At 46.0% G+C, this 142587-nt stretch overlaps 3 protein-coding genes and 2 long non-coding RNA genes across 11 annotated transcripts; 3 read left to right on the plus strand and 2 right to left on the minus strand.

The window, feature by feature from the left end:
* Positions 1–2713: 2713 nt before the first annotated feature.
* LOC144325896 (uncharacterized) lies at positions 2714–8353 on the minus strand. The gene is made up of 2 exons (XR_013391053.1): positions 6517–8353; positions 2714–5527 (listed from the first exon to the last, which is right to left on the minus strand). It is a non-coding gene; the product is annotated as an uncharacterized LOC144325896 (long non-coding RNA).
* A 119-nt stretch (positions 8354–8472) lies between these two features.
* SPECC1L (sperm antigen with calponin homology and coiled-coil domains 1 like) lies at positions 8473–61970 on the plus strand. 4 transcript variants are annotated; one of them, XM_028710670.2, is made up of 16 exons: positions 8473–8616; positions 19233–19422; positions 23493–23646; positions 24114–25747; positions 27716–27923; positions 33668–33741; positions 33911–34086; positions 35989–36152; positions 37092–37183; positions 38534–38624; positions 42882–42965; positions 44675–44831; positions 50535–50637; positions 56898–57014; positions 57439–57498; positions 59896–61970. In XM_028710670.2, exons 2-16 carry the CDS (start codon positions 19270–19272, stop codon positions 59983–59985), a joined length of 3357 nt encoding a protein of 1118 aa, XP_028566503.2. In that variant the 5' UTR covers positions 8473–8616; positions 19233–19269; the 3' UTR covers positions 59986–61970. The 4 variants fall into 4 exon arrangements, with proteins under 4 accessions (XP_028566503.2, XP_028566504.2, XP_077776843.1 ...); XM_028710671.2 differs by lacking the exon at positions 59896–61970 and adding an exon at positions 59454–59736; XM_028710672.2 differs by lacking the exon at positions 8473–8616 and adding an exon at positions 20050–20169 and having other exon boundaries at positions 19326–19422.
* Positions 61971–68810: 6840 nt separating this feature from the next.
* On the plus strand, positions 68811–97868 carry ADORA2A (adenosine A2a receptor). Of its 3 annotated transcripts, none has more exons than XM_028710142.2 (3): positions 68811–68951; positions 87645–88403; positions 95126–97868. In XM_028710142.2, exons 2-3 carry the CDS (start codon positions 88054–88056, stop codon positions 96162–96164), a joined length of 1389 nt encoding a protein of 462 aa, XP_028565975.2. In that variant the 5' UTR covers positions 68811–68951; positions 87645–88053; the 3' UTR covers positions 96165–97868. The 3 variants fall into 3 exon arrangements, with proteins under 3 accessions (XP_028565975.2, XP_028565976.2, XP_028565974.2); XM_028710143.2 differs by having other exon boundaries at positions 68891–68951; positions 87648–88403; XM_028710141.2 differs by having other exon boundaries at positions 68897–68951; positions 87608–88403.
* Positions 97869–104885: 7017 nt separating this feature from the next.
* On the minus strand, positions 104886–111901 carry LOC114587175 (uncharacterized). Its single transcript, XR_003704233.2, has 3 exons — positions 111318–111901; positions 106361–106522; positions 104886–105561 (listed from the first exon to the last, which is right to left on the minus strand). It is a non-coding gene; the product is annotated as an uncharacterized LOC114587175 (long non-coding RNA).
* A 245-nt stretch (positions 111902–112146) lies between these two features.
* Positions 112147–142185, plus strand: UPB1 (beta-ureidopropionase 1). Of its 2 annotated transcripts, XM_028711148.2 has the most exons (10): positions 112150–112364; positions 113817–113988; positions 115267–115354; positions 116050–116144; positions 118011–118172; positions 118709–118878; positions 122238–122319; positions 123106–123148; positions 124791–124945; positions 141064–142185. In XM_028711148.2, exons 1-10 carry the CDS (start codon positions 112264–112266, stop codon positions 141145–141147), a joined length of 1152 nt encoding a protein of 383 aa, XP_028566981.2. In that variant the 5' UTR covers positions 112150–112263; the 3' UTR covers positions 141148–142185. The 2 variants fall into 2 exon arrangements, with proteins under 2 accessions (XP_077776918.1, XP_028566981.2); XM_077920792.1 differs by lacking the exons at positions 118709–118878; positions 122238–122319 and having other exon boundaries at positions 112147–112364.
* The last annotated feature ends 402 nt before the right edge of the window (positions 142186–142587 follow it).

The following is a 142587-nucleotide window of genomic DNA, read 5'->3' on the forward strand; positions in this document are numbered from 1 at the left end:
TGGGCATATATTACAGGTTTTGCATACCACTGATAAACCAAGATGATAATCTTGGCAGATAATCTTATGGAATCTTTTGAAGATTAATTTCTATGCCTTAATGTTATAAAATGCAACTTTAGAAGGCCTCTTCCCAATCGCTTCCAAGAAACCCAGGGTGTTTTTATTCCTCTTCTGTGATTCTAAGTTCTTTATGTAGCTTTCTCAATGCTCTGGTTTTAAAACTACAAGTTACCTACAGAATAGTCCATTTTACAGAATGTTATCCATAGCATAGATCCTTAATATTATTGGGTGTGAATGACTGAGTGAATGAATACGATATTGTGCCCTTCCAATATAACTTCCCTGTGTTTTGCTATTATTGTTTAAGAACAACCAATCAATTCACAGCAAGGGTTGAACCACAATGATAGAATTCCCATCCTGTGGTCACTCAAGGAAGATAGTTCTGAACAGCTTTAGGTTTGCTTTTGGAGCTTTGAGTTAGGGTGGTAACACTGGGATCAGCTGTTTTATTTGTGCTGTAACTGAATTATCATGGGATAGATTGGCCTTTTAATCTACCATTTCCTGCTTCAGCCCTTGTGGAGGTCAGGCTGTGGAAGTGGTGAGTGAGGGGACTGGCTGCCTATTCTGCACATGTGCCTGCTGAATGTGCTACATGGTTTAATTTCTCACACATCATAATAAGGGCCATACAGAGCTTGTGTCTGTTTTTTCAGCTCCTATCCCAAGAGCTTGTCAAGGGGCACAAAGACTAATGGAAGAGTACTTGTCTAATCAGACCACTTTCACTTTCTTAGGTATACAGTCGTGCACATTCCAAAGCCTGTTATAGGCAGGGGGCGGGTTCCTGTTTTCTTCTAATAAACCTTCACAGACCAAATAATTCTGCGCTTGTAAGTAGAGAAGAGGGAAATTCCTAGCCTCAGCAAAGCTCTGCATGTGCACTGTCATGGCTGGATTAACATTTAAGTATACTGCAGTCTAGTGACTTATGGCTTCTCAGTACGCTTCTTAGCATGTGCCTGTTAACTCTACAAGAGTAAGCAAATGTAGAGGTTCTTCATTTCCTTGGCTCTGACCACAAGAGTCTCCACAGGAAGGATGCCTTTAGTATGCTTCAGGTTATAAAACAATTGCTAGTGTCATTTCAGTAGGAATGTATCGCTCTTGTTTTTCCATACTTCATCACTCCTTTTATATTATAAGCATCACTCTCCAGGTTAGTGTCAAGGAAGGTATTCCTCCAGAAAGTTTCTTAAAACTGATTCATAAGAGAGAAAAAGAATCATCAGAATAAAGTGTACATATCCTCTGTCATCTCTTCGTCACCATTATGTTCTGGTCCTCTTTTCACTGACACCCCTTCTGGCAGTCTGTGCAAATATTTACCAGTACTTAAAAGTTAGCTTCTGGGTTTCACTGCTTTGTGGCCTTTAGCATGATCAGGAAAGAATGCTGGGCTTATGAAGGGGCAGAACCATAATTCAGGTAGAAGCTTGCTTAGTTATCAGTGGTTCCTGCTGTGTTCCAAAAAGCTAAGTAAATCAGCCAGATTACATGCAGGAAGCAAAACCTGCCACCTCCAGAAAAACTCAGGTCACCAGGTGCAGGCTTACTTTCACTGGTGTCCCTTCAGTTATCACCAATTTACATTCTTTATATAACAGTGTGACTGCCATTCAGTCCTACATGTAAAAAGACAAGGTACTTGGGAATGGCAAAAACATGCCTTCAGCATCACATCCCTTCTCACCAGTCTGGAGATTAGGACTAAGGCTGATGCAGCACTAGTGATGTAATGTAATCCCGACCGTAACAGAGGGTCTTAGACAAACTTTTGACTGGATTTGTTTATGTGATTTCAATTCCTGAGGCAGGATGATTTACAGGAGAATTTCTTCAAGTAATTTCCAGTCAATATCCAAGGTTAGCCATCACTTAGTGTTCAGCCAATTCTTTGAGAATGATCACTCGAGTAGGATTCCTGATTCTGAATGAGAGTTGAATCTGGAAATGGCCTTCTGGGTGAAGATTATTCACCCAGATTAATCTGGATCTCCATGTAGCAGGAATGGTCACATAATATTTCCTGCAGGGAGTGCTAATGCAGATGATCAGCCTTACATTGATAAACAATGAAAAAATATTTTAAGAGGGTAAACTTGCTGACAGTTACTCCCCTTTGATCATGTCCTATACAAGTCAGCATTTTTTATCATTGGTCAGGAAGAAACTACTCATAGTTTATAAATGTGTACAAAAGTGAATGCATATGTTCTGGTAATGTGATGGCATGTTTTGACCAAGAAGAGAGGTGACAGGCCTCCTGTGAGTAATTGCTTTCTATGATAAAAGGTAAGGATTCATGAAGGGATATCATGCAGTAGCTGCATTTATCACATGAATACCGTAGGAACTCTTGCCCTCACTGTTACAGTCAAAATAAGCTATAATGAATTTAGATGAAATTATTAGTGATGGTTGTAAGTTACTGTGTGGAAAGGACAGCAAATAGGCTATTTTATTATAAACGGGTTTCTGTCTTAATCTTTCCTTCTGTTAAACTAACATTCTCACAACTTGAAAAGATCTTTTGGCATTAGCTTATTTGAGCAAGTTGGGAAAAATGAAGTTGATTTTGCACTGACATCCTGCTTTACAGGCCTTGTATAATTTTAACCATGACCCATCACCCACATGTATGAAATGCTGGCAGTAGATATGACTCAGTCCACGTTTGCTATTCTAGATCTCATTAATTTCAATGGGAGAGTTAAGCATGTACTGTATTGAATTTTCTACTGAAATGAGGGGAACCAAGAAGTTGCTAATTTTGGCTGGTGGTTTTCCCATGACACATGCCCTGCAATTAAAAAACAACAACAATCAGATGATACCCAAGGATTGCCCAAGGGTAAATTAGTATGTAAATATTAGGTTTGTTTAAATTTTGGAGTTATCTTGGATGAATGATCACAAAACTGAAGCCCACAAAAATGTATTAACAGCTGGAAATGCATCATTCAGCATCTTCAACGTAGAAGTGATTCTGTTAACTGCTTCTATGTCCGAATTAAATTTATACAAAGCAGTAGAAATACAGAATAAAAATACTGAGTTATACAGCTAAAGTAATCAAGCTGAAATAAGGTAAAAATTTATGAGTTCGACAATATGAAATATGCATCCTTTTTCTGTGGTTTTACTTGGACTTGCCTATGTAACTTCTGTAACTTCCTTCTGTTAATGATCCATGTTGAATTCAGAGGAAAGCAGATGAATAAACTATTTATTTAAGTATAAATGCAATTAAATTATATAAATGCTTGCATTTTCAGCTTATAGAGAAGGGGTTTTTTTTTTGTTCACTGCTAGGTCACATTTCAGCCCTGAAGCTAATATTTGTTGTCATTGTTTTTAAGACCGCCTTCGTGTTTTAAAAGCATTTTTGCATTGGCATTTTATACTGCTTCAATATTCCTTGCTTCAATATTCCAAAGAGTCCAATTCAGAAAAGTAAAACAGTAAAGTTGATTCTGAAGAGAGATGCTGAGCACTTGGAACTGCTGTGGAATATAATTGTTTTTCTAGTGCTTTTGTCTGTCTGGAACAGGTCCAAAAAAAAACAGCAAAAAGTTAGTAAATTTAAAAGGTGTCATAAAAAAGAAGGAAATGAAAAGGGACTGAAAAACCTGTATTTGGGAAACAAGGAGATCCAAGGCATTTGTAGTCTTTGTTTGTACACAATGTTAAATAAATTTATTCCGTATCTGTTTAATGGACTCAGCTGGTCTTATTTCTCAGCAAGCTGTATCTGGAACAGAATGAATATGTGAAGCATTCCTTGAAGACTGGACTAACTGAATATCCCAGCACCATGGGGACAGAACTTAATTTGAACCAGGGCTCAGCTCCAGAGCCGGTGTCTAAATGCCCGGAAACAGCCATAGTATAGAAAATGTTTCAGAGCATCTACAGAATGTATTTCCCTTACCTCAGGAGACTGTTCCCCATGGGGTTGTAACTGATAATCAACAGTTAGGTACATACAAAAGCACAATAAACTCCACAAAACAGTATTGTTGTTTACTACAAAAAAACAACAACTGAAATAGAAACCACCCCACAGCTTCTTTCCAAACTTTTCAAGTTGGTGACACACTTTTTGGACATGCATCATTTCACAAAACAGTAATTCAGTTTTGCATCATTTCATGACACAGTAATTCAATTTTACAGTACAAGCAAACCGGAGTTTAAACTAAACCTTTCAAGCCCCAGGAGGAGCATGGGGTTCGTTCATGTGACACACCTACACGCTGCAGCTGAAACACTAACGTGCCGTAACACACAGTTGGGAAAGCTCTGCTATAATTAACTTATACGCCAAAATGACTCCCCCAACTCCCAGATAGTAACCTCTCCCAAATACTGTACACCCTTAGCAGTCCTCCACATTCAAGCCTCACTCTCATAAATTCCCACCAACCATCCAGATATCTAGTCCCCAGCCAACCAGTTATTAAAGGGCAAATACAGGTGCAGGTATATTGTCAGTATGTCATGCTTTTGCTGCAGGTTTACTAATATACCTGCAAGGATCATGCCTGCTACATAAAAGCATGGGGCTGTCAGACGTGAGTGTCCACCCTTTAAAATGGTAGACTAATTCATATTTAAATTTGAACAGAGATATTAAATAAACTAAGATTATATCATACTGAAAATGTATATGTCAGAAATGATGCAACTGGATTCCAGAAAGCTCTTGTAGTGCTATTTTCTGTGCCTTTTTTGTTCTTAAACAGAGCCACTGGGCATTTACCTGGCCAGACACTGCAGGTATATTATTATTATTAAGAGTATTGATCATGCACATTGCAGCTATTTGTACAAAAGAAGACTGCAGTTCAGCAAAATAAGAAATGTATGTGAGCCCCTGTGCAAAGCCCCTGAGGCAGCAATAAAGGAATGGGATAGAGGACCTGGTTGATGTTTCATCAATTAAGGGACTGCTCCACTGAAATGTACGGTAATCTTTGAAAGCCATGTATATAAGCTAATATAAAATGAATTACAGGCCTAAGCAATTGGAAAATCTCATTGAAAAGCCAGCAGCTCAAGCACACAAGTTCAGCGGATTAGTCTACTAACCCTTTTCCATTTCAAGCTATGGAATATATGGATAGTGAGAACATCTTGGAAACATGACTGTACATGAAAAATAGCATATGGTCCATATCTAATAAACACAGCTGAAGAACAAAGAGCAAAAATACAGACACTGCTAAAATGCAACAGCAGGAGCAAAAAAATTAAGTCCAAACCCAGCCTACAAGGTTGCTGCCAGCAAAGAAAGTATTGACCAGATATGGGCGGCAACCCAATAAGAAGGGGGCTAACCAGGCTCCCCCAAATATAGTTCCACAATCCAGGCACCACAACAAAAAAGTCCTCGTCACTCAACACGTTCCATCTAGGTGGGCATGATGGCAGCAGGATACAGAGAGAGTAAGGCCTGTGAAGAACAGCATACAGTAGTGGGTAGGGGAGCTCATGTGAGAGAAAGGAGTTGTTCAAATATCCTAGTGTAAAATAGTTAAGGGCTTTATGGGCACTTTGAATTGTACCTAGAGATGAGCTAGTGGTGACTGCACATAAAAATCAATACAGTGGTACCTCGGGTTAAGTACTTAATTCGTTCCGGAGGTCCGTTCTTAACCTGAAACTGTTCTTAACCTGAAGCACCACTTTAGCTAATGGGGCCTCCCACTGCCGCTGCGCGTTTTCTGTTCTCATCCTGAAGGAAAGTGCTTAACCTGAGGTATTATTTCTGGGTTAGCTGAGTCTGTAACCTGAAGCGTATGTAACCCGAAGTACCACTGTATTGTGGTTGCATGTTCCCCAGGAAAATGTTGGTCAGTCACATCTTATAACAGGTGAAGCTTCCAAATTGCAGTAATCCAACCAGGATTTGTGACTATGATCAGGTTTGCTTGAGTAAGAAAAGGAAACAACTGGCATTCCAGCCAAAGTTGTACAAAAGCTGGCCCCTGGTAACCCTGGGGCACCCCACCCCAAACAATGAAACTGATATGAGTGCAGCTCTATTCAAAACAAGATGTACACCTCCAACCTGGCTCAGCAGCATCTTTACCCTGTTTGCTAGCCTGCCTCCAATCCATCATTATAGGCACCAATTAAAGACCTCCAAAGCAACTGTGGATGCTCATGAAATGGAGAGAGCGAGCTGTGTATCATCAGCATATTGACAACGCCCCAGTCCAAATCCCTGGATAAACTCTCCCTCTGGTTCCATATAGATGTTAAATATTTGCTTGCTGGTTTGCAATACTTATCAGCTGCATGCACTTTAGCTGAACCTCTCACAGTATCTTCAAAAGATAATAAAAACATGATCGGATAAGAACAGCATAAAACAAAACCACAGCAGGACAGCGTAAAACAAAATTATAGATTAAAAACATTGGAAAATAAGGTTTTTACCTGGTGCTGGGAAGAATAAGATGGTGGGAGCAGATGAAACTCCTTTGGGATGGAACTTCAAAGTCAGAGGCAACAATGGAAAAGCCCCTGTCGCTGCCAGCATTTCACTTCAAAAGTCAGGAGAATCAAGAGCAGGACTGTAGAGGATGATTTTTAGCACCTGAGTAGCCTCATGTGGAAATGGTTGGAGAAGGACCACAGCTGAGTGGAGGAGCATCTGCTTTGCATGCAGAAGGTCCCCGGTTCAATCCCTGGTCTCTTTGGGTAGGGCCAGGAGAAACCCCTAGGGATGCGGGTGGCGCTGTGGGTAAAACCTCAGTGCCTAGGACTTGCCGATCGCATGGTCGGCGGTTCGAATCCCCGCGGCGGGGTGCGCTCCCGTCGTTCGGTCCCAGCGCCTGCCAACCTAGCAGTTCGAAAGCACCCCCGGATGCAAGTAGATAAATAGGGACCGCTTACCAGCGGGAAGGTAAACGGTGTTCCGTGTGCTGCGCTGGCTCGCCAGATGCAGCTTGTCACGCTGGCCACGTGACCCGGAAGTGTCTGCGGACAGCGCTGGCTCCCGGCCTATAGAGTGAGATGAGAGCACAACCCTAGAGTCTGGCAAGACTGGCCCGTACGGGCAGGGGTACCTTTACCTTTACCTAGGAGAAACCCCTGCTTGAAACCCTGGGGAGCCACTACCAGTCAGTGCATGCAATACTGAGCTAGATGGGATGGAGGTCTGACTCCATAGTAAGGCAGCCCCCAAGTTGTTCAGGGCTTTATACAGTATATCAAAACCAGCACTCTGAATTCTGATGTTGGTGGACATGCTCTATGTCCAGGAGAGGGTGCAGCTGGCACACAAGTCTATGTTACAGAGAGGTACTCTGAACCAGATGAGGCAATTGGGCCTTCTAACAAAAAGGTCCGTGTCTAGCAGCCCACCCAAATGTGAAGCGTGATCCCTCAGTCCAAAAAAAGAACAACCCAGCAGCGTGCAGCACCTCTGTTTGGTGTGGATTAAGCTAAATACAGTAGCAGAAGGGGGCAGCACATCCACCTTGCTGCCCTGGGCTCCTTTGGAAGAGCAGGATATAATTGTGATGTAGTGGTTACAGGCCTGGAAGACTAGGGTTCAAATCCCAACTCAGCCATGAAACCGGTTGAGTAGGCTTGAGCCAGTCACTGCCCCTCAGCATAACCTACCTCACAGGGTTGTGAGGATAAAATGGGGAACTACGTATTTCACCTTGAACTCTTTGGATATAAATAAAGTAGTTTATGACATGTTTCCCATCCCTTTTCATAATCTGAACCTGGAAGGAAACTTTGTTAAGGTAATCGGCACCATATATGGTCAAATTTGACCTTATCTGTTTGTACCTCAAAATAGGCGTGCGTAAAAATTGGCCAGTGGCCCTTAAAAATAGAGCTCAACAGCTGAACAAAAAAAGGCAAAGAGCTCAGGAATTATTATTTTTTTTGGGGGGGGGGGAGTTCAATAACGTAAATACTGTAAGGTTAAGAATTCCCTCTCATTAGTGGAAATATAGCAGGTATACATGACTGGGACCATGTTATAAAGACGCCTTTGCTTTATCGCGCATTTACATCTCTGAGGACCAGTTTGCTTTTCTCTTTTTGGTAGTTTTCCACCTCCCTCAGAGTGTCCCCTCGGGGGTTTCCCGCCTTTTTCAAACGCCCCCTCCTCGCTGTTCAGGAGCCCCCTCGCTCCCTCGCAGGTTCCCGCCCCGCGTCGCGCGCGGAGGGATGGGGCGGGGCGGGCGGGGGAATAAGCAGAGAGAGGGAGGAAGGCAACCGAAGCGGAGCCGCGCATGCCCCGCGTGACTCTTGGCTCGCTCGTCAGCCGCCGTGCCCGATGTGCCTCTCGGCGTTCCCGAAACTTTCACGCCTGCGCGGTGCTGTCTCCAGCTCGGCGCCTGCGCTGTACGGCGCTCTAGCACTCTGAGGGAAGAGGGGTAATTGCAGCCCCGGCGGTTGTTGTCGTCGCTGACGCCGACGCCGCTTGGAGAAGCGCGTCCTCTTCCCTCCTTACCGGGCCTGGCCTCCCCCCCCCCCCAGTGAGAAAGAAGGAGGAGTAAGCGGCGCTGTCCGGTAAGGACCGAACGGGGTTCAGAGTTGGGGGGCGGCGAAGGGAAAGGGAACGGAAACGCCCCCCCTCACCCCCCAAGAACGACCTCCCTCCTCTGAGGCGGGGCGGAGGGTCGCCGCCGTTGTCTTGGCCGCCCAGGCCTGGCGCGGGGTCCGCCCTCCGCTTCCTCAGGGGTCTTGTTTGTGCTCTTCCCCACCCCCGTGTTCCGCCTCTGGTCTTTCCTCACACGATGTCTCTCTCCCCCCCCCCCTCCAGTTACTCCTATTTACATGTCATTTCTCCATCCTCAGTAAGCCGCCTCGACCCTCTGTAGAAAGGCGGGGTATGGTGACTGTGATTATTATTATTGTTGTTGTTGTTGTTTGTTACATGTCTTTCCCACTTTTCTGCCAAGGAGTTCACGGTAGTGTATATGGGATTAGCATCAGCTCCCATCCCCAGTCCCTGGCTACGGGTACGAACATTTCCCTCTTCTGTTCCTGCCCGAAACACCTACAGTGCTTTTTCCACATGCTTTCAGTAACGTTTGGAAAGCTGAGTAGGCTTTTATTATTATAACCACTGCAACACACTGGATCTCTTCTTATCCTCATCATAATTTACTCCCCCTTCACCCTAAGGCCTCGGGTTGGTTTACAGCAATTTTAAAATGTATGAAAGATAGTTTAAAACAACTTTTAAAGATTACAGAACTAAGGTGACTTCTCAAAATATATCTCTCAAGTGTTAAAGGCCAAGGTAAAGAGGTGTGTCTTCAGTACCTATATAGAGCACTTGATATTGTTGTCCACAGAGCAGCTGCCTTCAGCCTCCTAGTGCTTTTTCCCATCTGTTGTAGGGCTGCCAGCATGGTCAGTGGTGATGGGAATTGGGAGCCCCAGGTTGGGGGAGGCTGAGCTAAGACTATATATAGCACAGGGGTTCCCTAGCTGTGATCTTTCAGCTATGTCTGGTTCTGTGGCAGATGGCTAGATACTGCACAGGACATCCATTACATTAAATAGTCATATTGATTTTATATATTGTAGGGTTTTTTTTTGTATTGCAGTGTGAACTCTATGGAATTCAAGTTGTGATACAATAACTAAGAAATGAAAGAAGCAATTAAAATACACTATAAAATCGATATTTTATTTTTGAAATTTATGAGCTGCTTTTACAGATTTGTGTGGAAAAGTTGAGTATAAATTATATAAATACAACTGACACTCCAAACCAGAAGAGGTTTGAGATATTGGATCCAGTTTGAGCAAGCACTAGAACTAAGATGACGAAATAAATAATATTTAACCACCACCTGCTCCTCTTTTACTGCTATGCTGTTTGGGGCAGTTTATTATGATATTAGAAAGACTAAACATAGTATTGAGCGCCATTTGGCTGAGAAGGTACTTAGGAAATATTAACTATAATTAATGAATAATATACATTATGGTACTACTTCTGGCTGTTCACTTCAAAGTGGTTTGTTTGTTTGTTTGTTTGTTTGTTTGTTTTGTTATAAATTTAAGCCTGTTATGCCACCTTTTATATGGTGTCACAAGGAGACGTACACACTAATACAAGAACTGTAAGCAAATTAAAATATCGATTAACATCTACAACAATAAAAGTCATAATGCAGCAGTGATCCCAGTAATATGAAATCATAACCCTGATTTTCATAACTGAGCACCGGTGCTTTTTGCACCCTGTTTCAGTAATCTCTGCCTTGCAGTGTTAACAAATATTCCTGCATTGCAAAGGTGGAGATGAGTTTAAGAATGCCTTTCTTAATGTTACTCGGTGAGTTCATGTCTGAGTTTATATTATGAACAACATCTCTTAGGCAAAACAAAAGGTCTCTCTGGCTCAGCATTGCACTTGTCCCCAGTGTCTGATATTCAGACACTGCACACAAGGCTTCCCAAGCACCTGCAGTCAGCTGGTTGTTGGCACTTGGGAAGTGCTACACAGGGTGTTTTACAGGCACTGCCATTCAGCTACAAAGCTTCTTTGTCCAAGCCCCTCCTTTGCCTTCCCCACACTTGACATCACCATGAGGTGTAGGGCAGGTGGGCATGGCTTGCAAGAAACAGCTTTACGGGCCAAATGAGGAGGTTTGATTGTCCTAATCAGGGCTGTGGCCTGGAGGTTCTGCCCCCTTGGTTTAATGTTGCATCTGAACCAGGTTATAGATTCAGTAGATACCAAATTGAGTAGTTTTATGTCGTCATATTTCCACCCAGATAAAGTCCCACTGTTGAATGGGTGCATTACTGTTTGCCGTGAAATACAACCTCCCCTATTTGTTTTCCATTGGTGGTCTAAAATAAAAATTTGAAAGCAACTTTTATGAAAGATCCATGCTTAATAATCTTACACAGGTTGGCAGACAAGTGGCTGTATATAAGTGAGCACAGTGCAACAAAACCAGTGCTAGGTGTTGGGAACCCATCTTAATACCAGCCCACATCACAGCATTCAAATTCTTTCCCCATCCCCTAATTGAGCAGTGGCTGCAGTTTTTTCTTCTTATGATAGAATAGATAGAGACTGGCTAATGAAAATGGCTTCCCTAAGTGCACCACAGACGTAAAGTGTTTGCAAATTAAATAAACATTTCAGCTGTTGCTAACAGTTGGTTTCTGTTTTTTGCATTTTAAAAATGGACTGTTTTATGCCTGTCTTGTATACTCTTTCCCCTAACACTTTAGTTAAGATGGAATCCTTTGGGTGATTTCATTGGAGGATTCCTGAAAGTTTGTGAGGAATACTCTGCTGAATGTTACACTTGTAACAATTACTCATGGTCAACAAAGAGGCTAAACAGACAGGTTAACTAAATGTCCACAAACTCCTTCTGAGTAACGTTTTTCTTCTTTTCTGTACTTCAGTTCAGATAAGATTTAAAATAAATAAAAGGGAAATATATTTCTTCTGCACTTTGCAGAAAGCAGCTTGAATGGATACTATAGATTCAAGGATACCTGTTGTGAATCCTTGCCTGAGGCATGAGTAGGGTGCTTTGGCTATGAGTTCTGAAGCATGTGGTGTGCCCTGGATAGCAGCTTAGAGGCATATGACTCAGTGCTCTTCCAATATAAGGTAATTTTTTTGCACGGCTGGGACGCAGATTGCAATGCAGCATCCATAAAATGAACTGATCAAGTATCAGGTTAATGGAAAAGCCATTGATATCCTGATGAGATTTAAGTGTCCCATTTTGTAAACTGTAATGATGAAGATGTAATTGATGTATTTCAGGTATTAAAAAGGTAAAAGGTAAAGGACCCCTGACAGTTAAGTCCAGTCACGAACGACTCTGGGGTTGCGGTGCTCATCTCGCTCTATAGGCTGAGGGAGCCAGCGTTTGTCCACAGACAGTTTTTCCGGGTCATGTGGCCAGCATGTCTAAGCCGCTTCTGGTGAAACCAGAGCAGCGCATGGAAATGCCGTTTACCTTCCTGCCAGAGCGATACCTATTTATCTACTTGCACTTTGGTGTGCTTTTGAACTGCTAGGTTGGCAGGAGCTGGGACCGAGCAACGGGAGCTCACCCCGTCACGGGGATTCGAACCACCGACCAAGGTTTAATAGTTGCTGAGGAATAACTGTTCTAAGTCAACTGTGACTATGTGGGCACATTTTAGAGCTTTTTGAGCATCTATTGCACTTCTGTTGACCTGAAGATATGGACATTGAGAGAGCCAGATAGGTAGATAGGTTGTGTTGCTTTTGACAATCATATTTGTAACTGATTGAATGCAATCCGTGTGTTGGGCCTGATGCTTTCATGTTTGAAGACAATATTAACACAGAGAATCTTAATATTCTACCAATGCAATGTGAAATATGATCCTTTGTGGAATTATGGAAATGAAGTGGAATGATGGTCAAGTAGTACAGAGTACAAGGTTCATGCATTTGAGAACATGTATGCATTTTGCTTACTGATTCTGAGCTTGTTGTCTCAGATGAAGGAAATACTTTGGTGCTTGGGAAGCATAATTAAAAACAAACACCCTGACCTGATTTATTTGTAACTACAGAAGCATGCTTTGTTTCTTTATGTAAAGGAAATTAAAATACTAAGAGTAATTAGTGCTTGAGTGAGAATAAAAGGAAATGTGCTTCCAGAATTAGTTAGTTACATTTATTACCTACTGCAAAACATTTATCATTCTCCTCTTCTGGCATCATTAGTTCTGCTCTGTGCCATATTATCACATAAGAAAGTAGTAATAAATAAATAAAAAGCTATCCTTTACTTATGCACTCATTTAAAGGTAAAGGTAAAGGTACCCCTGCCCGTACAGGCCAGTCTTGCCAGACTCTGGAGTTGTGCGCCCCTCTCACTCAAGAGGCCGGGGGCCAGCGCTGTCCGGAGACACTTCCGGGTCACGTGGCCAGCGTGACATTGCTGCTCTGGCAAGCCAGAGCCGCACACGGAAACACCGTTTACCTTCCCGCTAGAAAGCGGTCCCTATTTATCTACTTGCACCCGGGGGTGCTTTCGAACTGCTAGGTTGGCAGGCGCTGGGACCGAGCAACGGGAGCGCACCCCGCCTCGGGGATTCGAACTGCCGACCTTTCGATCGGCAAGCCCTAGGCGCTGAGGCTTTTACCCACAGCGCCACCCGCGTCCCATGCACTCATTTACATGTCCGAGATACATTGATTCCATTATTTCCCTGTGAAAAGCATGTTAATCACTTTAAGAGTAGCACTTAATTATCAAAATCATTAGACGTCTATATATCTTTGTCTAGACAAGGATTCTGAAACTTTGTAACAGTAGGCTTCTCAACTATATAGTATGTGAGCTTTCTGCAATGTGACTAAAGCCATAGCAACATGGATCGAACAAGGCCCGTGATATGTCTTGAATCTAAGTGATTGACCTCAGAATGGAAAGAGAAGAACCTGAAAAATAGCAGTCACACCACAGACCCACATTGGGATTTAGGCTCATCTTTTTCTTTTTTACTTCTTAAAAATAAGTTTGTCTCGCATTACTAAGGGCTAGAACAACTTTCAGAAATTTTCAAGTGGATTATGCATGTGACTTTCAAGAAAGCCCAGTAGCTAAAAGAGTTTTGCATTTAATAATTAAATGTTAAAAAAGAGAGATGTGAAAGGAATACACTTCTGCTTAACTAAAACACTGGTAATTTCATCTTTCTTTGTAAGGTCTTAAATTCTTCCTTGTAAAAGTCTGTCTTGAAGTTGCCTAGTTCAACACAATTCCCTACAAGACCCTCTGAGATCCTATGAACTAATGTCGGTATGGTGTACTGGAATGCACCCAGTGGAGGTATAGGTATAGGTACACTTTCCCTTGGACATTCTTAGTAATACAAAACCAAAGAGCATTCTTGGGCATGTGAACTAGATGCTTATTTCTTTTGATTCTGGTCATTTTGCTCCTTTGACCTAAAAGCATCATGCAAACATTGTGGGAATATGAGTATTGTGTTTGATTATTCATTATGATCATAAGCTCCCCATGATTTCATTGATAAAACTCTTGATGTTGTAAAGCTGAATTGCGGCTATGTTTATTAGAATCTCAATATTTATGTTACAACTTTAAGTTCAAGAATACAGTTATTTGCATTTTCTAGTTGAAGAGTATTCAACTATTAGGCTGCAATCCTATACACTATTACCTGGGAGTATACTCTGCTGAGCTCAGTAAGTCTTGTTTCTGAGTAGACATGTATCAGATCGCACTATTAGCCATTGGAAAGCTATCTTACACAATGTTTTAGGCCTAGGAATTAGCATTCTTCAGATATCTTGGCTTGTATTTAAATACTAATGAAAAGCAGACTTATTGCTTAACCTAAACATTATTTAAAGGATGTGCTATATCTACTTGCAGATATTCAGTGACTATCCTACTAAAATTGTAACGCGTGATAGAATTAACATAAAGATAGTCTTTCACTTTTTAAAAGGTGTGCTGCTTTTAAACTCGGAACGCGGGTGGCGCTGTGGTCTAAACCACAGAGCCTAAGGGTTGTCGATCAGAAGGTTGGCGGTTCGAATCTTCGCGATGGGTTGAGCTCCCATTGTTCAGTCCAAGCTGCTGCCCACCTAGCAGTTCGAAAGCACATCAAGTGCAAGTAGATAAATAGGTACCACTCCGGCGGGAAGGTAAACGGAGTTTCCATGCGCTGCTCTGGTTTGCCAGAAGCGGCTTAGTCTTGCTGGCCACGTGACCTGGAAGCTGTCTGCAGACAAACACTGGCTTCCTTGGCCTATAGAGCGAGATGAGCGCACAACCCCAGAGTCGTCCCCGGCTGGACTTAATGGTCAGGGGTACCTTTACCTTTACTTTTAAACTCAGATATTGAAATCCTACATAGGAAGCTTATCCTACCTTACTTTTGTAGAAGAAACTATTCTTTTTTTAGATACTTATATATGTTATTGAGATGTTTATTTTATTTATTATTTCTTCCATAAAATTTATGCATTGCTTGATTGTTTTAAAAAACCTTCAAAACAGTTTACAAAATCGATAAAACAATAAGATTATCAATAAGAAAAAATAACACAATAATTTGAAACTTTTGAAAAGCTAAAATAACAACAGACTAAAATTAAATTAAAACTCGCATCAATTTTCTAAACATCTGGGTAGGCTTGTCTAAACAAAAATGTTTTTAGTTAATCATGTTTAATTCAATGACATTTAATTCCAAGTACACATGCATATTTTTAGGTTGCTACCTGGTCATGAAATATTTGTGTCCTATTACACCATTTGCTTTAAATAACATGGGAATACTTTAGATTTCAGACAATGAGATCCAGTAATTTCAAGTTATGCACAAAGAGGCAGAAGTGATATTTGATATTTAATTTGGAGTTGCAGTTGCTAAGAAGTCATTGCTGTGGAGTTGGAAGGTGCAAGTTTCTCTCTCCAAATGTTGTAGAAATACTTCTGTTATGTGCCTTGGCTTTGTGGCTGCCATTTTTGGCATATAAAAAGTAACCATTTCATTGAAAGTTACTGTTTTTAATGTTTTTTTCAGATACTTTCCAAGTAAGAAAGGGCCGGGGTGCGGGGGAGCTTCTGACTACTGGTTATCATTCTGTAACACTAATAAGACTGTTGGTATTTCTGACCGTTGCTTTCCATCTCTGTTTGTTTGTTTTAAGAGATTTCTAGACTGCCTTTTAGGGCCATAGTGTCACAAGGTGACTTCCAATGTTAAAAACACACACAATGGATATATGGAGAAGATTGAATGTTCCCATAGTGGAACTTTCCAGGCTCCTTCCCCCCCATGATACCCCCTTCTGCTGCTGCCCCCCCCCCAATGTTCCTAACTGCTGAAGGATCCTCTGAAACTGTAGAATGGAGCAGGGAGGGCTTCAGAAACCAAGGGAATTTGGTGCTGCAGAAACAGAAGTAATTTCTCTGCCTGCACTAAACTGGTAATGCCCAAGCAGGAGTGATTTTTCTGCTTGCACAAGACATCTTTGGATCCACACACAAACACACACACACCATAAGTGAGTAGACCATGACAGCAATAACTTGATTAGTAACCGCCCAACATAGGAACCACACAAACAGCTGAAACTATTATATGTCACTTCATACTGGTTCAGTTAAACAGAATTCACTGTAGTGACAACCACTAGCTTAGATGTCTTTAAAAGGAGATTTGCAGATTGAGAAAGCTGTTGAGTTTTAGTGTTGTCTCTGTACAAAGAACAGTTGACAGGCCCCAGTGGGTTTTATTATCTAAAACATAGACAGTAGATGTTATAAAGGCAGCCAGTGAAATCTGGGCAAACATGGGCATGGCCTGTGGGAAGTGCTGGACTTTCTACATGGCCTGGTGCAAATGACCTCAACCAGCACAGCTGAGGAGCAGGGAGAGGAAGGCAAGCAGCACAGAGTTGCTGTGGGGGCAAACTGCAAGGGAGCACATACCCAATCCAGATGAGAAGCTGCCAGATTGGAGGCTAGAAGCAAGAAAGGGTTAGGCTTAGGTAAACAAGCTTGGGGAGCCGAACCTCCATCCCAGGGAGGGTGGTTGGGTGACCCCAGGATCTAGTAGTTACTCTAGTCAAGAGAGAGGAACATGTGACCAGCCAGCATTTCCCCCAGCTGCAGCAGCCCTGTCACTGGACCAAACCCTGCTGTCTAGGAGACCTAGTAACCTTAAGGGGGGGGGGGTTGTCACTTTGCTCCATCCCTGTGGCACTTGGGGGAAGAGACAGACCTTCAAAGAAAAGCATGAGCAAGAAAGAGCCAGTGGAGAAAGAGCTCAACCTTTAATCCTGAGGAGGACAATAAACTATAAGCCTTTGGCTAGACAGACCTGGAAGCAGGAGATTCTTTAACTAGAGAGGCCTCCAGCATTGTAAACTTAACCACTAAGGGCTTCTTCTTGGGGGAGAAATGGAGGTGAGGAGGTTGGCATGCTTTCGCCTGGGCAAATTCCATAATTGTTTCTCTCCTGTGTAAGTGGAAAACTGAAGTTGTCTGTGGCATCCTTCCATTGTGGGACACTGGTGACAATGACCCTTGGGTCATGCTGCCTGGAATTGAAAGGGGCAGAAATTCTGACAGCCCCTTTTGGGCTGGTTGGTTTAAGGCCATGTTCAATGTTTCCATGCCAGGGAATTCTAGATTATCTTTGCATGACTTCATTGAATGTGATCCTTCTTTTGGATAAAAATATTAGTGCGTGTAAGATTCCTATAAATAGTATAGAAGAAAGATATAACAGCTGAAGTCCCTATAATATTCTGCTGTTTTGTCCATATGTACTCACCCATTGCGTTATTGATGGGCAATATTCAAGTACAGTGGTGCCCCATAAGACGAATGCCTCGCAAGACGGAAAACCCGCAAGACAAAAGGGTTTTCCGTTTGCGAGTTGCTTCGCAAGACGAATTTCCCTATGGGCTTGCTTCGCAAGAAGAAAGCCCATAGGGAAATCTCCGGGGACCTCTTTTAAATGCTGGCGGTGGGGAGCAAAGCCTTCCCCCCCCTCTGGCCTTCAGAAGAGGTCCAGGAAGGCCGGCGGGGGCCGAAAGGCTTTGCTTCCCACCGCCAGCATTTTAAAAGCAGTCCGGGATAGCAGGGAAGCGCTTCCCGCTATCCCGGACGGCTTTTGAAGGCAGGCGGGGGGAGCAAAGACAAGCTTGGGGAGCCGAACCTCCTGGACCTCTTCTGAAGGCCGGCGGGGGGCAAAAGTCTTTGCTCCCCCCTGATCTCAGCGCCCGCAGGCTTCGGCATGCAGGCAACTCTCCGCAAGCAGCGGGAGCGCTCCCGCTGCTTGCGGAGAGGTCCGCGAAGCCTGGGCGCGCTGATCTCAGCGCGCGCAGGCTTCGGCATGCTGGCAAGTCTCCGCAAGCAGCGGGAGCGCTCCCGCTGCTTGCGGAGAGGTGCGCGAAGCCTGTCCCAGACGGCTTTTGAAGGCAGGCGGGGGGGGGAGCAAAGATTTTTGTCCCCCGCCCGCTTTCAGAAGAGGTCCTGGACCTCTTCTGAAGGCCGGCGGGGGGCAAAAGTCTTTGCTCCCCCCTGCCTGCCTTCCCGGGAGAGCTTTTGTCCCGGACGGCTTTTGAAGGCAGGCGGGGGGAGCAAAGAGGTCCAGGACCTCTTCTGAAGGCTGGCGGGGGGCAAAAGTCTTTGTCCCCCCTGCCAGCCTTCCCAGGGGCTTTTAAATCGCCCCGGACAGCGGAGAAGTCCTCCGCTGTCCCGGGGCGATTTTAAAATGCCGCCCGCCAGCATTTTAAGATCGCCCCGGACAGCGGAGAAGTCCTCCGCTTTCCCGGGGTTTTTTAAAATGCTGGGGGTGGGAAGAAAAGCCCTTGTCCCCCCCCCAAGCCTTCAGAAGAGGTCGGGGGACAGACTGTCCCTGGACCTGGTCTGAAGGCGGTTTCCATAGGAACGCATTAATTGATTTTCAATGCATTCCTATGGGAAACCGTGCTTCGCAAGACGAAAAACTCGCAAGAAGAAAAAACTTGCGGAACGAATTAATTTCGTCTTGCGAGGCACCACTGTACCGGTAATTTAAATTCCCTTTTGCTTTATTATATTTTATTCATGAACTTTTTTCAAGATTTACATCAAGCATTAAATATATCTTATGCATTAAATTATGTTATGGCCGCTTAATTGAAGAACTGCCTACCATTTAAGTACCATTTTATTATTAATCCTTGGTTTTCATTCTATTCTCACTACTGTAAATGAAATACCTTCAGACTTGTCCTGTCCATGCTTTATTCCCAATGAATAAACTACAGTTTCTAGTTGAAAAAGTACAAAATAATTGCTCATTTTGAGCTAATTGCATCCTTCAAGTTATTGCAAGTGTTATTGGGAAATTATGCAAAGATAGTTTTGCTGACAACCTCAGTTCATAAACTGTTAATGAAGCAAAAGTTTTATCTTGACAGTGGGCATTGGCAAGGTCCTTCTCTTGTAATGTTGTGGCTGTTAAACCTCCTCTCTGGGGCTGGCAGGGGCTGATGGGAATTGTAGTCCAAAACATCTGGAGGGCATCAGGTTGGCAAAGGCAACTTTGAAACAGTATGAAACATGCTGTTAGAGATTGTATTTGTCCTTAATGTTATTACAATTCTTTTCTGTTTCTAGATTCGTTTGTAAATGCATATCAAACAGGTAGCCAAGAATGAAGAAAGCTAGCCGGAGCGTTGGTTCAATGCCCAAGGTGCCTGGGATAAATAAAATACCAACGGTGGAAAAAGTCAAACCAGAAAACAGTTCCACAGTATCTGCGGTCACAAAACTTTCAAAAACTGGGGCAGCATCATCATTATTGAAGGTATTTTCTTGTTAGTTTTCTTTATTTAGACTTAAGTAATTGAGCTGCTAGGTAATGTAGAGCAAAACGGTGGGGCTGGCGGAGACTGGAGGCATGGGATCCAAATGTTGCAACGTGTGCTTGTGTTCAAGACTGACCCAGCACAGTTCTAGAGCCAAGTCAAAATGCAGCTGCAGTACTCTGAAATCTTTTTGACAATTCAAGGCTCAGATACTACTTTATATTACATTATAATTAACTTAACAAGCATAATCAGGATGTTGTTGAGTTCTGTACAAGTCTCTTCTTTGCATATCATACCATTCTCTGTTGTCCCGAGTTAAGGAATGTGAAGGTGTGGGACCAAAACTAGAACCTAGACTATTTCCCAAGACTTGTGAACAGAAACAGACAGATCAGGAAATTATTGCTGTCAGCTGATGACACCTGAATACCCATGTTATGCTTATGTTGTTATGTTAGTGTTGCCTCAGTTTGAGTGAGAAGCCTACTACTAGAATAAAAGAGTGAAAAGACTTTGTCCAGTTGTGTTAAGTTTTAGGATGGTGGCAATATGTTTTCTTGCATATGTTGTCACACGAATAAGTAAGACTGCTTATCTGTTTCTCACTCTTTCCACTCTGACAGATACCCATGAAAAAGGAGCATGTTTTAGGTTCAAATCTAATGGCATCCCAGCCTTTGAATGCCCTCCTCAGGGCTAGCTGCCCGACACCTACTTTTAGCAGTTTCAGGTGCAGGTGAAAGGTAGTTTTCTTTTCCCAGGCCTTACTTTTAACCTCCCTGATGCTTTTTGAATACTGCACAGCGTTTCACTGTTTTAACATATGTTTTGTTGTTTGGCTGTAACCATGTATGATAAGGCAGGTTATAAATATATTAAATACGTTGCCTACTGCAAAAGCGCAGGGGTGAACATGAACTGATGTTGTATCATTAGTATCCCTCTGCTCAGGACCTGACTTGAATCTTTGCAATGTTGATATAACACTTTCCATCTGCCTCACATAAGGATAATGATGCATTACTGAGAAAGTAATTACCCCCCCCCCTTTTTTTTTAGATCAGCCAGTTATGGTCATCAGAATATTTTCCTCTTAAGAGTCAGTTTAAATAGTTTCTTTCTAAGATCATAATTTGGTTTGAAGTTACATCAACAGGTGATTCATTTTTGCTCTTTGTCATTATGATAGCTGAAGGATGACAATCCAATTAGGTGTTCCCACTGTAGGAGGATTTATACATTCAGATTCTATAGCAAAATAGGGGGAGGGGCAGAGAGAAGGGACACCAGTATTTGGTGTCCATTTCAAGTCATCATTTCTGATTTTGGTTTGCTGGATTTAACACAAATCCAGTTGTGATAATTGGAAGACTGACAATTCAGGCATTATACCAGCCATAGTTAAGGTGTGATGTTTGACTCTTTAAAAGAAGAATAATTATTCAGTAGGCAGAATACTTCCCACTGTCAAAGTAATCATTCCACATTTCCTCATTTGAGCTTGTGTTTTCTTGACAGATGGGAATCTGTTGCTCTTAAGGAAGTCCTAATTACCAGACTTTGCACCATCTCATAGAAAATTATGAACCAGTGGTGCAAAAATGATTTTAATAAGTCCCACCGCGGTGTGAAAAAACCTCTCTTTTGCTTACTGATTCTATTTACATTACATTTCAGCCAGTTCTGCCTTTCCTGTGTGTTGAAAAAGCCCTGTGATGTTTCTTACGCTTAGTAGAATAGTAGTGTTTGCTCTTGACTGAAGGAACCTGTTCTGCTGGCTGTGGAGGTGGTAATCTGGACTAGACTAGAGGCAGTCTGTGGGTAAGGTAGGGAAAAATACTGTGTTTATGTACGGCAGAAGGAAAATGCTGCAAACCCCAAACAAGAGAGGCCTTAGTGTCCCAACCTGTCTGATTTTCCAGCTGTTGTCTTCTACCATACCCTTCAAGTATTTAGATCAGAAAGATATTCCTGTACACTAGTCTGCTTATGGGGAGGAGTACATCTCAGGAGGGAGGGAGAGACTGTAGTACAAAAGCACTGGGAGAAAGATTCTTTAGTCCATTCAGTAGTTTCTGCATTTAGAAACCCAAAGCATGACTAATGTTGTTGAATTTTTTTCAGTGTAGATTTTTCCAGGCTGAATCATGCTCGAGTTTTTACAACTTGACCTATTTGGCTCAGTAATGCACAGTTGTTACCTACATAGCATGTCTATAATTAATCTACTTAACATACCTTTTTACTAGGTGTGGTAGAAATGCAAACTGGCAGGAAGTTTCAACCTGTATGGTCTTGCTGGCACAAGTTCTTGGTTATGCCAGATAAACCACAATAAGAAATTATCAAAGGATGTGCAATTTGCTCTATTGTATCTTTGTGAACCATTAATTTCTTGAGTACTTAAACATCATGAGGCCTTTCTGAATAGATTAGATGTGAGTGTTCTCAGCTGCTGGTAATGCAAAACCAAAGATTTTCTTAAACCTCTTCTTGCCGATAAAGGGTTGCAATAATAAAGATTGCAGTGCCTGAAGAAACATAATTACACGTGTAAGAATGAAAAATTGTCCTTATAGTGGAATTGGTTTAAACGTCTCCAATGAAAAACATTTTTAGTGACAAAATGTCTTCTTCCAGATTCAGAAACATGGCATTTAAAAATAAAACCTGACACAAACGTTGCAAACCAACTGTGGCATTAAAATAAGCATGAACCACAACCAAAACATTGCAGAACAACACCTCATATGTAATATTGACCAAATCGAATACTGAATTTGATACTTATTCCATGAATTCAGAATATTTTTATGTATATGTAAAGTTTTAATTATATCAATGTTTTAATTATTTTTCCATGTTTTTAGCTGTTATTATTTTTTATTTGTAAGTTTAATAATAGTAGTAGTAGTAGTAGTAGTAGTAATACAGTGGTACCTCTGGTTACATACTTAATTGGTTCCGGAGGTCCGTTCTTAACCTGAAACTGTTCTTAACCTGAGACACTACTTTAGCTAATGGGGCCTCCTGCTGCCGCTGCACCACTGGAGCATGATTTCTGTTCTCATCCTGAATCAAAGTTCTTAACCCGAGTTACTATTTCTGGATTAGCGGAGTCTAACCTGAAGCGTCTGTAACCTGAAGCGTATGTAACCCGAGGTACTACTGTAATATAATCGAAGGGTTGGACTAAAGCAGATCTCAATGATTAGTTGGTTCCATGATGTTGGAGCTACTGCAGAGAAGGCCCTGCACCATGTCTCAACCAGTCCCACCTCTATTAATGACTGGACTCTGAACAAGGCTTGGTGTCCAGTTGCCAGAGGTGGGTGGTCCATGAAGAATAGGCAATACCTTGTCAAAATAGGCTGGATAAAATTGATTCCTTGATACAGCAGTTAGCGTAGGAATCCCGTAGTAATGCCACATCAAGGAGTAACCCCAGGCAGTGTACTTGGTCCTTCAGAGTTGGTAAGACACCTTTGGTTCACAGGCATTCCTACTTCTTTCAGACACTGGAAAGGAATTTGTTCCTGGTTTGTCTTACACGCAGTCATTCCAGGCTGCCCTAAGGCTCATGCTCAGATAACAGAAGCTGCTTTGGGAATCTTTTGTTCGTGGATACATTCAGCAGCAATTCCCATTCTCACAGTAGCTGGAGAAAGTGGTACCAGGGTGTCAAAAATTGATGCTGCTTTTCATGAATTGCTCATTTGCACTCAAGCTTTACCATGCAATCATGGGGGCAGGTGTTGCCAAGGATGAGTCAGAATTGTTGCTGTATAGGAGTAATTCATATTCTGCTTTCTTAAAAATGAAAGTTCTGGAGTATTTTTAACAATTAAATTTTATATTATGCCTATGCAAAAAATAAAACTATTTTCTCCCCTTTTAAATACATGGATTCATCATGTATTAAATGTGAATTTATTACTAGCTTTAAATGTGAATTTATTACTAGCTTTATATATGAAAAGGGTCTTTTTTTTTTAACAGTGACTTAATTTTGAGTTGCTTCTGACCTTTGTACCTTCTGTCAAACCACCCTTGAAATTTTATCCAGACAAAGAGCAATGATGATCTTTTAGCTGGGATGGCTGGAGGGGTTACTATGAGCAACGGTGTCAAGGGAAAAAAGAGCACTTGCACTTCGACAGCGCCTTCCACTGCAGGGACCACCATGAACAACCTGGAGAATAAATCCAAGTCTGTTACAGGTAAAGAAGCATTTGGCCTTGAAGATGTTCTCTCTGCCCTTTAGACGAGAACCCCATTTGTCGAACCATGGTTTGTTTTACCATGAATTGTCCCACAGACAGTCCCACAAACCATGGCTTGTTTCCCCAAAGTTGGTTTTGTTTCCACTTGCTTGTGCCTTTATAGCTTGATAAGTGCCTGGAGTAGGGTGGTCAAACAAACCATGGTTAAGGGAGGCCAAACCTTAGTTAAAACTAGCCAAGTTTGTAATCTATTAAGTGAAATTAAATTACCTTAGAAGTACATTTTTGGATCCCTGTTTCACTGCCTCTGTTATGGAATGTATATACATGTCTGTTACTAATTGATTTCCAAGTATGTAGATGAGACTTCATTGTCATGCGATCCTGGATACCTCTTGACTTGTATAAAATCACATCCTTCCTTGCCAGCTTAATATTTTTTCTAACCTTTTAAAACAATACAGGTACAACTTCTGCAGCAAAGCGTAGCACTTCGGCTGGGAATAAGGAATCCAACTCTTCTCGAGAAAGAATTCGTGACCGTTCGCGGCTGACCCAAAGCAAAAAATTGCCACTAGCTGGGCAGACAAGCAATGATACAGTCCTTGCAAAACGCTCCCGTAGCCGTGCTAACCCGGACTCTGATATTCGCATGAGCAAGTCTAAATCAGACAATCAGATCAGTGACAAATCTGTTCTGGAAGCAAAAGTAAAAGATCTTTTGACTTTGGCCAAAACAAAAGATGTAGAGATCTTACACCTGAGGAATGAGCTCAGAGAAATGCGCGCTCAGCTTGGCCTAAATGAAGATCAGTTTGAGGGAGTTGAGAAATCTGAGGAGAAAGAAACCATCGTTGTCCACCAGCCAACTGATGTTGAGTCCACGTTATTGCAGTTGCAAGAACAGAACACTGCCATCCGGGAGGAGCTCAACCAGTTGAAAAATGAGAATCGGATGTTGAAGGACAGGCTAAACGCATTGGGGTTTTCTCTGGAGCAAAGGCTGGACAACTCTGAAAAGCTGTTTGGCTACCAGTCTTTGAGCCCAGAAATGACAGCTGGAAGCCATAGTGATGGTGGGGGTACCCTCACTTCCTCAGTAGAAGGTTCTGCCCCTGGTTCAATGGAAGATCTTCTGAGTCATGACGAGAACACCTTGATGGACAATCAGCACAGTAACTCCATGGATAACTTGGACAGTGAGTGCAGTGAAGTTTATCAGCCGCTCACTTCAAGTGATGATGCCTTGGACGCTCCATCCTCTTCAGAGTCTGAGGGTGTGCCAAGCATAGAAAGGTCAAGGAAAGGGAGCAGTGGCAATGCCAGTGAAGTATCTGTGGCTTGCTTGACGGAGCGGATACACCAGATGGAAGAGAACCATCATAGCACAGCTGAGGAACTTCAAGCCACTCTACAGGAACTTGCAGACTTGCAGCAGATTACACAAGAGTTGAACAGTGAGAACGAAAGGCTTGGTGAAGAAAAGGTTATTCTTATGGAGTCTTTGTGCCAGCAGAGTGATAAGTTGGAACATTTTAGCCGGCAGATTGAGTACTTTCGCTCCCTTTTAGACGAGCATCATATATCTTATGTTATTGATGAAGACATGAAAAGTGGGCGCTACATGGAGTTGGAGCAACGCTACATGGACCTTGCAGAGAATGCACGTTTTGAAAGAGAACAACTCCTTGGCGTCCAGCAGCATCTGAGCAACACTTTGAAGATGGCAGAACAAGATAACAAGGAAGCTCAGGAGATGATCGGGGCGCTAAAGGAACGGAATCACCATATGGAACGAATTATTGAGTCGGAACAGAAAAGCAAGACCGCTCTAGCAGCCACTTTGGATGAGTACAAAGCCACAGTCGCCAGTGACCAGATCGAGATGAACCGGCTGAAAGCCCAGCTAGAGCATGAGAAGCAGAAAGTTGCTGAGCTGTATTCCATACACAATTCTGGTGACAAATCGGACATACAAGACTTGCTAGAAAGTGTCAGGCTTGACAAGGAGAAAGCAGAGACGTTAGCCAGCAGCCTGCAAGAGGAGCTCGCTCATACGCGTAACGATGCCAACCGCCTGCAAGACGCCATTGCAAAGGTAATGTTTAAAAAATGTAATTAAAGAAGAGAACATTCCAGATCTCCTTGTGTTCTCTGCAGCCTTTGGGGGAGTATGTGAAGGCATGTGGGAGGGCGGGGGTGGGGGGACAATTCAAGCAGCTGATTTAGACATTAGCCAGATCATGTTGACTGCATGGTTACTTTCATGAGTCTTTTAGTTTTATTCCTGTTAATAAACTTAAATCCTGTGCTTAGAATTGAATTCATGACTCCTGGGCTGTGTTTTCTGTAGCATGAAACTGTTGCATGCTGCATGTTTAGTTTGCCCTTATATCTGCAGTGAGGGTGGGGTTGATTGTTGGTGTGAGCAGACTGGTTGATACACAGCATTGAGGGTAGTTTTATGCTGATTTGTCACTTCATTTCTCATAATTCACAAGACAGTTGACTGTTCGTAGATTCAGATACAGCTCAAGTTTTACAGCTGTGAGGTTTGCTTAAGCTAGTATGAAGCCTTAACTCTTTGCAGTAAAGCATCCTTACTGATTAACATTATAATAGATTACTTGGCGCTGCCAAATGTCAGAGCTGGTACGTTTAAACCTTTCCTGATTGAGTTTCTTTGCTACTTGTCCATCTTGTGGTATCATAAGGACTTTAGCAAAGCCTTGCAGCTGGATTGAACCAAAGGAGGCTGTTCTAGTTCAGCATCCTGTTTCCCACAGCCAACCAGATGCCTCCTCTGGGACGCCTAATAGCAGAGCATGAAGGCAATAGCTCTCTTCCACAGTTGTTCTCCAGCAACTGTTGTCCGGAGGCATGTATTCCTGCTGATCCTGGAGGGTAGCATATCCATTATATTACTTTTCTTTTTTTCTTCCTTTTCATGCCAAAGAGACCTTGGAGGTGCATAGCAGTCAATAGAATGTCAAATCATTCTTGTAATGGATGGAAGTTCCACAGCCAGGGTACCACAAGGCAGAAGGCACTATTGCAGGTCACTGCATAGTGTGCCCCAATCATAGATGCTATCTTGAATAGGGCTACCCTGTCAATCTTAATACCTGGTTATCAAATATTGGGAGAGACATTCCTTCAAGTTCTTTCAAGTGTAGGGCTTTAAATATCAGAACCTTAAATTGGACTCGGTCAAAATAAAGCAGCTGGTTCAGTTCTTTAAGATCAGCGTAATAGGTTTCTCAGAGGCCTGGCAGCTGTGTCCTGCACCACCTGCAGCTCCTGAGCAATCTTCAAGGGCAGCCCCACATACAGCATATTGCTGTAGTTTAGTCAGGAAGCTACCAGAGCAGGCTTCAAATTCCTTGATGACTTTTCCCAATTGTCTTCATATAGATGTTAAAGAGCTGGAAGGTGAGATGGAACACTGCAGGTCTCCACAACACAAGTGCCAAGGGGGCCCATGCTGTTCTCTGGTAGCGGTCCTGCAGATAGAAGCAGAGCCACCATAACACAATGCTCCAGAAGAGTAGCATGGTCGTTGGGAGTAAAAGCTGCTGAGAGGTCCAGAAGAACTAAGTCACATTCCTCCTCCTCCCAATCAGGGTTATCACTCAGGGCAACTGAGACTGTTGAAGTATGTAGATTGAAATGAAAACTAGATAAACAGAGTTCACTGTAGCCAACATGACAATAATTGCATTGTGATAGCATTATCATCCATACATTTGTCTAATTCCCCTTTGTAGCATTCCAGGATGAGGGCCATCATCACACCTTAGGGCAGCAGATTAATTGTGCACTGTGAATAAGTACTTCCTTTTGTCTGCCTTGAATCTTCTGCCGTTCATTTTAACAAGATGACCCATTGGGTCCTAATATTATGAGACAGGGAGGGAGAAAAAGGGCCCAGCCCCTGGCCCGAAACACAGACCAGTCCTGCTCAAAGTTACTTGAGTGGGTTTCTATGAATTGTGTTATTTGGGAAAGGCATTCACAGAAGTAAAATGAGAGTTTGTGTGCATGATGTGGTTTTTTTTTTAACCAGATAGAAGATGAATATAGAGCTTTCCAAGAAGAAGCAAAAAAGCAAATTGAGGACCTGAATATTACCTTGGAAAAACTTCGGACCGATCTGGATGAAAAAGAAACAGAAAGGAGTGATATGAAGGAAACCATATTTGAATTGGAAGATGAAGTAGAGCAGCATCGAGCGGTAAAACTCCACGACAATCTCATTATATCTGACCTGGAGAGTAAGTAGTTTTTGTTTCAGTTACACGTTTTGGTTGTAGTTTCTACCTATGTTTTTTTTTTAAAAAAAAAAAATGCATCAAAATAGCTTACAGCTGAGTAAAAAACATCAATCATGAAGAGAGGGGGAAATTAAGCATAATTTGTGTCATGCACTGCAGTTCCCAAAGGATTGTGCTGTGTGCTGAGGTCCGAAGGAGCAAATTGGTGGCTTTGGCCTCTTTCCCTTCATCTCGACTTTTGTCATCTGGATTTCAAAGACAGCCAGAGATGTGACAGCTGAAAGCTCCTAACCACACAGGCAATAGGCTTCTCACATTCCACTTTTTCCAGAAGGATGGTGGAGCCATCACACAGAGAGCTGCCCCTTCCATATGCTGTTTTCTTAAACTTGGAAAAGCATTCATCATCATCATCATCATCATCATCATTTTATTTGTATGCCGCCTTTCCACAGTTAAAAACAATGCTCAAGGCGGCTTACAACATGACAAGATTTACATAATTACAAAAGTCATAAACAATAAATAAACCACATTAAAAAAATTACACAACAAATGGAAAACAATTTCCACATAAATCAAAATCTAAAACTAAGAATACAGCATTAATATCACAGTTTAAAATGACATAGATATGTTTTGTATGTTCCAGTCAGGTGCTGCTGATGAAATTTTCCCTGTTGGAAGAACTTTAATATCAAACAAATAAAAGGATTCTTTAGTTGTGATTTCTGCATTGCAAAACTCTATAGTTCTATGACTCTATGAACACAGTTTTATATACACGTTTATATCAAAATACATAGTCCTCCTCTCTTTTCAGATGCAATGCTCAGGGAGTAACTAGCCTTTATCCAGAAGACTTTGATTTTATCATTAATCTGCTTGGCATCTGTGCCATCATGCAGTCTCACAAGAGTCCACTTTGTCCACTGTGCTGTTCAACATTTCTATGAGACCCAAGCGTTCAATGTTGCCTGGAGATGTGGAGTAGCATGTCAGTGGAATGCTGATGTTACTCAGCTCAGACCCCATTGGGCTGAACAGCCCTCCCCAAGCATCACTTTCTGGAAACAACCATCCATGTGTGATCGGAAGCACTGTGAAGCAGTGCCACCCACCCCTAACTCAGACAGCCTCTCCAGAAGGATATCGTGGACAATGGTATTGAAAGCTGCTGAGAGGAGAATGAATTGGGACACATTTCCCCTGTCTGTCTCCCAAGTCATCATATAGGGCAACCAAAGCAGTTTCTGTGTCAAAGCCAGGCTTGTATCCTGATTGAAATGGATCTAGAAAATTGGTTTCTTCTCAAAATGCCTGAATCTGGTTCACAACTCCTACTCAAGAACCTTGTTCAACAAAGGGAGATTGGCAGCTCGCCAGTAATTACTTAGATTTTACAAATCCAGGGAGGGTTTCTTAAGGAGTGGTTTTACCACTGCCTCCTTCAAGCAGGCAGAGACCACCCCTTCTCGCAAAGAGGCATTTATCACCTCCCTGGCCCAACCAGCTGTTCCCTCCCTACTACTAGTACCAAGAAGGGCAAGGATCCAGAGCACAAGTGGTCGCCCTGACTGATCCAAGCATCTTGTCCACATCCTCAAGCCTTACATCTCTTTTGCCAGCCACAATTTCTGAAGAGGAATAATCTGGCCATTGTAATCTATGATAGTCCCCTGATTGAATTCCAGAAAATGATTTGAAAACTAGGATAAGTGCAGGATACAACCAGGGTTTTAACAGAGGCAGCTGTTTTAGACCATACCTCATCATTTGATTGCCTGTTTGCTTCCAAGCCTTATTTCCAGGGCCAGTACTTGCTTCAATAAAACCACTAATGACTTGAGGCCCAGAAACAGCTGCTCCCTTATCAATCAGCTTGTGCCTTCTAAGGCCCTTCTCTCAGTACCACCCTTACTGGATATGAAGTGAGTGTCAATAAGGGAGACAGGGTTTTTTTGCGGGGGGTGTCCTGTGATGCCCCTCCCCAAGAAAGCTCCCCTGGCCACACTGCTTGCTGTTAGATAACAGATTAAAGAAACCAGCAACAATTGTTCACACAGACCTTTTAACTTGTTGAACTGTTTTACTGATTGTTTAAGCATTTTATTGTTTTTATATAATTGGCATGAAAAGCAACAACTGTAAACTGCACTGGAATCTTTTTACAGAATATAAAAATATTTCCAATAAATAAGATGAAACGGTGGATTGGCTCATTTTCTTTCCCCTTCTCAAAGCTCTGCTTTCAGGAGTGCTGCTTACAGCAAGGCCATATAAGGGCAATTACACAACAGGGTTTCAACTTTAGTGCTTTCATGAAATAAGCATGGGACCTGCTCTTACACTTTGACCCGTCTTATTTCTTTGGGAAAACAAATGTAAATGGTGTGGCATTTGGAGGTGAGGTCCCTTGTTCCCTGTAGATTGGGCACAAGCAGTGATATCAAGAGCCCCACTCAGTATTCTGCTCATGCAACAGGACTTTGTATCCTCGCCCCCCAACAATTGATTTTCAAAGGAGCACAGCTTGACCTATGAAGCTGCAATTTCTGCTTAACTCTGATTCTCCTGTGTTTTCAGTGGGAAGACTGCAGAACAGCTGCTAATTTGGTTGATCCTTTGCTGGTTCTCTGTAAACGCATAATGTAGACAAGCACTTCATTTGAAATGAAGTCAGTAATCCAGGAAGAAACTGAAAGCTGTATCAAGTGGCTGCTTGTATCCTGTAGTTATGGAAAAGGCAGAAGGATGACACCTTTTGGGACTACTAGCACAGTTTGTGCCCTGGAAAACATTGGAGCACAGAAAACAGAAAATGCAAACTATGGTCATTTTGTTAGTGAATCTGGAGATGATTAAACTTCCATGCAGGAAATATTGGGGGAGAGGGCACATTTGCTCTCACCACTCCTTGGTGTCTTGTTTCTCTCTCTGCCCCCTGCTTGGAAGGGAGATAGAGATGCACATTCTCATCCTCCCCCCCCCCAAAAAAAAAGGTGGCAAAAGGGTATGACATATAGTAAAGAAACTACTAACTTCTGGTATGACATACAATAAAGAAACTACTAACTTCTGTAAGGGCAGAATAAATTTGGTGGTTGTGATTTGCCATGCACTGGAGTTGTGTGGTTGCTTTTTAACTTCAGGCTTTGGGGCCCTAAGATTTTTTATCAGTGGAAGCTCAGTGCTGTAGGTTAGATACTTCCCTGTCTCTCTTCCACAAGTAGTAGGGAATAGCGAGTGCACCCCTGTCAAAGGATATTAGCTGGGAATTTATTTTAATAGTGTATACATGAGTAGCCCAGACGGCACAGAGGTTCCCATGTTTGTTCTGGCCTAAGCACATAGTGCCATATTCAACCTTTGGCACATTGAAACATTTCTGCTTGGATGTCTGATGGAACAAGAATGTGTGAGCTCTATCTTCATGGACAGCAATGGAGCAGAAGAGACTTATTATCCAAATTGGGCCTTCGCTTTTTCATTCAACAGTACACTAGATGGCGTACTTGGGTTTTCAAAGCTGACACATATGTTCTTGGAATCCTGAACTTTTAACAAACCATGGCAAGTTTTAAACAATTCTCCACTATTTGTAAAGCAAATCTTAAATGAGTATATTTTCTCCTTGTGATTAGCTGTGTTCTTTAATCTTCAAAATCAGCATTATATTTATATATTACCTAATTACCAGGGCTGCAGCATATGCAATATATTATTAATTGTGCACTTTACATCCTTTTAATATGTATAATGGTGCAGCACACATTAATAACACAATGTGAAATGCAACCCTAAGTATTATCCCTTTCAGATTTAATGTGCTCATAGCATAACTGAAGTTGAACCTGGTGTGTGTTGCAAGTAAGTTGCTTGTTGTAAGGATTGCTGTGTTGGATCAGGCCAGTGGTCCATGTAGTCCAACATCCTTCTTTCACCTGTTGCCTCAATGGGAAGCTCGCAGGCAAGACTTGAGCACAAGAGCACTCTCCCCCTCCTGTGGCTTCCAGCAACCAGTATTCAGAAGCATTACTGCCTCTGGCACACAATTTAAGAAAATACCGCTTGGAATCAGATACCAATTTAAGATTCATCAAGGGCTTGTGGGGGTTCACTAGACTTGTGTTGATGGTTTGAGAAAAACACTGCCAGCATAATGATCTATAAAGAGCCTGAACTGAACTGAACTGCATAATTTATTATGGTTTATGTTTCTACTGCCTTGCATTTTTGCAACTTGCCTGTTCATATGCAGTGCTGTGGAAGGAATGTTTTCCCAAGCATCAGCAATATACCTTTCAGAAATTCTGTGTGCTCATATCAGATTCCTTCTTGAAAGTGCATCCGGTATTAAGAGGCTTGTGTTAACATCAGAGTTAGTGTAAGTTCAAAAACCTTTTAAGAAAAATCCTGAGGGGGTGTGGGAAGTACCCCAAATGGCCCAATGAGGACTGAGCATGCTTAGCGGCCAGGGATGTTGAGTGAAGTGGTGAGGTGCACAGAAAATCTCTCTCTGTGTGTGTAGAATGAAGTGCAGTATCATTTTCAGTAAAGAGGATGTAGCTGAGAAGAGCGCTCCACATGAGGACATGGAGCATTGCAAGGTGGTCCTACTTGTATCACCTGTATTTAGCTTCATCAGTATTTCTACTATAATCACACAGTTCTCAAAACTTCAGATATCTCAAATCTTCAAATATCCAAAGTGCTGTCACATGGAGCAAGTTTGTTTTCTTCTGCTGCTGCATTGCAGGGTAGGACTCAAACCAATGGCTTCAAGTTACAAGACAAGAGATTGCAACTGAACATCAGGAAGTGCTTTCTGACAGCAAGAGCTGTTCAACAATGGAATAGACTCTATCGGGAGGTTGTGGACTCTCTTTCATTGGGAATCTTTAAGCAGAGATCGGATGGCTATCTGTCATGGATTCTTTAATTGAGATTCCTGTATTGCATGGGATTGGACTAATTGACCCACAGGGTCCCTTCCAACTTTACAATTCTATGATTCTGTGATTCAAGCAATGAAGATATAAATGAAAACTAATCCTGGTACACAGCCAGTCAAATACTAAATCGGATGTTGGTCATGGTCAAATTGCATACTTTTTGTGTAGCTAATACAAGGCTACAGGGGCATTTTTAATGTGACAGGTTTCACTGTATTTGAAAAAGGCAACCTGATGCAGCTGCAAGGCAGCATTGACTCTGCAGTGCATCTCCCTTAAATAATTTGCTTGGGTCTAGTAATTGTTTCTAGTGATTGATAACATTCAAAAAAGAAAGCACTGTGGTGGGGAAGGTGGAGATACTTTTTTTCTATTGAAAGCACAAGCAAAGGAAATTCACCTGGGAGTAAGAACCATTGGACTCAGTGGGATTTACTTTTGAGTAGCCATTAATAAGATTCTGTTGGTAGTGCTTTTTTATGGACAGTACAGATAATAGTAAGAAAGTGTTAGTGGCATTATTTTTTTCACAGGAAAACCCTCGCCGTTGGCATTTTTTCCTATGCATACATCATATTATGCGGTCCATGCTTGTTTTTTGTTTTTGTTTTTATAATTAATAGCTGTGAAATGTAGGAGAGAAACCTAGAGTTCTAGAACCAATTCGTTGAACTTCCCTTTGAATACATTAAAGGCAGTAAAAAAATTCCTTTGGGCTTTGGTGAAGTGTTTGCCGGTAAATAACTTTTTAAAAATTTCCACCTGATATATTTGGTTTTGTTTTGCCAGATACTGTTAAAAAGCTTCAAGACCAAAAGCATGATATGGAGAGAGAGATCAAGACTCTTCACAGACGGCTCAGGGTATATAAGCCAGTTCAATATATCATGGTTTGGGGTGGAGGTGCATTGGGTGTGTTATAGCAGTGCCTTTGGACTCCATTGCTGCTAATTATATTTTATTTAAACTGTTTATATCCCACATATCATGGCCTTCCAAAGCTGTAGATTTCTTTTTCTGCTCCATTTTCAGGAGGAGTCTGCGGAATGGCGGCAGTTCCAAGCTGATTTGCAGACGGCTGTGGTCATAGCAAACGATATAAAATCTGAGGCTCAAGAAGAGATTGGAGACCTAAAGCGCAGGCTGCATGAAGCTCAAGAGAAGAACGAAAAACTCACAAAAGAGTTGGAGGAAATAAAATCACGCAAGTATGTGAATGACATTTTGGGTTCATTCATTATATTTTCCTAAAATTACTTTATTTAATCTCTGAAAGTTATTCAGCAAGAAACTGTATGGTAAAATGTTCCTGTCAACAAAAATATTTGTTTATAAGTGTGTAAAACACACAAGCCACTCTACACGTAGGAAAAAGGACAACAGATATTTGCCCTTAAAGGTAAAGGGTAAGGGGACCCCTGACCATTAGGTCCAGTCGTGACCGACTCTGGGGTTGTGGCGCTCATCTCACTTTGTTGGCCAAGGAAGCCTTCTGGGTCATGTGGCCAGCATGACTAAGCCACTTCTGGCAAACCAGAGCAGCACACGGAAATGCCGTTTACCTTCCCGCCAGAGCGGTACTTATTTATCTACTTGCACTTTGACGTGCTTTTGAACTGCTAGGTTGGCAGGAGCAACAGGAGCCCACCCCTTCGCAGGGATTCGAACTGCCGACCTTTTGATCAGCAAGTCCTAGGCTCTGTGGCTTAACCCACCGCGCCACCCGCGTCCCTATATTTGCCCTTAGACTGCACTTTTAAAATCTTTAAAACTTCTGCACATGCCTCTTGGAGATTTAGAAAAATGGCAACTCCATTCTCCCCACTGCCAAAGAAAAAACTCTCAGAGAAGACTGGCAGGTTCCAATAGGGTTACAGGGGCAAGCTCTGTGCCACAGCTCTTCTAAATAGTGGGACATGGTGCCTTTTATGAGTGCCCGCCTTACCTCTAGTGAAACACTTCAGTATGGAGCAAAGTGGCAGGCAGCTTAATTAATTCCAGTGAGCAGCGTCTCTACCTCAGGTAAAGGTTCCATGTTGCTTTAGTATGTACCCTAATGTCTCACTTGGCAGAGTGAGGTACAGAAACACACATTATAGGGTCTTAGTTTCAAGGGTCTTCTGTTTAGTTAGCATGAGTACATTCAATTTCCTAAGTGCAGTCCCTCTAGTCCAAATGAATTTGTGGCAAGGCAGGGGGGAAAGAGGAAAGCAGCTGCATCTTCACTGGCTGATGGATGGGGCCATGTTAGTCTCCCCCTTATGCACTGCCTGGGAGGCCAGGGTAGCAGCTTCTCAGTGGCTGTGGTTTCCTGGCCAATGGCCAAGATTAGAGAGTGCCTCCCTTCAGCTCTGCTGCCCCAGGTAATTTCAACCCAAGGCATAAAAATCCTTACTATATAAATACAATTGATGCCCTTCCCCATCTCCCCTTTCTCCAAAAAGTAATACAGTGGTACCTCGGGTTAAGTACTTAATTCGTTCTGGAGGTCCGTTCTTAACCTGAAACTGTTCTTAACCTGAAGCACCACTTTAGCTAATGGGGCCTCCTGCTGCTGCCGCACCGCCGGAGCACGATTTCTGTTCTCATCCTGTAGCAAAGTTCTTAACCTGAGGTACTATTTCTGGGTTAGCTGAGTCTGTAACCTGAAGCATATGTAACCCGAGGTACCACTGTAATGAAACTCTTTCTCAAATGACTTTCAGTTTCAAACTTGCTCTCTGGCTTTGTAGCCTGTTGGAAGATTTGACTCACTCCAAGTAGGCTTCCCAGTGTAGCAGATGCCCTTCAGACATGTCCTCATGAATGAGTCCGTTGCTTAAGCACAGTATAGAGGGAGGAATTCAAGTTCCTTAGCAGTGTGCTTGCACTAGAGGATTGGCTTGTGCAAGAGAAGGCACAGGAAGCTGGCATGGTTCTTGTGACTGGTTGTGTAGCACATTGCAAATACAAGCTTCTGCTAGAGCAACTTTTGCACTGGATTTCATATTGCACAACCGTTATTCTCACCCTTCTGTTAGCACAGCAGCCCTTGTGCTGGCGGTCAGAGCACTGAACCCATGCCAGATCATTTCATAGTATCTTGACAACTGCCTTCCCCTGATATTCAGGCAAGAAGAGGAACGTGGCCGCGTTTACAATTACATGAATGCTGTTGAAAGAGACTTAGCAGCTCTGAGGCAAGGAATGGGTTTGAGTCGCAGGTCATCCACTTCTTCAGAGCCAACGCCCACTGTAAAAACTCTCATCAAATCCTTTGACAGTGCCTCACAAGGTAATTTGTTTTTTTGTACCTGCATAAACTTAGTGCAATTTTGTTTGGAAGCACCACCATTGGTTCTGTTAGCTCAAAATTTTGAACAGAACAAGCACTCCATGCATACATCAGTAGAATGTAGCACATTTTTTTTCGAGGGAGCTCCAGCCGGGTGACGATACATGTGGAAATGTATTGGATAATATGTGCTTCAGTTTTGCAAGCCCAAAACCATGCACCTGAGTTTTAAAAGTTTCTTGTTGTTCTGGGGCTTTGAATATATGGCAATCCTTATTTATCTAAGTTTTCAACCTCCTTTTAAGTTGCTTCATCTTAGTCCACAATGGTCTGTCTTCAAAAACTAACTGTTGTTATTATAGTTGAATCTATGTATTTCATTGTTATGCTTCTGTGGCACTTAATGATGTTCAGATATAAAAATTCATCTGGGCTTATAAGTCATCAAGAATCTGTTTACAAAAAAGGGGCACATTTTAGCTTTAGATAAGGAAACTGCTTTTTGGGCAAGCTGCATAGGTTACTTCTCTTATATCTTTGCGTTCTTTGCATGTTATGAAAACAGAACTTGGCCAGATTGTGCAGGCCTCGCTACAGGAGGACATGGCCAAAATCTAGGATATGTGAAATTGGTAAACAGCTGCCAGTCACACTTGGGTCACTCACTTCAGATGAGAAGATGTCTTACTCTGCAATCTTGTGCCATAAGTGAAAAAGATGCAAAACTGTTGCTCTTAATTGATTTTTCTTTCCTTTCCTTTTTCTATTGGGATATTTAAACTAGATGTTTTAGTGTTAATTTAATTTTTCCTGTTTTTTAAAGGAACTTGCTTGCTATTAATGTAAGCTGCCTTGGAATAGCACTGCTCTTGAAAGTCTGCTTAGAAATACTTGAAACCAACCATACTTACCCCCTGTTTATTTTGTTGTTTTTGGTAGTTCCTAGTCCAGCTGCAGCTACAATGCCTCGTACCCCCCTGAGCCCAAGTCCTCTTAAAACCCCTCCTGCAGCAGCAGTATCTCCAATGCAGGTAAATGTGTGTTTACTAACTGGAAGAGACTGTGAAGACTGATGTACAGTCGTACCTTGGTTTTCAAACAGCTTAGTTCTTAAATGTTTTGGCTCCCGAACGCCGCATACCCGGAAATGACTGTTCCAGTTTGGGAACTATTTTTGGAAGCTGAATGTCCAGCGGGGCTTCCACGGCTTCTGATAGGCTATATGAGCTTCCTGCAGCCAATCAGAAGCTGCACTTTGGTTTCCAAGCATTTTGGAAGCCAAACTGACTTCTGGAACGGATTCTGTTTGATGTCCAAGGTACAACAGTATTGGAATTTGTAATGGTGCTAGCATGATGCAAAATCAAGAGAAGGTTTTGCAGTAAAAATTGTGCATTAAATTTGTCATTCATAATTGCATCCTGACCTTCACAAATTTCAGAGTGACATACATGGATTTTCTCCTCTTTTTGATCCTCAACAACCATTAGAGGCAGGTTACACTGAGAAAGTGACTAGCACAGTTGACCTGGTGGCCAGATTCAGATGTAAGGTTTCCAAATCTCTGACATATGGTTTGGAGTGGCAATGAATTTGAATAGTCTTCCACCCATTCCCCTGTCCTCTCTTTAAGCCACTTAGTTTGTTTAGTCACAGATATCTGAACCTGCAAACTGAGACTTAAGCACTTCCTACAAATTGGTTTGATCATGGTGGACAGTCTTTGTTTGTAGAGAGTGCCTAAACAGTTTAAAGTAGCACAAGGAAGCAGGTTTAACAAACCAGGAAGTCACTGCTGCAACTGAGTGTGAGAAGAGAATGGAAGAGGAAAGAACATTCATGCTCTTGCTTGTTCCCAATCCACAAAACCATGGTTTGTAAGACCTGGGAATGTTGCATTTGAATCTGGCCAGTGAGCTCCAGCGTGTCCCTAGTTCAAGTTCTTGTTCCCTACAACTGTTATGTCATTTAGCTTTCAAGCCAGTTGAGAGTACTTAGACCAGCAGTTCAGACATGAGGACTATGATTATAGTTAATAGTTTATTATTATTCTGTAACTAAAATTCATTTAAATGCCCACCTCCTCTCTCACCAGACCTGCAAAGTAGGCCACCAAGTCACATTTTATAAGCAGGGAACTGCAGACTCTAGTACTGGTGTCTATACTGATTTTTTTTTAATATAAATTCTGATTCATGTTTTAAAGATTAAACACTGTTGGTTGTACTTAGTTTTACTCAGGGTGTAAACCTGATGAAAAAAATAGTCCACATTGCTGGCTGTGCTGAATTTAAACCTACGTCCAGGGATCACAATAGTGCTTCTGTGTGGGTTTTGCTTGTCTTAATATCTCACCAATAATAGTTCTTGTTTTCCTTCAGAGGCATTCCATAAGTGGACCAATATCTGCTTCCAAGCCCCTCACAACTCTGTCAGACAAAAGGCCAAGTTATGCAGAAATCCCAGTGCAAGGTAGGTGTTTTTTCTCTGTTAACATTATTTCGCTAAAGCTCCCCCAGAGTTCTCCTGAGGTTAAAAAGAAAAGAAAAGCACACTGAATAAGAGAGCATAGAAGAGGCTCTTTTTTTATATATATAAATTTTTATTAAGCGTTTCAAAAGTTTTTTATCACAACAAAAACAAACAAAACTATACAGTAAACAAAACAAAACATAAAAACACGTATAATTTCAACCCTTATTTCTTGTATCTTACTTTCCCGACTTCCTCATACCTCCCCTTTCTGTATTCCAATTTCTAATTAATTGTTCAGCAAATCCTTTCCTTAGTTTTAACTTAATTTTAATCTTACTTTTTCTCTTTAACTTTACCATTACCGCTAATAACCACATGTTTTCAGATCCAGCGTCATTTTAACAGTCATTGATTTTGCAATATTTCTTTAAATAGTCCTTAAATTTTTTCCAATCTTCTTCCGCTGTTTCTCTTCCCTGGTTTCGGATTCTGCACGTCATCTCTGCCAGGCCCATATAGTCTATCACCTTCATCTGCCACATAGAAGAGGCTCTTTTGACACATGAGCTCCTTTTCTTTTGAGTACAGCAAAGTATTGTTCATATAGAGGGCTTAATTCGTTCATTACCTTACCCCCGCTCCTGCAAAAGGAAGATGCAAAGCATAAAAGCTCAATAACATACTCTTAATTAGGGCTATGTATTATTTCAATTTCCTTCTTTCCATGCTCACCTGGTCTGTTTCCTTTTACTTTATGCCAGTTTGCACTGAGCTACACTGGGCAGAGGTGAGACAGGGAGGGCTAGACTGACTTTAAAAAAGGAGAACCACAAGAAATTATACTACCATATGGTCACAGTGGAATAATTGTTTGGGTAACAGGTGCATAGAAGTCATAAAGGCCGCAGTCTTTGCAGATAAGGGTATAGCGCTTGAATATGCTAAAATCAATACTTAATCAGCGCTTGTATAATTAAAAAAGCAAAGAAATGTTTTATTGTTATGAAAGCCACCTTAGGAGCAGGAGGAATTATTTCCAAAGCAAAACAGTAAGTAAAGCTAAAAACGGGCCCGTCCCATGTATTTGTAATCAAGTAGATTTTAGGAGCATTCACTAGCTGCCTTCCGAACATCTGGTTGTCAGTATGGTGTGCGGGAAAAAAGGAGGGAGGAAGAGGATGAGAGAGAGCCTAAAATAGTACATTCCAGGTACTGTTCCATTATTTTTCTGTTTCTGAGAGTTTGGCCTCCAATGTAGGACAAAACAAAAAACCCCATAAAACTGCTGTTCTCCACTTCTTGATTGTGGCAGAGTCAGCTGGCCAATTATGCATTGCTAAGATCTGTCTGGGCATCCTAACTTCAGGAGGAAGTGAATGATGGACTGGTGCCTGCATTTGTTGAGATGTCCCTTGCATGCTAGTGGAACTGCACTTGATAACTGCAGGAAAGTGTAGGAGCCTGTGCGGATTTGTCAAGACTCAAGAACAAAGCTTGCTGGGAGAGGACAGCAATTTGTTCTCTGCTGCCACAGATATCAAAGCTAGAGCTAACGACCTAAGTTATGGGAAGGTAGATTTTGGTTATTTGTTTAGATTATTTTTATACACCTGTGCTCAAGCCACAGGACAGTTTACAACAGTATCAGATAGGATAAGATCAAGTAGAATCCATAAAAACACACAGTCCATCAAGTACAGTAAAGGTAAAGGACCCCTGGGCGATTAAGTCTAGTCAAAGGTGACTGTGGGGTTGCGGTGCTCTTCTCGCTTTCAGGCCGAGGGAGCTGGGGTTTGTCCACAGACAGCTTTCTAGGTCATGTGGCCAGCATGACTAAACCGCTTGTGGCGCAACAGGACACCGTGACAGAAACCAGAGCGCACAGAAACGCTGTTTACCTTCCCACTGTAACGGTACCTATTTATCTACTTGCGTTGGTGTGCTTTCGAACTGCTAGGTTGGCAGGAGCTGGGACAGAGCAAGGGGAGCTCACTCTGCCATGGGGATTTGAACCACCGACCTTCGGATCGGCAACCCCAAGAGGCTCAGTGGTTTAAACCACAGCGCCACCCGCATAAAGTAACTCACCGCAACTCGCTAAATAGCAATTTACCAATAGCAGAATCAACTAATCCATTTATCTTAACAATTCTGTGGCTGAAGAATGGTTCAAGAATGGCACCAATGCCTATGAGTGGGTGGTGATGTTATCAGAGGCCTTCAGGCAGAGGAAGGGATATACTCCCTCTGGAATTCCTTTGTTGTACAGGGGTTGGGATAGCTGGCCTATAACTACTTGTGTAGCTCTTCCATTTACTTTCAGTGCTATCAGGGCAGTATTTTAATAATGTCCATAACAAAAGGTAAGGCAATGTTGAAAAAGCCCTTTTTGTGTTGAAGAAACAAGGATTATATGTTCACTGTTTACTTCTCCATTTCCTGGTGCTGGTCAACTTGTTCTGCCTATAAACTTTTCCTTTCAAAGTGCCCTTCCTGTAAGAATGAATAGCTCTCGTGTAATGGGTGTAGTTCTTTGATTTATGTCTGGGGGCTTTTAAAATAGAAATTTCTCAAGAATAGCTTTCTTAGGGCCAAGCAGTAGGCTTCCTCTTCTGCCTTGACAAATGTCAGCTAAACACCTACAATGTAAAGATTTTTCCAGGGATGAAATAGTGTTTTGTGCTAGGTTTTTATTCAGTTATGCTTTGAATAGCATTGGGGTGATATTATACTCAGAGCAAAGTAAATTTTAAACACACTTGATGTTTAACAGAAACTAATAAGGCACTCCCTGCACAGTGGGTGGCCAACCTGTGGCATAGCTGACACAGACTTGTAGCCGTTTGTGTCCATTTTGGACTAGGCTGAAAAGTGCTGTGGACTGGGCCATCGCGTAGCATCAGGCTTGAACTTCAGTTATTAAAATAACTTATAGCCTACCCTTCCACTGCAGCTCAGGGCAGATTGCAACAGTTAAAATTAAATAAATATAAGCAATTAAACAGCTGCAATATAGTAAAACAAAAGGAGAGACAGCAGATAAAACAGCTTTTTTTAAAAAAAACCCACCTGGGATCAGTTTAAAAACCTTGTCCTAGCAGGTCAGATCCTTGCTGGAACAAAAATGTATTTGTTGGACCCAGAGGGTCATGACAGACGGAGCCAGCTGAATCTCCCATGACTAGAAGTTCAGCAGCCAAGGAGGGGGCCACTTGAAAGGCTCTATCCCACAGACAAGCCAAATGCCACCAGTACACAAAGAACAGCCTTCTTTCCTCCACCCCCCAAAAAACCTATAAATGGATGGCCAGGCTTATACACAAGGAAGCAGCTCCTAAAATACTCTGCGCCCCAGGCTTTAAAGGGAATCGCTAGCACCTTAAATTGTGCCTGGAAACAAACTGCTAACCAGTACAACTGATGTAGTGTGCCAGTGCCAATCAACATCCTTGCCGCTGCATTCTGGGCCAATTACCTGATTTCCAGCCAATCAAAGGCACGGATGTTGTTGCATAGGTACTGTATTGGGCAGTGGACTGGGACACTTGTGATCTTTGGAATCTATTTGTGTTAATGATGTGGCCGCCACAGATCTACACAAACAGAGTAGCTTTTCACTATCAGCTCTGTAAACCCAAGCTGCCCTGGCCCCCTAAAGGCAATATGTATACAGATTTTCCTCTCCTTTGGCCATGCCATTGTATAAAAGTGCTGGATGACTTCTCCGGATTGGGTCAATATGTAAAAAGACATTTCAGAATGGAGTGGCATGGGGGCGGGATTCAAGGGACAGAGCTGGGGGATAGAGTCCTATCAGCATTTGCAAAAGCCCATCTGACTGGTGACCAATTAGTAAGGGAGTTGAGCCATTGTGAGATTATTCTTAAGTCTTTGTTGCTTCTAAGCAATTGCACCTGTTGTTGAGCCTGGCCTACACTTGCAGCAGCAGAATATGAGTTGGCTAAAATGAACTTTACTCGAGGAAGAAGATACTATTTTTTCAATGCATTGCCTATGTAAGAAAAAAACACCTCCCTTCAAGTCAAGAAGCAGGCTGGCTTAGAGCCTGTCACCCTGATATGCTAGCCTCTTACTTGGAAGCAGTTTTTCTTTTTCTTTTTTAAAAATAAGAGAGCATACAAAATGGCATTGCTCTCCTGCTGTGGTGAAGTCCATTCTATCTTCTCATTTTATAAGACCAGGCCTGAAGCTTGTGGTAATGAAATGCCTTTTCTTTATTCTCTCTCTGCACAGATCATTTGCTGAGAACATCCTCAACCAGCAGACCAGCTTCCCTGCCAAGAGTTCCTGCTATGGAAAGTGCCAAATCTATTTCTGGTAATAATTATGCCATGCTAATAAGGTGGTGCTTCAGTCACAGAGTCTTGGTGTGCAATGCCACCATCTTCTTTTGAAACAGTTTTGTTAGTCTTTTCTGACATCACAGCAGTAAGTTGGTAGAGTTCCATATTGACACTGTAGGTGAATCTCGCCCACATTGCAGGGGGAAAGCAGCCTTAGTGACTGAGGGAGGGTTTCCTCTTTCAGTTTAAAGGTATATGCCCTTGCTATTCTTTATGTGCATTTGATGGAAATTAAGAGAATTAAAACTGGCAGTCTAGATTTGTTCCTCATTGCAGCAGAGAGAAAGAGTGCTGTGTGCCTTCATGTTTGTTACACAGTATGTGATTTTGAATAGAACATAGAACATTTATGTGACTACCCGTGTTCTACAAAAACTAAATCCCTGCAATCAGTCCTCTGTAGAGAAAAATAGTTAGAAGGCTCCAAAATCTGCCTCTTCCAGAGAAGGAGTCCTGACATGTTAGGCCCTTAGAAGATATTCCAAAACTTTGGAACGGTTATATTTAAAAGCAATAACTCATGTCTTGCTTCTTCAGGAAAAATTAATGCCATCTTTATATTTGATAGGAGAGATTTCTATTGGTGTGATAGAGAACTTAAAAGTTTTGTACAATTCAGTAGAAAATTAGTTACTCATTATCTAGATTTTTGCAAAGACTCTTACAGTGGTGCCTCGCAAGACGAAATTAATTCGTTCCGCAAGTTTTGTCGTCTTGCGATTTTTCCGTCTTGCGAAGCACGGTTTCCCATAGGAATGCATTGAAAATCAATTAATGCTTTCCTATGGAAACCGACTTCAGACCAGGTCTGGGGACAGTCTGTCCCCCGACCTCTTCTGAAGGCTGGGGGGGGACCAAGGGCTTTTCTTCCCACGCCCCGCATTTTAAAAAACCCCGGGACAGCGGGGGACTTCTCCGCTGTCCGGGGCGATCTTAAAATGCTGGCGGGCGGGAGCGAAGCCTCCGCTGCCACCCGCCAGCATTTTAAAAGGCCCCGGGACAGCGGGGGACTTCTCCGCTGTCCCGGGGCAATTTAAAAGCCCCCGGGAAGGCAGGCAGGGGGGACAAAGACTTTTGAAGGCAGGCGGGGGGGGGGAGCAAAGACTTTCGCACCCCGCCCGCCTTCAGAAGAGGTCCAGGACCTCTTCTGAAGGCCGGTGGGGTGCGAAAGTCTTTGCTCCCCCCTGCCTGCCTTCAAAAGCTGTCCGGGACAGCGGAGAAACACGCTGCGTTTCTCCGCTCTCCCGGGAAGGCAGGCAGGGGGGAGCAAAGACTTTTGCCCCCCGCCGGCCTTCAGAAGAGGTCCTGGACCTCTTCTGAAGGCCGGCGGGGGGGCGAAAGTCTTTGCTCCCCCCCCGCCTGCCTTCAAAAGCCGTCCGGGATAGCTGAGAAACGAAGGCTGGCGGCGGGAGGAGGTCTCTCCGCCCGCCGCCAGCCTTCGGAGGAGGTCCAAGGACAGTGGGGCAGACTGTTTCCCTGCTGTCCCGGAGATTTCCCTATGGGCTTTCGTCTTGCGAAGGAAGCCCATAGGGAAATTCGTTTTGCGAAGCGCCTCCAAAATGGAAAACCCTTTCGTCTAGCGGGTTTTCCGTCTTGCGAGGCATTCGTCTTGCGGGGCACCATTGTAGTTTTCTTTTATGAGAAAGAGAAAGAAATGGTTTCTAAGGTGTTTTTCTATTTCAGTGTCTCGGCGAAGCAGTGAAGAAATCAAGCGGGACATCAGTGCCCCTGATGGAGCATCTCCAGCCTCTCTCATAGCAATGGGGACCACTTCACCACAGCTGTCTCTCTCGTCTTCACCTACAGCGTCTGTCACCCCTACGACACGCAATCGAATAAGGTACACCTCATTGCTACACAGCCTGTCCTATTTTTCACACAGGGATATTCTTGCAGCCTTGCCCTTTGGAAGACACCATTCACTTTTGCTAGATAATCAGTAAGCTTCTTCTGTAATGGAGAAGCAGTAGACTTCAGTGGGTTTGCTCCTCGTTTTGGGTAGGTGCATCAGCTGTCCAGCATTCCTTTTGCACATCAGTCTCAGGAAAGTGATGCCATCTGATGGGACATGGAAGGAAACGGCCAAGTCAGTCCAAGTCAAGTGGGCCCTTCTGGAAGGCAGGAACTCTCTGGCAGCTGAACAAACAAGTTGATGCCCAAAGCTCACCAGGAAGTATTCCTTCCTTACATCCTTTCCTGCCTCTTTCTCCTCTCCCATTTATGGTGGTCTTGAGTTTGGGGCTGGTGCATGGCAGATCCTTGCACTTACTAGCAAGGCTGCTGACCAAGACCTTCCTTGCTGGAACTGCCTTTGACCACTTCCCTGGACATCATAGAAAAGTAGAGTTGGAAGGGACCCCGAGGGTAATCTAAGCCAAATCCCTGCAATGCAGGAATCTGCAATGAGAGGAGCATGTTTGGACTGCAGTGAGAGCTGCTGCTTCTGTCTCCCTCCATCTCCCTTTTCCCTGAGCTGGGCTGCAGATCAGCCTCCATGGACCCCTTTGCACTGTGTCACCTGAGCACTGGAGGCAGCTGGATGTGTTGGCGGAGCTGCCTAAGGAGCCCTTGTCTCCTCTTCCCTCCACACTTTGGAACCCCTGCATGCATGCGTTGGGGGTGGCCAGACCTACTGCTTCAAACGGAAATACCAGTGAACACATCCAGTTTTGAGCAAGGTGTGCATGGAGAATAGAGGTTGCTGTAAAGAGCAACTCTGAATAAGAGCTGCATTGAAGGAGGAAAATTTGCTTTGTTTATTTCCTCATACTTAAATCCCACCTTTCCCCCCAGTGGGAGAACAGCGTGGCTAGCAGTCTGGCGGAACCATAAATAATAGCATGAGTAGCTGGGTTAGGAAGAGGGTGGATTACATTCCAAAGGGTTTCACCTTGCTAAGTGAGGGACATGGGAGAGGCAGAGAAGTGAGAACGAACACCGCTCATTGGCTCTATTTGTGACTGTGACAAATATGATTTGTGTGAGGGGGGTGATTCAGTACTTCTCCCGCTTAACTCTGTGGTGTGTGTAGGAACTAGCAGTCAAATGACTGAGCTACTTTATTTGGGGGGGGGGGCATGAAGAGGTGGGGAAGAGGTGTTTGCAAGCAGTTTAGGGAATTTTTTTGTTGGGCAGCTTCAGGTTAAGTTGGGGGCAATTTCTCTCCTCCCCTTCTCCTTTCACTGTTGCCTCTTATTCCCCTGCCAAATCTCTCCCCCCCCCCCCTTCTGCACTTGGCTTCTTGGCATTTTCATAAATCTTTTAGATCTTTAATTGACCCTTTAATTGGTTGTCTGTCACTGCAGTTCCATAGGTCAGCTGAATAAAACTATTGTTTCAAATTATGTTATCAGACAGTTGCTAGTGGCTTTTTGTGGGGACATGTGCTGACTGTAAAATGTTAGTTGGGTGTCATTTAGGTGTAGAAGAGCAGTATGAATGCAAAAGGAAACCTGTTTGATTTGTAACATTTGTTGGGCTTTAAACACTGAAACAAGAATATCCTGTGGATTAGAAGTGTAAATCTAAACAAGGCAGGGAAGGCTTCTAATGCCAATCTGTGAAACTTAATCAGGCATTGGGTTTGGAATTTAGTTGACCTAGCCCTAAATAGCAGACGCATTTAAAAGATTAATATTTGTTGTAAACTCCTTCTCATTGTGTCCACACCGTTCATTTTATTTGTTTCCTGAAACGCTATTTTCAAAACAAAGAACTTGACATAAACTGTGTTCCTTACTGGAATTTAGAAACAAGCCGTACTGTCCTCTCACAGTGTTATGCACGTTTAGGTTTTTGTTTTCTTTTTTTAAAAGAAAATTCTGACTCGAGGTTCTTTTTTTGTTCTTACTTACAAAGAAGTCTAGTTTTTTTTCCTTTTTCCTAAATCGTATTTCTGTTGGTTCTGCTCTCTAGTCTGCTCTGGCTTAAAAGTGTTAGCATCTGGCTTATATAATATATAGTGTGAAGATAATCTGAAAGATTTCAGTTTTATGTTTCATTCAAGTCTGTATGGTTCCCAGTCCAGATTAGACTTTTTCCTGCTCACTTCACAGTTCATCCCACTTATACAATCTGCAAAATCCAAACCTTGCAATCATGGTCATTTTACCCTACTTCCGTGACCAACCATCTATATAGAGAAAGAATAGCAGGAATCATACAATTCTATAGCCATACAATTTCTATACCAACCTTTGGGAGGCTTTGAAAGCAGTGATAAGAGGTACTTGTATCAAAGAAAAATCATATACCGTATTTTTCGCACCATAGGGCGCACCCAGGTTTTTGGGGGGGGAAATAAAGGGGAAAAAATTATTTCCCCCCCAGGCGCGGGGCTGGGGCGGGGGAAGCTCGAGCTTCCCCCGACCCCAGCCCCCAAACAGGCAGCTCTCTGCAAGCCGTGGGAGCGCTCCTGCTGCTTGCGGAGAGGTCCGCGAAGCCTGGACGCGCTGAGCTCAGCGCGCGCAGGCTTCAGCATGCAGGCAAGTCTCCGCAAGCAGCGGGAGCTCTCACTCTCCAGGCTTCAGCAAAAGCCTGCATTCGCACCATAGGACGCACACACATTTCCCCTTCATTTTTGGAGGGGGAAAAGTGCGTCCTATGGTGCGAAAAATACGGTACTGTATTAAAAAACAAACCTCTACAACAATAACCAAACTAGAAATGGAAATTTTTGGTCTGCTAACTAAATATAAAAGATCAGGTTCAAAACCCCTCCTCAAATTAATTGTACAAAGGAGAGAAAAAACTTTTTAGAAATCAATAATGCACTAGTGTTGTCCTGTTATACATGAAACAATGTTTTTATGAGTATGGAGGTAAAAACTCTTAGACTTTTGGCAAACAGGTGTAAAAAAAACCTAAGTCAAAGGCACACAGTATTCAAAAATTGAAGGCACCAAACATTCTCTTCTAAAGACATCTGCTCAGAATTTTCCTCTTTTTATTCTAAAATGTTTAAACTGCAATCATTAAATAAAAAAGATACCCACAGTTTCTTAGAAATTTTGCCTAGGCCGTCACTAGCTCATTATCAGAAAACCTTTTTAGAAAGTCTCATCTCCCTAGAATGTTTCCCCTTTGTTTTCATTTAAACCAATTCGTGAACGTTGACCACTAATAATGAACCATATGTTGTAGATATTACTGCAAGTTTATTATGCTTTTTTAATATATATAATTATCATGAGAAGACTTGGTCTATTTATTTGTATCATTTATTATTCCTATGATCCTTGTTTATAAAACCCAGTAAAAAGTTATTTACCAAAAAAATAAAAAAATAGAAAAAATAGGAGTAGCATCTGCTTCAGACAAATCAGGCAACAGAATGATCAAATCGGAATCTGAGGTATGGCTGTGAAGAAAGCTTTTAAGGCTCTCGTACTGAAAGAAATACATAATTAGGAAAGTTGATGCATCCTTTAAAAATAAATCACTTTAATGCCCAGAGAAAGGCTTTATTTGAAAACGTAGCAGGGCAGAGTTAACATTGTGAAGATCCCCACCCCATGCAGTATGGAACCCCACCTGCAATCTGAAATGGCAGGTTTCACTTCATTGTCTGCCGTGTTTGGCTTAGTTCTCAAAGTGAAAGAGTCTTTCCTGCAACGAATGGGAGTTTTGAGAAAGCAGGACCATACTTATGCACAGACCCTGTTCATTTTTCTGTGGAATTATGTCCAGTAAACTAACTGAGGAAGTGTCAGGCTGCTTGAATGCATTGTTTAAACTTCGCTTAAATTGTGCTGCTGAAACCAGTTGTGATTCGTAGAAGCTGTAGGTTTATTTATTTATATTTACATGGTAAGGGCTTCCTCTTCTGGACATGTGATGTTACAGGAAGCCCTTACCATGTAAGTTCAATCACTGATAATTCTGCTTCTTTGCTGTATGCAGTCCTGGATCTAAAACAGCCTTTCCCAACCTAGTGCCCTCCAGGTGTTTAAGACTATAGTTTTCATCAGCCCCTGCCAGCAGAGCTGATGCTGCAGTAGAAAATAAGTCTTTTGTGCTGGTTGTAGTAAATGGGAGTTCAGGTAAACATTTGGAGGGTACAAGGTTGGGGGAGGCTGGTCCCAGAAGGTTAGGGTAGATACACAGCTGCACCCAGAAACAGCAACTCCTTCTGAGTCCCTCCCCCCAGATGGAAAGCATGTACCGTATCTTTCGCTCTATAGGACACACCGGACCACAAGACGCACCTAGTTTTTAGAGAGGGAAATCAAGAAAAAAAATTATTCCCCCCCCCCCAGCCCCAAAGAGCAGCGGACAGCCTTGGCTTCCTCTTTAGCCTTGCGCAGCCCCCCCCCCCCCCGGCTGGAGAGGCTGTGCAAGGCTAAAGAGGAAGTCAAGGCAGCGAGCGGGATGGATCGCGCTCGCTGCTTTGGCTTCTTTAGCCTTGTGCAGCCTCTCCCAGCTGGAGAGGCTTTGTGCGGCTATGGCAATTCCCCCACCTCCCGCAAAAGCCCATAGGAGCCGCGCACCCTTTAAGGAGCGCGTGGCTCCTACGGGCTTTTCTACGAGAAGGGAGAAGGGACTGACTGGCCACGTCAGTCCCTTCTCCCTCAGGGGAAAAGCCCACAAGAGCAGCGCAAAGCTTGTGTGCGGCTCTTGGGGGCTTTTCCTGCCTGCCTCCCCCCTGCATTCACTCCATAGGACGCACAGACTTTTCCCCTTAGTTTTTAAGAGGGGGAAAGTGTGCCCTATGGAGCGAAAAATACGGTAATGGAAAGCATTATTCAGCATCATCACATGTCAAATGTCCCTGCCTTCATTTCTGTTCGTGGAGTGGAGGAGTAGAGCCCTACATGCGGTGATGTCACATCATGCTTTCCTTTACTACCCAGTATTTTTGGGGTGTGTGTGTTGAACTAAGGCTGCTGCTTTCAATGGCAGCCGCATGTCTGCGCTAGTTCTGCACTCCTAAATCTTGAAGAAGGTAGTCGGTTGACAGTTAACACTCTGGCTTTGCTTTCCCTTCAAGGTGACATTCCTAGTCGGTTATGAGTTGCAGGGAGATACCATCAGTTTATTTTCTAAATTCATACTAAAGTTCAGTGTGGCTTAATGTTCACATCGTTTGTTCTCGAAGCACCTCTAATTGTGGCTCTGAGGTATTAGAAAAAGGATTTATTTCCCAGCTGTCCTCCTCATGAAGTCTCAATCAAATTAATCTTTCCCCACCGCACAGAGAAGTGTCCGTGGGCTGCTATCCTTGCTTTGGTTATCTACCTGGGAGTTCAGGGCAAGGAAGCAGGCAGGCAGGCAGGCAGGCAGCGGGTTGCTGGGAAATTGATCACTTGTCTCTGTGGGGGCGGCTGAAGTGCTGCTGACATATACCTGGGAGTTGCCTAGTCTCAGCCTAGCAATGGGAAGACAGAGGGAAGGCCAGAATGAATATAGAACATGGCGCTGCCCACAGAGCACAATGCAGTTTTGATAAGAGCGGAATGATATGGAAGGAACTTTCGCTGTTTTAAAAAAAATGTTCTGAACATTCATTTGTATGAACGATGTGAATTTTCTCCTTCACTTCTAGAGAAGAGAGGAAGGACCCTTTGTCAGCTCTGGCCAGAGAATATGGAGGCTCCAAGAGGAATGCTTTGCTGAAGTGGTGTCAGAAGAAAACAGAAGGGTATCAGGTAATGGTTGCTTGTCCTTTCTCTAGTGCAAACATGAGAGCATCTGCCAGGTGCACAAGCTGGGCTGCTCCACAGTTCACGGCATCGATCGTGAAGGAACTGGTATGTACTGTCCTGGCAGGAACACAATGCTGCAGGAGCCAGCTCAGCTGTTATTTATAGTCACTCAGTCACTTTGCACAATACAAACGTGTGTGTTCTTCACAGAACGGCTAATCCGTCCATTAAAGCGGGTTAACGGTGCTATCCTGCACATGTCTACTCAGACAGAAGTCCACACTGAGTTCAGTGGGATTCGCTCCCAAGTTAAATATGTATAGCAGGGACGTCCAACTCCCAAGAGACTGTGATCTACTCCCAGAATAAAAAAACTGGCAGTGATCTACCCGTTTTTTTTTGGGGGGGGGACACCCAAAATTGTTGACAGGGGGGCAGGTCGAAGTTGTTGAGCTTTTTCTTAGGAGGGCAGGCAAAAGTCGCTCACCAAATGATCGCTATCACCGATAACTCCATCTGCTGTTTTTGCAATCGTGCACAAATGAAGGACAGGGCAAGGGGGCAGGGCCAGATGCTCTTTTTCTCCCGCGAAGGAAATTGAGACAGTGTTGGACTGCTAGCTCCCGGGGATCGACTGGTCAACCAGTTGGAAATCCCTGATGTATAGGATTGCAGTCTAAAATGGCTAGCTTCCATCTTGCACGTTGATAATTCCAAATTAAGAGGAGGGTGGAGAGCGAAATCTTATTCTAGAGTTAAACCTCTTAAAATGGCAATAATATAGTACATAGGAAGAGGACATTTTATTTTAAAGTGCTTTCATATTGCTTTTCATTTAAAAACCACAGGTCTGTGCAGCATAATGTAAAAATTACAATACAGTGGTATCTCCGATTGCGGACAGGATCTGTTCCAGAGCTCCGGTTGGATCCTGAGGTTTCCGCAACTGGAGGGACCACTTCTGCGCATGCGCACGGCACAGTAAAGCACTTCTGTGCATGTGCACATGGAGAAACACTTCCGGGTTTGCAGCTTTCACAACCCGAAGTTTACGTTACCCAAGGGTTTACGTAAGCCAAGGTGCTACTGTAAAATCAACACCCATACAATAACTGAAAGGCCAAAGCAAACACACCAGCATTAATTGCCAGCAAAGGGGACTAGGTAGAGCATGATTCCTGCTTCTGTCCCTCAGTATTATATTGCTGGTGTTCTTACTCTGTGTGAGCTCATTCTCCTGCTTGCTGGTGATGATGCAAAAGCAGAGTTTGGCAAGCCAATATGGCTGTCCCCTGGGGAAGGATCATAGTTTGGGGGCCCTTGCATGCAGAAGGTCCTAATGCCTGGGGGAAGCTCCTGCTTGAAACCTTGGAGAGCCACTGCCTGTTGGAAGAGACAGCCCTGAGCTCGATGGACCTAGTGGTCTGACTCTATGCAAGGCAGCTTCCTCTGGTCCTATCACATTTGGATGGGTGGCCCACTGCCGTGTCCCCTCATTTATCTGGGCTCCAGGCAGACCAGCCTCCTAAGGAGCCACATGCAATACAAGCATGGCCTCCTTTTAGGGGAAGGGGTGTCAGGCATGTGCTTTGCATGCAGAAGGTCACAGGTTCAATCCACTAAGGCATCTCCTGGTAGAGCTGGGAACGTCACCTTGCTGCCAGTCAGTGCAGGCAATACCGAGCTTCTTGGGCCAATGGTCTGACTCTGTGTAAGGCTTCCAATGTACTTACTTAGCTTAATTGTATAGGAAATCTTTGGAATGCAAAGGGCAACCTCTCGGTTCTTAAGTATTACTTTGCTTTGTCAGGCTTGAGACTCACAATACAGAAGGAAGTTGGAAGGCTACGTAACAGGATGGTGGGGGGACATTAATAGAAAGGCTGTACAATGAGAGAAGCTTGTTTTTATGTAGGCAGAGGGGGGGCCCTCCCCTCTCTTGCTTCCTTGGCATCTCTGCATTGACCGAACGGTGCTATTTCTGAATGTAGACCCTCCACGTCCCCCCTTTCCTTCAAAGGCAGGATGTGGGATGCCGCTGAATGAATCGTAAAACTCTTCAAATGGGAAAGCATCTGAGACAGGGCAAGAAGCATGTGACAGTTTCCTTAATTTGTCACGAGAAAGCGCTCCATCCTTTCTATCTCAAGCAGCCTGTGCCAGAAAGATAGTCCTCTTGCTCACATTCCCGGATTCCCTGCATCGACTAAGTCTGGAGGAGAGAGACCTTTGGTCCGCTTGCAAGGAGGGGCAGCTGATACGTGACTTTCAGCATGTGCCGCTCCCCATGCAGGACCACCAGTTTTGGGAGGGGGCCAGAGTTCTAGTCTTAGGACCAGTCTGCCCTTTCTGTGAGCAGTCAAATGAGAAAGCTTTTCCTGCGCTCTGCTATTTCATGCCGCAAGTGATGGGGGTTGGCATTTTTGAATTCTCGCTCACAAAGAAACGGAAAGCTAGCACGTTGAGCAGGAGGGTTTAGCCCTAGCTTTACCCCTGATGTGTCACATTTCTGAATACAGGGAGCTAGTCATGTGAGAGTGCTTTCAAAAACCAGTTTCCCACAGGCAGCCTGAAGTGATACAGCCCTGAAAAAGCTTTCCTACTTGATTCTGCTGACTGTACAAAATGGTCCTTAAGCTCCCATTTTGTTGATGTTTGCACTCATCCGTGTAACTTGTTTATGTGAGTAAATTTTTTTTTAAAAAAAACCTCCTATAATTCTGTTAAAATCAATTAAAATAAAAAGAATATTTGCAACTGGTCCAGGGGCGGCCTTCTTTTGAAAACATTTTACAGCTGCTTAGAGCTGGTAGTGACATCACTGTCCATGCAGTAAACACATTTTTTAAATGCTCCCAGTAATGACTATACACCATAACATGCAGTCCCTTATTGGGGAGTTATTGTACCTGGGATGGTAGCCATCTTTTTATTTTTTAAAAAAATATTTTTATACCATTTTATGTCGTAAAAATATATATCAAAGTGGTTTACAACAGTAAAACTATGTCCTTGCAAGGCTACCAAGGATATTAATGGTATAAGGGGAAAGGTCCCCATTGTGAAGCAGACCACAATAATCCTCAGACTTCCCTGCTAGTTGACAACACAATCCATTTTTAAGAAACTGCCCATGTGCGTGGTAGTTGTTGCTTGCTTGCAGGTCTGTTTGCTCCCCACTTTAGCATAAGAACATAAAAACATCCGAAGAGCCTGTTGGATCGGGCCCAGTAGCCCATTTAGTCCAGCATCCTGTTCTCTCCGTAGCTGAAGAGCCTTTAGGAAACCAGCAAGCAGGATTCGAACACAAGAGCACTATCCCCTCCTGTAGTTTCCAGCAACTGATATTCAGAAGCATTGCTACCTCCAGCTGTGGAGGCAGAGCATAGCCATTGTGGCTAGTAGCCACAGGTAGTCCTCTCCTCCATGAATTCATCCTGTTCTCTTTTAAAGCCATCCAAGTCGGTGGCCATCACTGCCTCATGTGGCAGCGAATTCCACAGTTGCTATGTGAAGAAGTACTTTCTTTTACCTGCCCTGAATCTTCCGACATTCAGCTTCATTGGGCGTCCGTGAGATCTAGCGTTACGAGAGAGGGAGAAAAAGTTTTCTCTATACACTTTCTCCATGCCACGCACAATTTTATAAACTCCTGTCCTGTCACCTCCTAACTCATCACGACTGTGTCCTTTGTGAGTCCTAGAATCTTGGCCATCCCACATGTAATGTGTGAACTCTGCTGTCCTGAGCATGCCTGACTGTATCCGAACCAGGTCAAAAGGGCATGTGCTCCAGCTGATCTGTTACTCCCACGGCTGGTAGGATTTATAGCAGCGTGTGGAAGCCTGTTACAATAGAAGGACCAGCAAGAGGACATTTCCTGTCTGAAACAATTCCTTTCTGCAGCACTAAACATAGTAACTAGTTACACTTTCCCAGAATTTTCATTTGCAACATTTTAAGCAAAACTGGGAAGCAGGTGTCATAACGTTGTCTGTCACTCTTTTGCCATCTATTGAGAGGTGTATGTGCCTAGGGGAGGGTGCTCTTCCTCTGGATTTCCTGCACCGGGGGGGTGGGAGTGGGGGGTGCTGACTAGTTGTCCTGCTTGTAGCCCCCCCCCTCCAACTCTAGGATTTGCTGCACATCGTTCTGTTTGTGATGGGAGCTAATCAATTTATTTTTACCACTGATTTTTAGTGTGTCCAGTCATCTTAAAAATTTGCGCCCAGCAAAGATGATGCCCATCAGCATGCACAATGCTTCTTTTCCAATACTCAAGGTTTTTTTTGTGTGGGGGGAAACCCTTGAAGATCTCTGGCAAATCGGAAAGGATTAATAGTGATGGCAGAAGGATATTTTACTTAAAAAGTTCTCTTCTGCTTCCCTTAAATTAAAATCAGATTTACAGCATAATGAATTTTCAGCCACATTCATAAAATACTATTTAAACATCTTAAAAGTTGAAACCCAAGTTTATAATTTCTGCTGTACAAAGACTAGGATCACCTCCGTCCTTTGCAGTTGGCCGTTCACACTAAACCATGGTTTGACTTAGCATTATGTGGAAATAAAGGCAGCGTAGCATGAACCACACCACATAGTAAGATTTAGCATCTTAACTTTGTCCAAAAGTGGTTTGATGCCATGAATTTATCCTAAGGTTGTCAAAGCTCACGGCAGACAGATTTTGAAAAATAGCAATCATTTATATCCTACTACACTTGTAGAAATGCTTGAGTCCTTCTAGAACAGGCATGTCCAAAGTCCGTTTTGGGGGCCTAATTCGGCCTGCTGTTCAGTTTAATCTAGCTGTGACAGTTTATTTCCTGGGGTAAAATACTAAAAAAAAAAAAAGCTCAACAACTGGCTATCATGCATGTTCACTTCATCAGATCTGGCCCTCTTTGGAAAAAGTTTGGACACCCCCGTTCTAGAATGATCCAACAGCTACTGGATCAATTTCTCCTGAAGCATTCATCTGTTTTTTACATTGCATTGAAATTACATTTTCCCAGCATGCGGATCCCAGTTTGTCATTGCTGGTAAAACGCTGTTACTTCCCCAGCACAATAGCCCACAAAGTATTAATTTCTCAATCAAAATGGATGTATTTTATATACTTTGCTGACATAAGTGCTCAATTGAGACTGAAAACAACTTAGCAGCCTATTTAGTCGATCTCTTGAGAGGCCTCTCGGCAAAAAGTTAGATACCTCATGCCCTTGTGTTTGAGCATCGTTCAGAGGAAGATAAGACCTGAGCACTTAGTCATAGGTGACTTAGCAAATTGAGAAAACATTGCCGTGGACTGTGGCAAGTTTGTAGCTAGTCAGCATTCCTGCCATAAGCTTCTATTGATGTTGCAACCACCTCTTCAGGACTCCTACCTAAATATTAGTCATCTTTACTTACTTGCACTGTGCTTAGTGTCAAGTTTAATATTTACAGCTGATACCAAATGACAGAGATTTTTTTTACTCTGGGAACTAAAAACCATGTGAAATAGCCCCCTTCCCAACTACGTATCTCACAGATAGATCCAAGAATAGTAAATAACTGCTGAGAGTGTAATGTTATTGATTATTACATGGGCACAGAGTGTCCCAAAATTTTGCATCTGATGCATACGACAGTGTTAAGGGTCTGCAGAATGCTGTGCATTTTCAGTAACATCTATGAGAAAAATATATTCACAGAAGTGTTTACACTTCGTGTTCTTTCTTTCTCTCTGCGCTCTTCAGCTACTGATCATTTAGCTGTTTTTACTTAGAAGCAAAACCTCTGTGGTAATTTTAAAACGCTTGTCATTCAACAGCGTTAATTTCTGAGTGCTCGTAAAACTAGGTATAGCACCCTCCCATAACTAGAGGTGGAAAGGAATCATTTCTGCTGACATGCCAGGAAGAGGTTTAACTTGGAAGCATGTGCAGTCAGAGCAGCATTACCGAGGGAAAATGTCTTGGGTAGGGAAGTAGCAAGTTGTTTTTGAATTTCCTCCTGGGGGAAACAAAATAAGCTTTTATCTTAGGTTGCTAATGGATCTGCTGTCCTAATTCTTGCAGAATTCTGCTCATTCAAACCAATGCTTCTTAAAAAAATAATCAGGACTCAAAAATCTTTAATTTAGCCTGCTTCTCCTCTTGCAAGGAGGGAAGTTGCTATCTCTTTTCTCCTTCTACAAATGTCACTGAGTAATAGAATAAGTAAGCCTCGCAGCAGGTTTCTCTCTTACATGTATGCATATTTCCCTCCGCTCTTAGAATATCGATATCACAAACTTCAGCAGCAGCTGGAATGACGGGTTGGCTTTCTGTGCTGTTCTTCACACTTACCTCCCAGCTCATATTCCCTATCAAGAGCTGAACAGTCAAGACAAGGTGAGTATTATACTGAGCTTTGTTGAATGTCGTTAAAACCATGCTGGAGACCAGAGCCCCTCTCAGATCCTCTAAAATGGACCAGACTCGCACTTCTGCCACTATTCTGGTCACCAGCACTCACTGGCAATTGCAATTCCCCATTTGCAATCCTAGTCACAAGCACACCTTCCTCACACTTAGACCATTGTATATTTGTTTAAATACTTTGTGTGATGTTTTTTTTTTTTTTTGCATTCATTCATTGTCTTTGTCCACACATTACTTTAAATGAGTTAAAAACAAACCCAGTAGAGGGGTGCTTAAAAGAGTTTTGCAAGCCTCTGATCAACTCGTTGGACAAGTCCATAAGGCAACATTGTTTTTTTTTTAATTTAAAAAAAGTTGTTCAGTAGATTTATTTTTGACTCAATGTATTTTTCAGAAAAGAAATTTCACTCTGGCTTTCCAGGCAGCTGAAAGTGTTGGCATCAAATCCACTCTGGTAAGTGTGTGCAAAGTTTAGGGCGATCTGACTAACTTTTACCTGGGAGACTAATTGCTAAATAGGCACATGCAAGGATTGTGCTGTAGCTGTGTGTTTGAAATTACTGTACAAATAAATTCTGGGATAGAAATATCATAACTGAAAACTAGAAGGCTCCTTTAAAGAGAGGGTGTGTGTTTGTGTTTGTGAAAATAAGGCTGGTGCGATTAAATTGCAAAACAAGACTATAAATTAAGGTAAAGGTACCCCTGCCCGTACGGGCCACTCTTGACAGACTCTAGGGTTGTGCGCCCATCTCACTCAAGAGGCCGGGGGCCAGCGCTGTCCGGAGACACTTCCGGGTCACGTGGCCAGCGTAACATCGCTGCTCTGGTGAGCCAGAGCCGCACACGGAAACGCCGTTTGCCTTCCCGCTAGTAAGCGGTCCCTATTTATCTACTTGCACCCGGGAGTGCTTTCGAACTGCTAGGTTGACAGGTGCTGGGACCGAACAACGGGAGCGCACCCCGCTGCGGGGATTCGAACCGCCGACCTTTCGATCGGCAAGCCCTAGGCGCTGAGGCTTTTACCCACAGCGCCACCCGCGTCCCTGACTATAAATTAGTGCCGTGCAAGTGCTCTCACTCTCTTGGCCAGACAGGACTCAACACTATATGCATCATTAGACAGCGCACCCAGTTTTGTTTTCCTGTTTGGGGAGAGTTCATCATGCAGACCACAGTGCACAGGGACATGAGTATTAGGTTAACCCTTCCCAGCTGTGATCTTTTCACTTTGGCATCCAATGGGGCAATCCCACAAGAAGGGATTTTGTCATGATTGCAGCTGGGTAAGGGAATGTTAAACCTGCCTACATACTGCAGTCCCAATGAAAATTGTAGGACCCTGTGCCAGTGCCGGATTTAGGTTTGATGAGGCCCTTAGCTACTGAAGGTAATGGGGCCCTTTATATATCTAGCTGTCCTTTGTCAACAACAAATTGTCACTGTTTTTTGTGTTGAATATATGCTATATGGTAATTTATGGACCTAATAGGTATCTAAAGCCATAATGGGATCAAAATAAATACATTATGTATTGCTTGAAATCAAATCAGTAGGCATAAGACTCATATCCTTAGTCTATGCTGCCTGATCATCAGTCTACAAGCACTCTTTAATATTAGATAACAGGTACAGACATTCAGCTGTGCTGCACTGAAGTCTGCAGCTGCATGCTACATGCTGCCATGCAACCAGTCCATGCAGAATGTAGGCACCCTATATATAGAAATGCGCAAACCAGTGATATTTTAGGGAGCAGGCTAGCAGACGGGGCCCATTACTTAACATCGTAGGAGCCTACACAAGACAAAACACTGTTGCTGTATGTAGGTTTTATTTTATTTGTTTTTTATCTTATATTTTGGAAATGTACATACAGTTTTTTTACCTTTAAATTTTTTGGAAGGCCCCAAGAGAGTGGGGCCCTAAGCTATAGCTTGTTTAGCTTGTACATAAATCCGACACTGCCCTGTGCCTCCTCTTAACAAATCAGCTCATGGCTGTTGGAAATCGGTTATAACCGGTGCCATTTTGTACTTGTCACGGAGGTCAAACCTCTATTCTGCTTGGTGGTTCAGAGGAGGCAAACCTATAAAGCAAATCTAAAAATAGCTCTCCTTGCTCATGGTCAAGTCTCTGCCAGCCATTGTCTGTGTGTTCACAATGGGGAATGCTACTGTGGTTAACACTTCTAAACTGTGCAGTAGCCAGTGAAGGTGGAACTGGCTTGGACCCAAGAGGGCCATGGATGGCAGCATTAGGGGCACTGTTGCTTTCCTTCTGCAGGTAAGGGCTGAAGCTCAGCTAACAAGTCCACGGGACCCACCAACAGACATGGACAGCCAGAGCTTAAAGCAGGGTGGGGTGCAGAATGGACAGCCTCCAATCCTGATCTCCTTTTCTTTTTAGACACCCTGATTCCCCCTCCTCGCAAAAAGCCAGCTATATGACTTTCCTCTTGCCTTTTCACACCCCCATTTATCATCTCTGTTGACCAGAGAACACAATGCAAGCAGGAGAGCAGCAGGTATGCAGCAAATTAGCATCCAGTGATGCAATTAATACCTAGGTATTCCAAAAGCAAGACAGGACTTGTACTTTAAGCTACACACAAACTGTTCACATGTGGAACTACAATTCCCAGGTATGCCTTGCTCCCCACCCACCCCCGGGATAAGCTGAGCACTACAGAATTAAAAGCAGAGCCTGCAAGCTTTTGCTTTTTAAATGTCTATCTTACAGATGACCAGTTATAGATGTGATTATGATTAACAGAGTACAAGAGTTATTGCAAGGTGGATATCTGTTTATATATATTTTTTTCTTTCTCTCTCTTCCTTCCCTCTGGTAGGACATTAATGAGATGGTACGAACGGAACGCCCAGACTGGCAGAATGTCATGTTGTACGTTACAGCGATTTACAAATACTTTGAAACCTGAGAGCTGGAATAGCAATAGAAAATGTTGGGGAAGCACAATCCCAGCACCACACACTAAGCTCAACCAACACCTCTTGACTTTGGATGAAACTCTAAAACAGCATTCTGAGTGGCTTTGGTGAGCAAGGTTTCGTTAACCCAGCACTTGGGCAAACCCAAATAGCTAAATGAGCTGGATTAAATTATTAGCCTGTGAAGCCTGAACTTTACAAATGACCCTGTAAGGCCAAGTGTCAGAAAGCTTGCAAACTTCCGTTGGTGAAGAGTGAACTGAATGAGATGCCACTGAATCGACAAGGCCGAAACGTAAGGGAAGGAAGTCTCTAGGACTGTATTGCAAGACTTTTCTTCATGGAAAACACCTCTGGCGGTTGGGTGGATGTTCTGCTTGTTGCTCCTCACCTAAGTACAGGAAAAACTTTTAATCATAACCTAGTTATTGCCTTATTCTATCTCCAGCTCCTCAAAGTGCACAATTCTTATAGGAAGTACAAGGGTGTCTTCTCCCATGGAGTTCACCTGACTGAAGAATGGCGTCAAATCTTGGCCTACTCTCAGTGCACAAAACGAAGAGTCTGTGTTTAAGCCTACCTCTCTTCTCCATGGCTTCCAACTTTATTACTGGATGGATTCCAGCCTTGCACATTTGATTCCCAACCTTCAGGATATTACCATGTGCAGGTGATCGGACACACTGCAATTTGTTGTGCTTCCAAGAGAATTTAGTTTATATGGAATTTACTTTTATTTGGCAAAGTGTAACCTTTCCTTTGCAGGAGCTCAGATGATGCATCACCTGAGATTAAACTGGTTGAAATGATTGTTTTGATCGTTGGATAGGTTAAGCTCCTATTCAGAAAAGAACTTTCTGCAACTAGCAATAACTGCTTCTTGCCCCTACGGCCTGCAGGTAGCTTTGCGGTGTGTTCTGATCTGATTGTCTGCCAAAAGCAGCAGCAGTAGCTGCTGCCTGTTCCCAGGTTTGTCTAAAAGCCATGGGCTTCCCTTTCAGGAATGACTTAAATGAATGGAGCATACATAGGAGCAGCAGCCATGATTCGTAGATTGTGCCTGTGACCTGAAAATTGACCTCCTATAAGCCTAGTTTAAAATGTGGGATCAATGCTGGCGAGAGAAGAAAATGCAGAGTTCAGGATGTTTGTACTGTGGTGTTGAGTCCACTTGGCACAACTCTCTGGGAAAAAAGCATTAAAGCAAGTGCCTTACTTGGCTCTGAGGTAAGAGGAGCTCTAATTGCAAGGCAGTGCACAAAAGACTTCAGACATTTGGTGGTAGCAGTGAGGCTTCTATTGTTCTGTCCTTCTCTAAGAAGGCCTCAGCGCCTACCATCTTTTTCCTAGATGCAGAGCAACTGTTAGTCCCCCCCAAGTGGAGACCCAGTTACTGCTGAGGGATAGGGATCTTTTGAGTCCCCCATTTTGATGAACCCCATATCCCTGTTACTTATAGATGTATTTAGCTTTCATTTTTCCCCAACAGCCCAACTAGAAATAATCCTCTTTCTTTTTTCCAATCCTTTCTGTGTGCCTGGAACTCTTAAAGGACACTTTTTGAATGTCATAGGTATATGAATGGTCACGAATGTAGCCCCGGTCCAAGGTCTGCTGTGAAAGAGTCACTATGACAGGAGCAGGTGCCAAACTGAATTTTGGGACAAGTCAGAATAAACTTTGAACCTTTCATTGTGCCTCCAGTACCCCCTGCCTTGTACATGGTTTCATAGCTCAAGGAATACAAACAAAACTTACATGTGGCTATAAAATGGCTGATGAGCTCCCATTGCAAGTGTTTAAATTCAACTCCTACTTTCCAGTGGTTTTTTCCTCCTTCCTCTCAGATTGTGAGGCTAATATCAAAGGTTCCTGCAAACACCTAAATGACTTTGGCTTTTTGAGTGAACAGAGTTAGCATTTCCCAGTTAGGGACAAAGAGTTGCAGGTTTTTTAGATGGAACTCACCCTTCAACCCCCCCCCCCAAGTCCCCCCCCCCCCACTTTTTGCTAGCCCTAAAATGAGGTACTAAAGATCATCCTCGCTGTGTTATGCTTTCTTACTGTTGTGGTACAAAGGAATTTGCTTCAGGTCCCTTGCTTGTGAACTTAAGATGTATTGCTCTACAGGTGCACCTCTCTTTATTTATTGCATTGCAATTGAAGAAGCATTTTTTTTCTAGTGAGCTGTCTTCCTCCTACACTCAACAGCATCTTATTTTATGGACTTTGCTTGAGTCCAGTGGTGGACGAGACTCATCTTGAGCAGAATCCTGCTTCTAAACTCTTCCTCTACGGCCACAGGGGAGAGCTGATCAGGAGGGCATTGATGAAAAGAGGACTGAGTTGTGCAAGGAAGTGAAGGGCAAAGGCAAAAGGACCGAAGAGTGGGAAACGTTCTGCAGATGGAGCACAAGGAAAAGAAAAAATGTGTTTCCTTGCATTGATTATCCAAAACCTTTTATGGTAAAGACTGAACTACCAAGAGAGATGATTTCATCAAGACAAGAAGCACTCAGAGGGATGAAGGAAATTAGGTTTTAAAAAACACACATCCCATTTTGCAAAGGAAGAAAATCTTTGCTCTTGGTTAGATAACAAGCTACATAAGTATTCTTCCATTCTTTATTCACTTTTTAAAGACTGATTAACATGTTACTGTAAAGTACATTTCTTGCTGGTTTTGTTTTTGTTCTATTAAATATTTTTAATATACCATAAAAACAGCCAACAGTGTGCCTGGGTTTTTTAATCGCATTTCTTTAGATCCTGCAAATGTCCCCGCATTTTAATGTGTCTGCTTTATAAAAAGAAAGAAATTAAAAGGAGCTCATGGTGTTAAACACAAGCAAGTGAAAACAATACCTGGCAGTTTGGGGGATTCTCTTGCAGACACTTTAGTGAGGTCTTACCTGGAGTTTTGCCTTGGTCTTTGTGTTAGATGGTGCTTTGAAGGCATAGCTATCTCTAACCTCTGTCTCATAAACTACACAGGAGGCAGCAGGGTGAGGTGCTTTTGTTCAGGGTTCCAACCACACTCATCCCCAGCAGTCAGCATACTCAGTACTCATTTAGGCAGGAGGAGGGGTGTGGGCACACAGTCCCTGCTGACTACATTTTTTACTTCTCTGGACAGCTGTCTCTTCCATCCCTGGGATCATTTTTTTAATTGCTTCTCTGTGCGAACCAGGAAATTGCCTGTCCAGACCGTAAGCTGGTTCTTGCTTCCTTTCTTCTTTCAGTCTCTCTTCCTCTGGTCTCCTGTTCCAACCCCTCCATTCTTCCCACCCAGTTTCCAGATTTTTTTCCTCTCAACCATCATTCAGCATTCTGTAGGCACTGAGCATGCAGAATGATGTTCAGAGTGTACTCAAGGTTGTTCTATTCCTTCAAGGCAGCGATGCTTCCAAATATCTAATTTCTGGAAACCAGGGGAGGGAAAAGTGTTCTTGTGCTCATGTTATGTTCCCTGGTTTCCCGCAGGCTTATGGGGTGGCCACTGTGAGAGCAGCTTGCTGTACTAGGGCCATTGGCCTGATCCAGCAGGCTCTTCTTATGCTCTTAAATCTCAGATTTCTGCCAAGCCTAGTGGTGCCTCCCTCTTGTGAGTGCTATTTTGGCTCCGTGGCAAAAGGATTTAATTGGAGTTCAACTCAAGGGTTGCTTATCACTCAAGGAAATATTCGCACACCCCGCCAAGGGAATAGCCACTTCTGCAGTGCTTAGTATCAAGGCCTCACTGTTTATTTTTTATTCCATATACAGTGGTGCCTCGCAAGACAAAAAGAATCCGTTCCGCAATTCTTTTCTTCTAGCGGTTTTTTCGTCTTGCGAAGCAACCCCATTGGCGGCTAAGCAGATTAGCGCTATTAGCGATTTAGCGCTATTAGCGGCTTAGCAGCTTTGAAAAAGGGGGGGGAGCGGGGGGGAAATGGTGTCTTGCGAAGCGCCTCCGCGACGGAAAACCCTTTCGTCTAGCGGGTTTTCCGTCTTGCGAGGCATTCGTCTTGCGGGGCACCACTGTATATATATATATCCTGCCCTCCTAGTGCTTACACAACACTCATGGCATCTAGAAACAATTAAGACCAGCTGTAACAATAATATTACTCAAATATAGCAAAATGGAGACAGGTAATAGCACCAGGTTTTTAAATATCTAGAAAAGCCTACCTAAGCAGGAAGGGGGCTTGCCATACAGTGAAACAGTGGGCAAAGAGTCCTACTGGTTGGGTTTGTGCACAGATCAGGCTCCTTTCATCCCCATCAGCTGAGCCTCCACCATAGATCTTAGGGCATGGGCAGGAAATAGGTCTGTAAGCCATCCTGCACCTAAGCCAATTAGTTCCTTAGAGGTCATCACCAACACATGATAGATGCCTGGAAAGGAATTTATAACCAGTGCAGCCCTTGCAGAAAAACTAGTGTGATCCCACCTGGTGGACTACGGGGCACTAGGTGTACTTCACATCCTTATTGGGCACTGATAAGCATATCTGTGTCTAGCAGACTCTGAACGCAGAAGCCGTTAACTTGTTTTTACATAGGAGATCCTAAATGTTCTAAAGGGAATCCACCCATAACCCATTCTCTTGTTGAGAACGTACAGGACTGAACCAGAGTGGCTCAAGTTGTCCCTTCATAACCAGAAAAGGCCTTCATGCAGAAGTCTAGTATTTTTCCAACTTCCCAATGTTCATCCTCCATGTTTGCCAGCCAGGTGCCCATCAGCTATTCTGAACTACAACTCCCATCAGTCCCTGCCAGCGTCACCATGCTCCTATCAGCCCTAGCACACTGGGAGTTGTAGCCCCAGATAGTTGGAAGGTACCAAGTCGCCAAAGGCCATTTTAACAATATTCACATCACCACTCAAGTGCATGTGTGACATGGTTCCTCCTTGGGCCATGCTGTGTGACTTGAATAATTATTCCTCCAGTTCTTCGCTTGGGAAATGTATCTGTGGTTAAATAACATCTCTTCCCACAGCTTATCGCGGCTTATTGGGGAGGAAATAGGACTTCCTGCTAGGAGTTTACTAGCCAGACTCCATTATACCTGTGTGTAATAAATATTGAAAGTGCATTGAAGTTATTCTCTGGGAATCAGTGAGGCTGGAAGCCAACCAGCCCTTGATGGTGAGACAAGTTGGATTTCCATCCAGACTGCAAAACAGCAACACTCACACCTTGGCACGTCCCCTTTCTTGCTTAATGTGAAGTGGTAAAGTTTTAAATTGCTCCTTACCTACAGCTACCCCCCCCCCCCATTTGTGAAAATGAACCTTTTGCTAGGGTTTCATTTCCTTTCTGTTCAGCACATCTTCTCTTTTGCATATATTCATTTATTGTTTTAAAGTAAGATACAATTCAAAAATTACCAAAATAATACCAAATCAGCAGGTAAGTTTTACAGTGGAAAAATAAGTCCAAACACAAAAGTAATCCTTTTATGCCAGGACATCATAGTTAAAAGGCAAAGGAAAATATCAGTGACGTCAATTAAGACTAATTTGAAAATAAAACTGGATAGGTGACAAAATAAAAGGAGACAACCACCAGCAGCTATTTACATATATGTATTAGGGGAAAAGTTTAAAATTTTTTTTGCATTATATACAAACAATACAGACTCAATGAAACATAAAAGTTGATAAAGTTACGGTAAGTCTTCTGAATTTTTGTAAAGTGAATAAGAATGCTCATTCATGCACATCCATTATTCTAAGGTCTAGATGTTTTCTTTATGAAATGAGCGAGTCAGCCAGGACTCTCAAATGTGTAATTGCAATTAGATTTGAGTGGGTTTGGAATTGCTAGGCACCAGACAGGCATGGCCCATCCTTGCCGACAATGGCTTTATACTGTCTCCGTGCAAGTGGCGTTCCAGGCACTCTGCCTTTGCCCCAGACTGGCCCGGAATACATAAACTGGAAAATGGGAGCAAACCACATCCGCATCAGTGAGAAGACCAGCATGTGAGGCTGTTGGTATGATGTGGCCCAGTGCCAGCTCTATTACTGGAAAGCAATGTTCAAAAAACCTGAAACTGCTGCTTTTCATGGAGCCAGGGGTGGCTAACTAGTGGTTCTCCAGATGTTGTCACACGACTGGTCTTCATCAGCCTCAGCAAATGGAGCTAGCAGTCAAAGTTTAAGAGAGTTGGTAGTCCACAAGAAAAAAAAGAACTTCTGATTCTTCATCTGTCATTTATATATAGACAATTATTCAAAACATCCACTCCAAGACACCCAGCAATTCCACTTTCTATAAACCAATATTTTCTTCCAACCTCAGACCCAGATACCATCAGTTCATTTTCTTTCTCATGCAAAAAGTCCATTAGGGGCTTCCAATCTTTAGTAAATATCGAAGACGATTTTTCTCTGATTAAACACATCAACAAGCTCAATCCTGTTAATGTTTGCTCAAATCAAAGTCCCCCTGTATTAAACGGAGCTTACTCCCAAATTTAAGTCTGTTTGTTACAATTATTTATATCCCGCCTTTCAGGATACAAATGTAGTTTACAAGAAACTTCATTTAAGAACAGCAACAGCATCAAACAATGGCCTGTTTTGCACATAACAGTAAGCCATGTTTAAGCTTCACTATAGTTAACGCTGAGATGCCTGGCAGATGGTCACTTAAACCTTGGTTTATTATTTTCCCCACCTGTCTCTCATTAAAAGAGACATTAACCAGGAAAAATTACTCTTCTATTGCAGCCCTGTAGCTTTGTGGCTCCTTAAATGACATTGAGGAAGAGATGCACGCTGGCACATAACACTAAGGTATGGTTGACGTTAACCAAGGTTTGCAAAGCAGTCACAAACCTTGGTTAACAACCTTTAAGAATAGCTAATAAACCATAGTTAAAGTGCTGGGCTGGGTTCACACATAAAGCTAAGTCAGAGTTTAATAAACCATTGTTTGGTGTTATGTGCGACCCAGGTCAATATCGGCATATAAAAAGCCACAGGATCCTTCCCAAGGAACCGTGCCCAAAGATTAAGGCTTTCTGGGAGATGATCTATAATGAAATGAAAAAGGTATTTAAATATACCTTCCTGAAGAAACCAGAGACCTTCCTCTTGGGCATAGTCGGCCAACTGGTGCCAAAGAAGGATAGAACTTTTTTTATGTATGCAACAACAGCAGCAAGAATACTGATTGCAAAGTATTGGAAGACACAAGATTTACCCACACTGGAAGAGTGGCAGATGAAGGTGATAGACTATATGGAATTGGCAGAAATGACTGGCAGAATCCGAGACCAGGGAGAAGAGTCGGTGGAAGAAGATTGGAAGAAATTTAAAGACTATTTGCAGAAATACTGTAAAATTAATGAATGTTAAAATGATGTTGGATTGAAAATAAGTGGTATTGGTTACAAGATTAATAAGAATATGCAAATACGGATTGATAATGGATGAAAATATACAGTTATAATAGGCTAAGATATAGAGTAAAGATAAATGAAAGAGGGTAAGGATTTGCTGAAATGTTTTTGTAAATGGGAATACAAAAAGGGGAGGTGTGAGGAGGTCAAGGAAATAAGCAAACGAGCCAAAAGATATTGAAAAATGGATTCATTTTTAAATTTTTTTCTTTTAGTTATCTGTGTTTTTTCTTTTTTCCATTGCATTTTGTATCTTTTTTCTTCTTTTTTTCTATGCATGCTTTTTAGTTTGTTAATTTGTTTTAATTTTCTATATTCTGTAAACCTATGTTTTCTGTAAAACCTTAATAAATATTTCTAAAAAAATAAAAATAAAGGTCCCTGACGTTGGAAAAGGATAGTCCAGTTTAGAGCAGACCCTGAGGCTGTCTTTGCTCGTCTGTCCTCTTCCCCAATCTCATAATCCTCCCCAAAAGTCAGCTGTTGATGACAGAGGGTGATGTGGGGAGGGAGAGGAAGGTTCAGTTGGTTGGAGCTGGCTCCTATTGCGTCTTTTGCTGCAGCCTTCTTTTTAGGATTGCAGCGTAAAAAGATATTAGCTCCATGGCAAGTAGTCCCTGCTAAGTCCAATGTATTGAACTATATCCCACAGTTCTGAAATGCCAAGAGTGAAATTAGGTGAAAGGCAACAGTCACAGCATTTGCCTGTGTTAAAAATAATTTTATAGCCCACATATATATATTTTTGCTGAGTTCCTGTCATGATGCAACTCTTTTTCCAGGTTAACAAAGGATGCCCTCTTGGTGCTTCCTTAGATAACAAATAGAAACATTGTCTTAGAGAAGTCAGATGATCCTGACGGCTGATGTCCTTCTCGTGGCTTTCAACAGTTCTGTCATTGTGTAAAGGTAAACTCTTAGGCATTGTTGAATGTGTGTATATATATATATGCATATATCACATGAATATATGATAAAGCGGCCTATAAATCTTGTAAATAATGAAAAGAGCCGTGGCCGAGGTGAGCTTCCAACCGAGGATCCAACTTCGCTTCTCTGCTGAGCCAGCTGCAAAGGAGGGTTGAGGTGCGGCGAGGCTCCGCTAGCACCAGGCTCCCCTCCGCTGCAGAGGAAAATCCCTGCAAGTAGAAAGCCAGCCCTACAGGCCACGTCCCTCCTCCTCTTCCCCGCGTGCCCCTTTTGCTTGCGCGGGACGGGGTGCTAGACTGCTAGAGTCGCTCTTCTGAGTCCCGGCCCGGTCGCGGCGGCTCCGCTACCCACGCCCCCCCCCAGCCCCACAGAGAGCCAGGAGCGCGTCCCGGCAGAGTCCCCACCACCACCGAAGCGCCGGTCTGCCTGCTGGGGGCGCCCTTGTCGGGAGGAGGCGCGCCCCTCCGAGGCGGACCAGGGGCCGCGTGGTGCGGCGGCGGGCCGGCAGGGGGCGCGGCGGCTGCGCCTCGGCGGAGCGAGTGGCGGGCTGGTCCCGGGCGGCGAGGCGAGGCGAGGCGAGGCGGGCGGAGTCGGCGCGGAGCAGCGAGCCGGGAGGAAGCGGCAGGTGAGCGGGCGTCGGGGCTTCGCGGGACTTTTTGTGCCGGGGAGGGGGCGCCGTCTCCTGCCTTCCCAGGCGACGGCAGGACCATGCTCTCCATCGGGGGGGGGGGGGAGTTTGTGGGACCCCGGAGGCAAAGTTCCGAGGGCAGCGGAGCTGCTTCTGCCTCTGCCTCAGTTTCCCCTTTGGCGAGGCCAGCCCCAAGGCCGGCTCTCGCTGGGGAGAGGCTTCGCTGGTTGGGGGGGGGGCGCGCCTGGATCTTCCCGCACAACAGCCCTGAGAGGGAGGCTAGGTTCAAGAGGGGGAGTAGCCCAAGGGGAGCTTGCCCCCCCTTCCCTGTCGATGGGGAGGGGCAAGAAAGCTCAGGGCCCCCTGTTTGCCGACTGTTTCTGGAGGAGCCTCAGTCCGGAGATCCGAGTAGGGCAAGAGCAATGGGGGGGGGGCGATCGGTCCTCAGCACCAAGGGGCCCTATCCTGTGAGGGTCCAGAGATCTAATTCGAGAGGCGATGATGAGTAGGAAGCAGAGAGCAGGTGAAGAGAAGTCTTCTTGGGGGGGGGGGGTCGTCTAAGGATGCTCCAGGGCCGGGACCCCCGCATGGTCCGGGAAAGGGCTGCTGCTTGGTTTTGGCACAGGGCAAGTTCCCGAGACCACCCAAGTTCTGGGTCTAGAAGGGGACCTACAGGGCAGACCCTGAGGGCGTCCCTCCTTGAGGAGACCGTGGGGTGGAGTGGGATAGAGGAGTACCCCAGCAGGAGAGCCCCCGCTTGGCATGCAGAAGGGTGCAGGGTCTTCCCAGCTCAGAGGACAGCAGAGCCACAAGCGACAAGTGGAGCTGTTCTGAGGTCAGGATCCTGCAAAGCCACTTGCTAGGCCTGGATAGGAGGCTTCCTCAACCTGGGACCATCTAGATCATAGAATTGTAGAGTTGGGACCCTGAGGATTATCTAAGTCCGACCCCCTTTCAATGGAAGAATTTGCAGCTGTCTAATATGGGAATCGAACCTGTAACCTTGGCATTGTCAGCACCACTCTCTAACCAACTGAGCTGTCCGGGCTGATCTGCTTTACTAGCCTTCACAACATATGGAGGCACCATTTTGATGTGTAGACAGTAGTGATTTACATATGGGCATCATGGGCTTGGCCAGGGGAAAGGCAGGGAGGGGCAGCTGACCGCCCCCCCCCCCCATAATCAATAAAAATGCATAGCAAACTGAGCTTCTGTCCCACCTAACAAAATGTCTGCCCCCCCCCCCCAAATCCTGGCTACACCCATGGCAGCTTCTTCTGCTTCCAGCACCAATCAGCAGCAGCAGCAGCTGCACAATGGTCCCCATTTCAGGGTCCGATCCTGGGTTGCTCAAAGTTTAGGAGCCTTCCCAGCTCAGTGACAGAGCATACAGAGGGTCTCAGGGTTCAGTCCCCTGCGGCATCTCCACGTAGGGCTGGGATAGGCTCCCTGCCTGAGAGCTGCTGCCAGTCAGTGTAGGTAACAGTGAGATACGCAGAGCAAAGGTAGGAGGTGCCTTCCTGCGTTCCATTGTCCAGCACGTCGCTGCTTGAGTGTGGCAAGCCTCAATGCCATTGCTCTCCATCTGTGAAATGGGCCCATTTGGGGACAAACCTGGCAGGGGGGTTGTGAGGGTGAAGCTTTGCAGAGGTTGCTGAAGTCCCATGCATCCTGCTCATCATGGAGACATCCATGGATCCTTTAAGGGAGGAGGGAGTCCAGGTGGTACATTGCACTGAATTCATTACTCAGATTGAAGCATAAAGTGCCTGGGGTTCTAGTCTAGGGGGTTCTAGACAGTTACCTTCCAGTAGACACCCCCCCCCCCTTTCCTCATGGGTCTTCCTCATCATCCTTCCAATTTCCTTGCAGAAAACAGATCCTCCCTCTGCACAGTGCTTAGCAAGCTAGAGGAGACCTGATATTCACCCAGCAGCTCGCTCTCCTGTTTTAGTTTTTGCTATACGGTGGTACCGCAGGTTACAGATGCTTCAGGTTACATCCGCTTCAGGTTACAAACTCCGCTAACCCAGAAACAGTGCTTCAGGTTAAGAACTTTGCTTCAGGATGAGAACAGAAATCGTGTTCTGGTGGTGCAGCGGGAGGCCCCATTAGCTAAAGTGGTGCTTCAGGTTAAGAACAGTTTCAGGTTAAGAACGGACCTCCGGAACGAATTAAGTACTTAACCCGAGGTACCACTGTATTTTTGTAAAGTAAATTTCTGGGTAAAGTTGGCTTTTGCTTGTCTTCGTCCTCAGTAGCCTGAGAGTTTCCTAAAACGCTGGTGCGCAATGATGCCTTTTGCTGTTTGGTGAAGCTCTTGGCTTAAGGGAGGAAGAGGATTGATCCTGCAGAGAGGCGATCTGGTGGCCAGGGCCATTGGTTACATCAGGTGGATAGGAAGCCAGGGCTCTCAACACCCTTCCTGGCTGGTGTGTGTGTGTGTGTGTGTGTGTGTGTTTGTGTGTTTGTAGGAAGACCAGGAACCAGGGGGAGATGCGGACAGTAAGTAGAATGTATCTGGAGCACAAGGAGTTCTGTGCTTGTCCTGGGGAAGCTGGAGATAGGCCGAATGGATAAAGCAAAATCTTTTACTGGACCCGAACCAAAGAGTCTAGTGGCCCCTTGAAAGATTAATGTGTTTATTGTTCTCTGAACTTTTTCTCAGCAAAATCCTTCTGCCGAGAAGAGTTGGGGCGGTGTCAGAGGTGCGGGAGAGAGAAGATGCATTGTATAGTAAATCAATTAAATAGGGTTGGTTTTTTTGGGGGGTGTTTGCAAATAGTCTGGGCTTTTTCATGAAAGAAGCCCCCTGCCCCCCACCAGCACCACGCTTGCCACCTCTTTCGGATCGTGTTCCGCAAATGGATTATGCCAGGCAGCTGCAGACAGCAGGAAATGGGGAGGAGGCTGCAAAATTGGATTAGGGTGGTGGAAGAGCCTCTTGGATTGAATCTCCATTAAAAGATCAATGCGCTTAACTATCATTTTAATATAATTTGTTTAAGATTAAGAAACCCATTTTAATGTGGCAAATAGATTAGGCTGCAAGATGCCAAGCAGGCTGGCCCTGGGCTGGGGGGGGAAAGCTTCTGGGCTGGGGGTGCCACATAGGGGAGGAGAAGGCTCTTTCCCTGCCCCATGGTTCAGACAAGGTGCGGATGTTCGTTTATGGCAGGGGTGGAGAGGCTCAGGCCTGATGGGGAGAAGCAGTGTTGGCCCCCAGGCATCACTGTCCTTCCCAAAGCACTCTCCCAAGAACACACGGCCTCTTTGCCAGGCTACACCCTTCCCTGGTGGTGTTTTGCAGCCTCCTTGGGTGCTTGTGGCTGACTGTGCTGAGATGGAGAGAATGTAGAATCATCTGATTCACACATGGGTGGAATGTTGTTGTTGTTGTTGTTAATTACCCATCCATCACCCTAAGGTCCCAAGGTGGGGTGCATAAGTTAAAATAGAGCAATAATTAAAAAAACAATTTTTCAAAACTTACAGTTACTAGAAAAAGCCATCACAAAACATAGGGGCAGGTCCTGAAAATATGCATCTCGGGTGTCAGAGGCGCACTGACTATACATCAGGATAGACCTTTCTGACAGTAAGAGCTGTTTGACAGTGGAACGGACAACCACAGTAGGTGGTGGACTCACCTTCCTTGAAGGTTTTTAAACAGAGCTTGGATGGCCATCTGTCAGGGATCCTTCTTTCGCTGTGATTCTTGCATGGCAAGGGGTTGGACTTGATGACCCTTGGGGTGCTTTCCAACGCTACAATTCTCTGCTGCTGTGATTCTCCTCCGCCCCAGTGACTGATTTAGGGGAGTACGACTGGTTTGGTTTCACTGGGCACTGAGCCTTGGGGGTGCTGCCGGGAGGGCCACAACTATGATGTAGAATGGAAAGTGAGTGGTGTTGATGGGGGGGCACCGGAATTTGGCATCACACAGGGTGCTTCTGAAATAATAATAATATTAATAATAATTTATTATACCCCGCCCATCTGGCTGGGTTTCCCCAGCCACTCTGGGCGGCTTCCAATAGAATATTAAAATACAATAGTCTGTTAAACGTGAAAAGCTTCCCTAAACAGGGCTGCCTTCAGATGTCTTCTAAAAGTCTGGTAGTTGTTTTTCTCTTTGACATCTGGTGGGAGGGCGTTCCACAGGGCGGGTGCCACTACTGATAAGGCCCTCTGCCTGGTTCCCTGTAACTCTGACAGTGAGGGAACTGCCAGAAGGCCCTCGGCACTGGACCTCAGTGTCCGGGCAGAACGATAGGGGTGGAGACACTTCTTCAGGTGCATTTGAGACCCCAGGTGGCTTCATATTCAGAGTCATGAACATTGGCCCTCCTTCTCTGCCTCCACCTGTGGGCCGAAAGGCTTTTTTTTTTGACCCAAAGAGGGGCTGCTTGCCAGCAGTGAAAGTGGGCACGCCACACTCACCTTGAAAGCAGCAGATTAGCTGCTGGCTGTGTTTGTTTGTTTGTGTGGTGGCCTTCTTCCTGCTCATCAAGTGATCCACCTGATGATTGGGGAGTGGGCAGTTGTTGTTGTGAATTGCATTTATATCTCACCTTTTCCTGCAAGGAGCTCAAGGTGACATACAAGGTTCTCTCCCTCCCCACAAAAAGCCCCGGGAAGAAGGTTAGGCTGAGAGGCAGTGACTGTCCATGGTCACCAACCACCCAGCGAGCTTCAAATGGCTGAGTGTCAGGATTTGAACCCTGCTCTCTCCCATATCCTGGGCTGACACTCTAACCGCTACACGAGTTTGCATCTCCATCTGGGTGTTGAGCTAGGTGGAGAAGGTCTACTTCATTTCCCCCTCCCCCCCCCCACTCCTGCCCAAATTGGTGGGGTCTTTCAGGGTGGAGGCAGAAGCATTTATTTGGGACCCCTGCACCAGAAGTTAGGCACCCCCATGTCCTAAAGCCCTGTGGATGTTCCTTTCATTGGAAACAATAAAAGTGGATTAAACTTTAAGCCCACAGGGTGGGGGCGGGAATTGACGAAGTTCTAATGTTCCTGAAGTCGTTCCAGTAGTTCTTTGGAAGGCTAAACTCAGGTGGAAAAAAACAATTAAAAAGGACAGTAAAAGTGTAAAGAATATTTAGGCAGCCTCAGGTAGCTAAGTGCCCACACTGCAGCTGAGAAGCTGATGGTGCAAGGGTGAGGCTTGTGCAGCCTGTTTACTCGGGTGTAAGCCCTTCTTCTTTTCTCAGAATTTACTCCTTGGCCCAGTGCAGGATTGCAGGGAAAATGCCTGGTGTGTTTCCTGCCGTCTCTGAAGAACCATCAGAGAGGATCAAAATTGTGGCTCTGCGGGGGGTCCTTTGGGAGAACATTCCTTTCCAGTGTCCAGTGATGAGGCCGCCAGTTAGTCCCAGTATTGGCAGGTGGTGGTGAGAACGGGGAGAGCTTGAACCCAGGGAGGCCACATCTGCAGCTCGCTCTCCTGAGGAAGGCTTGGCTGCTTGTGTTTTTTACCCCCCAAACATATCCTCTCTCGTAATCCCATCTAATGGCTTCTCTGAGAAGCTCAGGCGGCCGTCCTGAACCACAGTGAAGGCTGGTGGGAAAGAGGGACAAAGCTGCCCTCCTGGTGGGGTGCTCAGCCCCTGGGGAAGGAGCAGGAACCCCCCCCCCTGCTGCAATGGCAAAGCGGTATGGGGGCTTGCTCAAGGCTGGGTGATGTATCTCAGATGCTTCTTCCTCCCTTAAGATGGGGAGGAAGCAGCAACAGCCGAGATACATTCCAGACATCGTGATATACAGTGGTACCTTGGTTCCTGAACGGGTTGGCTCCTGAACAAATCGGTTCCCGAACACCGCAAACCCGGAAGCAAGTGTTCCGGTTTGCGAACGTTTTTTGGAAGCCGAACGTCTGTTTCGGCTGTCGGCATTGTTTCCGGGGCTAATCAGCCAATCAGAAGCAGCGCCTTGGTTGGCGAACGTTTTGGAAGTCGAGCGGACTTCCAGAACGGATTGGGTTCGAGAACCAAGGTACCACTGTATCAGCATATTGTGGTATTTAGCTGCTGATATATCGCGATGTTAGGGACGTGAGTGGTGCTGTGGATTAAACCACAGAGCCTAGGACTTGCCAATCAGAAGGTCGGCAGTTCGAATCCCCGCAACGAGGTGAGCTCCCGTTGCTCGGTCCCTGCTCCTGCCAACCTAGCAGTTCGAAAGCACATCAAAGTGCAAGTAGATAAATAGGTACCACTCTGGCGGGAAGGTAAACGGCGTTTCTGTGCGCTGCTCTGGTTTGCCAGAAGCGGCTTAGTCATGCTGGCCACATGACCCGGAAGCTGTATGCTGGCTCCCTTGGCCAATAAAGCGAGATGAGCGCCGCAACCCCAGAGTCGGCCACGACTGGACCTAATGGTCAGGGGTCCCTTTACCTATATCACAATGTTGAAAACCAGATATCACCCAGCCCTACTTGAATCCTGCTTGTGGGGCACCTTGTTGGCCATTTAAGAGGATTCTGGACTAGATGGGCCATTGGCCTAATCCTGTCGGCTGTTCTGATGAGATGGGAGCTACTTCTGTTGGGGATCCTGCCAACCTCAGAAAGCCAGTGGGGTTGGCACTCTCCTGCTGCTCCTCCCTTTCCTTGCATTGAAAGACTCAACAGAATATTCATCGTTTGGGGCCACGCTTCAAATTGTACATTCTGCTTCCCATCCATCATGGCTCCTGCATCCTGTTTCTGAAGGGTCAGCTCCTCTTGCTGTTATTCTAGATTTGTTGCAGCCACAGCCTCCACGAACCTGATACCATCAGGATGTTTCGTACCACAAAGTCTGGAGGGCATCTGGTTGACAAAAGCCGATCTAGAATGTAGGAGGCCGCCTTATACCTTAAACCTGTGCATGTAAAAAGGGGGTTTCCCTAAAAATAAGACGTTTCTAGCCCTCAAGGTTATGAATAAAGGAAGCTGCTTTATACTGAGGTCCATTTAACACAAGTGTTGTCTATAATGACTAGCAGCAGTGCCTCTCTAGGGCTTCAGCCAAAACCCTCATCCAGCCCTACCTGGGAAATGTCATTGGGGATTGAACCTGGGACCTTCTGTATGCAGAGCAGCTGCTCTGCCACTGAGCCACAGCATCCTTGTGCCTTGCTCTGCCCTAAGCTGTGGAGACCTCCCCTTGCATTGCAGAACCCCCCAGGAAATGGGCACCACAGCAGAGTTTCGTCCGAGGACACAGGAAGGCACCAAGTCAGTGAAATTGTGGGAATCTGGACAGCTAAAACCAATCCTCTCATTTGTGCCTCCTCGTTTGCATCTGTTTCTCGAAGTGTCGCCGCCGTGAGGGTTAATTCCAGCACATGGCTGCTCTCTGTGTTAATTTGAGGGAGGATCCTTGCCAAAATAATCAGGCTGTACAAATCCCTGCCGCGACGTAGCATTTATGAGTGCTAAAGGGAAGTAGCAAAGGAGCGCAAATTGCAACAGAGCTTCGGGCGGCATCCAAATCGTCTGCAGGCTTCAGAAGCTGCGTTTCCGAAATGTGGTGTTTTAAAAGTCTCTGTCCAGGTTGAAGTTGGCAGTCAGCTGCAGGAGATTGCTGGGGCCATCAAGCCTGGCTCTGTCAATACATACAATGTGGGGAAGAGAGGGAGCAGGACATCCGGGGCCTGAATGCGGCCCTCGAGAGCTGGGGTGTACCTAGGGGTTGGCCAGGCTGGCTCCTGCCAAGGGCACAAGCCCCAGGTGTGTGTGTACAAAATCATGTCTCCCCACTCTGGCTTGGAGTGGCTAGGAGCCTGTCCACATGCTCCCAGGTTGCTCCTTCCCTGCTCTGGGAGTTGCCTAGGGTTGCCACCTGTCCTGTATAATACAGGATTGTGCCTTATTTCAATGTAAAATGCTACTGTTTTGTCACATGGTCTTCTCTCTCTCTCCCTCAAGTTAGGGATCCTCTCCAAATGCAAGTGTTATGCGAAACGTCATGCATTTAAGCTCTGGGTAGCCAAGTGCAGACAGATTTACAAATTCACGTGTATGTATGTGACAAATTCCAAAGGGGCCATCCTGTTAGGCTGTAATTACAGAATCGTAGAATTTGTAGAGCTGGAAAGGACCACGAGATGCCATCGAGTCCAACCCCCTGCAATGCGGAAATATTTTGCCCAACATAGGGCTTGAACCCACAACCTAGATATTAAGAGCCTTATACTCTACCGACTGAGCTAGAGAGAGAACTTTGCAATGGATTGCTCTGAAGTCACTTCTGCACCATATAAAAATCATCCACCAACTGCCCTGCCTCGCCCTGTCCTGTATTTTGCCAGAACAAAAGTGGCAACCCTAGAGCTGCCAGGCTTCAAGGGCACTAGGGATGGGGAGGGGGGCACCCATACAGCTCCTTGCCAAGCATGCAAGGGAGCCTAGGTACACCTCTGCTTGAGCATCTCTTGCCAGCCCTGCCCTCCTCAATGGCTGGAATGTGTCCTTGAACTATGATGGTGCCCCTGGCTTGCAGTGACAGAGGATGCGGAAAACGTGTGTGCAGAAACATCTTTCTTTTGTGTGTCCTATTGGCCCACCCACTTTTTCCCTGGCCTCGCCCACCACCTGCACATGGCCCCTGAAAGGTTCCATGCGAGGGACTGTGGCCCTCAGGCTGACAAGGATTTGTTTAGTAAGTTCACTCCAAGGTCAGCGTTGCTTCCTAGGTCTTGTACCTGCCTGCAGCAAGCACCTTCCTGTAGGAACCTTGGTGTTTTGGGAAGAAACACCTGCAAGTGAAATGGCCTGTGATTAATACTTCATTTCCTCTGATTACTTGGAAATAGTCAGGTCTCCAAGACGCATCAGAAGTGCACCAAATGGGAGAGGCAGCCATAGGGTTTATGCTGTGCCTCAGTGACTGTGGTGATTAACAGCCACAGTTTCCAAAGCTATCAATCAAGGCATGCTTGAAGTTTTGAAAGGGGGCTGCTAGGTCTGCGCCCTTCCAGCCACTCCGCGCTTCTCCCGACATCAGCCCTGCCCTTGCAACTTGTGTGAGAGGAAGCAGGTTGGTGCTTTGGAATGGTCACTAAAAGCACATGGAGTCAAACGACAGAGGAACAGTTCGGCACCTGCTCTGAGCTCCTTTAGGGGACAGCTCTCTGCAGCACCTGGGACTTTGAAAGGTCCCGAATGTGTTATATTTGCTTGATAGCCTCTTATAATAATGATAATAATAATAATTTATTATTTATACCCTGCCCATCCGGCTGGGTTTCCCCAGCCACTCTGGGCGGCTCCCAATCGAGTGCTAAAAACAATACAGTGGTATCTCGGGTTACAGGTGCTTCAGGTTACAGACTCCGTCTAACCCAGAAATAGTTCCTCGGGTTAAGAACTTTGTTTCAGGATGAGACCAGAAATCGTGCTCTGGCAGCATGGTGGCAGTGGGAGGCCTCAGGTTAAGAACAGTTTCAGGTTAAGAATGGACCTCCAGAACGAATTAAGTTCTTAACCAGAGGTACCGCTGTACAGCATTACGTAAATGTTAAAAACTTCCCTAAACAGGGCTGCCTTCAGATGTCTTTTAAAGAGAAGATAGCTGCTTATTTCCTTCACATCTGAAGGGAGGGTATTCCACAGGGCGGGTGCCACTACCGAGAAGGCCCTCTGTCTGGTTCCCTGTAACCTCAGTTCTCGCAGCAAGTGCACTCAGAGGAGAGGAGGGATAAAAGGAGCCAGATTTGAACACCTGACCCCATCCATTCGCCTTCAGGGGCTTGGGAGCACCCATCTCTCATGGGAACGAAACAGAGAGCATCCCTTAAGGATGGGGCCAAGCCTCCGAAAGCACTCTGACTGTGACACCTCAAAAGATCTCTTGCTGTATTCCAGGGAACCTTTTGAGGGTTTTTCCATAGAATCATAGAGTTGGAAGGGACCCAAGGGTCATCTAGTCCAACCCCCTGCAATGCAGGAATCTCAGCTAAAGTATACATGGCAGATGGCCATCCAGCCTCTGTTTAAAAACCTCTAAGGAAGGAGAGCCCACCACCTCCTGAGGGAGCCTGTTCCACTGTCAAACAGCTCTTACTGTCAGAAAGTTTTCCCATATGTCTAGTCAGAATCTCATTTCCTGCAACTTGAAGCCCTTGGTTCCAGTCCTACTTTCCAGAGCAGGAGAAAACAAGCCTGCTCCACCCTCCACGTGATGGCCCTTGAGATATTTGAAGATGGCTATCATATCTCCTCTCAGTCTCCTCTTTCCCAGGCTAGACGTACCCAGCTCCTTCAACCGTTCCTCATCCGGCTTGGCTTCCAGAGCCTTGATCAACTTGGTCGCCCTCCTTTGCACATGTTCCAGCTTGTCAACATCCTTCTTAAATTGGGGTGCCCAGAACTGGACACAGTATTCCAGGTGTGGTCACCTGTTTTTTTGCAGAGTTGTTGCAAAGTTGGGGGAGACCAAGATGGTTACTTGTAGGTTCCCCCCGCCTCTGCTCTTTTAAGTGTCCCAAATGCCCGGATGGATATCTTTGTGGTCGGTGACTTATTTCTTGTGAATGGTTCCCTTCCCCACAACGGCAATGCAGAATAAATTGCCGCCCATCTTCTGCTGCAAAACATGCGCCACTTTAGCATGCATTTTAACCTGACGGTACTTGCTTTGCATCTCATGGCCATTCAGTTGCTCCTCCCCCCTTACACTTTACATACCTGCCTACCAAGATTGCCCTTGTGGATCTGATGAAGTAAAAGCCTGAGGGATGGCTGGCTCAGTCAGCAGAGCATGAGGCTCTTAATCTCGGGGTCGTGGGTTCAAACCCCACATTAGATGGAAGCTTCTTGCATTGCAGGGGGTGGGACTGGATTCCACCCACCCCTTTAAAATATATATTAAAATTTTATTAAAGGAATTTCAGTTATAAAAAATGGAGTGATGAAAGAGAAGGGAAAAGGTGCACAAAGTACATTGAGAAAGGAAGATATACTATAGTACACTAAATATTAAAAAAGGTAAAGGTACCCCTGCCCGTACGGGCCAGTCTTGACAGACTCTGGGGTTGTGCGCCCATCTCACTCAAGAGGCCGGGGGCCAGCGCTGTCCGGAGACACTTCCGGGTCACGTGGCCAGCGTGACAAGCTGCATCTGGCGAGCCAGCACAGCACACGGAAACGCCGTTTACCTTCCCGCTAGCAAGCGGTCCCTATTTATCTACTTGCACCCGGGAGTGCTTTCGAACTGCTAGGTTGGCAGGCGCTGGGACCGAGCAGCGGGAGCGCACCCCGCCGCGGGGATTCTGTGATAGGAATTTTATGGTCTTAGATATATGGCAATGTTCATAACCGCACATACATAGATCAACACAGGAAGGCCAACCTGGAACCATTTTGATTCCCAAACTGACCAAATGTTTTCTCTGCAAGGTCAAACTGGAAAAGGCAAGCCCTAGGCACTGAGGCTTTTGCCCACAGCGCCACCCGCGTCCCTACACTAAATATACTACGCTATATTTCTTTGGTACACTAAATATAATACACTACATTTATAGTATGCTATACTGAATATATAGTTTATTACACTACTATAGTATATCACACTAGAGTTGGAAGGGACCCCAAGGGTCATCTAGTCCAACCCCCAATGTGCATTTTAGGTGCATCCAGACTCCCTTTTTGTGCTGTGTTTCTAGGCATATGTCCACATTTTAAAGTGTTGTTATTGGTTTTCCCCTTGGCACTTTCCCTATGAAAACTGCTCTTTACTGCTGGATCGGAGCAAACAGAAATCCGCAGAAACCCTGAATTGCCATTTCCCCCCGATTCAGCAGTAAAGAGAGAGTTTTTGCAGAGAAAACACTGGAGCGGGGTGGGGGAAGAGAGACGCAGTTGGATACAGCACTTTAAAGTGTGGACCTGTGTCTAGAAAGGACGGGGGAAGGGTGGTAAGTCGATGAGCCCTGAGCATTTTTGTTTTTGTGTTGCAAAGCGACCCTGCTAGGCTGCAGACACACAGTGCATCTGAAGCCCATAGCTTCCCCCAAAGACACCTGGGAACTATAGTTTGTTAGGTTGCTGGGAATTGCAGCTCTGTAGCGGGGGGCGGGATACAGATCCCAGGATACTTCGGGGGAAGAAGCTGTGTTCTTTAATGGCAATGTGTGTATGCAGAACCTCAGTACAGTGGTACCTCGGGTTACATACGCTTCAGGTTACAGACTCCGCTAACCCAGAAATAGTACCTCGGGTTAAGAACTTTGCTTCAGGATGAGAACAGAAATCATGCTCCGGCGGCGCAGCAGCAGCAGGAGGCCCCATTAGCTAAAGTGGTGCTTCAGGTTAAGAACAGTTTCAGGTTAAGAACGGACCTCCGGAACAAATTAAGTACTTAACCCGAGGTACCACTGTAGGGCCATGCAAGGAGCTGGATCAGGCCAGAGGGCTATCTTAGAATCATAGGTGTCAACTCACTGGGGCCCTGGTTGCCTGAGCATTCACAAAATTCCCCATGAAGGAGCCGGGCATACACAAATTTTGGTGCCAGGGCATGGCACCCATGGCCCCAGGCACGCACGGTCGCTGGGCCAAGTTGGCACTCCTAATTTCAGAGTTGGAAGAGACCCCCAAGGGCCATCTAGTCTAACTTGCCCAGCATCCTGTTCTTGCAGTGGCCCGTAGGGATCCTACCAGCAGGGCCCATGTGCAACAGCAACACTCTCCCCACTTGCGATTCCCCAGATAACTGCCATGATTCAGATGCCGTCTGACCGCGGAAGCTGGAGCAGAGACATTGCATCTGGTAGCCCCTGGTTGCCTGATTCCCCACACACCTTGGCTGGGCTCCTTCGCCTCCTGTCCTCTGTCTCCAGAGGAGCTGCCTGCTGCCAGTTGCATTACCCAGTGGAGAGGAGACAGTTTTGTTCTCCAGGGCCCAGAGCAGCCATAGAACAGCCTGTTCTAACCGATGAAAAATGGGCAGGGCGGGGGCAGCGGCAACAGGTTTGCGAGGAGCACAGGAAATGGATTTTAATAATGAGAAGTAGGCAAGAACATTGCCCAGGGTAACAAGGAAGCCTTAACCGCATTAAGAAGGCTGGAAGAGGAACACTCCTGCCAGCTGCTTTCTGGCCTGGGATGATAACAGGGTCGTTCCCTCCCTTCACCTCGCTCTGTGAGAAATGTTGGGCCCTGATGGAGAAGGCGTCAGTTGTCAAGTTGTTCTGAACTAAGCCACCGCACCATTTCCATTATGGCCACATGCCACAAACCTCTCTTGCGTCTCTCTTCCCACCCTATGTCAAGCTTGGAGCAGCGTTAGAAACTCAGGTATATGAACTAATCGCCAAATGGCACCTTAAACCAGGGTTACGGTTGCCGCAATGGAATTGTCTAGGCGCCATTTCCCCCTTATGAAATTGTTTATTACAGTGGTACCTCGGGTTAAGAACTTAATTCGTTCTGGAGGTCCGTTCTTAACCTGAAACTGTTCTTAACCTGAGGTATCACTTTAGCTAATGGGGCCTCCTGCTGCCGCCGTGTGATTTCTGTTCTCATCCTGAGGTAAAGTTCTTAACCTGAGGTACTATTTCTGGGTTAGCAGAGTCTGTAACCTGAAGCGTATGTAACCTGAAGAGTATGTAACCCAAGGTACCACATTATTATTATTATTATTATTATTATTATTATTATTATTATTATTATTTTAAAGGGGGGAAAATTCAGAGTGGTTTACAACAAATTCGAACATCAAATCAATAAAACAAATTCAAGCTTCGAGGGAAATGTTTCAGATCCTTCTTGAAGTGCCATTTTGCTCTCCCCGTATTTATTTACCTACTTAAGATATATAGCTGCCCCATGGCAGAAGTACTGTAGGAAGGCAGTATAGGCAGTATGATGTAGTGGTTAGAGTGTCGAACTAGGACCTGGGAGGGGCCAGCCAGGTCAGGGGCAAGCCTGGCATCCGGAGATCTCCACGTGGTGGCAATTGGACCCACGCCAGTCACAAAATGTGCCTGGCCCCTGAACACTAGCTTGAAGGTGCCGGGTTTTTATTTTTAACTCACAAACTTATAGACATGGAGAATTGGTAGGTACCCTTGGGGTCATCCAGTCCAACCCCCTGCAATGCAGGAATCACAGCTCATGGATGTTAAGTTGTGGGTGAACATATCAGACGACACAGCGATTCTTCAAACAGCTCTTGTTTATTCACAGGCCAGGACAGAACTAAACTGAAGGGTTCAGTCAGCCTGCTTATATAGAACTCCAGTACAACGTAACTGTAACAATTTTCTAAAACTATCCAATCACTGAACGTCACTTTTAATCCCTTATTTGCATAACTATCTACAGTATCCCCCTGCTGGCCCAGGGTGAGAACTTCAGTACATAACCATGGATATTGTGGAAATGGAGTCTGCCACTAACCAGAATCTTCCCGACTGGTTTTTCTGCAGTAGATATGAGATTAAAAGTAGATACGAGATTTAGCAGAGCATAAACACCACAACTGAGCTTGCTCCTCGTTGACTTTTATGTCGTGCTGAAATAGCAAGACTCAGCAGGTAGTATGACCTTGCTAGCCCTACTCGGAGTAGAGCCATCCGGCTCTGTTGATTTCAGTGGTTCTGCTGATGTCGGATGCAGCCCTAAACAGAGCTTATTTATGAACTCAAACAACTTTTTATATCCCGCCTTTTCGCAGGGCTGGAAGTGGCTTGCAACATTGGCAAATGTGAAAAGGAAGAAAGAAAATCTAAGAGTAAAACAGTATGCAGGGGATAATATCTGTTCTAGTTAAGCAGCGTTTGGTTTGTGGAGCAGGGAGAGGAGTCCCTCATGGAAATTAAGCACATGTCTCCAGATTCACAGATACTCTTGCATATACAGTAGTACTTCGGGTTACATACGCTTCAGGTTACAGACTCCGCTAACCCAGAAATAGTACCTCAGGTTAAGAACTTTGCTTCGGGATGAGTACAGAAATCGTGCAGTGACGGCACGGCACCAGCAGGAGGCCCCATTAGCTAAAGTGGTGCTTCAGGTTAAGAACAGTTTCAGGTTAAGAATGGACCTCCGGAACAAATTAAGTACTTAACCCGAGGTACCACTGTATTTTATGTCACCCTAAAAACTGAGGCCAGCCAGCGTAGTGTTTGAAGAGCCCCAAACCCTTGATATGCCTCGTGCGGTTTTTACAACTTCTGCCCAATTTTCCACACGTACAGTGGTACCTCAGGTTAAGTACTTAATTCGTCCCGGAGGTCCGTTCTTAACCTGAAACTGTTCTTAACCTGAAGCACCACTTTAGCTAATGGGGCCTCCTGCTGCCGCCATGCTGCCGGAGCACAATTTCTGTTCTCATCCTGAAGCAAAGTTCTTAACCCAAGGTACTATTTCTGGGTTAGCGGAGTCTGTAACCTGAAGTGTATGCAATCTGAGGTACCACTGTAAACAGAATAAGAAAGCAGTGCAGCTTCTGCAGTGGCGGCCGTTCTCTGCTGTTACCAAAGAGCACAACGATCAGGAGACCTTCCGTCTCCAAGAGGGATTAAACTTCAGGCCTAAACTCCAAGGACAGCCTCCCAATGAGTTGAGCTCCCAAAGATCATGACCAGGTCATGGTGATTTCTCTGTTTTCAGACAGCACAGACAAGTCTGCCATTGGCAAAGCCAGGATAAGCCTTAACTTGGCGAGATGATGATGGTGGCATCATCATGATTTAAATATATTTGTCGCTTTTTACCCTCCAAAAAGCAACTTACAAAAATACCATAAAATATGCAAAAATACTACAATACAGTGGTACCTCGGTTTAAGTACTTAATTCGTTCCGGAGGTCCGTTCTTAACCTGAAACTGTTGTTAACCTGAAGCACCACTTTAGATAATGGGGCCTCCTGCTGCTCCCGCACCACTGGAGCATGATTTCTGTTCTCATCCTGAAGCAAAGTTCTTAACCCGAGGTACAATTTCTGGGTTAGCGGAGTCTGTAACCTGAAGCGTATGTAACCCAAGGTACCACTGTATTGGATGCTTCCGGACTGTCACTGTGTTAGGGTGGGATCCAGTGACTTATCAGAAAATTCAAGTTGCACAATTAATAGTTTAGCTGGAGGTCTTGCGCAACAAACCCACTCTTCCTGCCCCACCCACCCCAAAGATCAGATCTTTATGATTTGTAAAGTGAAGGGGGAGCTGCCCTAGAAAGTGTGGGCTAGGGCTTGCTTGACGTGGCATTGTCTAACCTCCCTGCAAATAAATCAGGTATAAATCCTCAATAAGCTGGTTGTTTGTTAGTGAGCAGTGTTGATGGCAAAGAGCAAAGGATCATGGGTGAAGGGAGCTCCCCAGATTCCTGGATCCATCCTTGAGCAATGCCCTAGAAGTTCAAGGAAAGGCCCCTGGATAACCCAGATCACAGGGACCAAAGAGAGACAGGAAGGGTGTGTGTGTGTGAATGTGCCCCTGTGTCAAAACTCACCCCACCACCACCATACACCACTGCAGGTGGTTGTGCTGATGGGGTGAACTGTGTTAGACACACCGTATTCTTCGCTCTATAAGATGCACCAGACCACAAGACGCACCTAGTTTTTGGAGGAGGAAAACAAGAAAAAAAATATTCTGAATCTCAGAAGCCAGAACAGCAAGAGGGATCGCTGCGCAGTGAAAGCAGCAATCCCTCTTGCTCTTCTGGCTTCTGGGATAGCTGCGCAGCCGGCATCCGCTCCATAAGACGCACACACATTTCCCCTTACTTTTTAGGAGGGAAAAAGTGAGTCTTATAGAGCAAAAAATACGGTATTTGTGATCCCATTTTACCTGTTTTAAAAACTTTGCTTTTTTATTTAACACAGCCGACATTCTTATAACCAACCACGGCAGCTCAGAAACTGTAGAAGTTTAAACACACCGACACTGTTGCCATATCGATAACAAGATTAACAAATAAGCGCTGATAAAAGCAGTAATTGGCAAACAAGATTAAGGGAACAATATTAATACAAGAGCAACGGAGGTAAAATGCTGGCAAGAACAGGAAAAGGTTGTCTGGAAGGATGTGGGGTCGGGCTGTTTGGCCCTGGGGTGAGAGAAGGGCAAGCCTAGTTTGAGCTCAGGTCTTGGCAGGGTAAATCAGATGCATCAAGTTTTCTTCCTAAAGGGGATTCGGGAGGGGCTGCGGAAACCTGGACTATCCTGCCATCTCTTTTGGGAGTCACTCTGCAATAAATTCCAAAGTGATGAGACCTAAACAGAGGTGCTTGACTCATTGATAGGTACAGCTGAACGACAGCAGGCGCTGTGTTGTGGCATTTGGCACAATTCTGTGCAAACCCACAGAGTCTTGTTCTGGGTGAAAATTCCATGCGCCTGAGAAGCTCCGCTTGGCTTTTCACAAAAGCAAGTTTCCAGTCCTCTTGGTGCACAAGGCCTTGGCTCGTGGCGGAGCGGTTTCCCTGCTGCCTTGCTCTTTTCCCAGGGGAAACCTGCTCTTTCGTTCTAAATCAGAGCAAACAGCAATCTGCGGGGAACCCGATTGCTGTTTGTTCCAGTTGAGCACTAAAGAGCCTTTTCCCCCAGGGAAAGCAGTGGGACAAGAAGACATGTGGATAAACCCTCAGAATAGATGAAGTATTTCTTCACGTAGTGCGTAGTTTGTTTGTTTATTTTTATTTAATAGATTTATATGCCAGCCTTCGTCATAAGATCTGAGAATAAAATACAGGATCAAAACGAGGAAACAAGGAAAACAAACCAGCAAAACAACCTTCCCACAGACACATTTAAAAAGCTGTAGAATATTAATCTTACGGAACTATGGAACTCCCTCCCACAGGAGGCAGAGATGACTTTAAAAGAGGACTGGACAAATTTATGGAGGAGGAGGGCTGTTGATGGCTATTCCCCATGATGCCTATGCTTCCTCCCTCCAGTGTTGAAGGTTGTAATAATAATAATAATAATAATAATAATAATAATAATAATAATAACAACAACAACAACAACAACAACAATAACAACAACAACAACAATTTTATTTATACCCTGTCCTCCCCAGCCAAGACCGGGCTCAGGGAGGCTAACACCAGCTATAAAAACAATTGATTAAAATACAACTTAAAAACAAGATTAAAGTACAACATTAAAATGCAGCCTCATTTCAGTAGAAACTCAAATCAAAAACTTTTGGGGGATGAAAACGTCAAATCTTCACCAAGGCCAACTATCCAGACTGGTCCTACGTGGGCCAGAAAAAAGCCAGGGAAGTCCCCAAATAGGAGTTCCATCACAGAAGGAGAAAGGAAAAAGGAAAGAGGGGGGAGGGGATCAAGTTGATTCCAAGCCAAAGGTCAGGTGGAACAACTCTGTCTTACAGGCCCTGCAGAAAGAAATCAGATCCTGCAGGGCCCTGGTCTCATGAGACAGAGCTTTCCACCAGGCCGGAGCCAGTGTTGAAAAGGCCCTGGCTCTGGCTGAGGCCAGAACTCCAGCTGCTGGGAATTGCAGGGGGGTGGGCGAGTGCTGCTGTTGTGCCCACACCCTGCTTGTGAGCTTCCTTCCCATTGGGGGCATCTGGTTGGCTGCCCTGAGAACAAAAAGTCCCCTTTGGCCTGATCCAGCTGAAGGGGACTCTTCTCAAGTTCTGTTTTACTTTCTGTATTATTTGTGTCTCCACTAGAGAGAATATGACCTCAATGCGTTACTCCCTTTTCCAGCAGTCTCTCTCCTTTCCGATGTGGGAGGGGACACACCCCACCAGCTACCTAGAATAAGAGATAACTGCCCCCTCCGAGGTGTCGTTACATTGGCAGGAGACGACTGCGAGAGCCACAGCCTTTCGACAGGAAACTTAATTTTCACACAGATGTTCCGTTGTTGAGCTGCCCCCACAAAGAGAAAAAGCGTCCATCCCATCGACTCTCTTGGAGACTTTTGCCCATGTCTTTTGGGGCCTTGGCTAGCTTTCCCAACTTCCCCGCCATGGGGATCTGAGCCAGCCCCAGCAAAGCCGAGAGCCGAGACCCTCTTCCTGGCGCCCGGGCGACTTGAAGTCTGTGCCTGCTCGCTGTGATTCTGCAGATATGGACACTGGATTCCCCGGCACCCTCTTGCCCGGCTCTCACCATGCTAATTCGTGGGCATAAAGACTTCCTGGCAGATGTGGTCTACATTGTCTTGGAGCTACTCATCGCGGTTCTGGCCATCTTGGGCAACGTCCTGGTCTGCTGGGCCGTCTGCCTGAACAGCAACCTCCAGAACGTCACCAACTACTTTGTGGTGTCTCTGGCGGTGGCCGACATCGCGGTGGGCGTCCTCGCCATCCCCTTTGCCATCACCATCAGCACTGGCTTTTGCGCCTACTTCTATGGCTGCCTCTTCATCGCCTGCTTCGTCCTGGTCCTGACCCAGAGCTCCATCTTCAGCCTCCTGGCCATCGCGATTGACCGGATTATCGCCATCCGGATGCCTCTCAGGTAAATGTGCAGTTGATGACAATGACAACAAGCTGTGCTTTCTTTTCTAGGGGTAAAAGGTAAAGGATCCCTGGACAATTCAGTCCAGTCAAAGGCAACTGTGGGGTTGTGGGGCTCATCCCGCTTTCAGGCCGAGGGAGCTGGTGTTTGTCCACAGACAGCTTTCCGGGTCATGTGGCCAGCAGGACTAAACCGCTTCTGGTGCAACGGGACACCGTGACGGAAACCTGAACGCACGGAAATGCTGTTTACCTTCCCGCCGCAGTGGTACCTGTTTATCTACTTGCACTGGCATGCTTTCAAACTGCTAGGTTGACAGGAGCTGGGACAGAGAAATGGGAGCTCACTCCATCACGCGGATTCGAACCGCCGACCTTCTGATCGGCAAGCCCAAGAGGCTCAGTGGTTTAGACCACAGCGCCACCCGCGTCCCTTGTGATTCTAGGGGTACTCAATGGTACACAGTACTGGCACCTTTCCCTACCCCCAAATGTTAAAAGTGAGGTACTTGCTGTAACAACTTCATCATGAATACTAGGAGTGCCAACTTCAATAAAATATGGGGGGGACAGGTAAGTCCCACCCTGCATATTGGATCACATGATGCGGCACATGCACACCATTTGAAAGGCAATGCCCATCAATTGGGGTGGCAAAGAACACTTGGCCCCTAGGAATTGGCTCCTAGGGTGAGTACCAGTACCATTTTTTTTCCTTTGAAAAAAAAGCACCGATGACGACAGACAGGGCTCAGGGAGCACAGCTTCAGTGCAGAGCTTATTTCCCTTCTCCAGAACTATCAGAAGCAGAATAAATTTGCTGCTGGAGGAGTCTGAAGTCTGTCACCAACTTTTCATCCGTTTTAAAAAGCCAGCGGGTGATGCTGGGATCTGCACGACCGAAATCCCAGCTGGAGTTTTTGCTCCCCGCCACCCTGTCTGTTTGAGAGAAACGTCCGTGTTTCATAATCTCAGCTTTTCCCAACCCTCTTCACTTGCTCTGAGCACGAGTCCCCTGAGAGCAGCGGCAGTCAGTCAGGGGGGCTGTTTGTAATGGCACGAAGCAGCCCCCTCCAGCGTGGGATAACAGCTGGGCAGCCTCAGAAGTCCACTTCACAGAGACTTAGCCCGCTCTGGGTCTTCTGTCCAAGTCGCTGAGTGCCTTGGGCTCAATCTCTTCCTCTCCCCCATTGTGATTTTTTTAATTTGCAGTGAAAAGCTCAAGTGGAGTTTCCTGCCCTCTGAGTTTGAAGAGCAGCAGCAGTGGCTGGAAATTGATATATAGTTCTTAAGGGCCAGGGAGGGGAAAAGGAAGGTGCAGCCCTTTGCTGTCTGTCTGTCTCTCAGCTGGGTTGACTCTCACTTCTCATCCAAACCATCTGGGCGGGAGAAACCTCTTCAGCTGCAGGTTCAGAAAATCAGCTGCCAAAGGCTCCATCCTCACAATGGGTGTAGCAAAGATCTATGCTATTGGGGGGGGGGGTGCAGGTGCGGCGATACTCACCTGTCACCATCCTCTGTCCAGCTCTGTCTAGCAGATTTGGAATGAAATGTCTCGACAACAGTTGTTTGAAATGACTTTCTTTAGACCACAAGTGCTCAGAAAAATCTGTCAAAATCTTCAGCTGTTTGAAAACTAGGAAGGTTTTTTTAAAAAACCAAAACCAAAACACAACGCCAGGGAGACCTTTTGTGCGATTAACAAGTACGTTTTGCAAAATTACAAAGAGCACACATTTTTCCATATTATTTTTTTAAAAAAATCTAAACTCAAAACAAGTTTTCCTGGATTTGCTGGAAACCTTTTCAGCACTTCCTTCTCAAGTTCCTCCTTTTCTTTCCCCCAAGGCAGCCCTGTTTAGGGAAGTTTTTAATGTTTGATGCATTACTGTATTTTAATACTTTGTTGGAAGCCGCCCAGAGTGGCTGGGGAAGCCCAGCCAGATGGGCGGGGTATAAATAATAATAATAATTTATTATTATTGTTATTATTATTATTATTATTATTATTATTATTATTATTATTATTATTATTCTGTTGAGAAGCTGCCCTGTCATTGTCGACTTTAGCCAGGTCTTCATTCTCCGCAAGATATGATCTACAGTAGACGTAGCGCAAGGCTGAGCAAGAGAGATGACCAGTTAGACCCACTGCTGTAGTATCCTAAATTCTGATGTTCTGCAAAGAATGTCTCACACATTTCCACGAAAGAAGAAATGATATGCTACATTGTGTAGGTTAAACAAATGCAAGCACTGACCTTTTCTAGGGAAATGCTCACTTGGTAGGGAGATTGTGGTATCTCAGCAAACTTTGGTAGGGAGATTGTGGTATCTCAGCAAACTTTGGTAGGGAGATTGTGGTATCTCAGCAAACATTTCAATTTCAAATATTCTGATTATTTCTACTTTTAGTTAAGTATCTTTATTTGTTTCCTTGATTTAGTGGGGGCAGCTGCCCCCCCCCGGCTGTGCCCATGATCCTCTCTGCAACTGACTAGGCAGAGGATAAACTGATCTGCTATGTTTCAACCTGCAGTTTTGTTTATAGCTCCTACACAGAGTCTAGGACTTCCCGATCAGAAGGTCGGCGGTTCGAATCCCCGCAACGGGGTGAGCTCCCGTTGCTCGGTCCCTGCTCCTGCCCACCTAGCAGTTCGAAAGCACATCAAAGTGCAAGTAGATAAATAGGTACCACACCTGCGGGAAGGTAAACGGCATTTCCATGCACTGCTCTGGTTCGCCAGAAGCAGCTTTGTCATGCTGGCCACATGACCCGGAAGCTGTACGCCGGCTCCCTCGGCCCATAAAGCGAGATGAGTGCTGCAACCCCAGAGTCGGACACAACTGGACCTAATGGACAGGGGCCCCTTTACCTTTACCTTAAAACCCCAACAAATGCAACAGGGGTAAGAGAGGAATTGGGGGTGAGGATGGGGGCTCTGTGCTCAGAAAGTGGATGTTCCCATTGCACACATATGTGTGCATTGATTCATTCACCTTGTTCACGTGCCCCTGCCTTGCCTTTGCAGGTGGGAAAAAAGCAGTCCTCTTTGCAGGGTCGTTGTGTAGGGAGGTGAAATCTCCACCCCCTAAAATTTATACACCATTTGATTGCGGGGAAACCTCAAAGCGGTTTACGAAAGATAGAACAATGACATCAAGACGGAATCACGACCCCGCTTTAAAACGCACAAAAGTGGAAATGCTAAAACAGATGAAAATGGCCTCAGCTTTATGAGCATCTGCTTAGGTTTGTCTGAACAGGGATGTTTTTAGCAGGAGCCAGCAAGAGTACAGTGAAGGTAAAGGTACCCCTGACCGTTAGGTCCAGTCGTGGACAACTCTGGGGTTGTGGCGCTCATCTCACTCTCTCTCTCTCTCTATATATATTTTAAATTATTAGATTTTCCACAATTATAACAAAAACCACAAAGCAGAATGACACACAAAAACAGTGAAAGAAAGAAAAAGAAAAATACATCAATGAACGAAAGAAGAAAAAGGGAACAATAAACAGATAAACAATAACAAACTTAATTCTTTACAAATCCAACCTTTTAAACATCTTGGTTGACTTCCTCTAGTCCCTCCCTTCTGAGTTTCCTTGTAGTTAAAAGTAACAGCTTTCCAATATCATTATTAAACTAAAACAATTTCCAATTATAGTCCATCTTATTCACTCATCTCGCTCTATAGGCCGAGGGAGCCAGTGTTTTGTCCGCAGACAGCTTCTGGGTCATGTGGCCAGCATGACTAAGCCGCTTCTGGCGAAACCAGAGCAGCGCACGGAAGCAGAAAGGCCCCTTACTGATCTCAATAGGCAGGGAGTTCCAAAGTGCAGGTGGTGCCACACTAGGTATTATGTGCCAATTCACAACCACAGCCTGTTATTTTAAGCCTTCAGAATGCTAATAATAATAGCTTCCCTCCCCTGCTGGGGCTTTAACTTGCCCTGGGAGAGAAGTCATCAGTGCAGAGAGAAAGGAGGAAATCCAGGAAGAGGGATGAGGATGATGACTGATGTTTTATTGGCTATTTGTGAAAGGAATTTGGCCTGCAGAAGGGGCAGGGAAGGAGATGCAGGCCAGGCCTGTAACATCACAGAGACATCCTCTGTCTCCTCCCTTCCGCAGGCAAAGGATGGAGTGCATCTTGGTTAAAGCCCTGGTGGCTGCTAGAGAGCCTCCTTGGGAAATATAGCCAAATTGCCCTTTGCAAGCCCGTGCTTTGGGGCCGAAACAGTGACTCATACATTTATAAATAACAACTACAGCAACGGCGGTCCCAGGGCAGGGAAGTCTCTGCAGCGCCCCTCAAACGTGACCTGTTGATTTTTGGCACACCAGCAGATTTTGCTTCAGAGCCTCCCCACTGTGGCTTCTACTTTGGCTTGTGTGGCTTTAGGCAAAGGCTCCCGCCCCCTCTCTCACACAAGCATCCTTCCTTGGGGTCATAGGCTGGGCTGCAGTGATGTCACAGAATGTTCATAAGTAGTCCAACTGCTGAGCTGAAGGGAGCTGTCTGTAGCAGGCGGGACTAACACCCTGTTCAGGGGCCTGGTCTGATTCCTTGCCCCACAGCCAAGAAGTCCCTCCCACTCCGCACAGCCCCATTGATTTTGGGGGGTGCAGCAAAACCAAAACAAATTAAACACAGTTGTGGGATGGGCTGGGCCTAGCACTCTACTGGTGGATGCAAATCGTCCATACCTGGTCACCAGGTGGTCAATTGATAAGCGGAGCTGGGATACCGAACCCCTTGCTCTGGAGGAATCAGCCAGGGAGGGGGTGCTGTCTGCCTGTGGGTGGGTGCATATCACAGTGGACCAAAAAAGAGAGCTCAGGCACCCCATGAAGCCTAGCTGTATGGTGCAGGGGCTGATGGGATTTGTAGTCCAAAATATCCAGGCAAGCCCAAAGCAACTGGAGGAAAGTAGGTGGAGGAATTTAGACTTTCCTTACCAGATATTTCCCTTCCTTTAGGGATGTTTCAGATGAGGAGGAGGAGGAAGAGGAGGGTTGGGTTGAGTGGACTTTGGATGCCCTCAGTAAACTGAGGGGCTCTGATGCCGTCACCTGTGTTTAAACTAAGAGGCAGGTCGATCCTGATAAATATTGGCAAATATTAGCTTGGATTGTGTCCCTCCTCTCTGGGTGCTCTCTTTCTCCTCCTCTTACCAAGTTATATAACTAATGCTATTAATTAAATAAACATTGTTCCTTAATGGATGGATTAAGTGCCGGCAGCTCTTGGCTGGATCTGAATCGGAAGTTGCAGAGGACAAAGTCAAATGATTGGTTTTCAGCTCTACATTCCCCACCACCACCACCACCACAAAAGGCATAAAGTGCTAATGGGATGTGGTCCCTTTACCCCACTTGTGCTCACCTGATGTCAAAGAGTTAAAAAAAACTATGTGGCTTTTTGTCAACGTCTTGGGAAGCTTTTAATGTTTGATATTATTATTATTATTATTATTATTATTATTATTATTATTATTATTATTATTTCTTATACCCCAGTCATCTGACCGGGTCGCCCCAGTAACTCTAGGCAGCTTCCAACAAAAATATACACACAGAGAAAAAAACACATCAAACATTAAAAGCTTCCCAAAACTGGGCTGCCTTCAGATGTTTACAAAAAGTCACATAGTTTTTTAACTCTTTGACATTTGACAGGAAGAAGTTCCACAGGGTGGGTGCAACTACCCAGAAGGTTTCCTGCCTGGTTCCCTATAACACACCCTCCGACATTTCTCCGATGAAAATAGGGACGTCCCATTCCATAATGACAGTTTTACTGTTTATACCCCACACATCTTACTGGGTTGCCATTCTGGGCTGCTTCCAACATTTATAAAAACATAATCATTCAACATTAAAAAAACCACTTCCTTATACAGAATTGCCTTCAGATGGCTCGGGGGTCAGATAACTCCGTACCCTCCAACATTTCTCCAATGAAAATAAGGAAAAGTGGGACATTCCAGGATCAAATCAGAAACCGGGGCAGCTTCTTTAAATCAGGGACGTCCCTGGAAAATAGAGACACTTGGAGGATCTGCTTTAACCTCACTTCTCACAGTGAGGGAACCACCAGAAAGCCCTCAGAGATAGACCTCCATGTCTGGGCTGAATAATGGGGGTGGAGATGCTCCTTCAGGTAAACAGGACTGAGGCTGTTTAGGGCTTTAAAGGTCAACACCAACCATTTGAGTTGTCCTTGGAAATGTACTGAGAACCAATGTTGATCTTTTTTTCAATTTTTTAAATTAATTTTCCAAATTTGTCAAAAAAATAACATACAAAACACACAAAAGAAAACACATTACAATACTAAAAAGACAAAAGACAAAAAAAACCCACTTGTTACTTCTAACCTAATTTAACTTTCATTGTTAATTAACACCCTCCCATCAGATGTCAAAGAGAAAAATAACTACCAAACTTTTAGAAGACATTATTATATTATTATTATTAATTGACTTTCTCAAATCCCCCGCAATTGAATTTCGTTGTATCAACTCATAACAGTTCTCCAAAATCATATTTCTTATAAAATCAACTCCTTCAATTTACTACCCTCTTCTCTTTTATTGGTATTCTTATCGCCAATGTTGATCTTTTAGGACCAGTGTTACGTGGGTCATAGCCTATTTTGCAACTCGCAACATCACCAGATCCTACCGTTGACTTTCCTTGGCTCTTCTCCTTCCAGGTATAACGCTTTGGTGACGGGCTCGCGGGCGAAAAGCATCATTGGCATCTGCTGGGTCTTGTCCGTCATCATTGGCCTGACGCCCATGCTGGGATGGCACAAGCCTGCCTTGGGCAACCAGGGTTCCTCTTCCTCTTCCTCCTCCTCCTCTGCTGGGGTCTGCACCAACGAGTCCTCTTCCTCCTTCTCGTCCTCCCCCTCCACTACGACCCCTTCCGGCAACTGCAGCAGCGACATGTTGGCCTGTCTCTTTGAGTCTGTGGTCACCATGGAATACATGGTCTACTACAACTTTTTTGCCTGTGTCCTCACCCCGCTGCTCCTGATGTTCGGCATCTACCTGAAGATCTTCATGGCCGCCCGGCGGCAGCTCAAGCAGATGGAGAACAAGGCGACGCCCGGGGAACGTTCCCGCTCCATCTTGCAGAAGGAAGTCCACGCGGCCAAGTCACTGGCCATCATCGTCGGGCTGTTTGCCTTCTGCTGGCTGCCCATGCACACCGTCAACTGCTACATCCTCTTCCGGCGGGGCTGCGGCCGCCCTCCCCTCTGGCTGATGTACCTCGCCATCATCCTCTCCCACGCCAACTCCGTGGTGAACCCTCTGATCTACGCCTACAGGATCCGGGAGTTCAGGCTGACTTTCCGCAAGATCATCGGGCAGCACATCCTGGGCAGAAAGCAACGCTTCAAGGGGACCACGGCCAGCCGGAGGTCCTCTGCTCACGCGGAGGAAGACGGCGAGAGTGCCGGCATGCAGATCACCAAGTACGCTCTGAACTTCTACGGCGGAGGGGACTTGGATGGCATCCACAGGGACGGGGATTGGGGGAAAACCAAAGTGGGCTTGGAACTGCGCCAGAGCAAGAAGGTGCTGGCCGGGGAGGCAAATGGCCATGCAGCCCATCCCTGCAAAAATGGGGATCTCTCCAAAGCCTGCAGAGACATGGAGTTGCTGAGCCAAGAGCTGCTGGCCATTCGGGACTCTTACGCCACTGACCTGGAGACTTCAGCCGTAGAAGCCTCTGATGGGTCCTGAGGCCCCCTCAGGATGCAACGTGGCTGGAATGAAATCTTCCCTCTCCCCAGTGGTCTGCTTTCGTTGCAGCAAGAAGGGAGGGAAAGAAGGAGAGAAGGGGAGGGCAAAGGTTTGGGTCCTGGCGATGGAAGGGGAGGGGTCCCTGACACAACTGACAGAAAGACCTGAAGCGGCCTGGGGAGAAGGCAGGAAATGGCCGAGGGGCTTTTTCCCAGCCAAAGGTCAAAGGTGAAGATGGGCGGGACACAGAGACACACTTCTTGTTGCCTTTGGAAGACTCTGCTGGGGGAAGGGCCCGTGGCAATATCCAATGTTGCTTGGGACACCTGTGGCTGCCGGTGGCCAAAGCCCAGTTGTACCAGGAGAAAATGAAAGGGTCAATGGGAAGGTGCTTCATAGTGCCGAGGAGCTGTGATTCCTGCATTGCAGGGGGTTGGACTAGATGACCCCTGGGGTGCCTTCCAACACTACAATTCTATGATTCTGTGAAGAGCAGAATGGGAAGTTTTTTGCTGGACACCCAGCTAGGGTGATACCAGGCTCATTCCTGGAGCTGGCGAGAGAAAGAGAGCGTGCGAGAGCGCATGGTTTGGAGGCATTAGAGACACATCCATTTGTGTAAAATCTTGAATAGGAAGCTTTATGATGCGATTTTGATTTTCCTCTGGCTGCCATAAGTCTCCTTGGGGACTTCTGCAGGGCAGGGCAGTTGCCTACTTAGCCTCTTCCGCCAGGCCGTCTCCTAGGTAGGGTCTGGCATGATGGAAATCAGTAGGTGACTGCGCTTCAGTTTGCCCCCAGGGCACGGGTGCCTTTGAGATGATTAGGGGGGTGAACTTGCTCAGCAAAGAGGTGGCTTCCCAAGGGACCACCTGCCTACAGCTGGCAAGGCGTGCCTGCACGGGTCACCCACAAAGCTGGCCCAGCACAGATCTACACACTGAGAGAGTCCCTGGGACTCAGCCCTAGAACCGTCTGGATTTGAACTCAGTGCCTATATGAGAAACAACCCAGAGGGCTACTGCTTTTAAGGCCCAATGCCAGATTTCTCCCCAGAGCTGTGTCTGCTAGCCAGAAACATCTTGGCAACCTTTCCAAACAGCTCCCAGATGCAAAACTCGTCTCTCTCCGTGCCCCCCTCTCCCCCACTTGTGGTCTGGCACCTAGCTGAAATCTGCCAGGCAAACCTGTTTTACAAGCGACTGCTGTTCTTCTCGGCGAAGGCGACAGCACCACGGACTGTTGAGCATCAGTCGAGCAGTTGTTGTTATGGCGGCCAAGCTCTGACATGACAAAATGGCAGCTTTGCATCGAAGAGGGCCGGCTGGGCTTGTCTTGGGGTTTTGTACACAGAGTCAGAACGGGCCTCTCATTTCAACCAAAAAGGTCACCCATTGAAGAAATGTGAAGGAGGACCTTCGGCAGGTAGGAGGAGGAGAAGGCAGAGATGGGAGAGGGCGCTTGAGGGGGCAGGGTAGAGGCTTCTCCCTGTGACCACACAAGGAGGGCTATCCAGTCTGGTGCATCACCCATCCGTCTGAAACCGTCCATCTTCTAGTGTACACTGAATGTTTGCCCTTTGTTATTGTCATAGATCATGCTCTGTGCCCCCCCCCCCCATTTTAATAAGCTTTTGTTTCTGTTTTCAAGCGGCGTAAAACTGATTTTTTAAAAAATAAAACTAAAACAAATGGTGACGTCTAAGTTTTGCAATTTCCATTAAAACCATCTCCCCTTGAATGCATTCTCTTGTTCTGGTTTCTCATGGCTGTGCCTGGGAACAACTGAGGCCTGTGGATAGAGGGTGGTATACAAATTTAATTGACAACAACAACAACAGATTCATAGCCTCTGCCATGGGACTTTACAAACTTCCTCAGTGTGGCTTGCCAGGCTGCCTTTGAGATCTTAACCACTTCCTCCGGTGGGCTGGAGAAGGAGCTGGTGTCTTGCTTGCGGATCGGGCCCTAGCCCAGCATCCTTTGCAAGAATCCCGGCAGATAAATGGTGGGCCATTGAAACTTGGGCAGTGCCCTGCCTCCCATCTCTCTCCCCCCCCCCCCCCCGTCTCACCATGCTGGAGAGCTCACATGGTCACAGCAGCTGACCAGGCCCAAATCTGTCGCTTGTGATGTAAATAAACACACATCCAGCTAAAAATACCTCAGGGCTGATCTTAGGCAACTGAAAGCCAGTTTTCTGAAAGAGAGTTGGTTTGTTTTTGTGTGCCCATGTGTTTGTTGTACAGGAGGTGGTTGTTTGGGGCTAGGTGGTGCCCATTCAGTATCTGTGATGATGGTGATGCCATCAGCTACACCATGAAGTGACCAGGTGAGGAATCGCACTGTCAGGGATAGACTCAGGCATAGGTCAGCAACAAAACAATAAATCAACCGAGGCCACTGAAGTTAAGGAAACAAAGCACAGCTCAGACCTAGTAGTCTCAGCAACACACTCTATGTCTTGCCCCAATGAAGCAGTTGTGAGGACTGAAGCTCCCCACCTTCCCAATATCCACTAGGACTCCTCCTCTCCAGGGTCTTTCCCATTCAGTCTCAGGCTGTGTCTGCACACAAGCACCCTCTGTTCTTCCCTTTTTATTTATGCATGTGTTCTTGGAGACCAGTGGGGAGGGGAGATGGTTGCAGCAGGAGGGGGAGACTTCCTGGATTCTTCAGCGGCCTGCCTCATGTTCCCTCTCCTCTTCAGCCTCTGCTTCTGATTCCATTTCTGGAGTCCTCTCTGCCACAGCCTCTTCCTGCTCACTAAACCCTGTTGCCTTTTCAGCTTCCCACACCACCTTCTCCCAGTCTGCTCCTTCACTTTTTCCAGCCAGCTAGTACAAGATTTGCAGTAAACATCCTGGCCAGACAAGGAGCTGCCATCAGTCCCAAAAGAAGGAGGCAGGCTTGGGCACAAGGGATGAGATGGTTGCCTTGCTGTGTGGCTTGCTAGGTTGAGCTGCCTCTGTCAACTCCCTTCCCCTCAGAGGAGGGGATTATCCTCGGAGGCACCCTCAGCTCCCACCAGGCCTCAGCTGCCTGGGCCTCTCTGGCACTCTCTTCGTGAGGCTGTTTCTAATGCTTTTTTGTATGTTGCGTGGGGAAAGACGCCTTCACCACTTGGTTTTCTGCAGAGCAGGCCTGCCCAGCTGAAGAACACACCCAGAGCTGTGAGGCTCCTCCACTCACTCCAGAGCGAAGAAATCTCTGGGTCAGTCACCCACAGGACCACACGCAGCAGGAAGTGTGGGAAAATACCAGCAAAAGAACCTCATCTGCTGACAGAAGACTCCCGCAAATAAGAGTCTCGTGGTGAGCTGCTGGAGGGCTCTGCCAAATACTGTCCCAAAATCAGGCTACAGGAGACCCTCAGTTCCTCAGCTGTCCATCATCCCCATCACTTGTGTTGCCCACCTGCCACGACCCTCACTGAGGGAGGGGAGGGGAAAATACCAGGGTGGTATTTTTGCAGTAACAGGCAGAAATCTTTGCTGTTTCCAGCCAATTTGTCCCATTCATCAGATTCTGGCCTCCTCCAACCAGCCAGCTGACACAGAGCATCCCTCCTAATTGGTTTGCACAAAGTTCACTGGGAAGTTAGAGCATGTTACTCAGTTGCTGAGTAAGGAGTCTCCTCGTGAGTAAGCAATCCCTGAAACACACCCATCACCAGCTCAGGGTGTGGTCTCTGCCTCCTTGTCCTTGGTTTGTGTTCCCCTGCCTTGCTGTGTTATATTTTGCCTGAACTCCCTGCGAGGTTGACCGTGGACTTCTCACCTAACCTGGACCCATCCTAGACGGAGTCTCTGTGGTAAACAAAATCTGCCCTTTTCCCCATATGGGATATCCAAGAGCCCGTATAGAGTCCTTACGTGGGTTCCCTATCAGTAGGAGAAAATAACAGAGGCCAACCAGAGATTATTGAGAAGCAAAGCAGCTAGTAAGCCTGATCTTTATTAAAGCTGTTGCAACAGGGTGCTCCCCTCACCCGCAGGAGGACGGAGGAGGACCCAGAACAAAGGTGTGCCTGCCCTTATACAGACATTTTAAATTCCCTGCCTTGGAGCTCAAGACCACCCCTCCATACATCATACATACAGTACATCACAGAAGGGGTGTAACCCAAAACCACCCCCCACAAACACCATACCTACATCACAGAAAAGGTGGTCTACAACAGAAATTTGAATGTTGTTGTTTTTCCTGTCTGCCAGGTTATCTGATAATGCCTTATCTGATTGCCTTTCCTGGTAGTCTGCCCATTCCTTTGAAATGGTGATTACTCAATTCCTGTAACAAGCAAGGTTTTTTTCACCTCCTCCCTCCTTGCAGAGAAACATTTGGTCAGCTTGGGAGTCAAAATGGTTTCAGGATGGTCTTCCTGTGCTGATCAATGTACGTGCTTGGTTGGTACATTTATGAACATTTATTATATATATAAGACCTTAAATTTTATTATTACATCTCCCTGCTGGACCTTGGATTTATTCGGGCTGCGCTCCACTAGAAACCCTCTCGCTAAGGGTTTGTCTTGCCAAAGGGCAAGTGTCTTGCTAAGGAACTCCTGTCTCCTGAAATTGGGACCCTCGTTCCTGAGGGCACCCACCTTAGCAGGACAGGTATCCTGAAATGGAAGTATGGAGGTTGTTACTCTTTACATTATAAGGGACGCGGTGGCACAGTGGGTAAAACCTCAGCGCCTAGGACTTGCCGATCGCATGGTCGGCGGTTCGAATCCCCACGACGGGGTGCGCTCCCGTCGTTCGGTCCCAGCGCCTGCCAACCTAGCAGTTTGAAAGCACCCCTGGGTGCAAGTAGATAAATAGGGACCGCTTACCAGTGGGAAGGTAAACGGCGTTCCGTGTGTTGCGCTGGCTTGCCAGATGCAGCTTGTCACGCTGGCCACGTGACCCGGAAGTGTCTGCGGACAGCGCTGGCTCCTGGCCTATAGAGTGAGATGAGCGGACATCCCTAGAGTCTGGCAAGACTGGCCCGCACGGGCAGGGGTACCTTTACCTTTACTTACTCTTTACATTATCAGGAGGAAGAGGCTCCTGAACCTGCACTTCTTTGGCCTGGATTGGGACTCAGACCTTCCAAGTGTCCCTATTTTCCAGGGACGTCCCCGATTTAGATAAGCTGTCCTGGTTTCTGATTTGATCCCAGAAAGTCCCACTTTTCCTTAGTATGTCCCTATTTTCATTGGAGAAATGTTGGAGGTGTCTGAAAGCAATCCTGTATAAGGAAGGTTTTTTAAAAAAAATGTTTAATGATTTGTTATGTTTTTATATATGTTGGAAGCTGTTCAGAGTGACTGGGGCAACCCAGTAAGATGTGTGGATTACAGTGGTACCTTTTGTTACAGATGCTTCAGGTTACAGACTCTGCTAACCCAGAAATAGTACCTCAGGTTAGGAACTTTGCTTCAGGATGAGAACAGAAATCGTGTGGCGGTGGCGGGAAGCCCCATTAGCTAAAGTGGTACCCCAGGTTAAGAACAGTTTCATGTTAAAAACAGACCTCCTGAATGAATTAAGTTCTTAACCAGAGGTAATAAAAGGTAAAGGGACCCCTGACCATTAGGACCAGTTGTGGCCGACTCTGGGGTTGCGGCGCTCATCTCACTTTACTGGCCGAAGGAGCCGGTGTACAGCTTCCAGGTCATGTGGCCAGCATGACTAAGCCGCTTCTGGCGAACCAGAGCAGCGCACCAAAACACTGTTTACCTACCCGCCGGAGCAGTACCTATTTATCTACTTGCACTTTGACATGCTTTCGAACTGGTAGGTTGGCAGGAGCAGGGACCAAGCAACGGGTGCTCACCCCGTCACAGGGATTCAAACCGCTGACCATCTGATCGGCAAGTCCTAGGCTCTGTGGTTTAACCCACAGCGCCACCCGCGTCCCAAAGGTACCACTGTATAAATAGTAAAATTATCATGGAATGGAACGTCCTGTTTTCACTGGAGAAATGTTGTAGGGTATGGAATCTCTAGGCTGAATCTGGGATCCTTCGTCATCCCTCCATTGTCCAGCCAAGTGTGAAGCTAGGAAACCTTCTGCGATACTGGGTGTTTTTGTTCTGAAACATCAAAGAGGAGGCAGCACTGAGGAAACAATGGACCACCTGAAGCCCAAGGGCTGCCCACGCCCATTCCCTCCTCAGGGAAACAATGCCTGGCAAGAAGAAAGGCCATTCAGCACCTCCACTGCAAGGACACTAGCCCTCACCTGCTTGGGAAATCCAAGCAAAGTCAGTCCGGCAGGTCATTTGGAGGAAGTGAGAGAAGCAATTCTGGCAGGAGAGAGAGAGCAAGGCTGACCATTTTTCTTCTTTGCCGGCTTCTTCCTTGTAAAGGAAGCTTTCTTTTGGAGGATGCTATGCAGGGGGATCCTCTCTAAAATAAGCTAGTGGAAAGCCAAGAGGGCAGCGAGGGCATTAAGCTATTCGGGGGAATTATATATATATAAAACAAACTGTGATGTGGGTGGCAGCTGTTAAGTGTCCACTGCAGGAATGGTGCCTCTTGAACCCACATCCTGTTATTGAAGGAGAAGAGGAAGCCCCAGCCAATGGCAGTGAAGGGGGCAGAAGGATACTGCAAGCCTTTCCAGGCTCAGAGGGCTTCCATGCTGCATCCCCTTGAGCCATGCCATGCTGGAATAATAATAATAATAATAATAATAATAATAATAATAATAATAATAATAATTTATTTGAACCCCGCCCACACTGGGCGGCTTCCAACAAAGATTAAAAATACATTAAAATGTCACACATTAAAAACTTCCCTAAACAGGGCTGCCTTCAGATGTTTTCTAAATGTCAGGTACAGTGGTACCTCAGGTTAAGCACTTAATTCGTTCTGGAGGTCTGTTCTTAACCTGAAACTGTTCTTAACCTGAAGTACCACTTTAGCTAATGGGGCCTCCCGCTGCTGCCGTGCTGCTGCTGCACGATTTCTGTTCTCATCGTGAAGTAAAGTTCTTAACCTGAGGTACTATTTCTGGGTTAGCGGAGTCTGTAACCTGAAGCGTATGTAACCTGAAGTTTCTTTAACCTGAGGTACTACTGTAGTTGTTTATCTCTTTGACATCTGGTGGGAGGGCGTTCCACAGGGCGGGTGCCACTACCGAGAAGGCCCTCTGTCTGGTTCCCTGTAGCTTTGCTTCTCGCAGTGAGGGAACCGCCAGAAGGCCCTCGGCGCTGGACCTCAGTGTCCAGGCAGAACGATGGGGGTGGAGACTCTCCTTCGGGTATACTGGGCCGAGGAATGTGCACCTGTTAATTGGTACAGTCCATAGGCACATAACTGCGCTTGTGGACTGTTACTCTGTTATTACCGTTATTTTTATTTATTAGGTTTATCTACTGCCCTTTGTCACAAGATCTCAGGGCAGTTCACGAGATAAAAACACAAGGCAAAAGCACAAATGAATACTGTAACTAAGAAAGAAACAATCACAATTAAACCCCCCCATTTCCAGAAATATATTTAAAAGGCCGTACGATACTAATCAGCCAAAGGCCTGGTTGAAGAAGAATGTTTTCGCCTGGCGCCTAAAGAAAGGTAATGAACCTCCCTGGGAAAGAGCTTTCCAAAAACAGGGAGCCACCACAGAAAAGGCCTGTTCTTGGGTCACCACTCTCTGGCCCTCACGTGGAGGAGGCACACAAAGGAGGGCATCAGATGATGAACACAGAGTCTGGGTTGCTTTCTATGGGGAGAGGCGGTCCTTGAGGTATTTGTGTGCACTGATTGAATGTCATGTGTGAGCATTCCTTCTGCCAAGGACAGTTCTGAGCCCCAGAGCCTATCACAAGCCCAGGCCAGTCTTGCTGCCCCTCCTGTTTTCCAGCCACCGGCTCCTCTGAGCTATGCTCAGTTCTGGCCGCAGAGACATTCCTGCACCTGAAGCAAATAGTCAAATTGCCACCTGCTCATAAACAAATAAAAAGGATGCCTCGTTGAAGACAGGGAAATCACAACTTTGTCAATTCTGTCACCCAAGCCGACTGCTTTGCCTCATTTCCTGACCTGGGGGGGGGGGCTTGGCTAGGCGGAAGTTTCACTGCCAAGTTGCATGTGGCACAGAGAGAGAGAGAGAGAGAGAGAGAGAGAGAGAGAGAGAGAGAGAGAGAGAGACGCAAATCTGATAGCTTAAATTTCAGAGTCAGATGGGTATGGCTGGTTCTTCATATTTCCATATATTGCAGTTGGAACTTTGTTCATCTGTCTCTGGCAACAGACCAGTTCAATAGGCTCCTTTGTTATGGAGAACAATATCAAAGGATTCTTTAGTGATTGTTTCTGGTTCTTTTGGGGGGGGTCCATGTTTATAGCCAGCAAAATGTTTGATTAAAAGTGTGAAAAGTTGGTGGGCTGTCATCCCCTTTGTTTTCTGTTGTTCCCATTTTACAGGTGAGGCTGACTGAGAGTAATTTGCCCAGGCTCCCAAGTAATTCCATCACTGAGTCTGGATTTGAACACAGCTCTCACACAGGGCAGAAGGAGCTGCCTCATACCAGGCCAGACTCTCTCTCTCTCTGTCTATTCTAACTGGCTGGGGCTTTCCAGGAACTCTGGCAGAAATCATTCCCATGACCTATCCGGTCCTTTTAAGTAGAGAGGCAGTCTTCTGGATGCAAGCTCTGCTGCTGGGGCCCTCTCCCAAAGTAGCCTGCTGTCTGTCTTTAGGGGATGGAAAACACACACACACACACACACACACACACACACACACACTCCCAAGGGCACAATCGAAAAGGAAAGTCTCCTGCATAGCCCTGATGGAAATTACATTAAGCAGCACTCTATACAAGTGCACAGCTCCCACCAGGGCTCGATTTTGGTGTGGGTGGACCAGGTCTCTCTTGAAGAAAGTTATGAAGATTCCGACAGTGAGATTAACAACAGAACTGGCCTCAAAACTTCTGGTGGCTAATGACAGGTCCTAAGAAATTGGCTCTTTGCTGTTCCTAAATTTGCCAAGAAACCATGGGCAAGGATGCCCCCTGGTGTCTGCAAAACTAACAAGTTTATTAGCCGTTATTAATAGTGCCCTGATGAATCCACGCAGAACTATTCCAGCGAGGAAGAAAGGGACAAAGAGATTTGAGCTCATTTTAAAAAGATTGTTTTGCTTTTATGATTGCTGTTATAAGCCGCTTTGACTGTAGGATGGGGTGGGGGGACTCTATGCATTTGAGGAGGCTTGCAAGCCCCAAAGGAGCCCTGTGTTCTTTAATTTCGCCAATCCCAATCAGCTCGCTCTTCCAATCCAGGGCAGATGTGGAGTTATGGGGAGCTCAAAAAGGTCCCGGGTGAGCCAGGAGGTCCTTCCAGATGGCCCTATCTACCGAGCAGTCATCTGAATCTGTTTGCGCACAAAGCCTGTGAGGGGTGAGATAATGTAGCATGAAGCTGTTATGCCACGACGCTTTCTATGGCATTTCCCCATCATCGGCACAAAATGCGCAGGGTGCTTTGGGGGCAGAGAGATAGAAGCCGATTTGTTGCATCGGAGCTCCAGATCAACTGTATTTGCACAACTGGAGCTGGCCGGGATGGGACCACGTCCCATAGGAACATAAGACTGCTGTGTCTTTGAGCATGAGAGGCCTGCACTCTGCGAGGAAGGAAGTCTTTCCTGCTGGAGACCTTTCTGTGGCCAGACCCTCCGTTGCTGCCTCTTTCCAGTCGAGGCTGACATGTTAACGGCACTCTGGGGAGGGAGGGGGCAGGTTTGGTGTAATGGGATAATAATATCGGCCTCCCATGCAGTGCTTCATCGCTGAGGCAGGCCAGCTGCTAGGGCAGCACGCTTGTTGGCAAAGGGGAACGCATCGGTCATTTTGATGGCAGGAGGATGCGGGGAAAGTGGAAATGATTTATAGCATAACAAGGAGAAAAGACACTGGGCCATGTCAGGGTGTCAGGCTCCTGCCTAAGGCAGAGTGGTTTGGGGGGGGGGGCAGAGTGGGAGAGATGGAGTCCTGGCCTCTGGATTAAACACTTCTCCATTAACTCTTGCCAGGGTCTTAAACGTAAAACGGCTGTATTTTCTTATTTCTTTATTTATTAAATTTGTTTACCACCCTTCATCTCTAGATCTCAGGGCAGTTCACAGCATAAAAATACAAGATAAAAACACAAGATACATAATAAGAACAAGAACAAAAACATAGCCAACCCATTGTGTGAAATGAATGTCGTCGTCCTCCCCCTTTTTTTTAGAAAAGGAATAAAGATCTGCCTCCTTCTGACCCACAGGATATTCTTTTCAGATTATTCATTTTAATTGCATGGACTCTGCAGCTCCTCCTGCACGTACTACAATTTGGACAAGGCCACTCTGCAAACAAACAAGCCATCAGAGGAGACGCTGCTGAAAGTTCATGCTAAGAATAGACAAGCGACTTGAAGAGAAGAGTTCAGCTATGTGACCCCTCCGCCCCCCGTTCGGAAGCTGGACACCAGAGCCAGACCTGCAGCCTGCTGCCTTTCCTTTCTTCCTGCCCCTGAGTGTGCAGTTTGTACAGGGGGCGGGGATGACCCCCCAGAGCACAGAAAGATTCTCAAGGTCTGTTCCCAGCCTGAGAATCACGCTTGGAAATGATCGGATGCTGGAAACGCCCCTGGGGAAAAGATCAGCGAAACAGTCAAACTTTAGCTCAGTAACTAGATAACTAAGACTGCAGTCCCATCCACACTTACCTGGGAGAAAGTCCCGCTGAAATCAGTGTGACTTAATACCTTGAGATCATAAGGAGTTTTGCTTGGGCAAATATAAAGGTAAAGGTAAAGGTACCCCTGCCCGTACGGGCCAGTCTTGCCAGACTCTAGGGTTGTGCGCTCATCTCACTCTATAGGCCGGGAGCCAGCGCTGTCCGGCGACACTTTCGGGTCACGTGGCCAGCGTGACAAGCTGCATCTGGCGAGCCAGCGCAGCACACGGAACGCCGTTTACCTTCCCGTTGGTAAGCGGTCCCTATTTATCTACTTGCACCCGAAGGTGCTTTCGAACTGCTAGGTTGGCAGGCGCTGGGACCAAACGACGGGAGCGCACCCCGCCGCGGGGATTCGAACCGCCGACCTTTCGATCGGCAAGTCCTAGGCGCTGAGGCTTTAACCCACAGCGCCACCCGTGTCCCTTGGGCAAATATGCTGGGCCACTTTTATAAAGCCCTGAATTCACTCCTCTACTAACGGCAAGTTAGGGTTCATCCTCATTTTCGCTTGACGCATATTGTATTGTGTACCAATTGATGCCCCAGTGTCTGAGACCTTTTCTCATTGTTCTTCAGCTGTGCCTTGCAAAAATCTGATCTTACCCGCCAAATGGAATCTTGGTTAAGCAAAATCTCTCTTTGAATTTTCTGTGTATCAGCAGGTGACATACGATTTTCACAAGGCACAGCCACAGAACGAGAAAAGCTCTCAAACCTGGGGGAGGATTAATTGGTAGACAATAATGATCAAAATGACAAACCTAGACAGCATCTTAAAAAGTAGAGACATCACCTTGCCAATAAAGGTCCGTATAGTTAAAGCTATGGTTTTCCCAGTAGTGATGTATGGAAGTGAAAGCTGGACCATAAAGAAAGCTGATCGTCGAAGAATTGATGCTTTTGAATTTTGAACTTTTGAGGAGTCTCTTGAGAGTCCCATGGACTGCAAGAAGATCAAACCTCTCCATTCTTAAGGAAATCAGCCCTGAGTGCTCACTGGAAGGACAGATCCTGAAGCTGAGGCTCCAATACTTTGGCCACCTCATGAGAAGAGAAGACTCCCTGGAAAAGACCCTGATGTTGGGAAAGATGGAGGGCACAAGGAGACAGGGACGACAGAGGACGAGATGGTTGGACAGTGTTCTTGAAGCTACCAGCATGAGTTTGACCAAACTGCGGGAGGCAGTGGAAGACAGGAGTGCCTGGCGTGCTCTGGTCCATGGGGTCACGAAGAGTCAGACACGACTAAACAATAACAACAATGATCAAAATACGGGTGAAGCGAAAGTGTGGATGACCCCTTAGTGAGGATGGACAAGGGCAGGGAGAGTTAACGTAGTGCCCTCCAGATGTTGCTGGCATACAACTGCCACCCGCTCTAGTAGCCAATGTGGCCTATGGCCGGGGATGGATGAGACTTGTTGTCCACCACGTTGGCTACCCCGGACTTGAGGGCCACAACTCTCCCCACCCCCCTGCTCCTGAGCCGCTTGTACATGAGAAGGTTTCTCTCTTCATACTTTTCCAGGGTGTGCCTGCCTACCACAGAAGCCACCAGTTCTGTTTGAAAAGCAACTCCCTCTGTGAGAGCTGATCCCATGAGGGCTTGTAGGGAACAACAGGAACACAATGAAAAGCTGCCTTGCTGCCTCTCTTGGTTTGCAGAGGAGTCTGTGGGTCTCTTTCAGGGGTCAGAATGCTAATAGCTCTTTTCCCGTTGGTCTGGTTAAGAGGATGAGCAGGAGTCAGCTTCTCTCCAGAGCCGGCCCTACTACTGGACAAAGTAAGGTGACTGCTTCAGGTGGCAGGTGCTCAAGGGGGCAGCAGCCCCCTTGCTCTTCCTCCTTGCTCTTCTGGCCATTTCCCTCTGTTGGAGGAGAGAGCTGTGTTAGATCAAATGACTTTCCTCTCCTGAAAGCTTAGGAACCCTCTCATGGTTACCCCATCAAACCGCCCTCTTTTTATACTTTATACTGTGGCAACAGAGGAATTAAAGCTTCCATTTTGAAGTCATGCTAGAAGAGGAGATTACTCGCAGAATTTTTTTTTAAAAAAACTTCAATTAAAGTTAAATATTACTCATTCTTCCTCCGACACAGTTTTATTCAGGAGGCTTAATATTTAACTTGAAGAGCTTGTCAATAGCAGGACCGAAGTTGTACTGTCCAGCATGTAAAGAAAACAGGAAATCCTATACATAGAAACATCCTATATTTTACCTTGTCAAACAAATAAAATACATGTGTTTATTTAATAACCTTCTCCACAAACAGAAGTAGTTACTGGAACGTGGGAATAGCAAGGTTTGGATTTGCCATTGCAAACCGGGGTCCTTTGAGATGTTTAGAACTACGACTCCCAGCAGGCATGGGCTGATGGGAGTTGTAGTCCTAAACATCTGGAGGGCACCCAGTTGGCATAGGGTGGTTTAAATGGTAGCTTCTCCTTGTACTTACTACAGGGACTACCCTTTATTCACAGCCAATGTTCCTGTCTAAGATCCGTGTCTAAAAGGGAGACTGCTTTTGTACAATGGCTCTTCGCTGTGTTTGATCGGTCCCTTTGTTTGGAAGATTGATTCCTGTTCGCTCCTGGATGATTTTCCAGTGATAACCGGGCACTCAAAAACCAACTTCTGAAAGCATGGTTAATCATTATGGCTGCTGGCGCTTGTAACGTGTCATAGCGCCGTTAAAGATAAGGTTCACGTAATGGCAAACATGACCTTGTATGGAAAACTTGTCTTGTTTTCACCCTGATTTGCCTTGGTAAAAATGTTATTAAAAAGGACCTTTCCCGTCAGCATCAGAGATATTTTGAAGTGGGGGTTATGACATAAAAAAATACCGCCAAGTTAGAGTAGATCTACTAAAGGTAACAGAGTTTTACTTCAACTCCCGTCAAACACAGCATCGTACAACCATATTGATATGTTGTTGCCCGAGGAGACCATTGTAAACAAATCAAAACATAGGTTGGACTCTAAGAATCACTTGTAAAGTAAAGAAGTACAGTATATGGATGATTAAGAAAAATTGAAATTATGGAAAATGTACTGATATGTAGATTTGGGGGGAAATTGCTAATAGGAACCATGTGAGGGATGGGGGGGAGTAAAGAGATTCAGAGAATCTCATGAAATGATTATAATTGGTTGTAAAAGTTTATGTGTAAAAAACAATAAAAAATACCCCCCCCAAAAAAGGTATGTTGTCGCCCAAAATATCTGAAATGCACCAGGTTGTGGGTAGGTGGCTCTGAACAAATCATCACACTGCCCCTCCCAAAACACTCTGCAAATGGCAGTTTGGGTTTTCTACAGATTGCTGTTTGCTCCAAATCAGTGATAAAGAGTAGGTTTTTGCGGGGATGGCACTGGAGTAAAGAAAAGGCACTCGGATGCGGCACTTTCAAGCGCAGATCTGACCTTAGAACCGTGCTACAAAAGGAAGTCTGGATAAGCCCCAAGGCAATCAAGCAGAAACAAGAGCCAAAAAGCTTAGGAGTACGTCATAGGAGTGCGTCATAGGAGTACCAGACACTTAAAGCACTTTTAAAGCTCATGGCAAACTACAGTTCCCAGGATTATTTAGGGTGAATCCATGTGCTTTAAATGAATGCTGAATGCATGGTGTGGATGTGACCTTAGGAGGGAGGGAGGCACGCCACACTTTCACATCATATTTAAAGCATTATGACAACACTTTAAACAGCCATGGCTCCCTGCAAAGAATCCTGGGAGCTGCAGTTTGTTAAGGGTGCTGAGAGTTGTGATGAGACCTTTTCTTCCCCTTGCGGAGGTGCACTTTCCAGAGTGGTTTAACAATCAATCCCCAGGGAACTCTGGGAGTTTTTGGATCTTGGAGGAGAATGGAGAGTCTCCTAACAGTAAAGGTAAAGGGACCCCTGAGCATTAGGTCCATTCATGACAGACTCTGGGGTTGCGGCGCTCATCTTGCTTTATTGGCCGAGGGAGCCGGTGTACAGCTTCTGGGTCATGTGGCCAGCATGACTAAGCCGCTTCTGGCGAACCAGAGCAGCGCACAGAAACGCCGTTTATCTTCCCGCCGGAGCGGTACCTATTTATCTACTTGCACTTTGACGTGCTTTCGAACTGCTAGGTTGGCAGGAGCAGGGACCGAGCAACGGGAGCTCACCCCGTCACGGGGATTCGAACAGCCGACCTTCTGATCGGCAAGTCCTAGGCTCTGTGGTTTAACCCACAGCGCCACATGCGTTCCTTCTCCTAACAGTAGTAGTATTTTATTAATTTTTTTCATAAAAATTATACACCGTTTGTTTGTAGAAAAACCTCCAAGCAGTTTACAAAAAGATAAAACAGGGAAATCAGGGAAATTTTACGATACATGCAGAAGTCCTTAACTCACAGAGGATTTGATACCCATCGGCTACCCTCACCTGGTTTAGCCGGCTGGTCAAAGCTGTTTCCCAGAGCATGGCTTCTGTTGCATTCTGACAGCTTCTCGGAGCCACAGGTGAGAGCTGAGTGCAGGGTGGAGACCAGAGGTGGTCAAACAGCCCCAGGAGGAGCACAACGTGTCCCCCACCAGGGGTTTTTTGCTCAATTTTTGTATCCCAAAATTGGGGGTTGTCTTATACGCAGATGCTGAATTCACAGGGTTAGTTGCAGTTTGTTCACCCCCAAAAAACTTTGAGGTCATTTGCCCCACCAAAAAACTGATTTTTAAATTTTGGGTTTAAAAAAGTCTTATACATGGGGTCGTCGTATACACGGGAAAATACAGTACTATCCCCTCCCCCTAACACCTCACTTTAACATAGGCGTAGCCAGGATTAATGTTGGGGGGGGGCAAGACACCCACATTGGCTCTGTCTAGCAGATTTGGAATGAAAACAGTTGCTTTAAATTACCTTCTTTTAACCCCAGGTGCTCAGGAAAAAAAATCTGTCAACATCTTTCTACGATTTCTACTTTTAGTTAAGTATTTTTATCTATTTGCCTAATTTAGGGGGTGGAAGCTACACACAGACACACACTGCGTCCGCCCCCCCCCCCCGGCTTCGCCCATGCACCTTATATATATAGTGTCAATCAGACACAATCTCCCCTCTTTCCTCTTAGCCGGCCGCACATGTTTATTTCAATTTTAAACTTGACGGAGGGTGGGAAGCCCCAAGCCCGACTCTGATTGGAGAGCCGCGTCGCCTTTCCACCAATCACGACCGAGAGCGCGCGCCCGGGGGTCCTCCTGCCCCTCCCCCTCAGAGGCGGAGTCCAGCTGTTCGGACGGGCCAACGGTCACTCCGTGTCCGACGGACTGACCGCTTGCCGTCCGGAGTCCCTCCGTCTTCCCTCGTCCCAGCCCGGAGTCTCTCGGCGAGGATGGCGGCCGGCCTGGACTCTCTGGAGGAGTGCCTGGAGCGGCACCTGCCACCCGCCGAGCTGGCCGAAGCGAAGCGGATTCTTTACGGGGAGGCTGTCAGGTGCGCCGGGACTACAAATCCCAGCAGGCTCTGCGTCAGCTCGGGAGAGGAGGGGGAGAATGAGCCCCCCTCCCGTCTCAGCCTTCTTCCACCTGGCGCCCTCCAACTGTTTTGGATGCGGGACTGCTGGGAGTTGTAGTCCAAAACATAAGGAGGGCACCTGGTTGAACCCTATTGGGGGGGGGCGCAGATTTATTCTCCTCTTAGCAAGTGTGTGGCAGGCAGAAATGAAACAGGTTAAGCTTTCCCCCTGCAGTTGTTGAGAGGGGGAAAGTTTGTGGATTCCTGCTTGTTGCACAGGTGGAGAAGGCATATTCACACACCCCAAATTATAAGGTCGACCCCCCCCCCCTTCTCTACTGCCTCTTGGGACTTGGCAGCAGTCAGTTGGATGGTTGGCCATTTCAGGATTTGACATCAGAGCAGGGAAAGGATGGGCAAGTGTGGCCAAACTTCCAAAAGCCTCTGGTTCTTTTCAAGGCAGCTGGACTCCCTGCTCCCATCAACCACAGGATCTTCATTGTAGGCCAGCCCTGTTGGCTGGAGCTGATGGGAGTTGCAGCCGAAAACAGCTAGCAGGAACCAGGTTGTGGGGCAGGGGCTGCTGATCTAGGATTTGGAGAAGGAGGGTGCTCATGGGTGAATGAGCTTCCCTCAGGATGATCTGTTTGGGTTTTTTAAAGGTGACATGACAAAGGCAACCCCATTTTGAAAAAGGATTAAATTGGAATGCTTTCTGCATGCTGAAAAGGGCTGAGAGGCTATCAAGCCTAACTCCCCACTGTAAGGCCCATACGTGAACCCACATGCGGCCCCCCTCAGCCAGAGGCTTCAACAGAGTCAGCTGCCTGCAGAGCAAAGGACTTGCAGAAGTGGCCTTAGAAATTTATCCAGTAATATACGATATCCTTAGAACAGCAATTCCAAATGTTGGTTCAGGAGTCCACAAGCCGATTACCAAGCCTCTGCCTCTAGGTTCTGTCATGATGTGTTGCATAAGGAATGTATGTGGTATGTGATGTCCGGATCAAGAGAGAGGCCCATCAGAAGGATATCATGGCAGAGTAGAAATGCTGTACTGCATTTAGGTTCTCATGAGATGAAATATTTTAGGTTAGTTTGATGAGGATGGCTTGCTTGTCATACAGAGACAAGTTTGCATCTAATGGAATTTGAGTAAACCAGCCTGTCCAGATCATTGTTCCAAAACAGTTTTGTGTGACCCCACTAATTGGTGAACAGAGTGACTTGCTCAAGATTATATAAGAGGTGTGGGATGGGGAAGGTCTTAACCTTTAACCTTCCTTCTCCTCCACCCCTAAATATTTCTTGGCTACCAAGGTGCATTGACCTGACATAAATAGCAGATATATAAACCTGCCATATTGCTGTTTCTTATTTTGTACAGGACCGGAGGAAGATTGTTGTATTTTTGTGTTCTTACTTTTCCAGGCAACTGGATTTGCCTTCTGCTGCTTTGTCCGCTGCTACAGAAAGGGAGTTTGACCTACAGGGTTATGGATTTGGAGCTGAACCAGAGCAGTTGAGGCCCCCGCGTATTGTCAGGGTGGGGCTGATTCAGAATAAGATCCAACTTCCTACAGATGCACCGGTTGCTGAACAGGTACCAACTTGTAAAGGAAGCTTGTAAAGGAAGTTCCTGCATGTTTGCAATTGCTGGCTCTTGTCTTTCCAAAGGGAGAGCAGCCCCAGCTTCTTTGTACCATTATGCTTTGTCAGAGACTCAAATCTTTTGTGTTGGCCATATTGTGGGGTAGGAGAGCTGGGGGGGGGGGGGAATCACATGTAGCAAGCAATGTGGCCTTTTAGTTTCAGATAGTACATGGTAAACAAGTCTAAAAATCCCAGGACACAAATGTTAATGGCCCTCTAACAGCTGTGGTGGCTCATTTAACAGAAGTAATGTTTTTGCGTTAACTCTGGAAGTATATACAGTCAAACGTTGGTTCCTGAACACCTTAGTGGCCGAACAAATTGGCTCCCGAATTCTGCAAACCCGGAAGTAAGTGTTCCAGTTTGTGAATGTTTTTCAGAAGCTGAACGTGTGACACAGCTTCTGCTTGGGTGCAGGAAGTTCCTGCAGCCAATTCGAAGCCGTGCCTTGGTTTTTGAACAGTTTTGGCAGTCGAATGGATTCCTGGAATGGATTAAGTTCGATAACCAAGGCACCACTGTACTTGATTCTGACCAAACTAAGACTCCTAGAGGGCCATCCATGAAAATTGGTGTCCCTGGTTTTTTTAGGCTCATCTACCCATGTACTAAGGAACGTGGGTGGCGCTGTGGGTTAAACCACAGTGCCTAGGGCTTGCCGATCAGAAGGTCAGTGATTTGAATCCCTGCGACGGGGTGAGCTCCCATTGCTTGGTCTCTGCTCCTGCAAACCTAGCAGTTCGAAAGCACAAAGTGCAAGTAGATAAATAGGTACCGCTCCGGTGGGAAGGTAAATGGCGTTTCCGTGCGCTGCTCTGGTTTGCCAGAAGCCGCTTAGTCATGCTGGCCACATGACCCGGAAGCTGTACGCCGGCTCCCTCGGCCAGTAAAGCGAGATGAGCGCCACAACCCCAGAGTCGTCCGCAACTGGACCTAATGGTCAGGGGTCCCTTTACCTTTTTTACCCATGTACTATCTGAAATCCAAGGGGTGCATTGTTTGCCAGATGTGAAATATATTGGCATTATTTTCAGCTCTCCTACCCCACTAATAAACCCATTTAATTGGCAAAGAGTTTCTTCACTCATCATGTTAAAGCTGCTGCTTCCTACAGGCAGGGTTTCTTGTCAACCCTTTTTCTCTCAGTATTTTGTACATGGTTGAGCTTGGGAGGCAAAATGAGAGTAAAGGTAGTTTAAATGACCTTTACAGCTGACCTTCTCCCTAGGTAACTGCACTACACAAGCGCATAGAAGAAATTGTGGAGGTTGCAGCAATGTGCGGGGTCAATGTCATCTGTTTCCAAGAGGTCTGGAGTGAGTAGTGTTTTGTTCTGCCTATTTAAATCCTCTCTGCTGCTATAAAAGTCAATTTCAGTTGCGTGCGACTCTTGAATAAAGTCAGAGCAGAAACCAGACTCAAACAGAAAGGTGTTGGTGAGCAAGCTACATTCTCTGGGCACAACCCAGGACATCTTTTGTTTCTGTAAAATATTTATGCACGATTCCCACTAAATATCCACTGTGGCTAACAACATCTCCATTAAAAACCATCAACACATTAAAAATTCAGTTATGAAACCTAAAAAGTGAGATTAAACGATCTGTAAAAGTAGCGACAGACGATAAAAGTACAGTGGTACCTCGGGTTACAGACGCTTCAGGTTACAGACGCTTCAGGTTACAGACTCCGCTAACCCAGAAATAGTACCTCGGGTTAAGAACTTTGCTTCAGGATGAGAACTGAAATCGCGTGGCGGTGGCGGTAGGCCCCATTAGCTAAAGTGGTACCTCAGCTTAAGAACAGTTTCAGGTTAAGAACAGACCTCTGGAACGAATTAAATTCTTAACCCGAGGTACCACTGTATTACAGTTAGGACCTCATATCAATAGCACAAAATAGTATGAGAAAGACAGACCCACCTCAAAAGCAGATCTCTGTCACATGCGGAAATATCTTATGGGAGTGACAGGGCGAACTTCTCACATTTCTTATGATGCTCTTTTTGTAGCGATGCCTTTTGCTTTCTGTACACGAGAGAGGCTTCCTTGGACAGAATTTGCGGAATCAGCAGAGAGCGGCCCAACGGCAAGGTTTTGCCAAGAGGTAAAGAGCCAGATTCCTGTCCTGCCTTTTTACAAACCTCCTCTGCACCGCTGTGTCAAAACAGCCTGTGTGCATTTGGACTGTCCTTTCCACCCTGCATGCAAACTTCCAAGAGTGGGGGCATTTTTCTAGAGCTGGGCCCGGCAACCACATTTGTAAGCCAGGGCTGCAACCCTTGGGCAGTGAGGCTGCTTCAGTTGCATTTACCCTGCAATCCTGAGTACATGTTTATTCAGAAGTAGCTGTTATTCATTTATTAATTACATGTTGCACAATCATCTCAAAGCAATGTACAATAAAATGGCAAAAAAGTTACAAACATGGACAACAGAGATATTTAAAATGAAAACAATACAGAATGGACACTCAGGACACAGACATTGTGAAGCAGCCTAACCACCCCTGTGGTTTTGCTTTTGTGTGGCTCCTGGTCATTTCAAGGAGGCTTGCCTAGGAGAACATCTTAGTGGATTGGGCCCCGCTGATAAGTAGTGAGTGAGCTGTGCCATTGGTGGGGATTGCAGGTAGATGTGTCTACAGAGGACTTTTGGGAAGTACAACTTCAGTTCTTTTGCTTTTCAGCAAATGCCTGACTTTCTCCTTTTTTTGGCAAAGAGACGAGTGTTTGTTGTTTTCCCCCTCGTCTGAAATGATTTCCCAATCGTCTGTTTCTTGTTGATCCTGAAGGGACCGGAGTGGCTTGCTGTGCATCCCTTTCCATCCTGCTGCCTTCAGTTTAGCACAGGTCAAGCACGAAGTGATTGTAAATGCCAGATTAATTGCATCTTGGTGGATGTTGTTGTGGTTAACATTCAAGCATATGGGAAAGTAAAATGCCATAAGGGGAAGGAAGAGAAAACATAATTGGATCAAAGGAGACATGACTTATCAGTACTGAGACATAATGCAAAATACACTCTTCAGGGACCAAGGGTAATAGGAGACAAGCTGTTATATCTTTGTTCTAACTTCTCTGGGCAAGACAGTTCCCAGATTCCTTTTTAATGATCTTATGGGACACGTTTCCCAGGAAAGGCGAAGGCTTGGATCTGGAAAAGGTCAAGAGGAGTTTGCGGTTCCCCCCAAAATGCTGGCACTGAAGGGTAGTCTATGGAGGCCTCTAGAACAGCCTGGGGTGGGGGGTGGGATGCTCTCGTCAAGACCAGAGGTTGTTTCCTCAAGGTAGTTGGAGTATGGATTTGGGAAGGAAGCAGCACTTATGAGTCAAAACCTCCACTGTTATGGACAGCAGTGGCATTGCAGGGAATTCAGTGGTTTCTGGCATTATTGAGGAATCATTTCTCCCTTCTTTATGAATAATATTGTTATTAGATTGGGCATAAATAGGATCTGGTACAGAGAGTGCTCCGCATTGCCACCCATGACAGTAGGAAGAAGTTTCTGACAGTAAGAGCAATTTGACAGTGAAATAGACTACCTCGGAAGATGGCAGACACTTCTTCATTGGAGGTGTTTAAGCAGAGGTTGGATGGCTACCTGTTAGGGATATTTCAGCTGTGATCATTGCAGGGGATTGGATCAGATGACCGTTCCAACTCCATAATCCTTTGATTCTTTGACCTCACTCTGTTTTAGCTATTCAGTCAGCAGACTCTTCTGTAGGCATTTTTTCCTTTTCTCTTGGTCTTGCAGGCCTCCTGCCAACTGGCAGATCTCTTGTGAAAACCTAATCAAAAGTCTTTTTATACTCTTCTGCTGTTTCATCCTGCTTTTCTGATATTTGGTGTTACTATTTATTTTTTATTGTCCCAACTGTTCTGATTCGGTAAGTTGTTCCAAGATCGTCCGCTGAAACGCTGCTAGTACATTTAATAAAATGTGGCATCATTTCCATCACGGCTGCAGCTGGCCAGGAAGCACAACATGGTGGTGGTGTCTCCAATCCTGGAAAGAGATACTGCGCATGGGGAGACCTTGTGGAACACAGCGGTGGTGATTTCGAACACGGGTGCTGTGCTGGGCAAGTCTAGGAAGAATCACATCCCAAGGATTGGAGATTTCAATGAGGTGAGTGGTAGCTTTTGCATTATGGGGAAACAGAGCACTCTTGCTAATTCAGTAACAAATTCCTCCAGGAGTAGCTTTTGCAGGGCGGCGGGGGGTTGCCATGCACACATCTAAATCAAGCGAGCATACAAAAAATACGAGTGTCCTTGTACTTCTGGTTTCACTTTGAGGGTCCCTGGCTCCGTGTGTCTGGTTTTCAGGCTGAGGCTCCCAAATTGTTTGTTTCCTGGCACCATGGAGCAACTCATAGGAAAGAAATCCTGTCTGAAACCCTGGCAAGCTGTTGCTGTCAGTCAGTGTAGACAATATTGAGCTAGATGGATCAAACGTCTGACTTGGAAGAAGGGAGCTTCCTAGGTTCTCCTTGTATCTAATATTGCTTAAACCTGTTTGGTATTTGGGGATACTTCCTTTAGCTTGATCACCACAGATATGCCCAGCTCTTGTCATGTCTGCTGCTGCGAGATTTCTGTTAAGGCAGCTGGTGTTTTGGACTCCAGGGATCTCATTCAAGTGTAAGTCTGTGTGTTTTGCAGTCAACATACTACATGGAGGGGGACATGGGGCACCCGGTGTTCCAGACTCAGTTTGGGAAGATTGCCGTAAACATTTGCTATGGGCGACATCATCCCCTCAATTGGCTCATGTACAGTCTGAATGGAGCAGAGATCATCTTTAATCCTTCTGCCACTATTGGGAAACTCAGGTACCATTCGGAATCTTGCTTATCTTGCTGCAGAAAATGGTCTGGTGTATGTGTAAGGCCATTACCTTTGATAAAACCCTCAGAAAATTTGGAAAGCTAAATTGCGGTCTTCTGGAGGAGTGCTCTGTTGTAGCCCTGCCTTATCTCTATGCAGGGGCCAAATTGAGAGGGTCCAAGCAAAGCACATGAAGCTCATGAGCTCTCCTAGCCGAAGGGTTGGCAACAAGGAAGACTACCTTGGAAGTCAGTTATTGGAAGTCTCAGGTAGCTGATGTAAGACAGTGTGAGAGGGTAACAAGGGAGAAATAGGAGAGGACCACTCCTCCAAAGCCTTCAATGCCCAGTAGCCTTGTCCCGACTGTCACTCCATTGGGCACAGAAGGTTACAGTCAGGTAGCTGCTGCCGCCACCCCAGAGTGACTGTAAATATTTTACGCTAAGAGCTCAAAGGGTTTAGCCATTAACTGAGCTGAGACAACAGACAGGCTCTGAAAGGGCGGGGGAGCTTTGGCGGGAGGGTAGAGGTTCAGCAAACCCTGCATAAAACACCTCGCTAATGGGTGAGGAAAGAAAACAGCGGGAAATAAGAGGCAGCTTCCAAAAAAGAGAAGAAAACAAGAAAGAGCCAGGAAAGAAAACAAGGCATATGGGTATCGGGTGTGTCTGGGCACTGAATCCTCTATGGGATTGAAGCTGAACAGACAATGTGTGCACCACTCTCAGGACCTAGACCACTCCATTAGGAAAGCTGGCATTTGTGATCTAACCTGGCTTGAGAGCTTTGTCCCTCTTTGCAGCCAGAGCTGGACTGGCTATGGGCACTGCTGCCAGCAAAAAAGAAGGTGGCCCCTGCCTGGGATGCAGCCCAGGTTCCAAGGTCCTCTTAGAGCCAGAGTTGTTATTTGCCAATGCAGGAGCCTGGGTCCCCTTGCCTGCCAAATGGAGGAGAAGGCTGTCTTGTCGGGGACACTGACTTGGTCAAGCAAGCCTGGCAGCTCTGCCCTTCTCTGTGGCCAGGCCTGGTGGTCTCTGTGGGGCAGGTGCTTCTCTCCTCAGGGCCACATAAAGAGTTGAATAAAACAGGCAATCTGGCTGCTCCTACATTAAAGCCAAAGGTTCAGGGAGCTAGAGCTCTGTGAAGGCCCAGTTGCATAGGAGCATGCAGGGCAGGAACTGGGGAGGAGGAGTTGCATAGTCCTGCCTCTCAAGCAAGACTCACCCCTCCCTGGATAACTTCCATTAGGAAGAAGGACTTTCTAAGTGATGGAGTGCAGCTGCAAGTTGGAGGTGTTTTGTTACAGGAGCTGTTCACTGTTCACTTGGATTGTGTCATGCCCAAAAGAGCATCACGAGGGAAAAGGGCTAGCAAACATCTCCTCCTTTGTAAGGGGTCATTAGATTGTCATCCAATGGCGTCTGCTAAGCTTGGGGGCAAAGTTCAGGATATTCCTCATAATGTATGACTTTCTGCCCGAGCTAATGGAGAGGCTGAGAACGGGGTGTCCTGTTTGTTTAGCTGTTCTGTGTCTGTCGGAGGGTCACGATAATTGGGTGGATGTGAAACATTTAATTTTTACCAGGCAAAGAAAATAAGTGGGTGGTTTACGAAACTCACCACTTTAGGGTTGGCCAAAACATGCTGAATGATTTCTAGGACACTGTGATTGCTGCATGGGGGACATTGTGACCATGCTTTTATTTCCAAAACTTATTTCTTTGCCCCACAGTTTTGTTTGTTTAAATATTTCTGTAACCCCATTCATATGTGATAAAAAGGCATGGGTGGGTTGGAATAAAATGTCTATTCAGAAGAAAATGGCAGATAAGAGACCAGTGGCTAACAGGTGAGCTTTCAGCAAAGACCAGAATTTCTGTGGTCCTAGGGCGGTACTTGCCTCACAACAGAGCAGAGGTAGTTCCACCAAGAGAGCACTACAAATACATCTCTTTTATTTATATTTTGTGTAGGTTTGTTGTGGCACTCTTATAATCAAAGTGAAGCAAGTTTGAAGCCTGATTTTAAGGTAGTCCAGGTTTTTCTCAGCTAATTTGAGGAGAGCTTTGGAGAGCTTGCCCAACAGCCACCCCTAGTTGATAGTTATCTCAAAGTCCACCTTGGGAGAGGATGGACTTTGCTTGGATTGTGCCCCACGTTATTTTAAAGGGCATGCTTAGGGCCATTAGAGAGGCAGGCGGCAGGTGAGTGTGTGACCTTTTGGAGGCATTTCCTGCTTTCTCGGGGTGGTTTTAGTGAGGCGGCATTATTGACTCTTTCCTTGGTTGCTTTATTGCTTTGTGAGAGTATAAACTAACTGGCAGGAAGAGATTTCTTAGATCCCCTGCAGCAGACAATTTCTGCAAATGATACAAGCAAGCACTTGCTGCCCTCTCTTCCCTTCCCCACAACATGTCTGCATTTCCTGTTTCTCTTCCCTCTGCCCCCTGGTATCATCCGAATCAGGGCCTGGCCCCAGAAGCTGCTGATTGCCAAACTGGTCATTTTAGTGATTGCGCTACACCTTTAGAACTCCCTGCTGGAGATCTCCATTACCACCCTCCCCCCGCAGCCCGCTAGGAGTCCTTTATATCTTCGTCTTTCTTTCTTGCTACACATCCACTATAGAAGAGGACAGCGCAATCTGTTATCGTATTTGTCAGGTGGAGAGATGTAAGGTATCATAAACAACATTAGCTTGAATCTCCAGACGCTTGAATTGTTTTTCCAAATTGCCTCATGTTGGGCTGGAAATGTCCTTCTGCAGTCAGTCTTATTCCTGTGAAAAATCAAGCTGTTCCATTCTAAAACAAAAATGTAGCTTTTTAAAAAGTAAGAATGAAAAGCAATACAATAAAATGTGCAACAATACAAATTAAAACATAGAATCATGGAATTGTAGAGTTGGAGGCGACCCAAATGGTCATCTAGTCCAACCTCCTTAAATGCAGCATTGGTTCAAACAGATAAACAGATGGAGTGAAGGGAGAGTCTTGACAAAATAAGAAACTTCTTTAGAATCCATTTATAGACACTAAAGGATTTGTGGTGTGGAAAGCACAGCAATCTAAATGAATCCCAAAGAGGTTCCCTGTCTCCCTGCTCCCCACAGGCATATTAAATAATTCACCCTTCTACAATAGTGCAAAATGGAAGACAATTTAGGGACTTGGAAGGGGAAAGGCTGTGCAGGAGTCGGGGAGCTGTTGAGGTGAGAGCTGCAGTTGCCAAAGCTGGGAAGCAGCCCCTGAGCCTGTCACAAGACGACATCGTGAAGAAGGTGGCCTGTTAAAAAGTGGTATTTCAGGTGATGTAAGAAAGGCTCTGAGTTCTGCATTCATGCCTCTTCCTTTATTATTTCCAGTGAATCCATGTGGCCCATTGAAGCGAGGAATGCAGCCATTGCGAACCACTGTTTCACCTGTGCCGTCAACCGGGTGGGAACGGTGAGGCCTTTCAGCTCTCTGTGCTTTGAGATGCCACCAGTTAGGCTCCTGCTTGCTAAAAACAGAGCCCTGTGTGGAACTGTAGGGTGTAGCATCAAAATCCCCCATCTGCCCTGCCCCTCTAAGTGGCTTTTTAATGCTACTCTCCCCCGTTCTGCATCTTCTCAGCTGCCCTGCCGGCTTCTCTTCCCCACAGCAAAGAAAGTGAGTAGGTTTGTGAAGGTGTTGCTGCTTTGGGATAGCCCAGTGTTGTCAGAAGGTTCTGAGTAGCCAGGAGATGTTGTCTGGAACTGTTCTCCCTCCCTACGTCTCTGGTGGGCCTTTGGCCACCTTGCTCTGGGAGCCAGCTCCTTGAAGGTGGTGAGGACATGCACACTTGCTTCCTGCTGTCACGGATCGGGAGAAGGCATCAGTAGAAGGTGAGGCTGCCAAAAGCCCTTCCTTCCCTGTTTCGTAAGGAGCGAAATAACCCCCATTCACAGATGGGGTTTGCCTTTCATCCATCAAGGAAATCAATAGACTGAATGTGGAGACAGGCCGCTCTAGAGGATGCAAGCAATACTTTGCTTGAAAGCCAGACACAGCTGATTAGATTTAGAATGATAAGAATGGCTTCTGTGTCTTGCATTGTTCATTTCAAGTTTTTCAGGGTGGGTGGGGAAGGAGAAGAGACTGCCTGGTGCGAAGCAACAGTGCCATCTTCCTTTCATTTTGCACTCTTCTGCTGCCGTAAGGGTGGCTTGATGAATAATTCCTTCTGGGTGATGACTCTTCTGCTTCTTGCAGGAAGTTTATCCAAATCCCTTTACATCAGGAGATGGTGGAGAGGGTAGGTGCCTTTGTTTTCTTTCGTATGGAGAGTGATACTTGTGGGGAGTCTCTTTAGCATGGGGTGGTGATAGCATGCCAACAAGGATAGAGGTTCCTCCTTCCAACCTGGTTGTTCTCTTCTGTGGTGGGAAGAGGTTTGTCCAGCACCCTGGGAAACTCTGAAATGGTTTGTGGTACAGTATTGGCCAAAAGGGCCGAAAAGTTAACTCCTTTAATGTTGAATTCTGCATTTATATCTAATAATGTGTTTGTTCTGAGGTCACTGAAGACAAGAATCAGAATAGACAAATAACAGATTCATTAGACAGTTGTCTTGAACATTGTGAAACTGTTTGTGAGCAACAGGGTACATTTTAGGTACCTTTTGCTCAAACAGAAACTTGTTGCCCCCCCTTTCCCCTTCAACTCAACAGGACAGCAAGCAGCTTTTGAAAGCGAAGGCCATTTGAGATGGCACAGAATGGGGAGGGAGCGGAGGGCAAGACTCTTGGAGTCCCTGCAGCCAGTGGCGTAGCGTGGGGGTGCAGGGGGGGGTCGGCCGCACTGGGCGCAACATCTGGGGTTAGGGCAAATCCACGGGTTAGGGGGCGCAAATCCACAGGTTAGGGGGCGCAAATCCACGGGTTAGGGGGCGCAAATTACTTGCCTTGCCCCGGGTGCTGACAACCCACGCTACGCCACTGCCTGCAGCACCTCAAAGCCACCCATAGTTTCCATCTAGCCACACTGGCAAGTAAATGGGAAGCCAAAGGATGGGAGAGGCCAGTGCAGCCTCTCCTACCTGCTGGCCAACCTTCACTGTTCCTGGGAAATGTTTCCTTATCTGGCCTCCTCCTGCCACCTTCTGGCTTTAACAAAAGGGATTTATGCTGTAATAAATTTGTTGGCCATCTTTTTGTTACTTTTCTGTGCAAAGGAGGATCATAGGAAATCAGGGTGCAAATGTCAGATTGGTCTAGGGACCATGGGTGTAGCCAGGATTTTTTTAAGGGGGGGGCAGGCATTTTGTTAGAGGGGAGCAGAACCTCAGTTTGCTATGTATTTTTTGTTTTTATTGATTTAGGAGAGCAACTGCCCCTCCCTGCCCCCACTTTACACCCATGTTAAGGACACAAGAAGTGGTCTGCTACGGAATAAAGATCTTGGTCTATGTAGTTCAGTAATGTCTTCACTGCAGGGAGCTCCCTAGCACACCCCAACACAGCAGAATCACTTTCCTTTCACATCAGCCAAAGCCAGGGGTGGTAGTGGTCCTGCCTAATGCTGGGTTTGGTTGCTGTGCATTTAAGCCCAGCACCAAGCGAGACCAGTCTCCCTTTGCATTGGCTGATGTGAAGGGAGAGTGACCCTACATAGCCCTGGGTTCTTGCTTTGCATGGTCCTTCAAAGGCTCCTGACAACCAGCTGGTTGGAAGCTGCACAAAGCAGGCTTTGGGCAAGTTTTGTCCTTTCTGTCAAGGTCTGCCCTTACCTGTATGATGCAGGTGTAGGGCAGGTGGGTATGGTTTGCCCCAAACAGTCAAGACAGGCTTGTTGGCCAGAGGTTCCCCCCACCTTACTCTAACTGTTCCATCACCCTGCAGGGCTCCCATTTTGCTATATTCAATTTGTTTCTCTTGCTTCTTTGCTTATATATGAAGCCCATCGTGACTTTGGTCACTTTTATGGTTCAAGTTATGTGGCTGCTCCGGATGGGAGTCGGACCCCTGGCCTCTCCCGCACCCAGGATGGGCTTTTGGTGACGGAGATGGATCTAAATCTTTGCAGGCAAGTTGGGGACAAATGGAATTTTAAGGTAAGTCTTTTTTCATTAAGCAAACCCTCCTGTTTCTATCTGATTTCCAGTGAGGCTGAACTCTGCTGGCGTTCAGTTGAAATGCCAATTGGCTTCTATCTCTAAGTATATTCTGGAGGAGAGAGACTGTTCTGGAATGGTTTAAGATTTTTCTGGATCTGGGGCTGTGCAGTCAACAGCTCCTGAATTATACCAGGCTGCTGCATCTGACCCAAGGGTACCAGAAAGTTACCTTTAAAGTCTACACACTCTTTTGACATTAATGAAATGACCTCCTTTGGGGAAGGGTGTTGCGGGAGGGGGATAGTGCAGTATGTATATTTTACAGCATCTTTTATATGCACGTTTTAAACTACCCATTGAAAGTGGTAGGTGAAATTGCATAATGGACACCTACCTGCAATGTCTCCTGCATTTCACCAGCTTTCCTTGTTGGCGCAGTGAATGCCACACCCTGGGGAGCCAGTAACCACAAAAACGGCAGGTGTCTCTTGAAACAATGATGGTCTTTATGCTCACATTAGCAAGGAAGTCTAGATTTCTTTGACAGGAATGTGACAATCTTGAAGCTGCTTAAGTGAAGATCTTGTTCCCTCTCTCCATCTGCAATTCTGTACCCACTCACCTCAAAGTATGCCCCGTCCATCTCAGTGGAGCTTGCCTCCGAGTAAATGTTTTAAGATTCACTAGTTGCAAGCTTGAAGATCTCAAATAGTTTTCTGTAGCAGCTACCCTAATTGCTTAGGATTATTATTATTATTATTATTATTATTATTATTGTCAGGGGTTCAGGAGCAGAGGGACAGGAAAGGGAGGAAGTAGAGACCGAGGGAGAGGAATCTGAGGGAGAAGTCAGCGAGGGTAGCCATCCGAGGTCTCTAAGTCTCTCCAGTGAATCAGAGGATTCACAGAAAGGGGCCCCAGTGGTCAGAGCCAGGGGGTTGCCAGAGGGAACACCCCAGGAAGGAGGGGCCAGAGGGGACTCAGAGAGCAGCAGCTGGAAATCGGGACCAGCTTCCCCACCGGAGAGCAGTAAGGGGGAGGAGTCCCAAACATCGGCAGCAGGCAGCCTTCCGTCAGCGGAAGGACAGGAGTCAGGGTTAGCCACGCCTGCATCAGAGAGCGAGGTAACGGTCAAAAGGAAGGTCAGGGGGGACTTCCGGCGAGGCAGCATGGCGGCAGCAGCAGAAGAAAAGAGCTCCTGAAGCCAGCCACATTAAAAGGCTCTGTCTGGCCAATTCCCGGACCCCCAAGATTGCTGCTGCCAACACTGCCAGCGGAGAGGTATTGGGGGTGCCCGGGCATCTATCAAAGGAGCCAAAGCACCCCCCCACGACCTTGATTGAGCCGGAAAGGCACCCGACCCCCCCCCCAACAGCCGAGAGGAGCTCCAAAACCAAGAGGACAGTGGAGCTAACGCAAAGAGGGAGAAAGAAAGGGAGAGAGAGGAAGAAAAAGAAAGAAAGAAAAAGGAGCCCCAAATTTACCGTTGCTGCCCCCATCTCTGCCGACGGGAAAGCAGAGGAGAGGTAGGTGAGCACGGTGAAGGCTTCGGGGAAGAAAAGGGAAAAAAACGCACGTGGCTGAGCCCTACCGGGAGCTCCAGCGGCAAGGAAAACACAGAGAAGCTGCATAACAAAGGAGAAAAAAAAACCTACCCTTTTCCCCCTTTCTTTTCTTTTTTTTTAACTCCCCCTTTTTTTTAACCCCTTCCTCCCCCCTTTAAAAAGAATATATATATATATCTATATATCTTTCTTATCCCTCCCCCCCCCCATATACCTACTTTTACCACTTTTCTTTTTAAAAGAGGGGCCACTGCTGCTGCAGCCACCCTTTATTTGAATCTTTATATTTATTTCTATCTTTTCTACACACTACTTAAAGACACACTTTTCCACACACCCCCCCTCAATTTAAACCTCATTTTATTTCCACCTCAAACTCCCCTCTTAAGATTTAAAATGGCAGTACCCAGAAAACAACCCTGAACCATCACAGGCCATTTCCTGGGACTGCCACTTCGCCCCAGACTTTCCACTCTCTTTTACCTACCCTCTTTTACCTACACTTTACTCATTTTTTTAAAAAATAAAATAAAAAGCTCTATCTAAAGACAACCCCCTTTTTCTTTTTTTTCTTTCTTTTTTACCTTTAATTCTCATTTTTATCTTTTACCCGTACATTTTTAATTACTTTGTTACAAACAAAAAATAATAACAATAATTAGGGGGAAATATTATTATTATTATTTGGGGGGGAAAACAAAACCAAACCATACAATTATTATTCTTTTCTTTCCCTCTTTCTCTTTTTAAAGCTCTTGTTGGTTTGTTCTTGAAGGGGGAATCTTTCGCCCCCAGCTACGACCACCACTCTCTTTTAAAACAAAAATTTCCTCCATATCACTGCTATTGCTATTGATACTCTCCCCCTCAACTTCCCCCTTTTTTATTTTTCTCTCCCATCTCTCTCTTCACCCCTCCTCATTTTTTCCCTTTATTCCACCTTTCATTTTCCATCCCCAATTTTGTTTTCTATCCCTTTTATTTTTTAAAATCAACCCCCCCCCCTTTTTAGCCTGTTCATCAGTTTGTTTTTGAGAAGGGAGCCCTTTCCCCCCCACCCCCTCTTTTAAAATAAGACTCTCCCCCCCATACCATTGCAGCAGCTCACCCTCTCCCCCTCTCTTTTCTCCTCCTTCCTTTTCCCACCCTTCCCCTTCCTCCTCTCCTTTTCTCTCCCTCCTCCCTCTCTCCATCCCCCCCTTCCCCTAAAGGAAACGCATACACACATTCATATCACCCTATCATAATTTGCCCCCCTCATACTATAGCTAAAACTACTGCTGCATTCTAATACCGCTGATATTACTGTACTTTCTCTCCTCTCTCTCTCTCTCTCTCTCTCTCTCTCTTCTCTTTTACTCCAATCTCCTCTCTCCCCCCGCCTCCCCCCTTTTTCTTTCTTTCTTCTTTTTCTTCCCTTTCCCCCCTCCACCCTTTACATATACCCTATTTGTCTGCCTCTGTTTCTGAGTGCACTCCCAACCCCAACTTCCACCTTAACTGGACCCCAATACCCCTTTTGGGCATATACAACCCCCTCCTAAACACATATTTCCCCTGGCCCCACCCCTCTAATCTCTTGCATCTCTACCTGCTAACCCCCCTCCCTTTATATGAACTGTCTGTCCGTTAATATACCCATCTCTGCTTACCTGCCCCCCCCCCGCCTCGGCGGCACCGCTGAGGCATCTACAGAAGCCCTAGAGAAGTTCTTAAAACACAGGCTAGAAGTGACACAAATGACCACCTAATCCAAACGCTCTGTAAAAGCCACCAGCCAACAAAGCCTGATCAGCTCAGCAACCCAACAATACCCAGGAATCACCACTGCCACAACTCCTAACCATCACACGCCCAACCCCAAGAGGACGCCAAGCCAACCTCAAACCAAAACCATCAGGGAGACCGAGATGACACCAACCAGGGAGATGGCAAACAATGCTAAGATGGTAACTCCCCTTCAAGATGATGACCACCCAATAACGAAACGAGATCTGAGGGAAATGGAAGCACGATTAGAAGAAACACTGAAGGCCACAATGGCTCCCATGCAGGTACTAATCAACAATCTAACCTCCAAAGTGGAAGCTCTAGAGAACAAGAACCAAATGCAAGAAAGAATAATAGAACAATACCGGGAGGAGAACGCACGTGTGAACAAGAAACTGGACGAACTGGTAAACCAAATGGAAGCAGAACACAGAGAGATGAAAATTAAGCAAGCGGACCTTGAAGACCGCAACAGACGTTGTAACATCCGCTTCCGCAACTTTCCTGAAAAAACAGAGGAGAAAAGCCCAGCAGATCTAATTATACGCTGGCTGAAAAACACAATCCCAAGCCTGAAACTTGAGGCAGATGACTTGGAGAGGGCTCACAGAGCCCTAAAACCTATGCCAAAACCCAGCGCCCCCCCAAGAGACATCATTGTATGCTTCACACGCTACAAAAAGAAGGAGGAGATATGGCACCAACTCAGAAACTCAAGCAACCTTCGATATGGAGAAACCCCCATTCTGGCCTTACAGGACCTATCTCAGGATACCCTAAACCAGAGGAAAAGCCTGCGCCCATGCACCCAGCGTCTCCAACAAGCAGGGATCAAATACCGATGGGGCTTCCCCTTCCGCCTCATTGTAACAACCAACACAACACAACACATGGCTACCAACATACCTGAGGCCCTGCAACTACTAAAGAACCTTGAACTTGACCTCCCACCAGAATGGCAACCGACAAACCCACCAAGTGACAGCCCCAACCACGAGGAAACAACAGCAAACAACTGGACAACGGTACAGAAGAAAAAGATACAACAGAAGCGGCGCAACAACGCAAACCAATACAGGCAAGCATCATGCTCAGAACCGTCCCGCCGACCATACGACACAAGAAACCAGACCAAGATTAACCAAACCAATTCATCGCAGATGGACAACCCTACAACAACAACAACCGCAGCTGAATGAAGAAACCAGGAAAAAACCACAAACTGAAGGACTGGTGATTTCCCCCCCCTTTCCCCCTCTCCCCCCCAAACATAGATTTAGTTAACACCATCAGCATCCCCCCCAACCCCGCACCCCCACAGAAATCCCCACCCCAACACCAGTCCAGACGACCTCAACCACATTCCCCATCACCCACACCTTCAACACCCCCATACTCCATACTAGGGGAAAACAAATCCTCCAACCTTAATAACACAACCCACAATCAGGCTAAAATCTGATACCCAACCAGCACTATGGTGGCACCAGAGCGTACCAACACCCACATCCCCACCCCAACACACCAACAATGTTGCTTATAACACTGGCAACATTGCTTATGAACCTTATACCTGACAGCGACACTACAAAGTCACTTCACACTGTCTCGCTGATCACCCTCTATCGCAAACAACAGGGGGGATGGCCTGTCCTTGAACACGGCCTTCCACACCAGCTGAGACCTAGGACCAACTGGCTAAATGCCAGATGGTCTAAAATACCCCAAACAAACACCTATATGACTACATATAGGAAACTCTCTACAACTTACCCCCTACTCTTTAACCCAAATCTTACTCTAACCCCATTAGCCCCCCACCCACCACACCCTAGGTCAGCGCAACCTCACTGGTTCTTTAAACAACACGAAGAGAGAGACACAAGACAACCCAAACGGGTTGGCAGGGAATCGCCCCACATAATAGATAAGCAAGATGGCTAACCTAAAAGCAATCACATTAAATGTGAGGGGGCTGGGAAACCCCATCAAAAGAAAACGCATCACCTCATACATAAACACCATGAAACCACACATCACCTTCCTACAAGAAATACACAACCCACCCAAAGGCAGCAAACTCCTGAGCGACCCCCGCTTCAGTCAACAGTGGGTCGCACAAGGCTCAGGGAAAGCTCGCGGTGTAGCCATAATACTCAGTAGAGACCTGAACTTCACTGCCACAACAGTCCTCAAGGACAAAAAAGGCAGATTCATTTTCGCTAAAGGGACACTTGATGGCAAAATCAAACTGACAATCGGCTCCATATATGCCCCAAACACGAAACAACTAGAATTCTTCCAGAAGACACTAAACAAATTCTTCTCCTTCTCTGAAGGGGAAGCAATCCTAGGAGGGGACCTCAATCTAAATATGAAAGGTATATCCCTGAAAGATATCCACCCCACAACCCCATGGGCAACCTTCCTCCGAAGGAAACCCCCAACAATTAGGAACTCTTACAAGTTACTAAAAATGCTAAAAAACAGGGGTCTCTACGACATTTGGGGTGAGCAAAACCCGGGAGACATCAGCCACACATTCCAATCGGGACGCCATGATACAGTGTCCAGACTAGACAGCATTCTACTCACACAGGGTCTGATTCCCTCAGTAGAATCAACAAACATAGGTAACATTAAAATCACAGATCACGCCCCAGTAGAAGTCATCATTAAAATAGGAGAAGGAACACAAACCACCCCATCATGGTCCTTCAGCCCCATCCTAACTACAAACAAACAAATTAGAGAGAGTCTCACAAAAACCCTCCAAAACTACTTCAAGGAAAATGATGTAAACAATATAACAACCCCCCTCCTATGGGACGCAATGAAAGCGGTCACCAGAGGAGCTTGCATAAAAGAGAAAACATTCCTTAAAAAACAAACCTCCTCAAAAATTAGCAAAATAGAACAAGACATCACAGCCCTCTCATCACGCTACAAACAAACAGGATCTAAAAAACTCCTCAAACTTATAGAACAAAAAAGGAGAGAACTAGACTCCCTAGAAATTAACAAAACAATGATCAACATTCTATACTCTAAACAACGCTTCTACGAATATGGAGGGAAAAACTCCAGATTACTAGCAAATAGATGTAGGAAAAAAGCACTCAAAACAAGAATACACTGCATCACCAAAAAAGACGGCAACATAACATTCTCCCCCAAAGAAATAATCTCAGAATTTGCAGAATTTTACTCCAACCTATACACCTCCCGAAACCCACCAGAGAAGGAAATCAAAAAATTTCTAGCAGGACTGACCATGCCTACCCTAACTGATGAGGAGCGGGAATTCATGGACAGCCCTATCACCCCAGAGGAAATAGATGCAGTCCTCAAAAAACTGAAACCACATAAAGCCCCAGGCCCAGACGGCTTCACAGCGGAATTCTATAGGAAATTTAAAGAACCCTTGATGCCCTACATGACCCGCCTATTCAACGACATCATAAAAGGGGGCCCCATCCCCAAAACCTGGACCCACTCCAAAATAGTCTCCATCCCAAAACCACTAAAAGACAGCCTCAAAGTAGAATCATACCGCCCAATCTCATTAATAAACCAAGACTACAAGATATTCACATCAATCTTGGCCAACCGCCTAAAAATCTTCCTACACAAGTTAATAGCCCCAGACCAGACTGGCTTCGTTCCTGGCCGCAATATAACAGACCCCATCAGGAAACTACTGAACCTGATCGAACACAGCAAGGCAACCAAACTCCCATTGACAATTATGTCCCTAGACATCCTCAAAGCCTTTGATTGCTTAGAGTGGAAATACATATTAGCAGTACTAACCAACATGAAATTTGGCCCCAACTTCCTACAGATCCTCAAACAAATATACTCCCAAGCCTCAGCAAAATGCAGAACTAACAATATGGATTCTAATACTATAGCTATCCAAAGAGGCACAAAACAAGGATGCCCACTGTCTCCCTTCTTATTTATCCTGGCTCTTGAACCCCTAGCAATCTGCATCCGAGCGGCCACAGACATCAAGGGAGTGGAAATAAAAGGCAGAACCTATAAATTAGGGCTCTTTGCAGATGACCTAGTGGTCACAACACCAGACCCCATAAGCACAGCAACCTCCCTAATCAGAGAACTCAACACATTTGCAATGGTGTCGGGCCTACAGGTAAATTTTACAAAGTCAGAAGCTATGTGCTTCAACACCCCTCCTCACACCCAAAAAGAACTCACGAAGGTCACCAAAATAAAACTTTGCCACACCAAGTTCAGATACCTAGGGGTACAAATAACCAGAAACCTCAATAAATTGTACCTCCACAACTACAAGCCCCTGTGGCAACAAATTAACAAAGACCTAAAGAGATGGAATAACATGAATTTCACTCTCTCAGACAAAATAGCCATGATCAAAATGATCACACTCCCAAAACTAACCTACCTATTCCAAACCCTCCCAATCTGGATCCCCTCAACCCAACTTCGCAGTTGGCAGAGAAAACTACACTCTTTCATCTTCTCACATAAAAAACCAAGAATAAGCCCTAAATACCTACACCTCCCCACCTCAGAAGGAGGATGGGGAATCCCCAACATAGAAGCATATTACATTGCCAACCAAATACGCCATATAATCCCATATATACTAGAAGATGAGACAAAACAATGGGTGCACCTAGAGAGGGACACAATTGAAAACACCTGCACCACAACATACCCACTCCTCCCAAACAAACTAAAGAAAATTCCCACAACACTTAACAGGTACACACAGACCATGCTCAAAGCATGGAAAACACAAATAGGCAAACTATCCCCAACCCCATCCCCACTAATCCCCCTGGCGTACCACCCATTATTCCACCATGCAGCACAAAACCTCCAAATAAAAACCTGGCGAGCCAAAGGCTTATATCGCCTAATAGACTTTTATAAAAATAACAAACCCCTGTCAACACAAGAAATACAAGACAAACTAGAAGACACCCAAATGCCCTGGTTAACACAACACCAACTACATGCCCTCTTAAACAACCCAACAGTAAAATCAGCAGCAACTAGGCCCCTGACAACCTTCGAAAACCTCCTCCTAACAACAAAGGGAAACGGTAAAGGGACAGTATCCGCAATATACAAAATACTACTCCAAAATCCCGCAAATCCCCTAGACGCAATCAAAAAACAATGGGAGAATGACATAGGCTATGAGATTAACCCCACTCAATGGACCAGAATGTGGTCTAAACCCCCCTTTAAATCCATATCAACGAAAAGAAAAGAACTCACACTGAAACTCACCTACAGGTGGTACCTAACACCAAGGAAACTAGCGCTAATACACCCAGGAACCTCACCAAAATGCTGGAGAGGGTGCACCTCCACAGGCACATACCTCCACATGTGGTGGGAGTGTCCCAAAATCCAACTATTCTGGATGACAACCATACAAGAAATATGTACAATAACTAAGCAAGTAATAGACATCACCCCAGAACTGGCCCTACTAAACATCTTCCAAGACAACAATGCCCATTTACACCACAAAGAACTCATAACCCACCTGCTCTCAGCAGCCAGAAATACCATAACCAGACACTGGAGAGACCTGTCAGGAGTAAGCATGGACCAATGGTACCAAACAGTATGGGAAACAGCCCTACTAGAAAGATTAACTAATAAACTGAAACTGACACGGGGACAAACAGAAGAAGACACCTTCACCCTGGTATGGCTCCCCTTTATCACACACACAGCCCAACAGGACAATGACAATAATCCACCAGCAGCATACAAATCAATATGGCTAACCTGATCCAAAACACCCACCCACCTCACTCACACACGAAAACAAAGATCACCACAGCCAACCACAAGCAAACAATCACACCCTAGGCCAACCCCAACCTCTCTCACCACCAAAGGAACACAAGTGAACGACACAAATAACGCTGACACCAAACTCTACACACATTAAACATAATAGAAACACCGCCACCCGACCCCACCCCCATCCATCTTCCCTCTCTCCACCCCCCTTTTCTTCTCTCTTTCTTTTTTCTTCTCCCCCTAATGCCTCAACAAATGAAATGGATTTGTAAAAATGTCAAAGGGAAAAAACAAACAAAAAACGAGGCACTACACTTCTGTAAAACAAGAAAATCCTTAATAAAATATTAAAAAAAAAAAAAAAAGGAAGGTCAGGGGCAGCGCGCGCGCGCCAAGTTCAAATGTACAGGAGGGGGGCGCAATGGGCAGTCCGGAGAGAGAGCCGGGTCCCAAAGCCCGCCGGAGAGAAGGGGAGGAGTCCGAAGGGTCCGCTTCCGAGGCGTCCAGGAAGGAAGGCACCCAGGGGGGTAGTAGGACCCAGAGGAGGAAGGAGAAACGTAGAAGGTGGAGTAAGGCTAGAGTCTTAAGCTGGTGTACAGGGGGCGGAGACTCAGACGAGGCTTCGCTGGTCTAGGGTCTAGACGTAGAGACGCACGCTAGTGCTTGAAAATGGAAGCTAAATGTCAATAAAGACTTTCGTACAGTTCTAATGGCTAGCGTTGGTCTTCTGTGAGCTGAGACCGGGAGGCAGTCTCTGACAGTAAGCCTCGTCTCACGTATCATCGGTTTTCTTCGCCTCAAGCATCGCTAAGGAAGCGAGGCAGGGAGGGTAGAAGACTGGTGCCTTGCGAGCTCACAAGAGTCAGGCAAGATGACTACAGAACAGAAAATAGCTTCCCTGCAAGAAGCGGTGACACTACTCAACGCTGAAATAATCGCTTCCAGGAAGAGAGAGGAAGAAGCGGCAGCTGCCTGCAGAGATCTTCAAGCCAGGTTGGAAGGGCTTGTAAAGCAGGGGATCCCAGTACCCAGATCCGAGGGGATCGGTTTGGGGAAGAGAGGAGGCAGCATTGTATCTCATTTTGATGGGAATTTGCAGCAGTACCCCAATTTCCGAGCAGATGTGCTGTTTGCGCTGCAGCTGCTGGAAAGAGACTTTAGAGATGAGCGGGAGAAAGTGGGGTTTATTTTGTCTCATTTGCATGGGGACGCGAAAGCATGGCTGCGCAACCTGTGGAGGGATAAGGATCCAGCGCTCCAAAGCGCAGATGCGTTCATTAAGGCGATGGACTCCTGTTTCTTATCCAAAATAGACCTTGACATTGCCCGGAGGGACATATTTGGACTAAGACAAGGGAAAGCCAGCGTAAGGCAGTATCATTCCCGGTTTTTTGCATTGGTCAACGCGCTGAATTGGGATAAGGATTCTCCGCCGGTTAGAGACCTTTTTTGGGAGGGTCTGAATGCACAGATCAAGGATGAGATGGCAAGGGGAGAGAGACCCACAACCACTCAACAAGTGGTTGAAAGAGCGTTGTCTATTGGGGTGAGGCAGGAAGAACGCCCGTGGAGCAAAGAAGAAGGGCGTTGGGGACGCTCACCAGCGAGAGTGCCCTCCCTCTTGCCCAGAGAGGCAGCGCGTGCGCAGTCCACGCCTCCACAGGGAGGGGGCGAGGAGCAGATGGAGATTGGCGGTGCTAGGGCTCACTCAGCTACCAGAGCCTTAACGCCGGGAGCAGTAAAATCGAAGCTGCCTAGAAGGAACAGGAAGTGTTATATATGTGAGAGTGCAGAGCACATGGCGAAAGAGTGTCCCCAGAGGATTTTCAAGCACACTGCAGCTTCAGTGACAGTATTGGAAACAACTCAGCAGAGAGCACCACAGCAGGGAAACGACCAAGTCTGGCTGGAAGAGGAGGCACTGGGGCCCAGCCAGACGAGTCAGTGAGGAAGTCCCCAGAGATTTTGCAGCCCACAGACCCCCTCCCGCCCAAGCCAGTGGTGCAGCTAACCGCATCGCTTCAGCTGCCCAATGGACTCACCTTAGAAGTGCCTATTACAATTGACTCTGGCAGTAACGCAGACTTTATAGGATTGGAGTTCATTCAACAACACAACGTAGCATTACTGCCAGCCACACTGCCCCTGAAGGTTGTCACGGTGGATGGCAGGGAACTGCTAGGGGGGCAGGTGGTGCAGCAGACGCCGCCTATGGTGATGCAAATTGGGAATCACCGGGAAGTCATCAGTTTCAATGTCACCCAACTGTCCGACACGCCTATAGTATTAGGCATGAGTTGGCTGCACAGACACAGCCCAGCATTGGCGTGGTACCAGCGCCAACTGACTTTTGGCTCCTCCTACTGTGCAGAACACTGCATTATACCCAGCCCGGAAGGGGAAGAGGAGGACCCGCAGTTACAGTTGGGCACGCTGCAAGCAGTACCCCACAAGTATGCGGAGTTTTTGGAGGTATTCTGCGAGAAGGAGGCGGACAAGCTACCCCCTCACAGACCCTATGATTGCAAGATTGACCTCCTGCCGGGGGCGACGCTGCCAACTGGGAAACTGTACTCCATGTCTGAGGATGAACTGCAAGAACTCAGGGAGTTCATAGATCACAATTTGAAGCGTGGGTTCATCCGGGAGTCGAAAGCGGTGGGAGGCAGTCCCGTATTCTTTGTGAAGAAGCGGGACACGCCCCAACGGAGGCTGGTGGTGGACTTCAGAATCTTGAATTCGAAAACCAAGCCCTCAGCTTTCCCCATGCCCAAGATAGACGACCTGCTCGCGACGGTGCGGAAAGGACGCGTTTTCACCAAGCTGGATCTACGTGGCGCGTACAACCTGATTCGCATGCGCGACGGCGACGAGTGGAAGACGGCCATGTTCACGCCACTGGGCACCTACGAATACAGAGTTATGCCCTTCGGATTACAAAATGGCTCTCACACTTTCCAAGCCTTTATGCATCACGTGCTGGCGGGGCTCCTTTACAAGAAGTGCGTATGCTTCCTGGACGACATCCTGATTTTTTCAGAATCGCGAGAGGCGCACGAGAGGGATGTCAGGGAAGTTCTGCAGAGACTGAAGGAGCACAGGCTGTACGCCAAACTGGAGAAGTGCCAGTTCGACGTGACGGAGGTGGATTTCCTGGGCTACAAGTTGTCGGACAAGGGGCTCGCCATGGACAGCGCCAAGGTTCGCGCAGTTTTGGACTGGAAGAGCCCACGCAATCGGAAGGAAGTCCAGCGGTTTGTCGGCTTTGCCAACTTTTACCGCAAGTTCATCAAGGGATTTGCCATGCAGACAGCGGCCATCACCGACACACTCAGCTCCAAGAAGAAGAAATTCATCTGGACGGAGCAAGCGGAGCAGTCCTTTCAGAAACTCAAGCGTCTCTTCGCGTCCGAAGAGCAGCTGCTGCATGTGAATCCCAGCAGACCCATGAGGGTGGAGACAGACGCCTCAGACAGAGCCGTGGGAGCTGTCCTGTTGCAACAAGACCAGCAGGGGGACTGGAGGCCGTGCGCCTTCTACTCGAGGAAGCTCAGCAAGTCGGAGCAGAATTACACTATCTGGGACAGGGAGTTGCTAGCCATACATGCAGCATTCAAGGCATGGAGGCACTTCCTCATCGGAGCCAGACATACAGTGCAGGTCCACACGGACCACAAGAATCTGGAGTACTGGCGCACGGCTAGGTTCCTCAACCAGAGACACATTAGATGGGCAGAGTTCTTCGCGGACTTCGACTTCAAGATAGAGTACATCCCAGGCGACAACAACGTGATGGCGGATGCATTGTCCAGAAAGCCGCAATACCTGGAGGAGGCGGCACCGTCGGCGGCCAAGCACATTTTCGCACCGGAAGCGTGGGCATGCGCGTCGGCAACCGTGGACCTGGACGCCGTACGTCGCGCGCTGCGGGAAGACCCCTTCGCACGGGCCAAGATGGAGGAGGTGCACAGGGGCACAGCGAGGGCCGACGAGTTCCAGATTCGCGATGGGTTGCTCCTCCACAAGGGAGCACTCTACGTGCCGGGAGACGACCTCCGCGCAAGGGTCCTGCAGCAGCTACACGACGCTCCCACCGCAGGGCACTTTGGCAAAGAAAAGACTGTCGAACTCGTAGCCAGAGACTTTTGGTGGCCCAAGATGCGGGGGGAAGTAGCGGATTACGTCTCGAGATGTGACACCTGCCAAAGGGCCAAGTCAGTTCACAGACCGCCGGCGGGACTGCTGGAACCGCTGCAGACACCGTCTGAACCGTGGGAGAGGGTGGCCCTGGACTTCGTCACGGATCTGCCCAGCTCGAGGGGAAAGACAGCAGTGCTAGTGGTGGTGGACATGTTTACTAAGATGGCACACTTCATTCCGTGTGCGAAGGTAGCCACGGCAGAGCAGACCGCCAAACTGTTCAAAGTCCACGGTCTGCCACGGTCTATTCTCTCCGACCGGGGGCGACAGTTCATCTCGAACTTCTGGCAGAAGCTGATGGGCATTCTGAACGTCAAAGTCAATTTGGCGTCGGCGAGACACCCACAGACCAACGGACAAGCGGAGAGGGTCAACGCCGTCATGCAGCAGTACCTAAGATGCTACGCCAACCAGCAGCCCACGACATGGGTGGACTACCTGCCGCTCGCCGAGTTCGCTTACAACAATACGAAGCACGTGTCGACGGGGGTGACGCCGTTCTTCGCCAACAACGGGAGGCATCCCAGAACCTTCCCGGGTTTAGAGAGAGTGGGGGAGGGGGAGCCACAGGCAGCGGAAGCCTTAGCGTCGGAGTTGCAGGAGGTCCACGAACAGCTCAGGAGGCAGTTAGAACTAGCAAAACACGCATACAAGGTGCAGGCCGACAGACACAGAAGAGTTGGGGAAGACATACAGGTGGGTGACTGGGTCTGGTTAGCAGCGCAAGCAGTGCCGACCAGATCATTAGCTAAGAAGAAGCTAGGACATAAGCAGCTAGGACCTTACCAAGTCCAGGCGCAGGTCAATCCAGTGGCCTTCCGGTTGGCTCTTCCGGAGGGTTCCAGAATGCATCCGGTGTTCCATAGATCGGTGCTCACGCCCTACAAAGCACCTCATAGGTTTCAGGAGCCAGACACAGCACCAGACCAGAGCAGTGAAGGGCCCAGAGTGAGGGGGTCGCCTAGGAGGGGACACATCAATGAGGTCACAGAGATTTTGGACTCCAGATGGGGGGAAGAGGGAGTAGAATATTTCCTAGCCAGAGAGGGTACCCCGGCCAGTGCCAACAGCTGGGTACCGGACTATGCCTTGGAGGAACCGCTGCTCAAAGAGGAGTTTCATGCCCTCTTCCCGCACAGGCCCATGCCAGCAGAGTATTTCGACGACTGGCTTTTCACACCCACTCTTTCAGCCAGCACATTCCTGGGGTTCGACTCGGACGAGGAACAGGCACCAGTCCCCAGCTCCCAGGTGGGTTCGCCACCGGGGTCTGCCTCAGACCACTCGTATTGGTGGGACGATCAACCAGAGGAGCAGTGGCGCAGGAAGTGGCTGAGGGGTCCTTGGATGGGACCACCCGAAGAGGGGGAGAGGGGCGAGACGGACATGGACGTGTTGGGGGACAACGTGGGGTTCGAGCACGAAGACAGAGAGATGGAAGCAGAGGAGAGCGACGTTGACGAGTACATGGGGGACGAACTGTATCCTGCAAGCACCCCCGCTACGACGGAGCACCCAGTACCCGCACCGGAAGGAGGGGAGGGGGGAAGGGGGGGCTTCGAGGGGGGGATGGATGTCAGGGGTTCAGGAGCAGAGGGACAGGAAAGGGAGGAAGTAGAGACCGAGGGAGAGGAATCTGAGGGAGAAGTCAGCGAGGGTAGCCATCCGAGGTCTCTAAGTCTCTCCAGTGAATCAGAGGATTCACAGAAAGGGGCCCCAGTGGTCAGAGCCAGGGGGTTGCCAGAGGGAACACCCCAGGAAGGAGGGGCCAGAGGGGACTCAGAGAGCAGCAGCTGGAAATCGGGACCAGCTTCCCCACCGGAGAGCAGTAAGGGGGAGGAGTCCCAAACATCGGCAGCAGGCAGCCTTCCGTCAGCGGAAGGACAGGAGTCAGGGTTAGCCACGCCTGCATCAGAGAGCGAGGTAACGGTCAAAAGGAAGGTCAGGGGCAGCGCGCGCGCGCCAAGTTCAAATGTACAGGAGGGGGGGCGCAATGGGCAGTCCGGAGAGAGAGCCGGGTCCCAAAGCCCGCCGGAGAGAAGGGGAGGAGTCCGAAGGGTCCGCTTCCGAGGCGTCCAGGAAGGAAGGCACCCAGGGGGGTAGTAGGACCCAGAGGAGGAAGGAGAAACGTAGAAGGTGGAGTAAGGCTAGAGTCTTAAGCTGGTGTACAGGGGGCGGAGACTCAGACGAGGCTTCGCTGGTCTAGGGTCTAGACGTAGAGACGCACGCTAGTGCTTGAAAATGGAAGCTAAATGTCAATAAAGACTTTCGTACAGTTCTAATGGCTAGCGTTGGTCTTCTGTGAGCTGAGACCGGGAGGCAGTCTCTGACAATTATTATTATTATTATTATTCCCATCAATTGTCAAAGAGATAGGACTGTTAGAAGACATCTGAAGGCAACCCCGTATAGAGAAGTTTTTAAAGTTTGATGTTTTATTGTATTTTTATATTTTGCTAGAAGCCACCCAGAGTGGCTGTGCAGCCTAGTCAGATGGTCGGCATATAAATAATAAAATTATTATTATTATTATTATTATTATTAGTCAGAATTTCATCCTAGCAGGCAAAGATAGCTTTTCTTTTCAGCCATGGATGCAGGCTAGATAATATTACTAACATTTTTGGCTTTATTTGCAAAACTGTAGAAATGTATTCATTTATTTTAAAATGGGGCTTATGTTTGACTTCCCATTCTGAAGGTCTTTTGCAATGACAGATGACCAGTGGCAGGGAATACTGAAGTCCCTTTACGTTTTTTCCCCAGATGACCGGGAGATACAAGATGTATGCCGAGGAACTGGCTGCAGTTGTCCAGCCTGACTTTGTTCCCAATGTCATCAAAGAGTAGCTTGCCTCTGCTGCTGCTCAGGAAGGTTGGGAGAGAAACATATTGTCCTTCACATGCAACATGGCAGCTCCCCCCCCCCCCCCGATGTGGTGCCTCAAAACACATGGTCTGCCTTTTTAGGAGTACTTTGGATGGGATTCATATAACTCCTTTGGGCCTGCCCACTGGGACTTTGGGCTTTCTTTGAACCAGATTCATTCCTTCTCTGCCTCTCTTATAGCAGAAGTTGCTTGAGGAATGCACAACTGTTTGGCTCTGAGCCACTTAAATATATATATACCGTATTTTTTGCTCTATAAGACTCACTTTTTCCCTCCTAAAAAGTAAGGGGAAATGTGTGTGCGTCTTATGGGCAGATGCAGGCTGCGCAGCTATCCCAGAAGCCAGAACAGAAAGAGGGATCACTGCTTTTGCTGCGCAGCAATTCCTCTTGCTGTTCTGGCTTCTGGGATTCAGAATTATTTTTTTTCTTGTTTTCCTCCTCCAAAAACTAGGTGCGTCTTGTGGTCTGGTGCGTCTTATAGAGCGAAAAATACGGTATATATAGCTTCAACTACACACTGTGCACTTGACCTAGGCATCAGGAAATACTTTGATTCAGGACTATTTTAAGCCAGGTGTTTATGAGGGGTGTGTGTGTTTCATACAGGTGGACAGATATGCAACAAAATTATACACCTTTCCTGTAAACAAATCAGAGGAGTGAATCACAATGAAACCATGTTTTGTATTCCATGGCTGTAAAAAGGCCTGAGAGCCAAGACCACAAGAAGAGTCCTGAAGCTGGAGCAGGCCAGAGGACCATCTAGTCTAGCCTTCTGTTCTCACAGCAGCCCTGTTGCGTCAGTTGCAACAACAAAAAATCACCCCTTGTTTTCCCCTGCTAGAAACTAAGTTTACTCTTAAAAGAGAATTTTAGATTGTGAGGTCTTCTGGGCAGAGATCTGTGCTTTTCTGCTTTAAAGCGCCTGGCCCATTGATGGAGCTGCTGTAATAATAATAATAAATAAAAAACAGTAGATGGGGAAACCTTGAAAATGCGGTTTCTTGCTTTTCCTCGCCTCCAGATGCTTGGGGCTGAAGTGTGTGCTTCCAGTTCTCAGAGGTGAAACTGTAGTTACTTATTCAGCATTTCCTTTTCAAAAATTATCAGCTTGCAATGGTCAGCAAAGAAAGTTGGCGCACACTGTGCACTTGCATTAACCACTGAAAACCTTTATTGAGAGTGACTCAGTTACAAGCAAAATATATTTTGCATATAAAATTTCTCTGCAAGTAAAATATCCCTTTTGTTGTTATGGACAAGAATTGTGTAGGCTGTTCTTCTGGATCAAATGGGTGAACCAGAAGTGGATGAAATTTGGGCCCATTTACTTGAATGGACCTGTTTCTACCCATCTGTAGCTTCCGTGGTTCTCATGGATTTGGGCACCAAGAGAA

The sequence above is a fragment of the Podarcis muralis genome, chromosome 16 (assembly GCF_964188315.1).
Source record: "Podarcis muralis chromosome 16, rPodMur119.hap1.1, whole genome shotgun sequence".
Taxonomy (NCBI): domain Eukaryota; kingdom Metazoa; phylum Chordata; class Lepidosauria; order Squamata; family Lacertidae; genus Podarcis; species Podarcis muralis.

Coding starts and splice junctions, on each gene's coding strand:
- ADORA2A (XM_028710142.2), top strand. CDS start 88,054: ATGCTAATTCGTGGGCATAAAGACTTCCTGGCAGATGTGGTCTACATT. Junction 88,404..95,125: donor GCCATCCGGATGCCTCTCAG/GTAAATGTGCAG, acceptor TTCTCCTTCCAG/GTATAACGCTTTGGTGACGG.
- UPB1 (XM_028711148.2), top strand. CDS start 112,264: ATGGCGGCCGGCCTGGACTCTCTGGAGGAGTGCCTGGAGCGGCACCTG. Junction 122,320..123,105: donor CCGTCAACCGGGTGGGAACG/GTGAGGCCTTTC, acceptor TGCTTCTTGCAG/GAAGTTTATCCAAATCCCTT. Junction 124,946..141,063: donor GGGACAAATGGAATTTTAAG/GTAAGTCTTTTT, acceptor TTTTTTCCCCAG/ATGACCGGGAGATACAAGAT.
- SPECC1L (XM_028710670.2), top strand. CDS start 19,270: ATGAAGAAAGCTAGCCGGAGCGTTGGTTCAATGCCCAAGGTGCCTGGG. Junction 27,924..33,667: donor CATTATATCTGACCTGGAGA/GTAAGTAGTTTT, acceptor TTGTTTTGCCAG/ATACTGTTAAAAAGCTTCAA. Junction 50,638..56,897: donor AGAAAACAGAAGGGTATCAG/GTAATGGTTGCT, acceptor CTCCGCTCTTAG/AATATCGATATCACAAACTT.